Consider the following 121,342-nt stretch of genomic DNA (forward strand, 5'->3'; position numbering starts at 1 on the left):
ATTTCAAGTATGTATGCATCTGAGATGAAGAATGCAAGGCGAAATCCTTACCCTTATCGAGTAAAACAGGTAAATCATACTCTTTTCAAGGACTACGCATGATTGAAGTTTTACTCCGATTATAGACCTGGATGTAAAAAGGTGGACCCAACTATCAAGATGACCGTTGCTTATAAATACAGTCCCGAAAGATCTGTTTATTACAAGCTCAGACATCCGAACGAATGGATAAATCTCCTGAACGTGCTGTGAAGGAACCGAAACTTTTGAATACGTCAACTTCACGAAGGAATCCTTAGCCTTGATGCATGTAAGGTAAAAGACCTCATGGGTCGCTGGATGTGTTGCCATGAGATACTCATGCTTTCTACAAGAGTATCAAAGTTAAGTGATGCCTTATGATTGTAAACCATTTTTGTTTTCTTAGAAAAACAGAATGATTTTGTTTTAAATAAAAATAGCGGATTTTAAACCTATTGCCTATAACCTACAATGTTATTATACCCAACAACATTCATTAACAGATTTTTAACCCTTAAAAACTTGTGCACACTTCATAAAAAATTCTCTTTACCACTTTGAATTTGTGCACACCACGTATATTTTGCATTTTCGAAGAAAGTTGGTTATCACACCTCGTATAAAGCAAATAGGAGCCGCGCACACCTCGTATGAGCTGTTTATACCACTTCATATTGCTTATGGTAATTAAAATTAATATCTACATATAAAAGATTTTCTCTGAACCATGTGGGTTTTTTTCGTATTTCTATCTTAAAAATCGTACCCAAAAATTTGTTTTATCATCTCCTCTATAATTTGATTTTTCCATCATACGAGGTGTTCACGCAACAGCAGCAACATATTCCCTCAGGGCATAACTTACAACGCTTTTCCCCGGGCTCTGGGGGGTTTTGTCGACACCAGAGTTTGGTTATATGATCTTTGAACTATTTTTAACAAATTAGATATCTAAATTTTTATCGGATGCATTTAGGAAAAAGAGGTTGGGGGGGGGGGGGGGGGGGTTATCCGCTGATTTATTTTGACATTAGAAAGTGAACTAGGACTTTCGATTTCTAATCAAATGAGCCCTCTCTGAAGTTTATACGAGCAGTCCTTCCATAAGAACCATGTAAGCCCCAAGGGCATAACTTATAACCCTTGCCCTGAAGACTATGGGGGGAGTGGCCTGGTAGAAGATATAGTTTCCAGAACGTTCAACTACGTTGAACAAAATGACTTCTCAAAATTTTGATTGGATATGTTTGGGGAAATGGTGGGCGTGGAAAGGGTCTTAGCTGCCTTCCAATCACTTTCGACTATTAAAAAGGGCACTAGCCATTTAAATTTCCAGTCGAATGAGTCCTTTTTGAAGTTACTGCGACAACGCTTTCTATAATAACATTTTATGCCCCAGGCTATCTCCAAATTTTGATTGGATGTGTTTGGGGAAAAGGTGGGGGTGAGAGGTTAGTTGCCCTCCTATCACTTTCGACTATTAAAAAGGGCACTAGCCCTTTGAACTTCCAATCGAATGAGTCCTTTTGAAGTTTCAATGACAAACTTCTCTATAAAAACCTTATATACCACCAAGACATAACATACTACCCTGCCCCGAGGGCTGTTGGGGGAGTGTCCTCCTCAAAAAAATAAATTCTATCTGAAAATCAACGATGTCGAACAAAATGGCTATCTCAATATTTTGATGGGATGTGTTTGGGAAAATGTTGGGCGTGGAAGGCGTGTTAGTTGCCTTCTAACCACTTTTGACCCTTAAAAACGGCACTAGAACTCTCAATTTCCAATCAAATACGCCCCCTTTGAAATTTATACGATGACCCTCCCATATGAAGTTCCTCTAGGGAAAAAAATCATAAAACATTGGAGCCGTAAAGCCTTTACTATAAGCAACGCTATAAGGTTGCCTCTGATCTCTGAGTCAACTAATTCAAGTACAGAAAAGCGATGATTTTGATAGTTTTCCCCTCCTTAAACAACACTTTCCAGATGAGGAACTGTATGATTTATTAACTTGTATGGGGATATACCCATACGAGTACTACAGCTCCACGTCAAGGCTAAGTGAGGAAAAATTACCACCCATCGCAGAGTTTTATGATTGACTTTGCGATCGTCAATGCACCACTGCCGACTATGAATTTGCCAAGAGGGTTTTGGCAAAAGGAGGATGAGAAAATTGGTGGGATTATCGTAAAATGTAACAGGCAAGGGATGATTTGACACTATTGCATATTGTCTGTTAATACATGGATAAAATTCACGAAGAATTTGGGTTGGATTTGGGGTTTCATTTTTCCACTCCTCATCTGGTGATGATTTAATTTTAAAAATTAGAATGCAGAAATAGGTTTGATCACCGACGTGGATCAGCACTTGTTTGTTAAGAGATCCATAAAGGGAGGGTATGTTTTGCACCGGGACCATATCCTTGAAACTTACCCGATTGGACAACGGACTAGTGAAGAGTTGAACGCCTTTTTCTTAGATATGAATTCCCTTTACCCGTCGGCAATGTTCTATTTTCCGTGTTTGAATTACCAATGGCTTGACGATCTATCTGCTGCAGATTTCTCCTACATTCACACTGTTGAGGAGACTGGGCCACAAGGATTGTTTTTGGAAATTGACGGTGAAATACCTCTGGAACTTCACGACTCGGCAAAGGGATTTGTTTTCCCCTGCATTAATAGACCGGTGCCTAGGGACTCTTTGAGTCCCTTCAATTTATCATTAGTAAGAAATAAAGGTATGCATCAAACACCTTCAAAACAAAAGCTTATTGGTGACCTTGGGCCGAAATGGAAAATTGTTGTACACCACGTTCTTTTGCGATGGATGCTGGCCAACGATTTCAATGTCACAAAGATTCAAAGAGCCCTCCAGTTCGATCAAAACCTTATATGAAAACGTTTGTTGACACTTTTGTCAATAAACAGTCTCAAGCAAAACAAAGGTCGATAAAGAAGTCTTCAAACTTATTTGAAATTCGGCCTTTGGTAAAATGTGTAGAGTGTGCGAAATAGAAGAAGTTGTGACGTTGTAACCGACCCAAAAGAATGTGCGCGAATCATCCAAACTTCAAATGTAGATCCAAACTTCACATCATTCACGACCATAGACTCCAATAAGGTCCGTTTTACATAGAAAGAAAAGAAAAGTAATATTTAATAATACATTGCCGCTGACAGTGCAATTTTAGAAATTTCGAAAAAACTCATGTTGGAGTTTTATTTCAATATGTGTAAGCGCCAATGGCCGGGGATGGGACAAGTTCAGGTGTATTATGGAGACACCTAGTCGGTCTTGTTAAAAGCTAAAACAGATAATCTGTTACATGATTTGGAAAAAGGAGAGTGAATTAGCACCCTGATGGATTGAACAAACTGGGTATGAGTTCCTCTATCCTGAGCTGGTGAAAGGCTAGGCCCCAAATCAGTTGCTTAAATTATAATCCAAGCCGGGGAGCGACTTGATATCCCATGGTGTCTTTTCCGGTCAAAAGGTGTACTGTGTGGAAACGCGCAATGAAGCTACCAAAAAAGTTTGCAAGGGGGTGCCATCATACTATGTAAAGGAAAATTTCACCATGAGTGTTCTAGGAACGGTATAGAAAATAATTTAGTTTCAAGGGTGAGTGTCATGGCCATTCACTCTTTAAAATAAAAAAAAAACTATACAGTTTGGCTTGAGACAATTTGCCATGTCCACCATATCGGACAAAGTCTATGTAAGCGCGGGTGGTGTGAAGGTGCGGCCACATGGCCACTACCTTACTTCAGATCGAGTTGAATGTGTAAATTAAAAAAAAAACAACTTGGTCTGGCGAAAACCCTATAGTTGGTGGAGGGGGAGAGGGCTGTCTGTAAGGAGATTGGGCCGTTTTCCCGTCGCCAGCTCAGCACTGCCCTTTTTCTAGTCATTTTTCCAGTGTTTTATATACTTATTTATGCTTTTTTTCATTGAGCAAAGTGGTAATTTTCAAGTGTTTATTTATTTATATTGAGTAAAGTGTTTTTAAGTGTTATTGTCACCCCTGCTACGGCATACCGCCCTGTAATGGCCTCATTGCCGGCCCCTGCAGGGCCCGCCGTGGCACCTTCCGGGCGCTGGCTGCCCTGCCCAGCCGCCTCGTCCTCCGGAAAAGCGTCCAGTCCTCCGAGCAACATGTTCAAGTGCTTTAAATTTTCATTTTAAATATATCCAAGTGTTTTAAAATGTTCAATTGCCGTTGTAAATATGTTCAAGTGCTTATTTTAAAAAATTGCAGTGTATTTATTTGTTAATTAAATAAACCATGTATTCTATTTCCTTTGAGTATTTATTCAACAGATTGAGGTTAGGTTAGGTTAGTTGTATTTTGACATTGGAGGAGTATGTATAAATATAAAACACCATTCAGATATTTTCTTTGCGGACCTTCCATGTCCGGCAAAACAACACTATTAACGAAAATATTTCAAAACCGTGATAAAATATTTCTAGAGAATCTGAAAAATATCTTTTATTGCAATAGTATATAGCAAGAATCTTATGACAAAATAAGGAAGATTAATCCACGCATAAAATTCATACAAGGACTTGACGTGTTTACTTGTATTTCGCCAAACTCGTGGTGGACTATTGACGATTTAGCTGAATTTATTGAAGAATGGTCACAGGAAATGTTACAATTATACACGTTCCGGTAGAATCACGAAAAAATTTCCTTAACAGTCGTGCTCTATAATCTTTTTCATCAGAGTAAATGTATGATAATATTTGCTTTGAATTCTACCTACTATATCATGTTTAGAGTTGTTCGCGCTTCAAGTTCCCTTATAACTCTAAGCAAAGAAATCTACCCTGGTTAGCCCAAATTTTTACTTTCCGCGTACAATCAAGCTACTAATAAACCTTATGGCTATATTTTATTGGACCTGAATCAAAACAAACCCGAAGAGTTACGTCTAGTCACTGATATTTTCGATAATGAAATTACTTTATAGCTGCCCGTGAATAATGAAAACGTTCATTAGTCGCTTTCATGACGCGGAAGAAGCTACATGAACAACGAAATTTATTTTCCGTGCCAGCCAATTCCAAACCATGGCTTAGGAAAGCGATATTAAAACTTGGCGTTGATAAGGATTTTACTAATCTCTTGTCGGAACTTTGTAAAAACTTAACGGAAGGTAGTGTTCAACTGTCAGATGGTTTTAGACAACTGACAAGGCAACATCGATCACTTGTACGTGCTCTAGCTTTTCCACTCCTCATCTGGTGATGATTTAATTTTAAAAATTAGAATGCAGAAATAGGTTTGATCACCGACGTGGATCAGCACATGTTTGTTAAGAGATCGATGAGGGGTGGGTATGTTTTCCACGGAGATCGTATCCTTGAAACTGACCCGACTGGACAACGCACCGGTAAAAAGTCGAATGCCATTTTCTTGGATATGAATTACCTTTATCCATCGGCAATGTTCTATTTTCCGTGTTTGAATTACCAATGGCTTGACGATCTATCTGCTGCAGATTTCTCCTACATTCACACTGTTGAGGAGACTGGGCCACAAGGATTGTTTTTGGAAATTGACGGTGAAATACCTCTGGAACTTCACGACTCGGCAAAGGGATTTGTTTTCCCCTGCATTAATAGACCGGTGCCTAGGGACTCTTTGAGTCCCTTCAATTTATCATTAGTAAACAATAAAGGTATGCATCAAACACCTTCAAAACAAAAGCTTATTGGTGACCTTGAGCCGAAATGGAATATTGTTGTACACCACGGTCTTTTGCGGTGGATTCTGGCCAACTGTTTCAGTGTCACAAAGATTCAAAGAGCCCTCCAGTTCGACCAAAATCTTATATGAAGACGTTTGTTGACACTTTTTTCAATAAACAGTCTCAAGCAAAACAAAGGTCGATAAAGAAGTCTTCAAACTTATTTGAAATTCGGCCTTTGGTAAAATGTGTGAGAGTGTGCGAAATAGAAGAAGTTGTGACGTTGTAACCGACCCAAAAGAATGTGCGCGAATCATCCAAACTTCAAATGTAGATCCAAACTTCACATCATTCACGATCATAGACTCCAATATGGTCCTATTACATAGAAAAAAAGAAATGTAGTTTTAAATACAAATTGCCGCTGACAGTGCCATTTTAGATATTTCGAAAAAACTCATGTTGGAGTTTTATTACAATGTGTGTAAGCGCCAATGGCCGGGAATGGGACAAATTCAGGTGTATTATGGAGACACCTAGTCGGTCTTGTTAAAAGCTAAAACAGATAATCTGTTACATGATTTGGAAAAAGGAGAGTGAATTAGCACCCTGATGGATTGGACAAACTGGGTATGAGTTCCTCTATCCTGAGCTGGTGAAAGGCTAGGCCCCAAATCAGTTGCTTAAATTATAATCCAAGCCGGGGAGCGACTTGATATCCCATGGTGTCTTTTCCGGTCAAAAGGTGTACTGTGTGGAAACGCGCAATGAAGCCACCAAAAAAGTTTGCAAGGGGGTGCCATCATACTATGTAAAGGAAAATTTCACCATGAGTGTTCTAGGAACGGTATAGAAAATAATTTAGTTTCAAGGGTGAGTGTCATGGCCATTCGCTCTTTAAAATAAAAAAAAACTATACAGTTTGGCTTGAGACAATTTGCCATGTCCACCATATCGGACAAAGTCTATGTAAGCGCAGGTGGTGTAAAAGTGCGGCCAAATGGCCACTACCTTACTTCAGATCGAGTTGAATGTGTAAATTAAAAAAAAAACAACTTGGTCTGGCGAAAACCCTATAGTTGGTGGAGGGGGAGAGGGCTGTCTGTAAGGAGATTGGGCCGTTTTCCCGTCGCCAGCTCAGCACTGCCCTTTTTCTAGTCATTTTTCCAGTGTTTTATATACTTATTTATGCTTTTTTTCATTGAGAAAAGTGGTAATTTTCAAGTGTTTATTTATTTATATTGAGTAAAGTGTTTTTTAAGTGTTATTGTCACCCCTGCTACGGCATACCGCCCTGTCTTGGCCTCATTGCCGGCCCCTGCAGGGCCCGCCGTGGCACCTTCCGGGCGCTGGCTGCCCTGCCCAGCCGCCTCGTCCTCTGGAAAAGCGTCCAGTCCTCCGAGCAATATGTTCAAGTGCTTTAAATTTTCATTTTAAATATATCCAAGTGTTTTAAAATGTTCAATTGCCGTTGTAAATATGTTCAAGTGCTTATTTTAAAAAATTGCAGTGTATTTATTTGTTAATTAAATAAACCATGTATTCTATTTCCTCTGAATGTTTATTCGACAGATTGAGGTTAGGTTAGATTAGTTGTGCTTTGACATTGGGGAGTATGTATAAATTTTAAATTCCATTCAGATATTTTCTTTTCAGTCCTTCCATGTCCGGCGAAACAACACTATTAACGAAAATATTTCAAAACCGTGATAAAATATTTCTAGAGAATCTGAAAAATATCTTTTATTGCAATAGTATATAGCAAGAATCTTATGACAAAATAAGGAAGATTAATCCACGCATAAAATTCATACAAGGACTTGACGTGTTTACTTGTATTTCGCCAAACTCGTGGTGGATTATTGACGATTTAGCTGAATTTATTGAAGAATGGTCACAGGAAATGTTACAATTATACACGTTCCGGTAGAATCACGAAAAAATTTCCTTAACAGTCGTGCTCTATAATCTTTTTCATCAGAGTAAATGTATGATAATATTTGCTTTGAATTCTACCTACTATATCATGTTTAGAGTTGTTCGCGCTTCAAGTTCCCTTATAACTCTAAGCAAAGAAATCTACCCTGGTTAACCCAAATTTTTACTTTCCGCGTACAATCAAGCTACTAATAAACCTTATGGCTATATTTTATTGGACCTGAATCAAAACAAACCCGAAGAGTTACGTCTAGTCACTGATATTTTCGATAATGAAATTACTTTATAGCTGCCCGTGAATAATGAAAACGTTCATTAGTCGCTTTCATGACGCGGAAGAAGCTGGCTTAGGAAAGCGATATTAAAACTTGGCGTTGATAAGGATTTTACTAATCTCTTGTCGGAACTTTGTAAAAACTTAACGGAAGGTAGTGTTCAACTGTCAGATGGTGTTAGACAACAGACAATGTAACATCGATCACTTGTACGTGCTCTAGCTTGCAAAAAGAAAGCTAATTGTAAAAGAAAACGTCTTGTTTAAGCGGTTAATAATTTCTTTTCATTGTTAATCTCAATAATTATCGGACTTGTAAATAATATTCTCTAGAAATGGCTAAATTATATAAATTGACGCCACTTGAACTTGCTCTTTCACCAAAAGAGCACTTTGAAGATAATATTGATAAATTTATTAACAACGAAACAATTTCCGATGATGAAAATATAATTTTGCTTCAAAATGCCCTTCGACGTGTCAACAAACGTAAACCTTATCGTGAAAAACCGCTCAATGTAAATGTCATTGATCAACCTTCTGAAAATAGTGAAAGTTTTGGCATTTTGAAAAAACCGAAAAAATAAGATTTATTAACAAGTGATGTGGACCTGTTGCCTCCATCCTATCGCAAAAAAATTTAAATACTCTTGATCTACCTCGCTGAAAATTAACAAATTTACTAGAAAAAGAATGAAGTTATAATCCAGGGCAAGAGTCAAGATTTAATTGAACTTTTATCGGATCTGATAAAAAAATCGTAAAAGAGTCGATTCCATTGATAGTCATCCATGTAATTTTTTAAAGTCGTCAAATTTTTCCAAAAGTCTTATTACCAATTAGCGAATTCTAAAGAAAAAAAAACATAGTCGATCAACCACATCAAAGGTAGAAGATGATGAGTTTAAATCTTTCTTTGAAAATACTAGTACACCTAGTAGAATCATTGCTTCGGTGACAACGCCGGTGGTAGCTAGACGAAGACGTGCTGAATCACCCCGTTGTATGCAAAGGGGTAGCTGAAGGTTCACACTACATTTACGTTCAAAATGAATCAGGTTTTGAAAGGTTTTTATGAAAATATGGGAGAACCAAGAAGTTGAAGATCTCCCACTGCACTTGCTCAGGTTACTGGAATTAAAAAATAAGCTAGCAAAAGAGTATTTACAAAGGGAACCCAGTTATACTATTAATCAAAATCGTAGGACTAGAGGGCGTGACTATCGAAAAACTAAAGTTTTTTACCCTCTGCATACATTACAAGCAGATCTTTTGACTCTAGACGTGATTCAAAGACATCATAATAAGCCCTACAAGTACATTTTGCTTACAATAAGTTTACAGTCGGTATGCATAAGCAGTTACATTGCAGTCAAAGAGAGGCATGAAGTTGCTAAGGCCCTTGAATCCATCTTTGAACAAGATTCATATAAAAAAATTTGAACCGACCGTTAAAGTGAATTTTTAAATCCGCTTGTAAAAAGGGTTTTATTGAAATATAATGCAATACGCTATCTTAGTCATAGCCCTATAAAGGCAGCATTGGCTGAAAGTTTGATCCGAACAATACGACTTTAATTTCAAGGTATTGTAGATTGAAAAGTACAGTTACATTTATTCATGATTGAGATAGAATCATTCTGATTTATAATCAACACTCTCATCAATCCTCGGCCAACGATATTCCCTTTAAAGTTCATCGTTGTAATTCTGAACTTTTCCTTAAACAATATTCTAATGAAAAGGTGGGGAAGAAAAAATTTAATGCTGGTGATACTGTTCGAATCAATCTTAAAAGAAATTATTTTGATAAGGGAAATAACTTGTTGAGCACTGAAATTTTAAAGTGTCAAAAGTCTTGGACACTAACCCTATAACGTATCGTCTTCGTGGTATGAAACATGAATAGTTTCTTGGCGATTTTTATGACTATGAGTTGCAAAAAGTTGGAAATAGTGATATTTATCAATTTGAAAAGGTATTAAAGGCATTTAATCACCAGGGTCAGCGAGAGTTGCTTGTTCACTGGCTAAGATACAAATCTTATTTTGTTTCGCTGAGAGCCACTGATAACGTTCATAATGCCTGATGATTTTTTGTAACATTCGTGTTCAATGTTTTCGACCCGTTTTATAATGATTTTAATAAGACGAGCGGTTTTTGGAAAAAATTTTCTCATGCCATAACATTTGATGGAAGATGAGAGGTTTCTCTTTTAAACTGTATTCTCAAAAATAAATATGATATTTCAAGAAAGGATCGTACATAAAATATAAAAATTAGACCACTTAATTGGCCAATCGTTAACGATCAACATGTAATTGAAAAGATCAATTCATATCAATACCCCTTTATCACAATATCATATAAGGAGTTTAGGACTATGAACGAGTTGTGTCGTGCTATCATAGGCGGCGCGCTAGCGCTGCCTAAGTAAAGAACAATGTGGGCAAAATGTGTTTTTTTTGGTTCTCCTTACCCGGGCACTTCGTATCGAAGGATTTGTCGTAGAAACTTCGAAAAGGCTCATTCGATTGGAAATTGGAGTGGCTAGTGCCCTCTTTAACAGTATAAAGTGATTGAAGGGCAACTAGCCCCCCCCCCGAGGCCCACCATTCCCCCAAACACATCCAATCAAAATTTTGAGATGGCCATTTTGTTCAGCGTACTTGATTTCCAGATATAAAATATGTTTTTGAGGAGGACATTCCCCCACAACCATCAGGGAAAGGGTTTTAAGTTATGCCCTGGGGGCATATAAGGTTTTTAAAGAAGGCGTTGGTGTAGAAACTTCAAAACAGGCTCATTCGATTGGAAATTCAAAGGGCTAGTACAATTTTTAATAGTCGAAAGTGATTGGAGGGCAACTAGCCCCCCCAAACCCACACCCATCATTCCCCCAAATACATCCAATCAAAATTTTGAGATAGCCATTTTGTTCAGCGTAGTTGATTTCCAGATAGCAAATATATTTTTGCGGAGGACACTCCCCCACAACCCTCAGGGCAAGGGTTGTAAGTTATGCCCTGGGGGCATACAAGGTTTTTAAAGAAGGCGTCGTCGTAGAAACTTCAGAAAAAGCTCATTCGATCGGAAATTCAAAGGTCTACTGCCCTTTTTAATAGTCGAAAGTGATTTGAGGGCAACTAGCCTCCCCACGCCCATCAATCCCCCAAATACATCCAATCCAAATTTTTAGATAGCCATTTTGTTCAGCGTAGTTGATTTCCAGATAGAAAATATGTTTTTGAGGAGGACACTCCCCCACAACCCTCAGGGCAAGGGTTGTAAGTTATGCCTTGGGGGCATATAAGGTTTTTATAGAAAGTGTTGTTGTATAAACTTCAAAACATGCTCATTCATTTGTAAATTGAAAGGGCTATTGCCCTTTTTAATAGTCAAAACTAATTGGTTGGCACCTAGCCCCCCCCCCCCCCCGCCCATCATACCCCCAGACACATCCAATGAAATTTTGAGATGGCCATTTTGTTCAGAATAGTTAATTTCCAGATAGAAAATATGTTTTTGAGGAGGACACTCCCCCACAACCCTCAGGGCAAGGGTTGTAAGTTATGCCTTGGGGGCATATAAGGTTTTTATAGCAGGCGTTTCGTAGAAACTTCAAATAGGCTCATTCGATTGGAACTTCAAAGGGCTAGTACAATTTTTAATAGTCGAAAGTGATTGGAGGGCAACTAGCCCCCCCAAACCCAGACCCATCATTCCCCCAAATACATCCAATCAAAATTTTGAGATAGCCATTTTGTTCAGCGTAGTTAATTTCCAGATAGCAAATATATTTTTGAGGAGGACACTCCCCCACAACCCTCAGGGCAAGGGTTTTAAGTTATGCCCTGGGGGCATACAAGGTTTTTAAAGAAGGCGTTGTCGTAGAAACTTCAGAAAAAGCTCATTCGATTGGAAATTCAAAGGGCTAGTTCCCTTTTTAATAGTCGAAAGTGATTTGAGGGCAACTAGCCTCCCCACGGCCACCTATCCCCCAAATACATCCAATCCAAATTTTTAGATAGCCATTTTGTTCAGCGTAATTGATTTCCAAAAAGAAATTATGTTTTTGAGAAGGACACTTCCCCGCAGCCCTCGGGGCAAGGGTTGTAAGTTATGGCTTGGGGGCATATAAGGTTTTTATAGCAGGCGTTTCGTAGAAACTTCAAATAGGCTCATTCGATTGGAACTTCAAAGGGCTAGTAGCCTTTTTAATAGTCGAAAGTGATTGGAGGGCAACTAGCCCCCCCAAACCCACACCCATCATTCCCCCAAATACATCCAATCAAAATTTTGGGATAGCCATTTTGTTCAGCGTAGTGGATTTCCAGATAGCAAATATATTTTTTCGGAGGACAGTCCCCCATAACCCTCAGGGCAAGGGTTTTAATTTATGCCCTGGGGGCATACAAGGTTTTTAAAGAAGGCGTCGTCGTAGAAACTTAAGAAAAAGCTCATTCGATTGGAAATTCAAAGGGCTAGTGCCCTTTTTAATAGTCGAAAGTGATTTGAGGGCAACTAGCCTCCCCACGCCCATCAATCCCCCAAATACATCCAATCCAAATTTTTAGATAGCCATTTTGTTCAGCGTAATTGATTTCCAGATAGAAAATATGTTTAGAGGAGGACACTCCCCCACAGTCCTCAGGGCAAGGGTTTTAAGTTATACCCTGGGGGCATATAAGAACGATGTTGGCAAAATGTATTATTTATTATTTCTTTAGAGCAGGGCACTTCGTATCGAAGAAGTTGTCGTAGAAACTTCGAAAAGCGCACATTCAATTGGAAATTGGAATGGCTTGTGCTCTTTTTAATAGTCGTAAATGATTGGAAGGCGACTAACACCCCTTCCAAGCCCACCATTTCCCAAAACACATCCAATCAAAAATTTGAGATAGCCATTTTTTCAGCTTAGCAAATGAATTTGCATTTTTTAACAAATGAATGTGCATTGTCAGTTTAATACACATATACTGATATTTAGTAATCAAAATATTAATATTATTTGAATTATTAAAGTTATAAAAGTAAAAACATTTATATTTTTTCAGTAAAGTGTAAATTTTGTTCTGGCCTTGGGAAGCATAGGGGTTTTGCGCCCAATTTATGTTAATTTCTGCTCGTTTTGAGATTGACTCGGTTAATAATTGTAATTTCTGTTCGTTTTGGGTTTCATTTATTTATCGATGCTGATTTGTGGTAGTTTCACGCTTAGTACATTATTTGATTTTATTTTTGCTCATTTTTTGTTTAAGGGAGTTCTTTACGTTTCTTTGAAAAACTTATTTTGTGGAAAAAATCTTTTAATTAATAAACAAAAAAAGTCATATCGTAAAAAGGGTCCCTTTCAATTCAACTATTCAAAGAAAGAGGGTAATATCTACATTAGTTCACCCATTGACAATGAAAAGGTTATTCTGAACGATAATCTAAGAAAAGTTCTTTTTAGATAATCTAAGAGAAGGTTTTAAACATAATATAATAAATGGTAAAATTGCAGGAAGCGCTAGTGGCATGAATCGTGTCATTTCCACAGAGGGTCCACCCGCTTTCTGGTCGGACACTTGTATATTCCTCTACGCATCCTTTGTCGAGAGATCAAGAGTCCCCCTCCCACGTGTTCTTTAACAAAAAACCTTTAATATCCATATTTACCTCTAAAATATAAAGTACCTTCAATACATTTTAGTCAACACTTCGTATTTTACAGCTCTGTCATTTAATATTAAGAACTGAATTGGGTGGTCCTCTAGCAATAACAAAAGGTTTGGCTTAAATTACTTGTCATTTTCGACCCATTCAGCGAAATGGCTAAAAGAACTCAGTGTGTATGTCCTGATATTGATTGCTATGTTGCTGCTCTTGGACCACGACAGCTGGGCCATGGATTGGACGATTGCAGGGGTCGTTCGGAAATGTCTAGATACGGTCTCGGCAATTGGTTTGTTAAGCTGTTTTGCTCTGCAATACCCTTGGCTAAAAAATATATTGCACCGGTTGCAGTGGATTTTGCGTCCTCTATATAACATGATTCGGGCTCTGGGAAGGATATTCAAGAAAGTATTGGGCACATTCTCAGTTCGAGGTTGCGATCCCTTGGTGAGTGATTAAAACAACGCAGAAAAGGCTTAAAAAGCTGCAAACTCATCACTCGTAAGTCTCAACTCAGCCCGGAAGCGTAAAGCATCAAGAAAGAAGAAAATAAGAAGATCCAAAAAGGCTTTATTTTCCTATAAAATGGCATATATACCACATAAAGTTTCTCACCCTTCAGTCACCTCATCTTTAAATCTTTTCGATGAAGAAAATATAGATGTCATTGTAAAACCTGGATACTATGAACAATTTTATGCGCAACAATCGCTCTTTGAAAATGTCCATTTTCAAATTTATTCCAATGAAGACTACATCAAAGATAAGAATTCGACATTTAATGATTAAAATGTCATTGTTAAAAATCTAACAATGAAAAACCAAGTGCAGCCAAGGTGTTGTCCAGCGAAAATTGTGTGCTACACAATTCATTTCTACAAATAAGTGTCTACATAAATGGGACACTGGTGAGCAAGAGCAATAATCTTTCAAATTATTCAAGTTATGTAGAATACATATTGATGCCTCCAATATCTTAAGCTGTTGAGGGGACAAGCACTGGGTTATGAATATACAACAGGTACTGACGTCACTAACACTCTTAGAGATGTGACAACTAAAGATTTACATTTAGCTGGGAAACTCAATCATGAGATATTTAATATACCTCAATGGCCACCTCCCAATGTGAAGATTGATATAAAACTACAACTTGCACCGTCCAATTATATTATGTGAAATGTACTGGGCACTGCACCATATGTGATAGCCTTTCTCCCGTCGGCAATACTTCATATACAAAAACAACAAGTTACAAGTTCTGTTGTTTTGGCAATTGAAAAATTAAGAGCTGCTAGAAATAGTGTAAAATTGCTCGTGCCTCATAAAATCACGAATCAATGACATAATGCTACAGGTATGCGTACCTATACCGATTCATCATTAATCAATGGTGAAATTCCTTCAAAATTAGCATTGACTATTGTTAAAAGTGCTAGCGTTGTTGGGTCCTGGACAGATTCGCTGCATAAATTTGAACTGTTTGGACTTTTTCCGCTTGTGTATAATGTAAATGTAATTCTGTTTTACAATTTAACCTTTGATAAATCCTACAGGACACTAAATAAATTGACAATACAATCGCTAGATCGAGATTATCAATTATTCAAAAATGGTATAAGTAAAGAAATTTTTGCGGAAACTCATGGCATTACTGTATTGGATTTGTCCGGATGGGTAATGTACGTTTAAAGTGTATCTTTGCCGAGCCATTGGAGTAAAGTATTGCATTAGTCTCGCTGAAACCATTTGAAACCTATTAGGAAACTACCCCTGACGGCAGTGTTTTCTTAGACTTTGCGCCATGAACACAAATCAAATAATCAGTGTATTCAATATGGACCCCTACATGTCCAAATATAGATCTTATTGCATACCTTCGGGTTTCCTTTAGCACATTCAACATGTAGACAATAGTATTATTACTGTTAATAGCATTCCATCAACGGTAAAGTCATGCACTGGTTATGTAACTTTCAAACAAGAAGCAATATCGAATTTTTGGTTCCGCTTGGCCTACCGTATACATTCTACACACCTCACACTTAAAATTTTCTTGAGCAGAGTGGTATGTCTTTTATTCAAAATCGGAAGAAGATACAAGATTTATCAACGAAAAGCTGCGGTTTTCATGCCCTATTATGTTTTAATTTTCGAAGTCGTGGACATACTTACATGGAATTCCTTTGGATTCATGGCGACAATCCTCGATAGGATGACTTTCTAGATGAAAAGACTCTATCCTGTCTCAATAATATAAATTTCAGTGCCCTAAAGTGAAATGCTTTAAACATGTGTTTGAATTTGTTTCTTAATATAATTTGTATATATACAAAACACTGTGTCTTTTTTTAGATTTTTCTTCTTCTACGTATAGGTAATCATCATAAACGATAAGTGGGTAACAGCTCATCAGGATTCAGCCTGTATTCATCGTGACATGCAAATTCAGGGTTACATTTTGTGCAATATAATGTAACTTCATTTTAATTAAATTTTTCGTAAAGTCAATAATACTAATCTGATTCATATGATAAAATTCATGTGTTTCAATTTGCTTATTTGAACCATTGTTACATACAAAATTCTCATATGACGAATCACTTTCTGTAACAGCCAAATAAAAGTATGTAGGTTTATAATCATAATAGCCGGTATCTTCACAGTGATATCGTAAAAACCAAACTCTTTTATTATTCCAGCACTTGAAACGTAGAGCAGGTTCTTCTTCCCAAAAAAGTTTAAGGCCCCGACGATACCAGTCTCTTCAAAATAAACTGAACTCACGTTTAGGGTTTTTCGCAATCTTGCCAGGGTAAGTATTTTCCATAAGATCACATTTATCATAGTGACAATTGGAGCATAAGAATCCTCTATTATGAGAGCCACAAATTTCTTCAAAAAATGAAAAACAGTCTTTAATTTGCACTGCATTTCCTATATGCAATTTACACGGATTGCATAATTTGCACTTTTCATTATAGTCATCAGCGAAAGCACAATTCTCACAGTATGACCAGCTGCCCAATGTATACAAGCATATTGGGCATGTGGAAAACATTTTTTGATGTTGACTGTCTCACTTCCAAAAATAAACTGACTCGGCATCAATAAAAATGTCTCTAGGGGCATCACAAAACATGTTTAAACACGATTTCATGCAAAATGGCCGTCTAAGTATTGATTAAGAGCAAAACCACAATATCATTTGGTTTTGTCTGAATTAATATATTTACAAATTGTCCAAAGATTGATAACAGTACAATAGTCCAAAAGATGGTCCAAAGATGGTCCAACTTACAATAGTCCAAAGATGGGGAATCAATTCCCATTAAATCGTTAAGCATTTCTCGAGAAAATATTTTTCTTTGAAGATATAATTCTAGAAAACCATCATCTAAAATAAGACATTTTTCCAATTTTACTAGATTATGTAAGATATTCTGATTCTCAAATCTATCCATTTTAACACTTTTACAACCAAATACAGACTAGCCGTTTCTATAAATTTTTCTCTTCAATATATTTCACCAGCGTATTTACTTTGTCTTGTAGTTTCTGTATATGCACTATATTCACCTTAGCTGCAAAGCATAATTGTTCTTCCGACTTGAATTTGCTTTATGTTATAACATATCCAGCATACATCTTGTCCCATTCTAGGGTTAGTCGAGAACCCATTGTAATTTTCACTGCTACTTTAGACACTCTAAGTTCTATTTCATCAACACTTTCAATATTCAATAATGTACAAGCATCCATTGTGATGTTGACTGTCCCACTTCCAAAAAGAAACTGATTCTCGATCAATAAAAATGGCTTCTACCATCTGGGAAGGCGTGTCTAGACCAGATTTTCCTTTAAAATGGCTGTCTAAAGTTTTTAATTGAAAAACAATAGGGGAAATAAAAACATCTGGATACCAGGAAAGCTGACTAGACATGTATAGGGGGAAACATCTGGGAATTTTGCCTAGAAATAGGGCTCTAGGAGGAATTTTGCCAGCTGACCGCGCTCCACAGGTGTGAAAGACTACATTTAAAATTCCCTATTATTTGAACTTGTGTATTATCCCAACCACATTCCAAGTAATTACATTAAAATACCCAGGACTCTTGCCTAGAAACAAAGTTGCTGCACCTGGTCACCAAAAGAGGGATGTGCTATTAAATCTTCTTTTTATGCCGTTGAATCCATTGGAAGAAAGGAATAGTGGGTATTGGGTCGGTAGAAACTGGCACCCTGTCACTACTAGTGTGAAGAGCTGTCTGAGTTGCGGAATGAATGTTTTGGACGAGTATTTGGGAGTGAATGCTGGTTAATTGAGTGAATGGCTGAGAAGAACGCATTTCCTGTTAAACAGTTGGGTAATTTTCTTGGTTTAGGGATTAAACATAGGGAATAATGTTTGAGGGGATAGCTTGTTACGGTTCTTAGGATTTCAATTTTATTATGATTGGTGTTTGTTGCTTAAAATATTGAACCTTGGTCTGTTTTTTTTTTTTGTCGTTTTGCTGTTCTTTTTTCTTTTTCTTTTTCTATTTTTGGTATCTAAAGTTGTATTTTGTTCCTGAGCTTTGTTTGTAGACTGTATTCTGTGTTGCTATGGCCCACAGCCTCTTTACAATAAATCTTTTCCTATAGCCCTCACCCTTAGGGCTCTGGGGGAGTAGTCACCCCCAAAGACATAATTACTAGACCTCTAAACTATGCTGAACAAAATGGCTATTTCAAAATCTTGATTGGATGGGTTTGGGGAAATGATATGGGGTGGGTGGGGGAACTAGTTGCCTTCCCAATCACTTTTGACTCTTAGAAAGGACACTAGAACATTTCAATTGTCAATCAAATGAGCCTCTTCCGAAGTTTGTATGAGAAATCCTTCTATACGAAGTGCCTTGGTCAGAAAAAAAGTAATACATTGTACCCGCATCGATATTTACTTAGGCAGCGATATTGCCTTAACTATCATTTCATCTTAATACCCTTAGGATTTTGTCACACCCAAAATCAAATTTTCCTCCTTATATAATTGTAAGTCCTGCATGTGAAACGGGTGAAAATCGCAAAATTTATATTATTAGCCCGAGGGCTGTGAGGGGCATGAAATCCCCCGAAACAACATTTTTCAGCCTTTGGAAAAATTTTAAAAGAATTGATCTTCAAAATTTCTATCAGTGTATCTTTGTCTGAAAAAGACTAAGGGGGCTTGTTGCCCTTTTACCACTTTTTGACATCCCTCTTAATATGCCCAGAAAGTTTCGAATTAGTACTCTCTTCCGTTTCTTAGCTATTGGGGATACGCTTTTTAGCATCATTTATATATCATGCTCTGATCTTGTTCAACATGCACCTCAGCATTTCTAAAGTTTTCAACTAAATACTCTATGGCTTTTCGAAGACCCGAAATCATACACGCCTTCTTTTCTAAATGACAGACCTTATATGTAAGCAATGGGCAATCTTAGCCAGCTTCCAGCCGTTGCTATTTCAGTAATTTGGATTAGATGGGTTTTGGGTACGACAGCTAAAAAGGAATGGGAAATGGCTGTAGCCCTTAGGTCACTTTTTAACATAGTCTTAAAGTTTCAACGTAATACCTTCATCTGTTCTTAAAAATTGCAGATATGCTTTTTGATAAACTAGTTGTGCATGTCTTTTTTTATAGTTCAACACACAACCTCAACATTCAGGAAAATTTCATATCAATACCCATAGCCTTATCGAATACACCCAGAAACAAACATTTCCTCTTTACCCAGTGATAAATCAAGCGCATAAACAGTAAGCAAATTCCATAATTTACAATCCTTGCCGTGGGGCCTTGGGGGTGCGGCATTAACAGTGAATAAGTATTAGGCCTTTTGACCATTTAAAAAAAGTGTTTTTTTTTCAAAATTGGGATCACTGTTGAGGGAAAGAGACATGCCTTCCGAATCCCCTTCAATATCCCCCTCAGCATACACTGAAAGTTTCAACTTAATACTCTTAGTCGTTCCTTAGGTATTGCTGAGACGTCCTTTTGATAACTAGCATGCACGTGGTGTGATTTAATTTTTTCGACATTCCTCTCATTACTTCTTTTAAGTTTCATATTAAGCCCCTAAGCCTTTTCATAGACCCAGGATCAAACATATCCCTTTTTCCCATTAAAAAACTTATATGTAGACGAAATTTTCATTGCTTACAACCCTTTTCCCAGGGATTTGTGGGATTGTGGTAAACTTGGAGGTATATCTATTTGACTTTTGGACTATTTTGAACACAATGGTTATCTCAATATTTTTACCAGATTTTTATGAGAGATAAAGGTGTAGAAAGGGGGTTGACTTCCATCCGGTCACTTTTGACTCTTAAAAGGGTGCTAGAATTATCAATTCTTAATTAAATGAGGTCCCTTCTATCTCTATATGACCAACTCTGTGATATGTAGTGGGTCAAGGGAAAAAAAAAATAAAGATATTGCACCCTATTGACTCCTTACTATTGACAACAATAGAGTTTTGTTCAATGCCACCATGGAAGGCATAGTTATTTGACCTGTAGACTTTAATTGAACAAAATGAAGATTTCAAATTTTGTCAGATGTCTTTATTTGAAGGGTAACTAAAAAGGGCAAGGGAGGGGGCTGGTTAACCTCCAACCACTTACCAGCATCCTCCTTAACATTTTCTGAAAGTTCCAACTTAATACTCTCTGTGATATGAAGGGGCTCTAAGGAAAAAAAATGAAAATAAGACATTGAAGTCTAATGACACTGTACTATGAAGTATATGTTATGAACAAAATGTTGAACATGTTGAATAACATGACTATTTCAAATTTTGATCAGATGTATACGAAGGGTAACTGAAAACGGCAAGGGAGGGGGCTGGTCAACCTCCAGCCATTTTTCAGCATCCTCCTCAACACATGTCCTGAATTTTCAACTTAATACCCTCAATCGTTCTTATGATATTGCAGATGCGCCTTTTTAATAAACTGGATGGTCATATGGTTTCTTTTGATGATCCGCCACTTTAATATGTCCATCAACATTTCTTGAATTTTCATCTTAATAACCATTGCCTTTTCGGACACACTCAGAACAAAACTTTTCCCTTTTTTCTAATGAAAAATCCTTTGTGTAAATAATGGGCAAAAAGGAATAATTTATAATTCTTCCCCTGGAGCCGTGGGGGATATAGCATCCTCGGAGACATGTGTATTAGACCTTCTGAGTATTCTGAAATATTTGGATTTTTTCCAGATTAAAATCAGTGTTGAGAGGAGGGAGCATCTAAAACCGAAGGGGGCTGGCTGCTATTTGATCAATCTTCAACATAACCTTGACATACCCTAAAAGGTTCAGCTTACTACCCTCAGCTGTTCCGTAAACATCATATTTCTTTGTGACAACCAGCATGACCATAATGTTTCACAGTGTAGTGGCAGGTATCCATATTTCCTTACAATTTCAATATAATACCCAGGGCCTTTTTGGAGACCAAGGATCAAACATGGCCCGTTTTCCCAATAAAAAACCTATATGTTAATAAAAGATAACTTGCATAACTTACAGCTCTTGCTCTGGAGGATTTATGTTAACCTGGAGGCATTTTGAACTCTTTTGAATAAAATTGATTCCCCAAACATTTGGTCGGATATTTCTGGTGAAAAAAAGGACGATTCCATCTCTGAAGTTTATTTGATCACCCCTTACATATGAATTGGCTCCAGAAAAAAAATACATTGAATAGCTATGGCTCTTCAATATAGCTAGCATTTCATCTGGTCAAGACTGGGCTCTTTTTCACATAATCTCACTGAAGCTCATCCAACTTATATCTTGCGTTCTTTCACCAAATAAACAATTCAATAATTTTTGTGGTAAGTTTGTAATTAGATCGCTTGTGCATCAATTTTTTTTTAATAAAGTTTTCTAATGGACGTAAAGAGTGAAAATGAAACTTGAACAACTTTATGCAGAACCAAGCAATCTCTGGCCAACACAGTTCCGCAACTTCTTTATCCATCCCAATATATTCAAAGTCTTCCTCATTACACCATTCCAAGGAGTTCTAATTTTCATAAAACCTTTTTTTACGACATCCTCCCAACAGACTCGGGGACGACACTCTTTTTGTCTGGCTCCAGACGGATGGCCGACAAGGACAATTTTAGGTAATCTTTCATTCTTCATACGCAAAACGAGTCCTAGCCATATCTTCCTTTCTTTTGTAAAAGCCCAAGAAAGCGGAATTGAACCTCGTTAATTATCGTACAGCTTACTATTCGAAATACGGTCAGCTCAGTCTGATACCCAAAACGTTCTATAAGTGATTTCTCTTGAAAACATATAAGAACTCCTCTTCCAGTTTTTGGAAGCACTTATGCCTCAAAGCCATTACTGTAGCTTCTAATACTAAAATCTTGGTGCACAGATTCATTTTTCTATCCTTCCGAACTCTTTTCAACTTGTTTCAATTCCAGTGGGTCAGGCATAGTAGGTCATACCCAGGGGCTTGATTTATGGGAGCAAGGGGGACGGTTGCCCCCAATAATGTGGAGAAAAAATTATTATATATACGATGCCCCTTGATTATCCAGATATAGACACTTCTTCTTCTTCTTCTTCTTCTATTTAACAGAAGGTGGGCTTTTCAGTAACACTATTTAGCCCTTTTCCTTTTGCTTCACTCTGTGGGCTACAGAGCTACTGGCTTGATTGCCTCATATTTATTAGATATATTCAGATATCTTTCAGCAGATCTTTCGACTCTAGGAGTTCAAATATAAGATGATAGATGTCGATTTCTATACTCTGTGTGCAGGTATAGTTGGCTAGGCTCTTGGCTGATAGTGGGATTTTGTGGTGTTTGAAGTATTTTAAAAGTTTAGAAAGCAAGGTATGTTGTGCAGACGTCAGCATATTACATTCAAATAGGCAATGGTCAATTGTTTCATTATTCATATTACAATGCCTGCAAAGAGGGGACAGGGGAATTGAACCACTTGAATTAGAAAGCTTATATGAGAATGCAAGGAAATTTAGTCCATTTGTTCCAGAACGAATTCTATGATAAATTTTAGAAAGATACTTATTGGGAAAGGGGGAAAGGATGGGATTAATCTTATTAAAATTAATATCTGATAGCCTCCATCGGTAAATATCTCTAATTGGGATTGGTCTCCCACTTGGCTGGTCAATATTTATAGCATTTTTTGCTATTTCATAAACCTGATGATTACCACTTATGCCAGAGTGGCTAGGAATGTACTGAAAGTAAGTTTTTATGCCACTTGAAGCAAGATTATCAATAATACTGAGACACTGATAAGTGTCAATGTCCAACTTATATTGAGGAGCTGAGGCCAGCAACTCAAGGCTTGATAAAGAGTCAGAATAGATGATAATATTATTCGAATTTTAAATCAAAGATTGGTTTTGCTTAAGGTGTTCTAATGCCATGATTATGGCATTTAACTCAGCAGACATTATAGATAAATTATTAAACAATCTCTTGGCCATTGCAATTTTCAGGTGAGGAAGGAAAACACCACTTGCAACTTTTTCATTCATTTTTGACCCATCAACGAATATTTGGAAGTGATTTTTATAGGTAATTCTATTAAGTTCTGCAAATTTTTTCTGAACAAAAGCAATGGGGGTTAAATCTTTATTCCATTTTGAAAATTCAGTATTTATTATGGGAAATGACCAAGTCCATGGAGGGGATTGGGGGAAAGTAGGTGCAATAGACTTTGCTGGTACAGGGAACTTCTTTTGAATATTGGCATACTCATCTGCAATACCTCTATACATGGCTGGATTTCTTAACCAATTATGTAATGTGTGTGAGCTATTTGATTCAATTTTTGTAAGATGTTTTATCAAGAGAAAGCTACGTCTCTCCCTTATTGTTGTTAATCCACTCTCCATAAGCAGAAACTTGGTGCTTGTGGGTTTCCTAAGACCAAATATGAGACGTATTATATCATTTTGTGTTGTTTTGATTTTTTGCATCTGGGTCTTTGCACATGCACCATAGACAATGAGCCCATAGTCAATATGGGGTCTTATATGTGATTTATAAAACTGGAGTAAGGTTTTCTCCTTACAACCCCAAGGTGTGGAAAGAAGTCTTTTTAGTATATTTGCTTTTCTATAACATTTTTTTATTGTGTTTGAAATGTGGAGGTGGAAATTAAGCTTTTGGTCAAGCATGAGACCTAGGCAATTAATATTATTATCTTCTGGAATAGTTGTTTTATTTAGAGTTAGTTTTGCATTAACATGGTTTCGCTTCCTGTGAAATTGGATTATTTTTGACTTGGTGGGTGCAATGGGTAAATCTGAATGTTGAGAGAATTTTTCAAACTGGAAAAGTGACTTTTGAAGATTTGACTGTGCTATCTGAAAGGTGTTGCCAAATGACCATAGCACCAGATCATCAGCATATTGTAGATTCGTGTGGGGTAGGCTTATGTCCCAGAGATATAGGGCAAATAGGAGGCAACTGAGGACTGCTCCCTGAGGTAGGCCTTTGGATATTGTCTTTTGGGGTGAAGAGGCTGAACCAACACAAACAATGAAACTTCGCACTTCTATGAAGGATTTAATAAAGGATACTAGCTTGGGAGGTACTCCAAGGTTTGCAAGTTTATTTAAAAGGATTTGGTGGTTCACATTGTCATATGCTCCTTCAAAATCAAGGAAAGCTGCCACTAGGATATTATTTTTTGAGAAAGATTCATTTATTGCATTTGTTAGCAAAATGAAAGCATCTGTTGAGGAGTGGTATTTCCTGAATCCAGTTTGAGTGTGTGGGATCATGTTATTTTTCTCAACAAACCAGAGGAGTCTGTGATAAATCATTTTCTCCATTATTTTCCCCATCACAGGTGTAATCATTATGGGCCTATAAGACTCAGGGTTATCTTTTGGTTTATTTTTCTTTAGGATTGGTAGGAGGGACGAACATTTCCATATATTGGGGAACCTAGAGGATGCCCAAGCGTGATTATAACAATTTAGCAGTTCTTGTTTGTATGAAGGTGTGAGATTCTTTATCCATGTAGGGTGTATATTGTCATAGCTGCTGCTAGTTTTGGACCTAATATGATGTATTGCATTATTCAATTCCTGGATTGAAAATGGATTAGTTATGTACTCGGATCCTGGGCGTGGTTGGTAACTAGGGTTCATAGGAATTGTGGACAGATTGCTTTGATTGTTTGATGTTAGCTTATTAACAAAAAGAGTTGCAAATAGGTTAGCCTTTTCAATATCATTGTCATAATGTGTATTATTATGTATAATCTCATACAGGAGTGGGTTGGGAGAAGTCTTTTTCCCACATATGTGGCTTATGACTTTATGTATAATTGGCTCATGTGTTTCTCTGGAGAGCTTATTTGCAAAATTATTCCAGTATTTATATTTAGCATCTATTATAGTCCTTTTTAGATTAGATTCTGCTTGTAATTTTTTTAAATATGTAGTAGGTGTTTTTTTTTTTATGAATTCTGTCCTAGCTGCCTTTTTTATCCTCCATTTATTTAGGCACTCATTTGTCCACCATGCTTTAGGAATTTGTTTAGGGAATGTTTTCTTAGGTGTTGTCCTGGGGATAGCATGATTAGCTGTATTTATTAGTAAAGATGTCAAGGCTTCAGCATGTGTGTCAACTGTTGTGTTAGAAATGCATGAACTTTGGGTGAAACTTGTAATTTCATCATTTAGCTTATTTTGGAAAATAGACCAATTTGCTTTAGTGTTGATATATTTGGAAGTATGAGAAGAAGTTTCAGCAGGTTCATTTAGGGAGCAAACTATAGCAAAGTGGTCTGTACACAGACTATCAATTTTATTTATGTAAATTTTGTTCAAAAAATTTAAAGACACAATTTGTAGGTCAATTGTGGAGAATTTGGCTCTTTTGGTGTTAAAATATGTATTTAGGTTTGGAGGGGTAGCAACAGCTAATTCATTATTATTTGAAATCATATGCTCAATAAATTTACCAGCTTTATTTGCTGGTTTATTCCCCCACAAAAGGCTGTGGGCATTGAAATCACCACAAATAATGATGTTTTTTAACATATTAGAATTATTTATATAATTAAAGAAATCCTTGGCATCTGAAGTTTGGCCATTAGGGTTATAAAAGCTTATTATGTAGGTTTTTAAATTATTCAGCCAAACACTTATACCAATTACATCTACATCATTTTCAAAATCTGGAAAATTGATGCCACAAAATTTTATATTATTATTAACTAATAAAGCTACACCACCTCCTTTTCTCTCTGAAGATCTATCCTTTCTCAGGATAGTGTATCCCAGAGACTTAATTTGTTGATTTTGGGTTAAATGAGTTTCCTGGAGGCAAGCAATATTAATTGAATTATTATTCATAAATGATATTAGTTCATTTAGCTTATTTTCTGTGAGTGATCTTACATTCCATTGGAGTATTGATAAATGTTGTTTTGTTGATTTATTCTTCATATGGCTGTGTATCAATGTTCAGCTTTGTTAAAAGTAAAGCAAGATCTTTTTTTTGCTTGAATGAGCATATCATCTGGGATGTAAATTTTTGCCAATTCTGCAATAATTTTTGTTTTCTGTAGTTGATGTATGTTCATGGCCTGAACTGCATTACAGTTTAGAATGTATAAGCATATATTTGGGGATTGCATTTTTGGTAGTGCATCCTGTTTGTTGGTTAATGGATTGATTCCTGGTAGTGTTTCTGGTTTGTTTCTTCTTGGGAGGGAGGGCCAGGCTGGCCTCATCTCACCGGACAAGGAGGCTTGTTGGCTTGGTGATTGCTTCTGATAGGGATTTGAGCTAGGGGCTTAGAAGATGGTGTTTTATATGGGGTGCTTGATGCATTGGGGGCATTTGACTTGGGGGTTTTGGTTGGTATCATTACAGGCTTTATTTGGTATTGTTGGGCAGCATTTGCTTCCATTGCTGCAAAGGGGTATGGGATTGCCTTCTCTGTTGATATTTGGAGTGTTAGAGCTCTTTTCTTGTATGCAGGGCATAATGATTTATTTGTAGATTCATGTGGGCCTTTGCAATTGATGCATGTAGGCTGAGTGTTGTTGCAAGTTGTCACCTCTTTAGGATGGAAAGATTTACAATTACTACACTCTTGGAGAATTTCATTGCATTTGTTTGTTGTGTGTCCCAGTTTGAAACACTTCTGACACTGAATAGGCTTAGGTTTGTATTCCTTGTGTGGTTTGATTTGTCCAAATAGGAATAATTTTTCTGGGATATCAATTTTATCCTTCAGTGTGAATAAGAAGGATCTACTAGTTTTTAGGCCAGTAGAGTTAGGTTTTCCAAGTTGGGTAACATCCTCAACTGGGATTGTGTTTCCAGCCCTATCTGCAAGGCCTTCTTTTAACTCCTGAGTAGATATCTCTGGGGGAACATTATAAACTACTATTTTTGTTGGTGATTGTTTTGGGTTCCAATTAGATGCAATAATTGGGGTATTCAGAAGGAATTTAAGGTTAATTATTGTATCTGCTGATTTCTGATCTTCTACAGCTATTAGCAGAGATCCATCACGGTTAATGTTAAGAGAGAACATTGATTTTAGCAATTTAAAAATTGCAACTCTTATTGCAGAGATCATTTTTATTTCAAAGGGTGTAGTGGGAGTAATTTTAAGGTAAATTCCTAAGTTTTTGGAGGGAGGATCTTGGGCAGAGAGAGGGGAAATGCTTTTAATTGGGGAGATTTTTTTCCTTTTTTTAGAACTTCTAGAGAGGACCTCTTGAAACCCATTATCATCATTTATAGTTACATTAGCCCCTACACTTATCATTGTCCTATTCTCTGAATTGGAGCTATCATTTGAACTTTGAGAAAGTGTGCTTGACCAGCCAAGATGGGTATCTTTCACTATGGCACATTCACTGGAATTTGATTTGGGATCTGGGGGGACATTTTTTTTGGAGGACTTCTAAACATTGCCTATTGGAAAAATCTTTAAACAGAGAAAAACAAAACTAAAGCAAGAAGGGAAAATGGAAAGATATCAAACCGTCTGCACTATACTATGGGGGGGAGAACACCACAGTATAGCCCTGAGGATGAGTTGAGCAGGATTGGTTTGGTATAACTGCTTATTATTAGCGATAATAATTCACAAGAAAATTTGTTTTAATTTTCTTATAGAGTTGCTGTTGGTGTTGCTGTTGCCCCCCCCCCCCCCTAATTAAATGCTGCAGCTTCGTCCCTCGTCATACCTATCATGTATTAAACCTTCTAACCTCTAAAAACAACTAAAAAAGTACCCTCGATCCAGGCTATTCTACTTTCAACTTGCCTTTCTCAGTATACGCTAAAATTATTAAGTTGAGACTTTCAGGAAATGTTAAGGGAGCTACTAACTAAATTGTACAATAGTTTCTGCTGTTTTTTTACATACTGTTTGGTAGCGCTGACAATTCTTAGAAGATACAATTTAGTGAAGAAGTAAAGTAAAATGTATTTCTGGATTTTAATATTTTTGTTACAAATCGCACTGAGTGAGTGCAGAATACATCACTTACCATTACAGGTACTATTTTTTCAATTTGTTTATAGATTTTCTTTTAAGTTTGTTAATGCTGTTCTAGATTCTTTTACTGAGTCTAGGTTGTAGGCTAATATCAAGAGATAAATAGAATAACCCACCATTCAACACTAGGGTAAAAAACCAGTAGGCCTATCCGATTGAGCAAAATTATGTGAAACTAAAACCCTCACATCTTGTTACCAAAGACGAATTGTATATATTAATCAATAGCTAAAAATTTAAGCTAGCCTATGCATCAATATGGTTAGGCCTAATAGGCCTATTGAAATTATTTAAGATCAAACACTTGAAATTATTAGTTCATTGACTTAGCTACAGTGTTTTAGTGGTCAATATATACGAAATCATATTATTGAGTTAGAACTAAAGTGAATACACAATTCGATGCCTTGTTTTATGCTGATTACGAATATAATAAGAATTTCTATCGGAAATGAATTTCAGCCCCCCCTATATAGACTATACTTAACCTTACCCTGAATTGGCATATATAGGGGGGGGGGGGCTGAAATTCATTTCCGATAGAAATGATTATTATATTTGTAATCAGCATAAAAAAAGGCATTGAATGGTGTATTCACTTTAGTCCTAACTCAATAATATGATTTCGTATATATTTACTGTTTTAGTGTTATTCACATTAAATTTTACCAAATTGATACCTGATTTTTGCCAAATTTTCTGCAGAAATCATGAATTATTCTAAATTCCTGATGATTTTGCAAAATTTCTACCAAAGTTTTAGCCTTTAGCAAAAATTTCACCAAATCTCAAAAAAGCTGGGGGGCAGTATATCCCTCCCCCCCTCAGAATGCCCCTGGTAACAGCTAATTGCTACCTTAATAGTTCAAAACAGTATAGTTTTCATTGTACTACCTAAGCTGTGTTTTCAGGCTCAATGGGTTTGAACACAGGTTGTTCTTGTCTAGTTTCAAGTTTTTCATCTTGTTTCAGTGGGTTTAGTTTCAACCCTGTGTTTTCCTTGAGAACCCACTTTGTGAAAATGCTTGATGTGGTAGAAAAGAACAGCCCATGTTTGAACCCACTGAGCTGTGAACAACCCATCTTTGAACTTGGGTTGTTCTTGTCTCATGCATCAAGCATTGTGAGAGAGAAAGAGAGTTTGATAACTAGCCAAAGAGATTTAGAGCCCCACCCAGCAAATTACGATGCATATCCCTTTGTCTATTATTGATTTTACACAATCTTTCTTGTTCCATATACAATATTTAGATATAATCATTTTGATTTTTAATGTATTTTGTTGCTTCTGCCAAATTGGTCTTGAAAGCCATCTGTCATGAGCCCTGGGCCCCTTCCTTCAAGATTTATCTTGTGCTCTCATTTAACTTTTGTGGTTTTTTTTTTAAATAAACATGCTAATTTGGTGAAATATTGATGTCCTTGTAAACTTTACCTCCCCCCCCCCCCCTCAAGAAAAAAAAAATGCTCTAGATGTGTCTATTGTGTCTGAATTTGTGTCTATTTTTAAGTAACAGCCCTGTAAGCCAACACCACAATGTTTGCTCCTTTGTGAAATATAATTAATTACAATTAAATAAAAATCTCCGTGGCAAAAAAAATACACATCCATGATCTTTCTTCTAACAAAAAAAAAGAAAAAAAAAATCCACATTTTGGCAGCTGGGAGGTTGAAACCTTTACAATTAGGTTCCATGATATGCTGAATCTGATGGTGAGTTTTTCATTAAGATTCCTTGACTTTTAGGGGTATTTCTCTCCTTTCTCAAAAATCACACACTTTTTCTCAGGCTTGTAGCTTTTGATGGGTATATTAAACTTAATGAATTTTATATATTTGGAATCAACACAAAAAGCCTATTATTTTGATGTATACCTTATTATCAAAATTGCATTTTCTAGAGTTCCTGTTTCTATTGGGCTGAGTTGCTCCTTAACTACAGGTTGTTACCATGAACTGTTTGATAAATGAGGTATAAGGTAAACCTTTAATTCAATATGACTATCTCAAACAAAAAAGGCTGATTTCGTTTTCTATCATTAAGCCTCAGGCTTGTAAGCCAACACCACAATGTGTGCTCCTTTGTGAAATACAATTAATCACAATTAAAAAAAATTGAGGCCCAAAAAATAAGTATTATGTACTATGACACAATATTTAAACATAGGTAAGATGCAGCTGAAAATTGATCAGTAATTAACAAGCTCATTTATTGAGTTGCAAAGTTATTGCAATTGCTCAGTTAATGAAATCTTTATTTTGATCTTCTCTGGTTAGTTTGGAGGAATGCACTTATTCCTCCTCCATACCATTTTTTTTGTACCCTGGAGTATGTTGCCCATTGATGGCTATGTCTACAATTGGATTTCTACAAATAATACAGTTTTATGAAGACAGTTTTGATGTCTAGGTCAGGATATCCAACATAATTATAATGTGTTAAGTCACCTTGTGCCCCTCCCCCTTCCCACTCTATGTCCTGAGGAGGAAATCCAGACATTTTTCCTTGGTAGTTTGCCTGAGGTAATCAGATTCTGTATGAAAATTAACAGCTTTAGCTCTATGCTCAGCTCATAGAGTATTTTCAACAACGTTCTTGGATAGTTGTTATTGGAGGAACATCATTTCAACTTTAATTTGTGGAATGCTAAGAATATAATTGTTCTAAGGGAGAGGACCCATGGAGCAGAAAAACTTTTTTTTCATGAGCATTTCCCCTTTGGAAAGGTTTGATGAATATTTGAGCCTCCAAGGAGGTACAGCTCCCTTGTCAACCTTCAGATATCTTTGCTTGGTGTATTTCTTCTTAGATACCCATATAATTACTTCTATTTTTCAGTTAGATGATAGGACATTCATACCTTTGTCAACGTTTGGTTTTGTAAAGGATGGTACCCTTGAAGTTTATGTTTCAAATTTCACAATAAAAGATACTGCAGATAATGTAGATAGCTTGGTAAGTAAATATGCAGTTTTAATATTGCTTGAATTAGTACATTAAGCTCTCAGTTTTGTTGTTTACTTGTAACCAATGTCTATTTGATACAAAGTTTCAATTTCAAACCTAAAATCTTTAAGGAAATCAGAATAATAAGTTTCTGCAACCCCTAATGGCCTAAACCCATGTAAACATACCTGAAAACTGCAATTGTCATATATGTTGTAACTGGTTCAAACTAGTGTTGTGGCGATATTTGATATTGATATATTGGTATATCAGACCAAATATCAATATCAAAACGTATTATTGAAACCAATATTAGGGGGTCTCTAACCACCTATAATCCCCATGGAAAATCCACCACATGCAAATTCTACAAATTTTCAGCATACACCTTCAAGATTCTTTGCAGGTTTACATTCTTTCATCTATAATTCATTTTATTTATCCTTATCTTACATCTTACCCTGGCATCTTTTTTGCTAGAAATCACTTCTGGCTCCCGAGTCAGATACATGTGAATTATTACCAGCTGAGAATGAAAAGTTCACAACAAATGATGTTATAATGAAAAGTTCGGATTTTGAATGTTATCAAAGCTAAACTAGCCGATCAAACAGGGTGAATTTTCTCAGTCTGAAAATTCTGTCAAGGAAAAGGAGCTATCTGTCACAGATAAATTAAGATAATGTAATCTACCTTGTAATATATATATATGTATATATATATATATATATATATATATATATATATATATATATATATATATATATATATATATATATATATATATATATATATATATATATATAATATATATATATATATATATATATATATATATATATATATATATATATATATATATATATATATATATATATATATATATATATATATATATATATATATATATATATATATAACACTATATATATATATATATATATATATATATATATATATATATATATATAAATATATATATATATATATATATATATATATATATATATATATATATATATATATATATATATATATATATATATATATATATATATATATATATATATATGTATATATATATATATATATATATATATATATATATATATATATATATATATATATATATATATATATATATATATATATATATATATATATATATATATATATATATATATATATATATATATATATATATATATATATATATATAATAACAATAACAATAATAATAATAATAATAATAATAATAATAATAATAATAATAATAATAACAACAACAACAACAACAACACACACACACACACACACACACACACACACACACACACACACACACACACACACACACACACACACACACACACACACACACACACACTATCATCATCTATCATCATCATCACATCATCATCATCATCATCATCATCATCATCATCATCATCATCATCATCATCATCATCTACTACTACTACTACTACTACTACTACTACTACTACTATCACACACACACACACACACACACACACACACACACACACACACACACACACACACACACACACACACACACACACACACACATACATATATATATATATATATATATATATATATATATATATATATATATATATATATATATATATATATATATATATATATATATATATATATATATATATATATATATATATATATATATATATATATATATATATTTATTCTGCTGATGCTATTAAGGCTCACCTTATGAAAATTGCCACTGAATGAGAGATCAAGGAAAAGGTTGTTGCTGTAGTAACTGATAATGGACCAGATACAGTTCAGGCCATAAAGGATCCTGCATCCCAAGTAGTTACAGAATGGACACATGTTTCTTGCTTTGCACATACTCTAAATTTGATTGTGGGGGATGCTAAATTTGATAGATGGAATTTGCTTCTCACTGTGTTGCAAAGTCTACAAGATTTGAAAGAGTTGGTAACAAGTTCACTTGCGCTTCTTGGTAGTGTGGACCCCATACTCACTGATAGTGAGTGGGGTGTTATTTCCAACGTGATTGCAGTGCTTACACCCTTTGAAGAGGCAACTATTGAGGTCTCTTCTGAGCTTTCCCTCCATCTTGAAAGTCCTGCCTTTGTCTAATATTTGGAGATGCCACCTTGTTTGGGTAAATTTTGGTGGATTCTCAGATGTGGCTGATTAGCTTTGAAAGGCTTTGCTGAATAAAATGCATTGTAGGTATATAAGCCTTTATCAAGTCACACCTGTTGTAATTGACACATATCTTGACCCTTGTTTCAAGAAAATGTATATTTCACCTGATGATCTTCTACAAGTTGAGACCATATTTGCAAACGAGATAGATTTTGCCTTGCTGGCTGCTGAATCTTGATACAAGTACCATCGCAGTCCCTGTGTTGCAGTCATACCAGTGTCAAGCCAGTTTGTGGTGTTCACACAATGAAGTCCTTATAGTCAATGCAGGACATGCTTTAACAGCAGCCGAGTATATCATGGCTCTGCAAACTTTGAATAGGGAGCCAATAGTTTCAAGAGAAACTTGTCCAATCATGTGGTGGAAATTGCGTGCTATGGGGTCCCAAAAACACTTGTACAAAGTTGCAATGAGATTCATGTCTGTGGCTGCTACCAGTGTCCCTTCTGAAAGCGTGTTTTCCAAGGCTGGTCAGATAATCACTGAACGGCTGAACCGATTCTCAGGGAAAAACATTGACATGCTCATGTTTTTGAATATTTGATAGTTTATTTTTTGCTTTTCCTGAGCCCAAATAATTCCAAATCTGGGTTTTTATTATATTCATTTATGTAAGTGAAGTTTATTTTTATTGATTTTATATTATTTGAATTTTGAAAAAAATTTATACAAAATATCCTTTATTTACCATTTACGTTACTGAACTTTGGCAAATCCATGAGATTGCAAAAAACTGACCCAAAATATCGATATCGATATATCAAGTATCAAAAGTAAAAATATCAATATATCCATTAATCAAAATATTGTCCCACACTAGTTCAAATAGAGCCCAGAGAACTAAATAGAATTAGAGTAGTATGCAGACACCAAACTGCCAGTTAAAAAATATATATAAAAGTAATAAACATTGGAAGTGCTAGAAATAACATTACCTAATACTTGAGATAAAATGAACACAACATAAGGGTAAAAAAGCAAAGGTTTTTTTTTAAAAGGATTATGGTTTTAGTTTTTAATTATATCGTTTTTGAAAGAAATTCAATAGGAATTTCTAACTTGTACTAAAAGTACAAACTTTACATAATCTTTGTACTGAAATAAGAATTAAAGATATTAAATACAACTAACGAATCACTAATATGTGAGCAAAACTAAATTTTCCCAGAGTATATACATTTTTACAGCAAGACTCAAAAGAAACTACGAAGTTTAATTTCTGACAGTGAAAAAGAACAATTTGTTTGTACTGACATCTACCCCAAGCTACCAGTAAGCTCCCAGTACCGACTGACTTCCCAAAATCCTTTCCATATCTTGGTTATATTTATTGTTTGTCACCTGTTATTTCTTGTTTAACACGAATCAATTCATACAAAAAGAGCAGATCCTGGGTTATCGCAGGAAACGATTCAACCCCAGTAAATAAATCTTAGATCCAACAATAATAAATTCTTACAATATTTCCTTGTTGTGTTTGCCCTTGCTGTAGCCCCTTGCCCTTGCTGTAGTGGATTGATACTCGGCTTGGCAATACAGCTCGGGGTTCGATCCCCGCCGCAGCAAGGTTGGGGCACAAGCTTGCTACTTGTCACTGTAAAGAAAGTCCCAGCAACTGAAACGTCGACTCGACGCCCTATGGGCCAGCAATGGCTGCTTATCCTTTTTAATGGACGGTATTTATCCTTTTATAATTTTTCCTTTGGTTATTCCGAAATTGCAAAATTTTTAGGGTAGCATCCCATTGTCATCAGTGTTGCCCTGTTAAACTGAGAAAATGAATGAACCAAATTAATCAGTCAAACTTGATAATGCCTTTTGTCTATAAAAACCTCAAAAATTAACTATTTGTTGACTTCACAATACAGCTATCTATTCAAAGAGTACACCTTCTTAAGCAGTTTAGGTTTTTAGCTAGTTTTTCTAGCTACAAATTTTTTTTTGCTAGTTCTTCTTCTGTTTCTTTTTTGCTACTGACAAAACTGTATTTATAGGTATTTTTCATGAAAAATTAAATTCCTGATTTGTCCTATTACGACATTTATGGTTGTTTAAATTTTTATAAAAAAAAAAGACCACCATTTTTTCTTCAGTTTTTTTTATTTTAATTCCCATTTGGCCTATTAAAAAAAATAAAATATAAAATAGTAATTTAAAAAAATCAGATTTCATTTCTGCTGTTCTTGGTTCTCTCAGGCTAGAGAGAAACCCAGTAGAATTTCACCTTTACAACTGAAATATACTATCACTTGCTTCTTGTAATATTTATTCTGAATTTTAGCTATTGATTTTTATTGCTTGGCGTTTACAGAGGCGTTATTGGCATATTGCTTGGCGTTACAGTTTACATGTTGAATTAAGATGCCCTTGTTTTGGCCTTGAAATAGAACCTGCTACTGTTGATTTGTGTTAATGTTTTTGTAGCTTTTTCCGACAAATTTTCTTTTAATTCTGTTCACTTTCACTAGAACATTTCACTTTAGCTCGTGAACATAATGGGTGGGATGGAATAAGGTAGGACACCTGGGAACTTCAGCTGGTAAAAAATGCAGGGGGGGCGGTCGGTTTGCGAGGGAAAATGAACTAAATCCAATTATAAAGCAGAAAAGGTCACATTATGACTCAAAAAGACGTTTTTAATCCAAACTTAATCATAATATTTTGTAATAGTATGCAAAAAGCAAATATTTTTATTATGAATTTACTGTAGGGTGGGTAGGAGGGATGGATTTGTTAAGACTTTCAAAATTAAATAATAATTTAAAAATTATGGAAATTCAAAAAACCACAAGAATTAAAAGGATCTGGCGCGTTAACAATGTAGTATCTATTACAAAATATTGATGAAGTATTTATCATATAGGGGGAAGGCTCCATACTTGGGACAATTTTTTGGTTTGCTTCTTACTCCTTGACACTTTGCAGTGCAGAAACGAAAATTTCTCAGCATCATCTGCATTAATCATGGAAGATGTTGTCAAGTTTTTAAGTCGTGAAATAAATTTGTTTTCAAGAAAATATGTTGTTTTTTTTACAACTACCCATTTTGTTCCAAGTATGGAACCGGGCACCACAGATGGGACAAGTGGAAACCATACTTGGGACAGACAATAAAAACGTTTATTCAATGCAAAACTCAGTTATTTAATAGAGATAACATAGAAAATTGAAGAACAAAGCAGAGCTGTATAAAACAAGCTTAAGCCAGAAGTCGTTCACTTGTTCACAACAAGTTAAATGGTGACAAATCAAGGGGAAAGACGAAATGTCAAGCCTGTCTTTCGGTCAGTTCGGAAGGCACAGGCTTTGGCAAGATCATCACAATTTCGGTAGAACTATACCAGTATGAAGCATCAGTGGGAATGAATTTCAAGAATGGAGCAATCCTCTTGAAATACCGAACCTGTACTTCTTATTCCTCAGCCATTTTCGAAACAATTTCACCAACTCTGTGGTACTCCTTTTTTAGTGTCCTTTTCAAGTACTAAGACAAAGTCTCCAGTGTTCATAGCACAAAATTGAGGGTTTCTCTCAGCTAGAGGTCCTTCCTGAGCATCTGGTTTGATCAGTTCAGTCAAGTCCAAAATATCTTCTGAGCTACTTCTGCTTTTAGTGAAAGAGGACTGTCCAGGCTTTTTGCTTTTTTGACAAGAGTTTCTGAGAGCTCTCTTATATTCCCTAGTTTGTCGAAGCACAGCCTCCTCTTCAATCTCCTTCTTTTCGGGAGTATCTGTCAGTATTCAATAGATCCCTTTTGGTCGACCTCTTGTTGTAGCCTTTCTGGGACATGCTTTAGGATGTAGTCTTATTATGGAAGGCGAAACACTCTTGTTTGAACTGCAGGTGATTCCTGAATCATGAGGGGCCCTACCCTTCTCTTCTGATTCTGAGGATAGCAAATCTTCATCTCTTGGTTCCGACGCAGGCTTACTCAGTGGTCTCTTGGTGACAGCCCACCCACCCAGAGTTTCGGGCAAGTGACGCAAAAATTGACCCAAAGTGGCCCACTGCAATGTACGAGGTCTCAGATCTAAGTTTGACCAGTTCCTACATTTAGTGAACTCAGTCAAGACATCTAACATGTGCATCACTGAGACCAATCTAAACAAAAAAACTCACAGCAGTAAGGTTACCATACAGGGAAACACACTCCTCAGGCGGGATCGAGAGTGTACTGTATGCGCTAGGTACAGAGTAGGAGGAGTCGCTGCTTATATACAGAGCCATATCCCTTATTCATGACTGAACGTACCAGATTCAGCAGGCAAAGAAGCTCTGTGGGTCAGGGTGACCCTCCCAAATAAATCCGTGATTGTCGGTACCGTGTATAACCCTCCAACTTACCAGATTACCAGCTACCTTGAAACCTCTCTTGAATATATTCGGGGCAAGTACGCTATGTCTGCCATTATCCTTCATGGAGACTTCAACGTCCATCATAGCGTGTGGCTTCGCAGCAAAAATGCTGATAGGGAAGGGTCGGACTTGTATGATCTATCTCTTACGGGCTGGAACAACTTGTCGATTTCGACACGTATCACGGCCCAAACGGATCATCTCGTCTTGACCTATTCCTTACAGATCACCCTGACACCTTTAAGGTAGACGCTCATGCTTTCACCAGTGACCACGTTACCGTCGTTGCACGTGGAAACCTACGTATTCCGCCTCCAGTAAAGCATGAACGAACAATCTGGCTATACAAAAGAGGTGATTGGGACGGTTTGAGAAACACTCTTTTTTCTCAGTAGTGGAGAGCCTTACTACTGGAAGGCCCAGAGAAAGCTGCAGATAAGTACCAGCAGGCCATAGTTGACTCTGTCGAAAAGCATATCCCTTCAAAGCGGATCCAGGTGTCCTTTAAGCACAAACCTTCGTTCAACGCCCAGTGTAAGAAGAGAAACCGAGCAAAGAAAAAGGCACACAAGCGATGGCTACTTTCGAAGAGCGAAGAGGACAGAATTGCATTCATAAATGCGCGCAAAGATGCAGTTCGAGCGATCTGGCAGTCCCGGGTTCAGTATAAGGAGAAATTCGCCACCAAGCTTCAACTTGCTTCGGCAAAGAGTTGATGCAAAATTGTCAAGGAGGCTTTACCGTCGTCCAAGGGGACCGCAATTCCTTCTCTCCAGAGTAACGGGACAGTGGTACAAGGTCCACAGGCAAAGACTGGAGCTCTTGCTAAGGCTTTTGCCGAATTCTCGAATCTAGACGATGACGGTAGAGAAGTGCCAAAATTCTCCGACCGAACCGACACTGTCCTGGAACGCGTCAATTTTTCTGCTCCCAAGATCCTTCGCATTCTGCAACATCTGGATGTGACCAAAGCCACGGGTCCTGACAAAATAGCAAATGTTGTCCTCAAGTCCTGCAGTGCCGATATAGCCAGACCCTTGTCATTGCTTTGCCTGTTTTGCTTTTGCTCCGGACATTTTCCAAGACTATGGAAGTCCGTCAATGTTGTGACAAATTAAAAGCCAGAACGCTATACAACGAGTGTGAGCTCGTAAATGAGCCATATTTCATGTGCTGGCAAAGTTTACAAAAGTGTCTCTAATAAAATACTTCATCAGTAGCAGGAATCAAATGATCTTCTAAGCGATCGCTAATATGGATTTCGCCGGAAACTCACAACATTAGACTGCCTAGGGGCCCAGTATCAGAAGTGGATAAAACTATTGGCAATGGGATACGACATCAGGCTATTATCCTTCGACATTGCGAAAGCTTTTGATAGAGTATGGCACCGTGGCCTGCTAAAGAAACTCTATGTGTATGGTGTTCGTGGATGTCTGTTAAAAGTGATTGAGAGCTTTCTTTCCGATCGTTCACTGCGGGTTATACTTGACGGGTTTATTTCCCGCGAATATCCAGTGAAAGCAGGGGTACCCCAGGGCAGTGTCTTTGGACCTACGCTCTTCCTTATCCACATAAATGACATGGGAGACAACCTAGCAAACCCTCTGCATCACTTTGCCGACGATACCACGACACACTCAGCCGTCCCTAAACATGAAGACCCAACACAAGCCTCCCTTTCCCTACAGATGGATCTTTTGAAAATTGAAAAGTGGTCTGATGCATGGATGATCAACTTCAATGCATCGAAAACAAAGGAGCTTCTAGTTACCCGATCAAAGGTGCCACGTGAACACCCCAGTTTCATCTTCAAAAATGAAGGTATAAAGAGGGTCGGCGAGCTTGGTCTACTGGAGATTCATTTCTCCACCGATCTCTCTTGGAACAACCACCTTGATCGGGTGAGAACCGCTTGCTCGGGAAAGCTGGCAGTTACTCTTCGCTTCAAAAAACTTCTTCAATCGAGCTCGATCATCCCACTCTACAAGTCTTGCATCTGACCCATAGCGGAATATGGATGCCCGCTATATGCTGGTGCTCCGAAAATGCTGTTGGCACCACTTCAGAAGATCCAGAATGGGGCAAATAGGGCGGGCTGCGCCTCTACACAAGAAATGCTCCAGTCTCTAAATGAAAGGTTTGATGTAGCGTCGATGGCTGTTTTCTACAAGTACATGAATTCGTCTCCCTCAGACGAGCTCTCTCGAATTGTGCCCCCCTTTGTCCAGCCGACAAGGCAGATACGAAGGCACACACCTCGGTCCAATTATCTAAAGGAGGACACGCCGAGTACTTGAGGAAAAGCTTCATCTGGCGTTGCACTTCTATCTGGAACGATCTTCCTGGGGATATTATCCCTGCAAATCCCTCTGTTGACATCTTCAAAAGAAGGTTCAATAGACATTTAAAACCTCGAGGCCATTGACAGAGGTAAATGAATAGCGGCATATCAGATACTTTGCAGTACCTGGCGCCGTGAATATTGGAATAAAAAAAAGGTACTATTTGGAAGATGAAGATGGTTTTAAACAATTGTTTGCCTGTTATTCCAAGCAAATTAATGGCCCTGTGTCAATTCTAAATTCTTGGTCAGCTTACCTAAGACCATAGGTGGGTGTGCCTTGTTTGCCTCTCATTCCAGGCAATCTAATGGTCCTATGTCAATTTTAAAATTCTTGGTCAACATGCCTGAGACTTTAGGCAGGCATGCCTTTCTAAAAACTAACACACAAGTATTTGTCCAGTAAGTGATTCATACTTACTCCCATCATTTACCCGTGCCATTTAAACATTTGCCTCTCAATTACTCGGATTGACCGTTTCAGTTTCTTGTTAGGGGGAGGCAAAACTAAATTGGAGTCCCTTTGCTGCGAATTTTCGATATTTAAAGTAAAAAATGCCTTAAAAAGAAGCAGAAAACAGCAAAACATTGTATAAACATTGTCAAAAATACAAAATGTTTAGGATGTCCAGAATAAAAGAGGGGGAGTGGGAAATGTCCCTTCCGTGCCTACGCCCATGCATGGGATATGTCCCAAGTACAGAACCTTATATGACACTGCAATCATGTAATTTTTTCAACAATTTTGACAAAAACACTGATTCTAGTTCATAAAGATACTAATCGACAAACCAGAGCCATTAAATGATTACTGTAAGCCTAAAATTTCCCAGGACAGTTCATGGAACTCCACAACAAATTTTTGACGTCTAGCCTGAAATTTTTGATCCTTCCACAAAAGAAGAAAATGGCTACTGTCAAATTCAAACTTATGCAGATGTCATCTTATAGAGAGATACTTCCCTACAATTATTTGGGGATTTTTCGCTAGATGGCTTCACTGTATGTTAAGCCTGTCCCAAGTATGGAGGTGTCCCAAGTACGGGGCCTTCCCCCTACTGATGAAAACTCGCTCTTTGCAGAAACGATTCAAATAGTCAACTCTGTTAATTAGTTAAAATAATTGTATTCTGGTATAATTAACTCCGACTCCATGCATTAAGCCTTAGTTCCTTCAGAGGCACAGAGGGTGTTAGTGATTTAACTCTAATATTTCCTCAAATTGGCTGCTGCGTAGATATCCTCCCACTCTGGGATGAGATTCACCTGAGGGGCTTTTCTGTCATGTTCGTACCTCCTACGGAGCGTGTTCTTGGGTCTTCTTCAGTGACGGTTGCTTACCGGTTGCCGGTGGAGGAGCATTTTAGGTAGACTATGATCTGGCATGCGGATAATTTGTTTAAGGTTTCGCCATTTCGTTGTCTAATAACGGAGGTGATTTCTGTTTTTCCTGTGCGGCCATGAATCTGGTCGTTGCTGACATGTTTTTTCCAGGGATTCGATTGACAAAAGAAAAAAACACAGCACAAAACATTAATTGAGACAGAAATAGGCTATCAACGTTAATGTGTCATGTTAAAATAAACATTTATTTGCTAAAGTAATCCCGAATATGATGAATCTGTATAGTAAGTACATAGTACTACATACCAGTATTACTATAGGCTACTTTATAGTATAGTAATACTGGTTTTGTATCAAATCAGGAGTTAAGCAGGGTTGTGTTCTATTCCCCTTTATATGAATCATTTTGATGGACTTTGTCTTAAGGAGCTTAGGAAAGGCAATGGGAGAACACATCCATGGTGACAGTTTTAGGAAAATGAATAAACTGTTAGAGGTTTTGCGAGTTCAGGGTGCTAGATTTGGTTTAAAAATTAATGTTAAGAAGGCTAAGTCGCTAAGACTGGGAATAAGTAAAGACGAAAAGGTTACATTGGGTAACGAAAAGATTGATCAAATTGACAGCTTCACTTACCTGGTTAATATTATTAATAAAGGTGATGGGAGTAGTTAAGATGTTAAAAGTAGAATGGCCAAGGCTCAGGGTGTTTTTTCACAGTTAAAAAAAAGTTTCGAAGATTAGGGGGGTGTTGAAGATTTACTAGATGTTATCCTAAGGAATTGTCTATGGATTGTTTTGGGTATCTGACTATATTTCAGACAGTAGGTTGTACGAAAAGTGTGGTTCAATCATTCTTTCTAGGGCTATAATGAGAGAAAGATTAAGATGACTAGGGCGTGTTCTGTGGATGAAAGATGACAGATTGCTGAAGATTTTCCTTTTCGTTGAACCGTTTAGGGCTAAACGGAAAGCAGATTGTCCGCGGTTGGGATGGGAGGATGTCGTAAAGAAAGGTTTAAGAGAAATGGGAACTTCCTGGAAAGATATAAAGAGAGAGGCTTTGAATAGGTTAGGATAGAAGAGGAGCGTGCGTAACTGTGTTGGCCTCAGGTGGTTTGGTGCTGCAGTCAGTTGCTAGTAGTAGTAGGATTATAGTAAGTACTAATAAAAAGCGGGGGGAAAGGCTTCAAAAAAGAATAGGAAAAAACTACTGGGTAAGTTGAAACTCTATTGAAATAATGAGATCATCAACACTAAGGAAGAAAAAGAAAAATATTAAACTGTAGGAAAAAGGCAAAATATTAAACAGAGAGGTATGAAGGAAGGAGAGACAAGTCTAGAGAAGAAAAAGAAAAGGCTGTGCTGGAAAGAAAGCAAAATATTCAAAATATGGGATATCAATAAATTTGCTGTTGCTACAGAAAGAGAAAGGTCTAAGGCATGGAGAAACAAGTGTTATAGATAAAAACAAACAAAGGAAAGTTAGTGCTTTTGAAACATATTTTTTTTTCAATGCTTTTAGGCGTTGTTTTTGAGTTCACTACCAGTGAATAATCATCAACTATGATGTTAAAATAAAACTCATCTATGTTGGTAGTCAAACCCTGGGGGAAGGGGATCAAGATGCTATTTTCAATATAGGGGATCCAAGAAAGGGAGAATTCAGGGAATAAATGAGACATCAAAGGACTTATAGATTTAGGGTTGAAAGGGGAAGGCTAAAAGGCTTCAGACAGGGCGTTTCAGTTTAGGCAATAAACTTACAACTTCCTTGTAAACAGTATTCCAACTTCCATCTAAACTTTTATGGTAAGTTTTTAACTTCCACGGAAGAAAAATTACAAAATACATGTAAACAATATTTCCTACTATCTTTTGTTTGCCCCAAAACGATCTCGTTATACTCGTTAATAGAAAAGTGTGTGAGTGGTGATTTCAACCTGGATGTTTTTTTAAGCCTGGTTGTCGTTTTCCAGCGCTTACTTTTCATAAGTTTATCTCTTTTTCCTTTCTTCTTGTTTCTTTCTTCTAACTTCTGGATTTTTTAAAGTGTTTTGAACAATGTTTATGTCCAGTTTGTTCGTTTGTGTACTAAAAATGGATGTGTTTTGTTGTCTTTTATCTTCATCAAAGACTATTTAGCCTAATAACGAATCTCAGAAATGTTTATTACGTACATCAATTACTTCTGAATAAAATTTATCTTATGAAACTATGTTATATAGTTATATGTTATACTATGTTATAAACGTTATTTATTGTTATTTGTTATAAACTATCTTATATTAAATTTATCTTTAACTATGATATATATGAAAAAAAGCACAAGTATGCGAAAGTGGTCAATATTTGAAATTCTCATTTCGAAAATTCGTTTTTTATTGACATTGCCATGTTTTTAATAAGGCAATGTAGTAGACAATAGATTTTGCTATATAATGCTACCTTCAAAATAAAATTGGATATACGACTAGGGAAAAGATTTTGAAGGGGGGCACACAGGTTCGGACCCTTGGCGGAAGAAGGGGGGATCGTACTAAGTTTCTGGTGCGAAAAAACCAGGCAACAATTTGAAAAAATATAAAGAACAATTTAAAAAGAATCATATAAGGGGAGCCCCTCTCCCTCTTTGCTCAAGTATTATTTATACTAACTTTGGTCCTTAAATTTAGATTGGCTTTACACTTGACAGGACATTTAGTGACACAACTAGCTCGTACTTGGATTCGAGGATAGGTCCAGCATGTAGTTTAGATGATCGGTTCCTTGATCAAGAAAAGGAGGGAGTTGTTCACATCGTCATGGATTTTGAATCAAAAAGGTATGCTCTTAAGGGCTCGGCACACGTAGCTGATTTCGGGAACCGATTTCAGCATCAGTGGACAAACGATAGCGGTAAGAAAAATTCATTGAAAGGAAAATTTATTGCGCGGGATTTTCAAAACAAAACATCATGGATACAAATAGTCAACTGAAGTTATTAATAGTTGCATGATTGATCTCAGAGTAGTTCTCAGTTTAGTTTTCAGCTCAGTAGGGGGGTTTTTCACCACAAACATCTCTGGCTGAATATTTATTGGTATCCCTATTTCTTTTGTGAGGATCATAATGAAAATCGGCGCTGATTTTGTAGATCGGCGCCGAAAACTAGAAAATTTTTCAAGCTCAAATCGATGCCGGTTTCTTTTAAAATCGGCGCTGATTTGGAAATCCGTTCCCGAATTCAGCTACGTGTGCCCAGCCCTTTATTCTGCTTTCGAAGAACTTCTAACTTGGCATAGCACTTTTCAGTGATTTGATATCACCACACCCAAGGCTATGCACAGGGAGCCGTAACTTAAACCATTTAGTGTTCCCAATCTAGTATTTTGATAAATTCCTGGATTCCTCCTGAAAGATATAATATTGAGGTGAACAACTTGGAAAGGTTTAACACCTTTCTGGATTCTCGAATGGTCATAAAATTTTACTGTTTACTAATGGCCTACCCAAGCCTATATTTTCAAAAGGTAGGATTTGAATTCAACGCATGTTTTTAACCAAACGGTTTATTGACATTTACATATACAGAATTTAGAATATATTCATTCTGTACAATAGCTGGAGCTAATATAAGCATGTCAATAAAAAATACAAAGCAAACTAAGGAGCAAGAGAAAACAGCAATATTAAAAATTATAAAGTAGCAAGTGTGGTACTTGTGTAATATCCTTTCTACCTAACATTCTTCTAATATGTTTCTCTGACGCTCAATCCTAATAAAATATACTAAATTAATTTTAAAATATAATACTTTAGAAATAAATTTGGGCTATATATTTGTATATTATGGGATGGATGTAAAATATAGCGGGTCTACGTGCCTTATCTGTTAGGTACAATTATTCTGCATATTATGTAGTAAGAATTGTTTTCTAACTTTACACTGTCCAAATACTTTACCGCCCCCCCCCCCTCTACCCCGAATATGCAAATATATAGCTCATATTATATAATTTCTATCTATTCTATCATTTCTCTTTATCTTGTCTCACGCTAAGCTGAACAAAAAAATCGGTTCTATAATGCGTCAGTGAATGAACAACTTGAGCGGTAGGGGGTTTATCATACAAGTACTGCAAGTCCTACTTCAGGGACAAGGTATTAAAATTAGTCGTAAATAGAATTTAGATATTTCAAGAGTTAAGTCAGACTGTTCATGATGATTACAGTGACCATGTATCATACATATTACATCAGTTAAACATATAAATGAATTAAAAATACTTTATAAAAAGTTGTTTAGAATACAAAATACTATTATACTTAAAAGAAGTTTTTTTTTGTAAAAGATATGTCATGTACACAGTAAAGTGAATTATGCCCAACGTAAAACTTAGTTCTAAAACAATTATAGGCAAATCCATGAAATGAACTACATCAAACATTAATATTAAATACCTCCTTAAGTGATATCATTAATATGCCGAGTAAAAAGGGGACAAGTAACGGGAAAATATACGCGGACCAATAAAGCATTAAAGAGTATATTTTTGCTAGGCTTAGCGTATTCACTGAGATTAATAAAAACACATGAAATAGATGTGTAACTTATATCATAACTGTAGTTTAAATAACTAAGATGTATGCACTTCAGAAAATAGACTGTTTCAAATTATCCTATTCAAATTGGAATGAAGGGGATCTGTCAAATTATTTAATGTGAAAAGTTCATTTCGTTGCCTTTCAAAGAACAATGCTAACTTTAGGATCAAATTATATTCAAGGTCCAACATCCCCCCCCCACACGACACACGTTCCTGTATCTTTGCATCAGTGTTGTATTAATCCCTGTGTATCAAGTTCTGGGTATTAATCCCTGTGTCTCATAATCAAATCTTTTGAATAGTTTTGTGTTTTTAATATTTAAAAAAAAAGAATATTGTGGAACCTATGTGAACCTCTGGGATCCCTCTTCCCAGTGATATTGGTTGTTTTCATTAGAATGCCTGAGATCCACAAAACGTCATTTTTTATGGAAATTAGAACTAAACTCCTCCTCCACAAAGAGTGAAATTTGCCGTAAAATAAAATGTTTTTTTTTATTAAAAATACCTGTAACTATCTTAAAATTATTTTTCTATGGTTAACCTGGATTATTCTTGACTTTTGAAATAAATTTGGGAATGTCATAGCCTTTGAACAATTTTTTCAATCAGAAAAATGACGGTCTAGCAACAATTTTGTAAACGCACATTTTAAAGAAGCAAACTGGTAAATTTGAGGGACTTTCTGCCATTTTGAGTGGCTTTCTAAGCAAACAGTTAAGTAGCAGAATTTGAGCAGGGTATGATTTTTTTTTTTTTTTTTTTTTTTTTTTTTTTTTTTTTTTTGCAACAATAGGCTAAGGAAAAGACAATATATAGGCAAAAGCTTCAATAATAAACAAGATAAAAAAGGAAGTGACGAGATTTGTACGGAAACAAATACAAGAGAACATATTTAAATACCTTCGGTTTTTGACTCTCCTGAAAAGTTACAAAAATGGTGTATATCGACCTCTTAATTATCGCAGCCGAAATGTGTTTGGGTATACAAACCGAGGAATAAAATTAAGGTATTTAAGTAGTTGTACAAAAAAATAAATATTTTTTTACTTGGATTTGTATGCTGGTTGTAGCTTAAACGGCTTTGCCAGTAGTGTTTTGCCAGTATGGGTTTTTTAAAGGAGTGGGGAACTCCGTTAAACCGGAATGAGCGGAAGTGGAGTCGAGTAGTCTGCCAGGAATGCGAATACCGCGGGTCGGTGTCAAGGAATAGGTGAAACCCAAACAGACGGAAATTGGAGTAAGTCAAACTCAGAACGAGCAAAAGTTAATCTGAGTGGGGTTCTAAACCCCAGGCTTTCTAAGAGCCAGAATATAATTTGTACTACTGAAAAGAATTCAAATGAATTTGCTGAAAGAAATCTGCATTGTCAGTTTAATATACATATGCTGATATTTATTCCTTAAAAACTTAATTGGTTTTTGATTTCTTAAAGTTAGAAAAGTGAAAACATTTAAAAGATTTTTTCAGTAAAGTACGAATTATGTTCTGGCTTTTGGAAGGCTTTTGTATTTTGGAAGGCGTTTTGAGTTTGACTCTTATATATTTTAATTTCTGTTTGTTTTGGGTTTCACTTGTTTATTAATACTGATTTGTAGTGGTTGTATTCTTGGTAGATTGTTTGATGAGTTCTTTACTTTTTTTTTATATTGACATAGTCTTTTTCAGGGAGAAAGACTGAGCCTCTTCTAAAGTTTAACAACGGTCCCTTCCATAAAAACCTGAAATACCCCCTGGGCATAGCTCACAACCCTTGCCCCTAATCTCTGGGGATTGTTTCAACCACAAAGACCTTGTTATATGATATTTAGACCTTTTTGAATAGAATAGCTATCTCAAAATTTCCATTAGATGCATTTGTATCCCTTATATCACTTATATATATTATCACTTATAATAAGTGATTGTATCACTTATTAACAAATTATCAACTGGCAAAATTATCAACTGGAAAGTAAATATAACACAAAAAGATGTTCTTATTTGTAATCAGATCTGCACCCCTGGGATCCCTAGGAGTTCCTAAGATACGAAATTAAAAAGCTCTCAATAAACCTTATATTCAAAGATAAGCCACTTCAATATAAAGCCTTAAATCTTATCAGAGATAAGAATATCTTGTTTGTCTTATATTTACCTTCCAGATCATGTGTTTGTCAATATTTTGCAATATCCTATAAAACTTTTGTGCCTAAAGTAAAGATAAGCCGCACAGCTTTCTATTATCAGAGGCAACGCTGTAGCGTTGCCTATAGTAAAGGCCATACGGCTCCAATGTTTTATTATTTATTTATTTTTTTCCCCAGAGGCACTTCATATGGAAGGGGTCGTCGTAGAAACTTCAAAGGAGGCTCATTTGATTGGAAATTGAGAGTTCTAGTGCCCTTTTTAATAGTCGAAAATGACTGGAGGGCAAATAGCCACCCACGCCCATCATTCCCCCAAACACATCTAATCAAAATTTTGAGATAGCCATTTTGTTCAGCGTAGTTTATTTCCAGATAGAAAATATATTTTTGAGGAGGTCACTCCCCCACAACCCTCAGGGCAAGGGTTTTTAAGCCATGCCCTGGGGACATATTAAGTTTTTATAGAAGGCGTTGTCGTAGAAACTTCAAAAAAGGCTCATTCGATTGGATATTCATAGGGCTAGTACCCTTTTTAATGGTTGAATATGATCGGAGGACAACTAGCCCCCCCCACGCCCATCATTCCCCGAACCAGATACGATTAAAATTTGGTCATAGGCATTTTGTTTAGCTTAGTGTATTTCCAGATAAAAAAAATATTTTTGAGGAGGAAACTCCCACAGAACCCTCGACGCAAGGATTTTAAGTTATTCCCTGGGGGCGTATAAGGTTTTTATAGAAGGTGTTGTCGTAGAAACTTAAAAAAGGGCTCATTCGATTGGAAATTCAAAGGGGCAGTGCCCTTTTTAATAGTCGAAAGTAATTGGACGGCAACTAGCCCCCCCCCCCCCCAGGCACATCATTCCCCCAAACACATCCAATCAAAATTTTGAGAGAGCCATTTTGTTCAGCGTAGTTGATTTCCAGATAGAAAATATGTTTTTGAGGAGGATAATTCCCCTCAACCCTCAGAGCAAGGATTTTAAGTTATGCCCTGGGGGCATATAATGTTTTTATAGAAGGTGTGGTCGTAGAAACTTCAAAAAAGGTTCATTTGATTGGAAATCAAAAGGGCTAGTACCCTTTTTAATAGTCGAAAGTGATTGGAGGGCAAATAACCCCCCCCCCCCCCCTCTTACGCCCATCATTTCCCCTAACACATCCAATCAAAATTTCGAGATAGCCATTTTGTTCAGCGTATTTGATTTTCAAATACAAAATGTGTTTTTTTGGAGGAGACTCCCCCAAAACTCTCAGGGCAAGGGTTTTAAGTTATACCCTGGGGCATATAAGGTTTTTATAGAAGGCGGTGTTGTAGAAACTTCAAAAAAGGCTTATTCGATTGGAAATTCAAAGGGCTAGGGCCCTTTTTAATAGTCGAAAGTGATTTGAGGGCAATTAACCCCCCTCTCACACCCACCTTTTCCCCAAACACATCCAATCAATATTTTGAGACAGCCATTTTATTAAACGTAGTTTTAAGTTCTGGAAATTAGGTCTTTGAGGATGACAACTCCCCCACAGCCCTCAGGGCAAGGGTTGTAAGTTATGCCGTGGGGGCATATAAGGTTTTTTATAGACAACATTGTCGTAGAAATTTCAGAAAGGGCTCATTCGATTGGAAATTTAAATGGCTAGTTCCCTTTCTAATAGTCGAAGGTGATGCTAAGGCAACTGACACCCCTTCCACTCCCACCATTTCCCCAAACACATCCAATAAAAATTTTGGTATAGCCATTTTGTTCAACGTAGTTGAAAGTTCTGGAAATTATATGTTTGAGCAGGACACTCCCCCCCCCCCACAGTCAAGGGGCAAGGGTTATAACTTATGCCCTGGGGGCATATATGGCTCTTATGGAAGGAATGCTCGTATAAACTTCAGAGAGGGCTCATTTGATTGAAAATTGAAAGTTGTAGTTCACTTTTTAAGCTTAAAAAGACATTGAAGGGTAACCAGCTCCCCCCCAAAACCCTTTTTTCGCCAATACCACCCCGAAAAAGATTAATATAGCTAGTTTGTTTAAAATATTTCAAAGATCATATAAAAAAAAATTGCGGGGTCGACCCTACCCACCAGGATCCGGAGGCAGGCGTTTTACGTCATGCTCTGGGGGCATATATGGATCTTATCGAAGGGATGCTCGTATTAAATTCAACAAGGGCTAATTTGATTTGTAATTGAAAGTTCTATTTCATTTTTTAAGAGTCAAAAGAGATTTGAGGTCCCCTAGCCCCCCCCCCCACGCCCTTTTTTCCTCAAACCCATCCGATAAGAACTTTGAGATAGCTTTTTTTAAAATAGTTCAAAGACCAGAAAACGAAAACGGAGGGGTCAACACAGTCCCCCAGCGGGCTTGTGGGCAGGGATTGTAAGTTATGCGCTGGGGGAATGAATCGTTCTTATTTAGGGCATGGACGTAAAAAATTCAGAGATGGATCATTGGATTGGCAATTGAAAGTTATAGTTAAGTTTTTTCGAGTCAAAAGAGATTGGATGGCAACTAGACCCCCCCCCCCCACGCTCCTTTTTCCCCAAATGCATCCAATGAAAATTTTGAGATAGGCATTAAGTTAAAACTTTCTCAAAAGTCAGATAACAAAAACTCAGGTGTCATCACAACCCCCCAGGGCCAGGGGGCCGGTGTTGTAAGTTATGCCCTGGGGCATATATTGTTCGTATGAAAGGCATGCTCGTATAAAATTTAAAGATGGCTTATTTGATTGGACATTGACAATTTGAGCTCATTTTTTGAGTGTCATAAGGGATGCAAAAGGAAGTGGACTCAAGGCCATATGATGACAGTTTTTAGACAGACATATTGTTTAGATTGACACAAAGGTCAGATAAGAAAAAATCCAACTTAAATGGAATCCCCCAGGGTACAGGCGACGGTATTCTCAGTTATGCCCTAAGGGCATATATGGTTCTTATGAAAGGGATGCTCGTATAAACTTCATACTGGGCTCATTTGATTGGAAATTGAAAATTCTAGTTCAATTTTTAAGAGTCAAAAGATTTCCGAGGGCAACTAGCTCCCCCCCCCACACACCCTTTTTTCCCCAAGTCCATCTGATAAAGTTTTTATAATAACCATTTCATTAAAAATAGTTCAAAGGTCAGATAAGAAAAATTCCTGTGTTGACGGAACCCGCCGGGGCCCGGAGGCAGGCGTTATGAGTAATGCTCTCGGGGCATATATAGTTCTTTTGGAAGGGATGCTCGTATAAACTTCGGAGAGGGCTCATTGGATTTTAAATTGAAAGTTCTTGTTCACTTTTTAAGAGTCAAAAGAGATCAGAGGACAACTAGCCCCCCCCCCTCCTCCACGCCCTAAATGCATCAGATAAAAATTTTGAGATAGGCATTTTGTTAAAAATAGTTCAAAGTTCTGATAGCACTTCAAAGTTCTGATATCAAAAAACTCCGGTGTCGACACTGCCCCCCAGGGCCCGGGGGTAGGCGTTGTAAGCTATACTCTGGGGGCATATATGGTTGTTATGGAAGGGATGATCGCAAAAATTACTAGATGGCACATTTGATTGGAAATTTAAAGTTCTAGTTAAGTTTTTTCGAATCAAAAGAGATTGGAAGGCAACTAGAACCCCCCCCCCCCCCCCCCACGCTCCTTTTTCCCCAAATGCATCCAATGAAAATTTTGAGATAGGCATTAAGTTAAAACTTTCTCAAAAGTCAGATAACAAAAACTCAGGAGTCATCACAACCCCCCAGGGCCAGGGGGCCGGTGTTGTAAGTTATGCCCTGGGTCATATATTGTTCATTGTTCGTATGAAAGGGATGCTCGCATAAACTTCAGAGAGGGCTCATTTGATTGGATATTGAAAGTTTGAGCTCACTTTTTAGTAGTCAAAAGAGATCCGAGGGGAGCTATACCCTAACCCATCTGATGAAACTTTGAGATAGACATCTTGTTAAAAATAGTTCAAAGGTCGGATAAGATAAAATCCGGTGTCAATAGAACCCCCAGGGCACAGGCGAAGGCGTTCTAAGTCATGCCCTAAGGACATGTATGGTTCTTATGAAAGGGATGCTCGTATAAACTTCATACTGGGTTCATTTGAATGGAAATTGAAAGTTCTAGTTCACTTTTTCAGAGTCAAGAGAGTTAAACTAGCCCCCCCCCATGCTCTTTTTCCCCTAAACCCGTCCCCTACCAATTTTGAGATTGCCAGTGTTTTGGAAATTGTTCAAAAATTAGATTACAGAAATACCCCCCAGAGCCCGGGGGATAGGCGTTGTAAGTGTTGTCCTGGGGGCGTGTATGCTTCTTATGAAAGGGAAGTTCGTATAAACTTCAGAGGGGCCTCATTTGATTGGAAATTGAAAGTTCTAGTTCAATTTTTAGTTCAATTTTTTAGAGTCAAAAGATTTTCGAGGGCAACTAGCCCCCCCCCCCACACACACACACCCTTTTTTCCCCAAGCCCATCTGATAAAGTTTTTATAATAGCCATTTCATTAAAAATAGCTCAAAGGTCAGATAACAAAAATTCCTGTGTCGACGGAACCCGCCGGGGCCCGGAGGCAGTCGTTATGAGTAATGCTCTAGGGGCATATATAGTTCTTATGGACTTCGGAGAGGGCTCATTGGATTTGGAATTGAAAGTTCTTGTTCACTTTTATAGAGTCAAAAGAGATCAGAGGATAACTAGCCCCCTCCCCTCTTGCTCGCCCCAAGTATATCAGATACAAATTTTGAGATAGACATTTGGTTAAAAATAATCCAAAATTCCACTAATAAAACACTCCGGTATCGAAATTGTCGCCCAGGCCCGGGAGTAGGCGTTGTAAATTGTGCCCTGGAGGCTTATAAGGTTGTTATGGAAGGGATGCTCGTATAAAATTCCTAGAGTACTCATTTGATTGGAAACTGAAAGTTGTAATTCACTTTTTAAGAGTCAAAAGTGATTGGAGGGCAGCTAGCCTCCCCCCACATTCCATTTATTTTTTCCCCAGAGTCACTTCATGTAGAAGGGATCATCGTATAAGCTTCAAAGGGGGCTCATTCGATTGGAAATCGAGAGTAATAGTGCCCTTTTCAAGAGTCAAAAGTAATCAAAAGGCAACTGGCCTCCAACCCCTTTTTCCCCAAATACATCTGATAAACAATTTGAGCTAGCCATTTTGTTAAAAATAGTTCAAAGATCATATAACAAAAACACCTTTACGTGTGGCCACTTCTTTAAAAATAGTTCAAATATCAGATAAGAAAAACTCCTGTGTCAACACCCCCCCCCAGGGCCAGGGAAGGCGTTGTAAGTTTTGCTCTGGGGGCATATATGGTTCTTATGGAAGGTATGCTTGTATAAACTTCAGAGAGGGTTCATTTGAATGGAAATTAAAAATTGTAGTTAATTTTCTCAGAGCGAAAAAAGATCAGAGGGCAACTAGCCCCTCCCGCCCTCCACATCTTTGGGCGTATCGGATGGATAAACCCATCCGATAAAAATTTCAGGTGACCATTTTCTTAAAAATAGTTCAACCACCAGGTATTAAAACTCCAGGTCCGACAGGGTCCATGGATAGGCGTTGTAAGTTATACTCTGGGGATATATCTGGTTCTTATAGAAGGGATATTCGTATAAACTTAAGAGAGGGCTCATTTGATTGAAAATTGAAAGTTCTAGTTCAATTTTAAAGATTCAAAAGAGACCAACAATTAATCTAGTCCCCCCACGCCCTTTTTCCACAGAACCATCCGATGAAAATTTGAGATAGCAGTTCTATTAAAAATAGTTAAAAAACAAGATAATAATAACTTTAAGGGTGACACGAACCCATTTTTTCACTTTGATATTGTTACTTTGATATCAGTTTTGATACTTTGCTGAATATTTGAGGATTTTTTAAAATATCGAGGAATTTTTAAAAACTTGAAATTTTTCGCAATCAAAAACGATAAACAATAAGTAGAACAACAGGGATTTTTTTTTATACAAGACAGTGGAACGCAACTTTAAATAAATATTTCGACCCTATATCCAAGGGCTGTACACATCAAAACAAACGAAGAAAATAAAAAACAATATAAAAGAAACTTAAATTAAAATTCAATGATTAAAACTGAAAAGAGTTTTTTTTTTTTTTTTTTTTTTTTTTTAAACAACCCTAATATCATTACTTCAAAGAAGTTCAACCAGGAATGGTACACCAAGCGAAGTGGACAGAGAACAATTTATTCAAATGGAATAAAAATGCTTACTGATAAGTTTGTGTATAGGGCATTAAGCGAATATTCCCCCAAATCTCTATTTAAAGAAATATTACCGTTTATTTTTATTTTAATTTCAATTGCCTCTCGAACAACCTCTTTTATGCCTAAATCATTGCTAATAAGGCAAGTTTCTTCAAAAAGCATTTTATGGCTAGGGTTATCATATATGTGACTGCTTAAAGCGGAATCAAAGGAAATATTTGTACTATTAGAATTTAAAGCTTTAGTTATGTCATCTTTGTGTTGTTGTAGGCGTTTTCCTAAATTTTTGATGGGTTCTACCAACATAAAAATGGCCACAGTAACATGGTATTTGATAAACCCCTCTTTGGCGAGTAACTGGGGTTATATCTTTACCAGAATTTAAGAAATTCCTGATTTTAAAATTATTTGTAAATACGACATAAAAACCGTTTCCAAAAAGTATGTCTAATAAAATTTAGTTCATCTGTGATGTAAGATTCAGAGCAAATGTTTAGGGCACGGTCAACAAGAGATGTAACAACACCTCTTTTAACTTGTGATTGGATTTAAAATGTAGATATCTGTTATTTTGTGTGGGTTTTCTGTAAATTGTAAAATCCAGTTTATTAATGTTACGAATAATAAAAACATCCAGAAACGGTAATTTATTTGCATTTTTCAATTTCTAAAGTAAATTTTATATTTTTGTCATCTGTATAAAGGTGATCTAGAAAGGCCCTATGTTCATTTCTCCATAATTCCAGAGCGTAATAACATCATCCATGTAATGCCTACAATAGACATGTTTTAAAAAATATGAATTTAAGGCCCAATTTTTAAGGTGTTCTACATAAATGTTTTATAATAACCCGGATAGCGGCGCTCCCATAGGGAGACCATTTTTTAGCTTTCTAGGGACCATTTTTTAGACCATTGTTCTCTGTCCACTTCGCTTGGTGTACCAGTCCTGGTTGAACTTCCTTGAAGTAATGATATTAGGTCTGTTTAAAAAAAAATTAAAAAAAAACTTTTCAGTTTTAATGATTGAATTTCAATGTAAGTTTCTTTTATATTGTTTTTTATTCTCTTCGTTTGTTTTGCTGAGGACGGCCCTTGGATATAGGGTCGAAATATTCATTTAAAGTTGCGTTCCACTGTCTTGTATAAAAATTTCCCTGTTGTTCTACTTATTGTTTATGATGGAAAGACAGTGTGGTCTTCGTCGCTATTTAAATCAAAAACGAAGAAAAATTAATTAAAAAAAACTTCCCGAAAAATAAGTTTTTCAAAGAAAAGTGAAGGCCATTTTAAACTTAAGCTCAGCAGATACAAATACCTGTTAAAATTCAAACTCAAAACGGCCAGAAATTACTATTAAAGAATAAATAAAACCCAAAACGAACAGAAATTAAATAAGCATTCATAGCAAAAACATACAACAAGTAATAATATAAATGAATAAATAGATCTTGAAGCGAGTAATGCTTAGATTGAATATGAGTATCGAGCTTAAAATAAAAAAAAAATTATTTTACTATTGAAGTATAAATGAAACTTAAAACGAACAGAAATTAAATAAGCATTCATAGCAAAAACATACAACAAGTAATGATATAAATGAATAAATAGATCTTAAAGCGAGTAATGCTTAGATTGAGTATGAGTATCGAGCTTAAAATGAAAAAAAAATCCTATTGAAGTATAAATGAAACTTAAAACGAACAGAAATTAAATAAACAATCAATGCAAAGATACATACAATAGATATTAACGTAAATTAATAAATAAATATTAAAACGAGTGAAGCTTAAATTGAATATGCAAATCAAGCTTGAAACAAATAAAAATCACCACAAACAAGAGTTTGGGTATGACCTCCTTCTCTCACTGTAAAAGTCTAAAACCTACTGTGTCATTGGCGCTTTACTGAAAACCAATTTAAGACAAATATTTTCTTTTGTATCTAATATTGAAAATAAACATTAAAATTATAGTAAAATTTTTGAACTGGTGAGCTTTCAGCAATTAATATCATTATACATAAAATATTCAGTTTAATTTATTAGCTGTTTTTAAAGTTGTTAAAGACGAATATAGTTTCACTACAGAGAAATGTTTGGATACTGCCTCCTTTCCTAACTGTAAATAAAAACCAAAAGCCTACTGCACCATTGGCGCTGAACTGAACACGGATTATATTACAAATATTTTCTTTTCCAGCTCTTACAGCACTGAAAAAAAAAATACAATTACAGTGAAACAAATTCTTGAACTGATGGATCTTTCAACAATTAATATCATACATCAAATATTCAATTTGATGTTGTTTATACTTTCCAAGACTGTTCAAGGCGCATATAGTTTTCAGTAAAGCGCCAATGACGCAGTAGGATTTAGACTATTACAGTAAGAAAAAGAGGTCATACCCAAACTCTTGTTTTGTGGTGATTTTCGTTCGTTTCAAGCTTGTTTTGCATATTCAATTTAAGTCTCACTCGTTTAAAGTTTTATTTATTAATTTACATTAATATCTATTGTATGTTTGTTTTCATGGATTGTTTATTTAATTTCTGTTCGTTTTAAGTTTCATTTATACTTCAAGAGGAAAATGTATATTTTCGTTTTAAGCTTGATATTCATATTCGATCTAAGCATTGATCGCTATAAGATCTATTTATTCATTTATATTATTACTTGTTGTATGTTTTTGCTATGAATGCTTATTTAATTTCTGTTCGTTTTGGGTTTTATTTATTCTTTAATAGTAATTTCTGGCCGTTTTGAGTTTGAATTTTAACAGGTATTTGTATCTGCTGAGCTTAAGTTTAAACTGGTCTTTACTTCTCTTTGAAAAACTTATTTTTCGGAAAGTTGTTTTTAATTAATTTCCCGAAAGAGAGACGTTCATTAAAATATCTTCACTTTTAACTAAAATTTAAAACACTTTAACATAAAGGCTTTCAAATCTAATTCTCTTTTTGTTGCATTAACTTTTCAGGTTTAGTTTTTGGAGATATCCTGTAATACTCCAGATAAAGTATCAACTCGCTTTGATCCTCCGATGGAGGGAACCCATACGATTGAGTCCTTGAAAAACAACTCTGTTTAGTTCTGCACATTTACGTAAACCCATGACTTGCTCCATGAAAATGGAGGTGTGAAAGAAGGGTAGAGCTTTTTGAACAACATTATTAACAGTGCATTGGGCATCCATTGATATGAGTGGTACCGTGGAATAAGTAAGAAAAGTGAATTTGAAGATTGTAAGAAAAATAGTTATTTTCTTGGGAAGCCTGTTACAGTCATCTGTATAATAATATTTATAATAATATTATATAAGTATGCATATATAATATTAATATTATAATATTATATTAACATATATATATATATATATATATATATATATATATATATATATATATATATATATATATATATATAATATAATATAATATATATATATGATAATATAATATTATAATATATAATAATATTTTATAATAATTTATTCAGGTTGAACTCGACTTGCTCTCAGCTTCTGCGCAATCTTGAGGTGAGTGAAACGATTCCCAAAACATTCAAGCGAGATACGAAATCCCCACTGGGTAGACGACTTGAAGATTCGACGTTAGTTGGAGCTAATTCTGAAAAGAAAGGAGGGTCGGGTAAGTGGATATGCCTTACCTTTTATGGTCTTCCATAAGAGCTAGGTACAGCCCAACTAAGGTATTGGTTGAGTTACTTAGAAAGCTAATGCTCAATCATTGGTGAATTACAACAGGCAGGGGGGGATTAATTAAAACTAGCCTATGTAATGGTAATTGCGATATAAGGACAACCAGTCGTCTTTGGGAGCAAAATATATAATAGGACAGGCTGGAGCAAGTCCGTATCGCGGCGGGGGGCTAGGGGTTTTGACCCCCCCCCCCCGGGAATGTTTGTCCGACTTGTAAAATCTTAACACATGTAACCTTCCTGGGTTCACCTCTCTGTGAATTGTCTACTTCTCTGTAAAGTGTGGCTTCTTCTCTTTGGAGTCTTATGGTAGTGTTGGCCTATTATCTGGGTTCTATCGGTGGAGGATGTCTAGAATCTATAACCATCACATAGTTTATGTTTAGAGTATAAAATGTTTATTTATACATATAATACAATGAATGTACATATGGCGAAGACAGATACAGAATTTGAACTGGTTCAAGTACTCTAAATTGGTAGCTTATATTCAGTACAATATGCAGATACACATCAGGACATTTGACAGAACTGCTCTATTTTAATCTGTCAACTTCTAGGAATTACAGCAAATATTCAGAATTATTATAGTTATCAAGGAAATGGGATTTGACTAGGAAATGGACTTTTTGACAAATATTCAGAATTTTAATTATAGGTTTCAATCCAAAAAAACCCACTTCCAAAGTTTACAGACTTTCCCCGGGGTTTTCAAAATCTTTTTTGCTTTTTTCAAAAAAAAACAATTTTCTATCCTCAAACAAAGGTACACTTAACAAGAACATAAAATAAAATACTGACACTAAAACTGAATCAACAAGACATAAGATATTGTATTTTTCCAATTGGCACTTTCGTTTCACTTTATATTGTCATGCTAAGTTCGCATAAAGTCGCATAGCTACACCTAACAGGAAAATTTGCACATCGTCAGAATATCTTTTAAAAGAACTTAAGTTTGAACAGAACACTTAAACAAAAATGATAATCTTCAACAGAAACACAATGAGATTTTCTTTTACTTTCATTTTAACAAAGCTTTAAGTCTTTTTTTCAAATTATTTTGTTCTTTCACTATTTATAAGATATCAAAAGGAAGTAAATACATCATTTGAGAAAGGTTGGTCACACATCTTTCGCTTGTCATTTTTATCTTTCTATTTTTCCTATTTCAAAGAAAGCATTTCTCCTGTCCAGTTAATCAGCATAAAAACTAGCTACATCCTCATTTTGACTTAACATCAATTCCCAACACCGTTTATACTGCAATAACATACTAATCTCTATAATCATCTTACTCTACTTATCTCTATAATTGTTTCAATACTCTCTATAATAACCTGGAGGTTTATTTCTTGTTTTCCTATTGCTTCCCCTAAGACTACTTGATTCTCCACTTGAGCCTACTTTAGCCTCTTTACCCTTTATCTACTTCTACACTAACTAGACTAGGCTCCATTTGAATCTCATGTTGTTCGCTACTGGAGTCTCCACTGGAAGCTGGTGTACAGATGATGTTGAATCGATTCTCCTATGCCCACGATAACGGGTTCAGAGGATCCTGAGAAAGGAAGGTCTGAGCGGTTAACGGGTTCAGAGGATCCTGGGAAAGGAAGGTCTGAGCTCCCATGGGCGAAGAGAGAGGTAGGCGGTGGAGTACCGAACCTCGAAAACTTTGCAGGTTTCGCGCCATGGAGAATAGTCGACAGGACGGGAAAGAGTTCCGTGCCAGAGAAAAAAATAGTCGACAGGGCGGAAAAAAGTTCCGTGCCAGAAGCCGAAAGGGACGAAAAGAGTTCCGTGCCAGGGAAAATGACAGATAAAAATTTTGTGTCTTGGCTGTTTAATATTTTTTACGGCCTTGTTTCTAAGAGAAAGTTTTCTTTATTTTTATCCACTAGGAGGCGTTGGCAAGGACAAATAGTAACCTAGAACAGCTAGAATAGTCTTGCCAAGTGTCATAGTAGATTCGGCAATGAAACTGGCTCATGATACGAAAACAGAGAAAACCTCAAAGAGTAAAATATAATAAAAATGCTGTTGAATTACCAGTTTTGCAAGAAGGAGACTTAGTTAATGTCCAAGATAAAGCTCAGAATCCAAGGGAAATCAAGGGTTTAAAGCTAAAATTTCGTGTACAATATGAAATTTTTAAACTTTTAAAAGATTCACTATTCTTGGTACAAGAACTTTTAGGAACTTCTGTGAGAAGAACAATAAGTAAATGGTCGTCTGATAAAGCCTATAAAGGATTTAGAAACTTTCTTACGTTTGAATCCTTTTTTTCTGTGAAAAATTGATATGATTAAAAAATCTAATATTGGAAATAGTAAATTAAAATCTAATGACGAAGAGAAAAGCAGCAATGGTTATAGCTTACGTCAACGTCCGGGTGAGAAACTTTTGGTAGTTCAAAATTGGTTTGAGCAACCACTAATAGCAAATAAATCAATATCGGAGGAATCAAAAATTTTACGATTGAAGTGGGATTATAATCCCGACTTGAAGAATCAAAATTCAAAGGGACATTTAAACCTTTACTTCTTATTTCTTTCAAAAAGGATGAAGCAATATCTTTGTCAAATTCAGGATCTGAAGGATCTAAAATTGGAATTACGTTCATTTTAAACGAGAAAAAAAATATGAGTAAAACAAATTAATAAAGTCAACGCTGTAAAAACAAGGCAAAACCGTTATTCAACACTCCTAACAGATTTCCTACTCGCGCGCGAACTTAAAATGCATGGCTTACTTTCGTAAATTGTCCTTCGACGTTCTTCACTTTTTCTCAAAAACTGGAGTCTGGAGCGAGAACCTGAAATTGAAGCGGGAACCTGGAACTGGAATCTTTGACGATGCAAACAGCAACAATTTTTTTAACTTTCGACGTCAAACGATGAAAAGATCTTTAGCACGTATCAATAATACAATTGTGCCCTAGCCAACACGGCTTTCAGCGGAGAGTCTACGCCACAATTACAGTTGAAAAAGATGAATTTTACCAAAATTGGAAGGTTAAGAAACTTACGACGACAATGTAGGTGACGGGTCTCAAAAGAAAATGTTAACTTGATATGTAACAACCGCAGATTGAAATGGTATGAACTGCAATCCTCTCCGGCAAAAACCGCTGCACCACTTTGTAATCTTCCTGGGTTCACCTCTGTGTGAATTATCTACTTCTCTCTAAAGTGTGACTTCTTCTCTGTGGAGTCTTATGGTAGCGTTGGCCTATTATCTGGATTCTACCGGTGGAGGATGTCTAGAACCTCGAACCATCACATAGTTTATGTTTAGAATATAAAATGTTAATTTGTACATATAATACCATGAATGTATATATGACGAGGACAGATACAGAATTCGAACTGGTTCAAGTACTCTAAATTGGTAGCTTATATTCAGCACAATATGCAGATACACATCAGGACATTTGTCAGAACTGCCCTATTTTAATCTGCCAACTTCTAGGAATTACAGCAAATATTCAGAATTATTATAGTTATCAAGGAAATGGGATTTGACTAGGAAATGGACCTTTTGACAGATATTTAGAATTTTAATTATAGGTTTCAATCCAAAAAAAAAACACTTCCAAAGTTTACACAAAATGAACAGAAACAAATTCTTGTGCGTTTTATTAGGTTTTTTGTGTATCCCCCCCCCAAAAAAAAATCCTTTTGTACCCCCCCCCCCTCCCAAAAAAATCCTGGATACGGCCCTGGGCTGGAGCAATCCAATCTGTTATTAATTTTTAAATTATTCATTTGGATTTTTGTACGGCTCACCATCTTTTTTTTTCACGTAATGTGGAATCACAATGCCCAATTTGGATTGGATCAAAATTCTTACGATCCCCAGGCTGGTTCCCTTGGACCCTAAATTTGCCACTTTTGTATTAATATATTGGGATCTTCACTTATTTTAATCATTTTCAGAGTGTACCTAACTGTGTTTAGTGTCAAGAGCAAAATATATCCAATAAATTTTGATTTTTGAGCCAAGACACTACCCAGCTAGTAAATATTTACGAACATTCTGGATATACAGGATTTTATTTTGTCCTGGCAGTCATAAATATTTAACTCATTAATATATGCGGTATTTCCAGTGGAGTTTAGTGACAAAGATTTTTTGGAGGATGGGGGGGGGGGTGACGGCTATCCTCTTCATAGAAAAGCAACTGAAAAATCCCAGTAAATCTTGTAATATTTATATTCTTCATAGAGAATAAGTAATATATGTCTGAACTCATTTTTTTTTTTTTTTTAGAAATGCCCTAGTTAAATGTTACTGACCCTTTAAAAGCAACAGAGAGCTTACTCTGGAGAGTAAAGGCTTGTGTTGTTTTTGATAACTGAAAATCCTGCTCATAAATTTAAAATTGGTATAAAAAACAATGCGTTTTATTACCTGATTAAGCTTGTTTTACGTAGGGTAACCATAAACTTCTGCTGAAAACCCGGAAAATCACGGATTTTGCATTGAATTAATTCGAAAATGTCTACTGGTATTGGTAAGCTAGAAAAAAAGAAACCATGAATGTAAGGGGTCCTGGCACCCCTTTGGTTGGGTGCAGAAGGTGTTTCAGAAGCTCAAATACCAACCCTTACAAGCATAAGTTATTTATATTCTACATAAAAAATGAAGCATATTTTATGTTTTGTCGTTTCGCTAAAATACCCTTATCAAAAAGGAAAGGGATTTGGGATTTACAAGCAGGTTTGACTGGTCAAAAATACTAATTTAGCTCACTTTTACCATAAATTTCAACCGCCTGACTGAAGAATTCCTTAACAGCGTTTTTCGTTTCATGTTTTTCATTTTGTCCATATTAAATCTCTTATATAAAGGCCCCCATCTGAAATCTATGGGTTGGCTTATCAGACCCTGGGTGTTTAGAACCTTTTTGCCATGAATTTTGTACAAAAAATCTCTTAAAATATTTAATTTCTTTTTTTTTTTTTCCAACTTGGTACTGTTGTTAAAAACGAGCCTAATGATTGTCATTTTTTTAGATAGTCGTTAGGATAGTCGTTTCTATCCAGCGAGAAAAAGAAAGAACATTGTCCTATACTTCCGTGTGCTTTAATTCCATTAACTTATTGTTATGACGTATTTTTGTAAACCAATCCAATTATTCTTTATTTTTGAATAAACAAATATCCTTTTAAAATCATTTTTACGTGCTTGTGGGGCCTGGCAATATCTTAAGCTAGAAAATTAGACGAAAAATTTTGGAGTCGCAATATTTTCACAAGTAAACTCTCCATTTCTCTGTGGCGGGATAATACGGTTTCTTTTTTTAAATTGATGTAAAAGTCCGAGCTTTGTATTCAAGGCCGCATCCAGGGGGGAGAGGGAAGGTACTAGTTTTGAACCCCCCCCCCCAATCCCGAAGTTCTGTTCGAATCGCAAAAAAAAGTAATGAAAATGCATATAAGTAAACTTGTGATGGTTTTTTAAGGTTTTTTTGTAGACCCCCCCCCTCCCTGTCCGAATAAAAATTCAGGATACGGCCTTGTGTGTATTCCATTTAAGGACGTTTTATTGTTTCCATTCCGTTTTGTTTCTATTGCTCCTTCGACAAGTCGGGATTTCTATTGCTCCTTCGATAACTAGCTTAATTTCTAGCTCGTTGCTAAGTAAATTGCTTTTGTAAGAAAATTAATTTTAAAAAAGCGATGAGGAGTCCCAGAAGTATCACTCAATACCAAGTCAGCAGATTCAGGGTTTCTATCCAAATTTAAGACTTTTGGAAATATCATCAAAATTGGTTATTTATATATATATATATATATATATATATATATATATATATATATATATATATATATATATATATATATATATATATATATATATATATGTATATATATATATATATATATATATATATATATATATATATATATATATATATATATATATATATATATATAAAATGAAATTGTTATAAATTATAAACTATTATATTTAAATTATATATTATAAACGTTTATACATAAATTATGAACTGATTGGCAAATATAAAAAAATGTATATATAAAGAAGACTTCAACAAAAAGGGAAATTAAATGCACTCCCACAAAATATTTGAAAATCACACGAGTCTATTGATGATCGGATTTAGTCAAATCAGCTCTGAATTTTCTAATTATTGTTGAGACCATTGGAAAGGGTTCTAGAATGTGGTGCTTCTTAGATATACCGCAATATCTAAGCATCAAGGGGAGTCGCAAAAGGAACTTAGAATGTTTATAGAATGTTCGCCCTTTGCTGTTGCTGACGCTTTTCTAACTTTCGACGAACTCACCGATATAACTGCTTTGCATTTCCTTCTTTAATATCCTTAATTTAATAATTTAATTTATTTTAATTAATTAATTTAATTTATTTAACAAATTTAATTATCATTCTTTAATAAGTAGGTGGGGTCTTGACTTTACCCGAGTCAGGAGATTCGTAACCTTGAGGCTGCTTAAAAAAGTATCGCTCAGAACTGAGTTAGGAAATCCAGGGTTTGTATCCAAATTTAAGACTTTCTATGTAAAAGATGGAGTGTAGAAGAAAAGGAGGAAAGGAAAAGCACTCCAACAATACATTACAGAATCACACTAGTCTATGGATGATCCGATTTAATCGCATCAGCTTAATTCTCTAATTCTTCCCCAGACAGCTGGGAAGGGATCTGTAATCTGGTACCTCTTGGATAAGCCAAGAGGCTTATCCAAGGCTATATAGAGGCTATATCCATTCTACAAGTGTATCTGTGCCACAAACCTCCAAAGGAACTTTTGTGAAGTGGAGTCTGTAGAATATAGAACAAATTAAGTCTATAAAACAAAGGGGAGTCTAAAGAATGTTCATCCTCTGTTGTTGTTGGCGCTTTTTAACTTTCTGATGATATATACCGGAATAACTCCTTCTGCAATTATATGATGTTTCGTACATCCTTCTTTGACAAGTAGCTGGGGTCTTGAGTTTACCTGAGTTTATGAGGTTCATAATACTGAGGTTGCTAAAGAACAAAAATAAAAAAATATCATTCAAGACATTTTTGTTCACTTTGGCGCTAACTACTGGGATATAAAGGATAAAAAAAAAACTAAATCTAAGAGGTTTGCAGGATTCATTTTTGGAAAGCAAGTACTCCCCGAATGGGAGGCGATGAGGTCATAAGGACGGATTTAAAGGAAATTAGAGCTTGGTGGGAGGGGCAAAAGAGTGAAGCATAGATTAGATTAGGGTGGAGGAGGAGCGTGCTTAGTTTTGTTGGTCTCAGCCGACTTGGCGCTGCTGTATGTTGTTACGTAGTAGTAATCCTCGGGAAAGTATCCCGCAATTAAATCAGGGACGTACGTGGAGGGAGGCTGGGCTCAGGCCCCGTCCTGAAATCCTAGGGTTTTCATAGATTTATAGGCACTTCTAATTCAAATTTTCAAATAAGGCTCGATTTTTTATTCGTCCCTCGGAACAATTATATTATCCCCGTTCCCCCTAAAAAAAAGATCTTATGTACATGCCTAATTTAAGTCTAACTTTTCTGAAATTTAGCTCTGAGGAAAAATGAAAATAACGATTCACTTGGGAAATAAAAACTGCCTTCTCTGACTCATGAAGGATGATTGGACTTAAAGTGAAGGTATCTATTATTTTGCGTCGGTCTATATAGCCGGGATATTTTTAATATATTGTTTTGCTTATCTTGACAAATAAAGAAAAATCCCGATTTTATATATATATTTTAAATTTATATAAATATATAATATTTGTATAATAAAAATATAATTTATAAAGATCAAATATATTTATTTTTATATTTTAACTCCTTAGTTCTTGCATCGTAGAAAGCAGTGTTATCCTTATATGCTTATGTATGCTTATCAAGACACCCATACGAAAAGAGGGATTTGTGGAATCTTCCAAGATTTGTCCTGAGAAGGCCCACAAATCTAATAAATTCAAGCTTATTAATTTTCGGCATTTGAGCCTCCCTCAATATAATCATGTAAAGGAATGTTGTCTTTTTTCGAAATTTAGATATGTGTATTGAGGGTTGACATTGTGATTATTATTATAATTATATAGAATATTCGATTTTAATTGAATATTGATAATGGTTTTTCTTTCAATGTCAAAAATGAAATTCATTTTTTCAAAGTTCCAGTGTCATTTTGTCAAGAGGAATGCCATTAATTAACACTCCTTTCAGTAAAGCGATAATTGGTTGATGATTAGCAATTTATGATAACTGGTAATAAATATGCATCCATTCTAGACAATGTTGAAGTTAAATAAAATTAATTAGTTGAAGTTGAGCAATTATTGATAAAATTGATTTATTATCCGTCAAAAAAATAAAACATAAAAAATGGAATTTAAGAGAAGAATCAAATACATGCCAACAAAAAATTATAGAATTACACTAGTCAATGAATGATCGGATTTAATCACGTCTGGTCTGAAATGTCTAAAGTTAAGTTAAATGGTAAAATTAAGCTATGAGTTTGTACGGACATGACGTTTTTAAATTCAACCTAAAAAAATAAGAATTATAGGAACAGAGAAAAAATATAATAGTAATATGAATAGAAAATAGGTATAGCAGGAATTAAGTGTCTAAGTGATTTGATTAATAAATTAAGTGATTTGACACAATAAATTAAACAAAATTATAAATAGGGGAAAATAGATAAGTAGAACAAAATAAGATTGTGAAATTGACCAAACGATTTTTTCTATAGTTAAAAAAAGGGAAAACTGCTTATTGGTACCAGTGTAAACACGGACTTGAAGGAGCCAATTCAGCTTTATGTATTTTACTTCAGTGGTTGAAGTTTTTTTTTTTTTTTTTTTTTTTTAGCTGGTCCAGGATTTGTTACAAGGCACTTGAGACGAAGAGATACAGATTCACTTGCATCTTGTAAGACATCCATCGAAATGAAAGAATTTGAAAATCAATACTCCTTCCAGGTATATAGCAATCCTAATATTGGCTTTTATAATATAGTGTTATTACAATAACCCCTTTATTATTATCATATAATCTACTATTGCAGACTTTGTCGTCTTGATACCATTTAAATTTCTGGCCGCTGATTTATTTGAACTTAGAGTACTAAGAATATAAAAATGCATTTACTCACCGGACCTAGCTTAAGCGTATTCATACCTGAAAACCGGAATTTTCCAAGATTTTTTTTTTGGTTGTATCAACTTTATGAAGATTTTAGGGCAGTGCAGCATTTTCGTCAGTGTTGCCATGTTGTACTATGAAAATAAATAAAGAAAACTTATTAATCAAATTAGGCAACGTTTTTGTCCCTAAAAATTGAAACGTTAACAATCTGTTGATTCTCAAAGACGATTACGCCTTCCGAGGAAAGTTAAATATTCATAAGCTGTTTGACGCTAAGTTTCAGCTTGTTTTTTTAGAGCAGTTCCGCATTTTCGTCAGTGTTGTCATGCTGAACTGTGAAAACAAATAAGGAAACTTATTAATCAAATTAGATAACGTTTTCGTCCCTAAAAATCGAAACTTTAACTATCTGTTGATTCCCAAAGACAACTACATTTTTGGAAGAAAGCGACGCGCTCTTAAGCTGTTTGACGCCATGTTTCAACTTGTTTTTCTGATTTTTCATCCACGTTTTTTCTTTTTAAATTTCATGCCCGCTACTACCATAAACTCCAACACTGCATATGGAGGTATTTTTCATTAAAAAACGAAAAGATACATATGGCGGTGTAAGTTTCCTCTTAACCAATTATTACAACTGGCTCGTCCTAGCTGAGTGGTTAGCGCGCTAGACTTGAGACCCTATGTCCATGGGGATAGAGGTTCGAGTCCTGGTATTGCTCGTTGTTTGGTTTGTGCGGGGATTATTGCCGTGAATCTATAAGCTCAGCCAGAGTCGATCTAGCCATAAATTGATACCCGGAGGAATCTGGGGAAGGTAAACCGGAAATGTTTGCGAAAGTATCTGATGGCAGACCTAGGATGGCCCTATTTTAGTTCCTTGCCGAAGGGCCATGAAAAGAAGATCATCACCACAGGTAAGGATTCTATGAATTCAATGCATTATTCTTTTTTTTCATTTCCAATGTCCTTGATAATTTAAAGAGAATGTTATTGACGAACCGTAAATTAGCGGCAAAAGAGTACCTGGGATGTCTAATCAAAAACAAATGTGGTTCAGAGCAGGGCCGTATCCAGGATTTTTTTTTTCGGGGGATGGTTTTACACAAGGATTGTTTCGGGGGGGGGGGGTACACGTAAGAAACTCCAAAACGTATGAAAAACTTATTTATATCCATTTTTGTTACGTTTTACGAGTCAGAGAAACATTTGTCAAACCCCCTACCGCCCCCCTGTATACGGCATTGGTTCATAGTACTGGATAGTGAAAACTATTGCGAGTATCAGTGACCTAATGGCCTAATCATCCCAGCCCAATCATCTCATTTCATTGAACTGGCATTAGCAGCTCTAGGTCAGCTATGAATCTCCAGGGCTTCAAAAATAAGATTCATTTCGAACTATTGCTCATGTAGTTCTGAAAATATTTGTTTACAAAATAAATAAATAAGTTAAATTCATAGAATATTTTAAAACCACGAGGGCAATAATTTGATTTATTAGGGTAAAAATAATATGCCAGAAATAATTTTCACTAGCAGCTAGAGAAATTTTTAATTTGCAGTATAGGATTGTTTTCCAAGTTATGCTAATTCTTGCCAGATTACGAAGACACTATTCCTGCTAGCCAGGAATGTCAAAAAAAAAAGTCAACATCACTAGCCACTGCGAATTTCAGTTAATTCTTGCCAGATTGCGAAGACACTGGTCATGCTAGCCAGGAACGTCAAAGGAAAGCAAAGTCAACATCGCTAGCCACCGTGCGGATTTTAGTTAATTCTTGCCAGATTGCGAAGACACTGGCCATGCTAGCCAGGAACGTCAAAGCAAAGCAAAGTCAACATCGCTAGCCACCGTGCGAATTTTAGTTAAGTCTTGCCAGATTGCGAAGACACTGGTCATGCTAGCTAGGAACGTCAAAGAAAAGTAAAGTCAAAACATCGCTAGCCACCATGCAAATTTTAGTTAATTCTTGCAAGATTGCGAAGACACTGGTCATGCTAGCCAGGAACATCAAAGAAAAGCAAACTCAACATCGCTAGCCACCGTGCGAGTTTTAGTTAATTCTTATCAGATTGCGAATACACTGGTCATGCTAGCCAGGAACGTCAAAGAAAAGTAAAGTCAACATCGCTAGCCACTGTGCGAATTTTAGTTAATTCTTGTCGGATTGCGAAGACACTGGTCATGCTAGCCAGGAACGTCAAAGAAAAGTAAAGTCAACATCGCTAGCCACTGTGCGAATTTTAGTTAAATCTTGCAAGATTGCGAAGACACTGGTCATCCTAGCCAGGAACGTCAAAGAAAAGCAAATTAACATCGCTTGCCATCGTGCGAATGTCGTCCTTTAAACTGTATAGGATAGAACTTAAGTGTTTTATCGAATAAACATAATACAGCTAGTACATGCCAACTTATACAAGCCAGACATTAAATTAAATGTAGGTTATTAAATGTAAGTTAAATAATTTATTATTAATCAAATGTAAATTAAATATAAAGTTATACGAATCGATGTATAACTCGGTCCGTCTCTTTTAGCACAAGAAATGAACCAACAAAAAGAGCAAACACTTCCACTTCCAACACTTCACACTTCCAAGAAGCAAAAAAAGAAGAGGAGACAAGAAGGAAAAGGGGGATGGGGTAATGGGTAACTGAAGATAGGGATGATAATACCCCACAAAACGGAACATATTAGAATAGTCTGCTACTGTAAGATTAAAGAACCATCGTTGTTACTATTTTTTAATTTGGGCAGTGATTGGGGATTCATTTGCTAAATCAGATAGTCTGTGTTAGTTCGTAATGGAAGAAAGTTTATATCTTGTACCTGATCTCACTCCCTTATTCTTGACAGACGGGAAAATAAATTTTGTCTTAGCTCTTGATAAATGACAATATATTGATAATATAGTTAAAATATATGGAATATATTGAAATATAATGAAAACAAATATATTGAAAATAAAAACAAAACAATAAAAGCAGTAAAAACGATTATTGGAAATATATTGACAATAAATGACAGTATATTGATAAATGACAAAATAAAACTTGCTTTTCAATCAAAACTTTCAGTCCATCCAAAATGATCTTTATGTTGGATTTTTAAAACCACATCCCTAAATTAAAATGACAAATTTGTCTGAAACCAAGAATATCGAGAAACAAAAAAGACATTTTAGTTTCAGATAAGTTTTCCATTCCTTATGTGTACTAAAAAGGGCCTGAAATTCTTATTGACTTATTCTGAATAGTTTGCAGCCTAGATTTGATGGGATGTAAAAAAAAAATACCCTTTGAGCCCCTCATAGGTCTTTTCGTACCGGAAAATCGTGATTTTCTAAAATTTGCCTTTTGGTTGTTTCAAAATTATTAAATTCTTAGAGCAGCACCACATTTTCGTCAGTATTGTCACGTTCAACCTTTATAATAAAAGTCAAAATTAATTAGCTAAATTTTGTAAAGTTTTTGTCCGTAAAAATTCCAACTTTAATGACCTGTTTATTCTCAGATAAATAAATCTTCAAAGGAAAGCTACCCTTCCTTAAGCTATTTCGTGCCAAACGTACAGTTTTTGATGATTTTCACCCACGTTTTGATTATTATTTAAATTTGGCGCCCACTGCTACCAAAAATATGGAGATCTTTTTGATTTAAAATTGAGCGCTTTATTATTATTATTAAAATAAAGTAGTTCTTAATTTTTAAAATATCTATGATTGTGTAAGTTTCAACTTAACGAATTTGAAGAGTTATATTTCTTATTCTCTGCCTTTAGTACTTAACTTGTCTTACGATGAGACTCTAGATCAGCGATTTCCAACATGGGGCATGGGACCCACCTGTTGGGCATGGAAATATTTTGGTGGGTCATGGGCAGGATGTGCACCCTTTGGCTTACTATACTTTAAAGCCTTAATTTTGAAAAAAAAAAATTCATGTGGAAAATGTCATACTCAAATGATTTAATATCGAAAAAGATACATCGTAGTATTTCAATGATATTGTACGTTGTATAAAAGCTATTGTATTAATAAATTTGTATAAAATAAATACTATTGTATTAATATTTTTCATTGTATTAAATATGCCTAGAGGAGGCCCCCCCCCCCAAAAAAAAATATACCTAGTTAGGCCTTTTTACCTTCCTACAGGTGAATACATGTAAAATTTTGAATAATAAAATGTAAATATCACGTGGGGACACAAGGATTTTACAGATGCCTAGGCGGGGGGGGGGGGCAGGGCCCTAAATTGTTTGGGAACCTGTGCTCTAGATGGTTGTGGATTCTCTTGAAATAGAATTATTTCAATATTCTTTTATTGTCATTTGTCAATTATAGTTATTTTTCACCCTTTATCCTGAAAAGAATTGACTGTATCAAAGCTCAGCTTTGACTACATTGCCAGGATAATTTTGCTTTGGCAATCAGTTTTGATAATTGACTATATTCAAGCTATGTTTAATACACCATGGTGGATAATTCCTGTTAGTTTTCGTTTTTCTTATTACCTCACAGTTTAAGCTTTTCTTCATAATCATCACCAGCCGCATAATTTTTTATTTTTAATTCATTATTGACATTTTTTCATTATCTTACCCGATTTATTAAAGGACTGAAATACTCTATACACTATAAACGAACCGAAATTAAGCTCGAAATCCCGTTTTTTCAAAGAAAAGTGAGAAGCAACTTTAAAGCTAAAACGAACAGAAATTATCCTGGAGATGAAAGGTACTACTGCTACCCTGAATGGAAATAATGCTAACCTGAGTAAAATAAATCCTGCTTCCCTGATCCTACCCTGCTACCCTAAAATGCTACCCTGAGGAAAAATAAATCTCAGAGACTCGTCTTCAACCATGGCTATTTATATGAATTTTCTGTTGGCCCTTTTTCGGAGCCATTTTCGCCAATTACATGCTTTGTACATTGATTTGCATAACCAGATATTGGTTGGATGCCAAAAAATTAAACTTGAAATTTTTTTGATGGAAAATGGTTTTTGTCATTAAACTTAGAATTTGCTTGACGGAAAGTGCTTTTTGTCAATATTGTCATTTTGGAATTATTGTCATTAAGTCTCTTTGACATTATTGCTTTAAAAAATAAAATTTTATTCTAAAATCTTTACTGTTGAAGATGGAATTAGAAGGAACTTCTCCAAACTACTCCACATGTGCCGCTGGCCTTGTCTAGCTTCAATTGAATCTCTCCTGAGATTTTATTTAAAATGCAGTGTCACCATCTGTATAATGTGGGACACAAAAGATATGTAGTATTGTTTTAGATTACGGTCAACCCTGGAATCAGCTAGATATAATATCATGAGGAAAAAAACTGTAAAGTTTATAGAAAGGGACGATAGTTGACTAGAAAGCCCTTTGGTACAAATCCAAAGGTTTCAGCAACTCCTTGAAATTGAACTCTAATGAACATTTAATTTCTGCTATTGAGTTTCGTTATTTGCGCTGTATTAGAAATTTGTCACATTAAATTATAAACTTAACAAGGGAAAAATTCAACACCTTATCTTAAAATGCGTGTTGCATATACTGCGATGCCATCTGTATAATGTGAATTATAGGAAAGATTAAACCAGCAAATGAGATATATATTTGATCCAATTATTTAATGCCACAATACGATTGGAATTAAGTATTTTTACTGTTGTTGGTAGATATTGTCAACATAGTTCATGTTGTTTTGTTTATTTAATTTTTTTTTCTGACAACGAGGAAATCATGAGCCTGTGGTATTTTTCACTGTTTGAACTTTAATTTTTTTTTTTTTTTCAGCTTAATGAAAACAAGGAAACTCTGGGCTTGTAACACGTTTTAATCTGTTTGTTTCAGCTTTAATGTTTTGTTCACAGCTTAATCAAAACAACAAAATAGTTGGCATGAGATCTGTTTGTTTTAACGTTTTCTTTCAACTAAATAACGACGAACTTATCACAAGCCCACCATTTCCCTGCATTCAATAATTTAAGAAAATTAACAATGAAGAAGGTAATATAATTTTTAAGACCTTTTTGTAAGAGGAATTTTTTTAGACAGTATATTGCAGAATAAAACTAACCGAATATCCCAGCTGTATGACTAATACCTATCTTCAGCAAAACGAAAAAATGAAATAAAGATAGAACTCGCTTTACAATAAAAACAATAAAACTGAAAATAAAAACAAACAAAAAAGAGTGTTAGCTGTTAGTGTTAGTGTAGAGTGTTAGTGTTAGTGTAGAGTGTTAGTGTTAAGTATTCTTTACAGGTTCAGCGAAGACTACCAAAACATTAATTTGTCTTATGATGTGTTATGACCGAAATGAATTACCTTTTTTGTTAGTCTTGGCTGAACTTGTAAAGAATACTTAAGCTAATACTCTTTTTTGTTGTTTTTATTTTCAGTTCTATTGTTTTATTTTTCCCAAATGACAGTAAAAGAGATAGAAAATTAAATTTTTTAAATCGAATGCTTAGAAGAAAATCGGATATATGAATAATGTAGATTATCTCGTTGCTTTTGCTGACTACAGCACTTTTGGGACTCTAGGGAAGACGGAATGTGTTATCAGGTCTAACCTGGTGGTAATATTCGAGAGAGTAGTTTCATGGTTTGAGGCGAATTACTTGGCCTTGAATGTTGCCAATTCACATTTTCTTATTTTTTCTCGAATTGGTGTAGCTTTCCCTCAACTGACACAGCTTTAGGTGTCACAAGGCTCCTTGTGTAGACCAAAGAATCGGTTGGTCCAGTTTCTTGGTATCCTGCTTGATGAGAACCTTTCGTTTAGACACCATATAGCCATGATTAGGGTTAAGGTCTCACGGAGTTTGGGTGTCATTCGAAAACTCGAACACACCTTTCCTGGATCTATTCTGAAGCTTCTTTTTTTCTGCCTTGTCCAGTCATATGTCTCTTATTGTCCCATAGTATGGATGTCTACTTTTCCGTCTACACTGCGGTCGTTTTATTTCATGTATGACAAAACAAGGCGTCTGTTTATGGACACCAACCGTTCTTCACCGAGACCGCTTCTAAATCTACAGTCTATCTACATTCTTTCTTGTGCTTCTTTTCATTTTCATCAGCTTCATGGAAATCTTCCAAAATCTCTTCAAAAAACTCCACAGTTTATTTCTGACTCAGCTCCATATAACCTTCGTTCGTCACATAATATCTGCATTCCTCCTACTCCCACTGTGCGGTCAGATTTCAATCCCCTCATCGCTTGTCTATCAGGTTTGGAACTCCCTGCCTTCTTCAGTACAGAAATGCCACTTGTTTGGCGCTTTCAAGAGGATTCTTAAGGACCATTTAGTTAAGAATCAAACAGAATAGTTTTTTTTTTTTTTTTTTTTTTTGCGGAATGTTTAGTTTTGTTATATGATGGTCTTCTTTGCGCTATGACTCCCAGGCCTCAGGTATGGTCTCTTTTAAATTTTATATGTTGTTTGGCGATTGATTTCTTTTTTATGGTTGTTTGGATATATTGTATTTTTTTTTTCTCATTCCCCCCTTGTATTCCTGGCAATGGGGCCTTTCGAGGGGGATTATGAGTGTTGTGATTGGATTGTGCATGTATTGTGGAATAAAAACTCTGAACTCTGAATGAATATGTGACACTAGATTAAGCATAGAACTGTTTACTTATGTATTTCTCATCTCGTCAAGGTATCTGTTTGTACGGTAATGGAATTCGCAATAGCTACCGCCACTATCAGTAACTCTCACTTAATTCTAAAACGATTCAACCACTACATGATAGGACAAATATCTATTGAAATTCTTATGAAACTTAGTGACGTTATTACAATGGCAACAAAAACCTATAACACGAGAACTACAAGTCTTATAGTACTGCTCAGTTGAAAAAAAGGACTTTTGTTGGTTATATTTATTTTTTATCATAAGGGGAGTTTTACATTTTTTTTTCATTTTTCTATTGTTTCGCTAAAGATGGCTATCAGTTATATAGCGGGGATATTCAGTTAGTTTCCTTTTTGTATTTCAATATATATAAAAATATAAAATATACATAAAAATATAAAAAATATATATTTAAAATATAAATATTTTCAATATAAAAAAGTTTCCTCATTGCGGTATCTTCTTCATTACTACTTTTCTCAACTTATTGAACCCAGGGAAATGGTGAGCTTGTGATATGTTTTAATCTATTTGTTTGAACCTTATTTATTTATTTTTTCATTGGGCCCAAAATGAAAGAAGTGTGTCTCACCTCTTAAGTGAAGTATATTGGCGAATCTGCTTCATATAAGACAGAGACCAACCATAACATTAGATAGTTAGACTACTAGAGACTACTTTTACCCAGTTTCAACTGTATTGTCGTTTTATACTTTTTTGTTTCTCCCTGATTTTTGGCCACGAAATACGAATTCGGCCCTTCGGGGCTTGTGATTTTAATTTTTAGGTAAGTATGTTATCTTACGTACGTTTATTCATAAAGAAGCGCAAATATGACCACTCATTCAAATATATTCCTTTATTAAGCTTTGCTTTATTTCTTTATTCCTTTATTCCTTATTCCTTTATTCCAAATATATTCCTTTATTAATTATTCATCTCCTTTATTCAGAACTACTTCCGTAAAAATCAAAGAATTTCTGTTTTGCTCTCATCTAAAATTATGAAAATTTTCGGTAAACTTTCCCATTTCTGGCATGATGACATATGAATAACGTTCGGTGTCTGTTATTTTACTATTTTAAGGCTTCTGTATTAACGCAGACGAGAAAAGTAAACTTTCGAAAGGGAAACTGAACCTTTGATGTATCAGAAAAGTAGCTTTAAGGCATAATTCGAGGGGTTTGTGGTTAAAGTTAAATTTTTCCTTTAGTCCCGTGATTCCCAGCGTGATTATTTTGGTGGGTCATGAGCAGGACATGTACCCTTTGGCTGACTATGTTTTAGAGCCCTAATTTTGAAAAAATTATATATGAAGGTGTTACGTTCAAATGGATTTAAAGATTACAAAAGATTCATAATGGTATTGTAATGACGTTATATATTGTATAATATTCAGGTAATATTTTTTAATTGTATAAAGTATGCATAGAGGACAATCCCAAAAAAGATAGCAAGGTAATGGCATTTTAAGCTTCCTTCAGGTGAATAGACCTAACATTTGAAATAAAAAATTTAAGTATCATGAGGGGGCATCAGGATTTTAAAATGTCTAGGTGGGCACAAAATCGGTTAGTAACCACTGTTTTAGTCTTGCTATATCTTTTACTTGTGATTTTTAGTTACCTGTATTTGTTTGCTGTTAGTTGTGTTATTATATACTTAAGTCTTTGTTATCTTACTTAACTGGTATTTACCTCATGGTAGATTACAGTTTTTTCAAAACAACAAAGAAAAACCAGTTTGCAACTAGAAGTAAAAGTTTTTTAGGTTGTTTCAGAAATTCCTGAAATTAACAGCCAATTCTGAAATTGAAACATAGCTAATTTGCCGAAACAAACTAAGTTTTGATACGTTGGTATAAGGAATATGTAGTGCGCATAGATTTTACGGATCATTACGCAGAATTTTATCTCATAAGGGAGGGGCTTAGCGTTTAAAAAACAACAAGAAAGTAACCGTATAAAAAAGTTTAGAGATTGACAAATAAACCGTTTGGGTACTGTTGAAGGGGGGACTAGCTCGAAGCTTGTCCCCTTTACCAACCGCGTGTGTTTCTGGCTGGTAAGTTTGTGCTTTTAAAATTTCCAAAAACCGAGTTGGTTTTCAGAGAAACGTCTTCTACTATTCAACAAAGAGGAGAAAAAGAGAGGTGCAGTTAGTGACTAATTCAGTTAGTTAGTTAAAGTGTATAGTGAAAATCCGAAGACCAAACTGTCGTTCTGTAATACCAAACCAAGAAATATTTAATATTGTTGATGTAGTATTCGTAGTTTAAGTTTGGCGATACTCTAGTTGGAATTTATTTAGGATTTTAGTGTGAATTTATCGGCAAAGTTCTTATATGTTTATTCTCTTTCAGTTTATTGTCAGAATTCCATCCAAGTTTGAGCAAGGACTTTACAACCTTAACTTTCATCATTGTGTCACCGACAAAAGCAGTGTTCCTCCTCTTTCCCTTACGGTGAGTGTCTTATACTCTTAATCTTGTCTTTGTGCTCCTAGATTGTCTAACCGGGCTCTAAATTCTAGGCCAATTTAAATTGCAAACATGTGCTTAATTTAATGTTGTGTATACTTGAACAATTCAATTGTCACCTGTGAATAATTAATTCGCCTTCCATCCCTGCCCCCCTCCCCCCCCCCCCCTTTTTGGGCAGAATTTAATTGGACCCTGATATGCTACGTAACTTGATATTGATTTGTTTATTCAATAAACACTAGGACTACGACAATAAAAATGACAATATGACAATACAACTATGGCAATGACAATACAACTATGGCAATGACAATACAACTATGACAATGACAATACAACTTTGACAATGATAATACAACTATGACAATGACAGTACAACTATGATAATGACAATGACGATATAACTATGACAATGACAAAGACAACAAAAACTAGGACTGCGTAGCGAATGATCTAAACAGTTGTAAGGAAGTGTTGAATGTAGCGGCTGATGAAAATATGCGGACAAAAGCTTGATGCCTCTGTCTTGATCTGGAAAAGACGTTTCAAGTGGCTTGATCACCTAATGTGGCGCCCAGAAGAGACCCTGACACACAAGATGCTATTAGGAAACCTTGCTCAAGTAATTAGGATAAATACTTTGATTTTCTCCTAAAATCGTCTTTGGTAACATAAAAAAGAGTAAAATATAAATTTACAAAAGGAAATAATGAAATTGGTCTTTACTAATAAGTAAGAATTTATGAAAAAAGAAAGAAAAGGTATAAAATTTTACGCATCTGATATTACAAAATCAAAGGACCTAAACCTTAGAGATTTGTCAAATATAAATTGCCAATGACAGTGAACTTAAAAATTGATTGTTCTAACAGATAAGTGGAAATTCAACAGCCATGTATAACGTGGTATAACCATGTATAATATGCACAACAGGCATATGCATGTTTAACAAGTATAACTGTAAAACTTTGGAACAATAGGGGATTCAATTTTTAATGAAGAAGATCTTTATTTACCGTCATACAGTTTTTGGTATTGGTGGGTGCCAAACGTAAAAAAAAGACACGTGGCGAAAAATCGGCATAAATAGCTAAAAACATATGGCATCAAACAGCTCAAAAACATATGGCATCAAAACATATGGCATCAAACAGCTAAAAAACATATGGCATCAAAACATATGGCATCAAACAGCTCAAAAACATATGGCATCAAAACATGTGGCATCAAACAGCTCAAAACCATATGGCATCAAAACATATGGCATCAAACAGCTCAAAAACGTATGGCATCAAAACATATGGCATCAAACAGCTCAAAAACATATGGCATCAAAACATATGGCATCAAACAGCTCAAAAACATATGGCATCAAACAGCTCAAACATATGGCATCAAAACATATGGCTTCAAACAGCTCAAAAACATATGGCATCAAAACATATGGCATTAAACAGCTCAAAAACATATGGCATCAAAACATATGGCATCAAACATATGGCATCTAAAAGGTCAAAAGCTTTCTTTTGTAGGTGTCGTTGTCTTTGAGAATCAATAGGTTTTTTAAAATTTAAATTTTTAAATATGAATAGTGCATAAAAACCAAATTAACTAACTTTCTTGTTGATCTTCGTGGTCCGTCGTGGTCCCCTGCAAACTTCATAGTTTTGAAATACCTAAAAGTAAATCTTTGAAAATCACGGGGTTTTAGTTCTGAACAGGGCTAAGATGGACTCACGGGGGGGGGGACTTGTTTATTAGTTTATGTCCTTGGTACTTTAAATGATAGGAACACTACTACCATCTATTCTCAACAACAGGGCTGTTCATGCTCGTCGTCTATTTCACTTTATTCAGAACAGCTTTCTCTCATGAAACTGCCCTTTCTTTAAATCTTCCCTTCTATTGTGAAACTCATTCTCTTTCTGCAAGAATGGGTTTTTTGCTAATATTTTTTTTTAGATTTCTAAATTAGGATTTGGATTTAAAAAATGGATTTGATTTTATAGAATTTCTTTTTATTTCTATTAGTAAAATCACAGATTCGGAGTAAAAAACAAAATCTTCGATCCCAAGATCGGGAATCCTTCCATCCTTCCTTAGCCTAGGTACCCACTTGTAAAGTTGCTACAAAATTACGGGGGGGGGGGAGGGAGAATTTAGAGAGCGCAAAATATCGGAGGAATTAAGTGAAATAAACATGGAATAATGGGGGAATCTTGTGATTTTATTTGGTACAAGCACTGGTATGAAGTCCTCTTCCTCTGGACACCCTTGCCCCCGCCAGATCCTAACGCGGCTTTGATTATCTTCTTGTCATTTGTTATGACCTGCGTCACAAGGATTGGGTTCAATGCACCGTGGTTGACGTCTGCATTTTTCTTCGTAGAAAATATTAACACATGAAGAAACTGCACTAGTTGGTGTAATTATTTTAAATGTTTTTTTTAGTATATCTCATATTGTGCTGTTTACTTAGCTTTGGTTCATTTAGTTCTACAGCAAGTTGGCAAGATAGTGTTCTAGGGATGAAGGTTGAAAAGCTGTGAAAATTGTTTTCGACCATCTAAGTGAGGCAAGAGAAAAATAGGGGGCTGTTGTTTGGATTAGAAAGAGAATTGGCACAAAGAAAAGCTTGTAGGAAGTTAAAATATCATAAGAGATCTGGTTAAGTGAGAGATTGATGGAGAAATGTTACAAGCCCTGAGCAGAGTGGAGTGGACGGATCTGGGTAGCTTTGTTTGTCTAATTGTGCCCTGATGTTTCGATTAGTTTCTGCTAATATTAGTAGTAGTTTTGTGCATATATTAGACCTTCGCTTTGAGGAATCAACAGATAGCTCCACCATGAGTTTGAAGTGCTCCACCATGCACCAAGGAGCAGCAATCAACATATAGCTCCACCATGAGTTTGAAATGCTCCACCATGCACCAAGGAGCTGGAATCAACAGATAGCTCCACCTTGAGTTTGAAATAAGTGCCCACGTGTTTAAAGAAAAAAAAGTTTTTACGTCTGATCGCCTTTACATTTGCTGTACAAGGATAGAAAGTTCAGAATGGAGGAAACTACATATTTACTTTCAGACACGTATACAGGATTGCTTTTTGGTAGAATTGACAATGAAAAACACGTTTACTTGATGATTTGAACAAAAACTGCCCAGAAATTCAGGAAAATTCGTTATTTTATTGAGGGTGGGCTCCAAGTCTCTGCGTTGAATACGTCCCTGATAAGGTGGAGTTACCCCCTATTCTATGCACCCTACTTAATAATGGTAGATCGTAATCTGCCTACCTAAGCTATGGATGTCAGGTCTTGATTTTGTTTAAACGATAATTTCGACCGGACTTTTGCCTGTCATCATCGGGTCAAAATCAGAATCAGGTGTCATCGTCAGAACTTGGGTTCAAAATCAGGTGTCATCATCGGGTTCAAAATCAGAATCAGGTGTCATCGTCAGAATTTGTCATCGTCAGAACATCAGGTTCAAGTTCTGACAGGGAAAAGTCCCGTCGAAATTATCGTTTAAACAAAATCAAGACCTGACATCCATAGCTTAGGTAAGCTTATTACCATTCACCATTATTATGTATAAGAGTCAGGTTGGCCTCAGAAAATATATGTGCACCCTACTTATTCTAACCCCTGTTTTTAGATCCTCTTGAGTGGGACCAGGTGAGTTTCGGTAGCCCCAGCATAAAGTGGGCCCAATTTTTTGTGTAGTTTCATTAAAAGACATTTTGTTTCAAGCATTGAAATGAACGTACTAAAAAATGCCACTTTATTTTAACCGGTAATTAAATAGATCAAAAGGCATCTATGAGCTTAACTTAAGATGACTAATTCTTGCTAGTATAAATGCGATTATTATTGCAAAATTCAGGCGTGATGGTAATAAATTACTAACTGAAACATGTTAATAGGTAGTAAAATCTTTTTTTTTTAAATGCTACTGGCTTAGTTTTATATAGACCCAAGGACAAAGGGAGACGAATCCACACTGGTATAGGTCCGGTAGTAAAGCCGCCTTCTCTTGTCCTTGGAGGGGGGCTGAATTTTTATTTATTTCATATTGGAATAGTTGGAAGCAGTGAAAAATCTTCACGCAATAAAAGCTAACTTGGAATTTCTATACCCGACCCTATAATTAACCTCCGTTATAAGGCTAACGATTCATTAACGTTTATAAAAGAAGAAGCGGAATTTATGGTCTATTGAATACTACTTTTATTTCAGATTATATCATGAAAGATTAATATTCACGTCATCAAAGTTTAGTTAAAATCTGTTAGGCTTTCCATAAAGTCCTCTTATAGATCAGGGGTTTCAAGTGGACAAATTAATAGAAAAAGAAGAAGCTGGTTTATTGAATATCATTTTAATTTCAGGTTGAAATAGTTGAAATGAATGGTGATAATTATTTGTCAGCTGGTGAAATGCCTTTGCCTAAGTTGTATTTCTGTGCATCGATTCTTTATTTCTTAGCGTTCGCTGTTTGGATATCATGCTTAGCAAAAAGTAGGTAAGTATTTCTCCTGCAAATTTTCTCTGTCTTTCAAAAATAGATAGAAAAGGGAAAGTGATTTTTCAACTGAGAGAAGTTGAAACATACTGGCAGAATTGAAACTAAAAGAAAAGCGGTTAAACCAAAGCCTGTAGCGTTGACACAGAATTTAAATAAAATACAAAATGGAAGATCAAAGAAAACAAGAAGTGAAAGTCAACTACAAAAGTTGTCAACTATTGTCAACTACAAAAGTTGTCAACTGAGTGACAAAGTTTAAATTAAAATAGGGACTGACAGAAGTGTTAACAAAGATTGAGGATAAAGACAAATGGAGAGCCTGTACTGTCGAAACAAACTGAAATGAATAGGTAGAAGATTAACGATAACAAACAGTGAGTTTCAACTGACTGAAAAAGGAAAACTGGTCAAATTTTCAACAGATCAACAGACTCAAATCAAGGACAGCCCCTTGTGCAATATTTCTCTGGGCAGCCTTATTTTAAAAAGCCACCACATTCGCCCATACACCAAAGCGGCAAATATACGCATGATTTCAAACTATAAACAGTTCAAAAAAAAAAAAAAATACAGGTTCGAAAAACTTATTAAACAAGCTTATAATATTATTTTAAGCTCTGTATATGGTCTCCTCAAATTTTTTACTTTAGTAATTCCTGTCCACGTAAATACACACTTATAGTATATAACACAGTATACTATTATACTGTACATTAATGAACTCAAAACCAGAATTTATTATAATAATAATATATAATAGTAGTATAATAAGTTATGAGTTTATTTTTTCTTTAGATCAAAGTAAAACGTTCGTATGTAGCCTTGCTTGAATTGTATAAAATACTGACTTAATTAAACTAGGCATTATATTAAGTCAGGAGCCATAATCACTTAAAAGGGGTACTAGAGCTTCACTTTCGTTGGAATTTCGCTCCAAACGTCTTCCATAGATATTGATGATATTAACAGGTCCAGCATGTCCACGGTCGATAATAACATTATAACAACATAATAACAAATAGTTATAACATTAGTAATATTAATATAATAATAATAATAATTATAATATTATAACAAAATAATAATAACAATTAATAAAAAAACAAAGAAAACAATAAATATAAAGTCAACTAGCTGAGTTGAAACTGACTGATGTAACCACTGTATATAGATAATATAACAGTAAGATTAAGGCTGATGATTTTTGGCACTTCATTCTCGGCGTGTACAAACAGCTCCTCCCATTTACTTTGACATTAGCGGGTCGGTATGTATATGTCAGTCACTGAAAAATGGTATGAATTTGTTTTATTTGTAATTACAACAGCGAAAAGACGCTTGGTGAGCCGGATTTTTTTGCGAACACGTGCACATTACGAAGTAAGATTTAATAATCAGGAAACCGAGAGACATACCTATCAAGCAAAATAATATAGCAAGTAGTTATTTTTATCTCTTTTTTTGAACTAAGGGACAAAATTTTTAAAATTGTATTTGATTATCTCCTTAATGAGCTCCTCAGTACTACAGACAATAAAAATCAAACCAATATCAATAATCATATTTGATAAAAAAAAAAGTGATTATATTTAATGTAACTGCAAGTCTGCATTCATGCCCACCACGTAATTTTCCTTTGAGAAAAAATGGATAAAATTTTGGAACTGAAATATCAATGCGAAGCGCCAAATTTCACAATCAAATGTCATCGCGTTATGGCATTGTTCAAGTAAAACTTATTTTTAACTTGATTATCGTTATTGTTGTAAATTCATTCTTTGTTTTTCTTTCCATTCGTAAACCAACGTTATATTTACCTTTTGCGTTATTACAGCCAACTGTATATACATTTATATAAATTTATATGCAGTGTTACAACCATCTCAATTATTCTCCTTTCCTTTTTTATTCTTTAAAAAAAAATATATATATATATATATATATATATATATATATATATATATATATATATATATATATATATATATATATATATATATATATATATATATATATATATATATATATATATATATATATATATATATGTATATATGTATATATATGTATATATATGTATATATGTGTATATATATGTATATATATATATATGTATATATATATATATATATATATATATATATATATATATATATATATATATATATATATATAGAATATATATAGAATAAATAGATATTCTGACTAATGGAATATAAGGTGTTTATAGAAAGCGTTGTCGTTTCAAAAAGTGCTCATTCGATTGGAAATCGAAAGGCCTAGTGCCCTTTTTAATAGTCAAAAGTGATTTGAAGGTTTGACATTTTTATAGTAAAGATCCATGTGGGTATAATGTATTATTTTTTGTTGTTGTTGTTGTTTAGACCAGGGCAATTCGTATTGAAGGAGTTGTCGTGTTAGCTTTGAAAAGGGCTCATTCGATTGAAAATAGAAAGGGCTGATGCCCTTTTTAATAATCGAAAGTGATTGGAGGGCAACTAATCCCCGGACTAATAGAATATTAGATGCCCACATAGCAAATACCAGTGCCACGAAAAAGCCACTAGTAACAAATGTGAATCCGAACCGAACAATCCTAGTAACAGAAACTGAGTAACTATAAAATCCAAGTATGAAGATGAAACCATTGGGGGAATATCATTCATATTATGGAAAGTTATCTCCTTCTTGGAGTATATTTCTAGAACCGCAGCCTACGTCAAACGGAAAGACGACATAACAAACTTAGTTAGTCCCTAGAAAAGGTGGCTATAAGTCACCAAGCCTCGCTAAATAACTGTTTGTTGTTGGCTCCAGTCAGTCGAGTTTGAGGTTAACCATCGTTGCCTTAAGTGCAGACGCAGGAAGGTCAAAACTTTAGTAAGACTTATTATTTTCGAAGTAATTGTTAAGTTGTAGTTGGTTACCATGAGTCCTTTAAAGGCTTGGGTACGAAATTATGTAGAAAATGAAAATGAAAGAAAACAAAATGAAAGAAAATTTCTACTTACTTTCATTTTCTATCTACTTACTTTTCATTTTCTATCTACTTACTTTTCATTTTCTATCTACTTACTTTCATTTTCTTTCATTTTACATTTTCTATCTACGAAGTAGATAGAAAATGAAAGAAAACAAAAGGTAGAAGCTTTCGAAAATGAGTAGACCAGTATACTAAGCCAAATGCCCACCAATTTAATATTACGTTTATTAAGGATAAGAATATCCGCCCTCATGCTAGACAAAATTTCAATCTACATTGAAAAACGCGAACTAATTTATCAATGTAATGCATACGAAATGTTTGTATTTGATTTGAGAATGTTATGTTGAGTTCGATTCAAGAGCTCTGTCAACACAAAAGACAGTCTGTTTGTCAAATTTGGATTCATACTGACATTCAAGGCCGTACCCATGATTTTTGTCCGGGTAGGGGGTATTTTTTTGGGAGGGGGGGATGTATACAAAACAAACCTTAAAACCCGCATGAAAATAGTTTATTTGCATTTGTGTTAGTTTTACGAGTTGCAAACAAATTTCGGGGGGAGGGGGGTCTTTAGAATAAAATCAAAAAGCGGTTTTTGTCGCGGATGTTTTGTTAACTCCTTTGAAATTTATTTGATTTCCAGTTACCCACACGAAATATTCTAGAATTGTGGAGCTCACGAAGCCTTAAAATTTACTATTTTGCTTTAAAAAAAGGCTTTAATGTCAAATTTGGTTATGTGAATTATTTCTGATGGACCTGACATTATTATATCATTATCAGTTTGTTTTTTTTGATTCGTTCTCTCTCTTTCTTTTTTGATAAGGAAGGGATTTTTATTTTCTTTCTGTAAATTGACAATTATGCTTGAACTTATCGTAAGTTCAGACGCACTGATAAACCGTTCCCTATGAAAAAAGTCATATACAATGTATAAAAAAAAAAGTTTGGTTGCGTATGCAACTGATACTTACGATAAATTTTGGACTGTGCTATAAAATGGGCAAGATTGCACCAGGACCTCTAAATTTTACCAAAAAATGGTACAATTTTACAATGTTGGCAACACTGGAGAGAAACCTAGTGTATAACCTAATGGCATTTTGAAGGTTGATTAAATAATTTAATTTTGATATAATTTTTTCAGTAAGCAGGAAGTGTATAAGATCCACTACTTGATGGCCCTTTTAGTGTTCCTCAAGGCTGTTTCATTGGCCCTGCATGGTTTGAATTACACATTTATCAGACGGGATGGCTATCATATTGAGGCCTGGGCAGTTTTGTATTATGTCACACATCTGTATGTATTTTTTATTGTTTAGTTTTTTTTACTTATTTCACCATTATCATAAGTTAAATATTCATGGTGTTGTGCAGGATTCGTTACAAGATTTTCTTTAGAGGGAGGGGAAAAAGAAGTGAATTATACGAAAAGCATTAAAAATTTCGTGAACAGTTGTTAAAACTGTGATATTTATGCTTCTGAAAAATCTACCTCTGCTCAAACTTGTGTTGTATTGCTGATGATAATAATTTTTTTTCTTGTCTATTTTTAAGGAAGGACCACGTAAATCATATCTTCTCTTGACAATTGGATTCTATAATTGACGAATGTAAAAGATGACGAATGTAAACTAGTAAATTTGTTTTGAATTATCTTAAGAGACAGAATGGTGTAAAATGTGCAGCAATTGCGTTTTTGCGTGAAGATTTTTCACTGCTTCCAACTATTCCAATATGAAATAATTGAAAATTCAGCCCCCCTCCGAGGACAAAAGAAGACGGCTTTACTACCGGACCTAGGCCAGTGTGGATTCGTCTCCCTTTGTCTTTGGGTCTATTTAAAAGTAAGCCAGTAGCATTTTAACAAAGATTTTACTACTTTTAATAAATAAAGATTTACAATTTTTAATAAATAAAGGTTCAAATGGAGATAAGTGAACAAATCTAGGGTATGAACCGGAAACTATTTATGACTGTAAAGTGATTATTTTGTTCTCTATAAATACATTGTTTTAATTATAATGCTTTAGTTTGTCTGCTGATGACGACCATTTGTGTATGTAGTCGAAATATCCAGATTTTTTGCATCTGTTTTCACTAAGGACTTGTCCCTTTTTAAACTTTTACTTATTCATAAAAGTTATTACAATTTTTTTAAGTTTATGCTCTGCCCTGAAAAGCCTTCCACCCAAAGATAAATTTTGTTCCGTGTCCCTGATTAGGCTACACTATTTAGCTTGGCCTTGGACGGCGATTTCACGTCAATTATGTTCGTTATGTGAAGTGTATAAACTCCTTCAAATATTACGCACCTGAAATTTGATTTGGGTATAGGGGGGGGGGCTTTTGCATAAATTTATCTAGTTTTTACTTACTTTTATATAAGAATTTGTCAATCAGAAATCGAGTCTGAACAGTACGAAGATGCGCATTTTAAGCTAAAAAAAAGCGAATTCTAGAGCCTTTCTCATGTCAAAAATGAAATTAGGCTACTAATGCTCGTGTTCAATGGGCAAAACAAATAAATAAATCAAACCTAACTAAGACATCTCAATCCATTCCAGGATGTCTAGAACCACAATATTTACGTTTTTAAACATAATACTTAGAGTGGTCACCCCTCCTCCTCTCAGACACGGTCTTGTCTCTCATAATAATTAAGTGATTACTTCCTGCTCCTTGTCCCAGGGGAAACCACCCCATCATATAAATGAAATAAAAAAAAATAATAATTATGAAAAGTTTAGAATATTGCTCTTTGTTATTAATTTGGCCAAAAGTCCTTCAACACAATATACCTCTGAGGGTGATAATGCCCCCTAAAATACCCATCATATTCATGGCCCTGTTCTTTTTTGTTTCACATACACCATTTTAATGAAACTGGCACTTGATGGCCTGTCATTTTTGCATCGCTTTTGCCCCGTATCTTGAGCTAGTGTCATAATTATACCAATTTGTGCTTCAAACAATCAAATTTTGCTGATGAACACGCTATTTGTATTAAGAAAACTTAGTCTTATTATCACGTAAAATAAATTACTGTAATCTTGTAGTATTTGATGTATGTTTTTTTTTTAGTTATACCTAGTTCTGTTTAAAATAATCAGATCTTGTCGATGACTAGGCTATGAGATTCGGAAAAATCAGGTTTTATTATCAGGCGTAATCTAATTTACTTTAAAGTCGATTTACCTTGGCCATCTTGCAGTATTTGATTTATGTTTGTTTTTTTCGTAGTTTGTTTTTCTGGTTATCCATGTTTTTCTGTTTAGACTGTTTTATATCTCACTTTCTTAAATTTCTATCTCCTCTCCGCTCATTGTAGTAACATCTTCAATTTCTAAAACTAATAACTGTATTTACGGACCACCTATGCTTAAAAACTAACAAATTTAAAATCAGTTCCATATGAATTAATCGTGAAATTTGAGCCACTCTAGTTTAATAGAAAGAGTTAATTTAATAATATAGATTTATTAATTTAATAATACAATTTAAAAGAAATTTGAGATTTAATTTTGAGGCATTCTGCAACCTACTACGATTATTAAACATCTGCTCGGCCGTTCTCTAGAGTGTCGTAGCCCATCCCCCTCCCTCCATGGTGGCACTAAAATTACAATAACTCAATGAAAATATTTTTTGAAAACAAAAACTGTTTAAAACAAACAAATTATTATCTCCAAAAACTCCCTCTTTACCTTAAATTCCCCTCTTTTCAATTTATTCGCAGCTATCATAAATCCACTCAAATTAAAAACCATGTCTTCAAATCATTTTATACAAATAAAAAACTTTAACGATTAGACGTTGTTTTTCGATTTCGATTTTATATAGTTCACTCAACTGTTTACACATAACCCTTTCCAGCTGCTAAAAAAAAGAAAAAAAAACTGAAATTGAACAAAACCTGCCAAAAAACAAGAGGTTTAAAACTATTTCCAAATTATCATCATTTAGGGAAAGTCTTGTGTTCAAAAATTGTTTTAAAAAAATTAATTGAGTGAAACTCTTGGCCGATCTTTTTTCTACAAAAAAAGGAAAAAAATGCATCCGCAAAAATAATAATGAAGGCTAGAGGTAATTGACAATCATCAAGTCATTCTAAATGAGGACGGACTTGAATAAAATAATAATTCAGCAATCAAGCTCCCATCTAAACATCAATATCAATTCAAAACTTAAAAAAAAAATGAAGAACCAAATTCCCCAACATCCATTCTTAAAACTAAATGTAAAATTTCCTAATAGTTAAATCAAATAAAATTAAATTTGTCAATAATTAAATCACAGGACAACCTCTCCTTAAATCTCTGGTTATTTCTGTGCTTATTTCTTCCCCACGCTATCGTTGTCTTTGCTAGAACATTGCCTTACACCTAAACTGACAAATAACTGACAACAGAAAAAAAGGAACAAAAAAAAACAAACAAATAAATACAATTTTTTGTTGTTTGTTATTTATTCTCTCTATTGTATTAGTTGCCGTTTTCTTTAGATGATTTTTTTTTTTATTATTATTTCTTTTTCCTTAATTTTTTTTTGTCGTCTAAAAAGACTCCCTGTCGTGGAGTAAAAATATTTGTATTTTTCTTAATTGTTTAAAGTTGTGTTGTTGTTGTTGTTTTTTGTTCTACTGCTTTATTTAAATTAAAACCGTTTTTTTGCCTTTAATTTTTTCTAATCATTTATTCTATTATTCTCAGCCATCTTAGTAGTATTTGGAAACTGTCTTGTAATGTATTAGCTTCTTTTATTTTTGACAGGGTGATTCATTTCTTCAGTTTCACAAAACATCTTCCCAGGGGACATCTCCAGAGTATTTTTGACTGGGGACCATCGAGGCTTTGGATTCATTCCTGAAAGCTTGACTCATTTTTTATTACTTTCAGTTGCTTTTACTTTTCACTTTTACTTTTCACTTCCACTTTTTACTTTTACTTCACTTTTACTTTTCAACTACTTTCCAAGACAGACAAAAGCATCGCATCTAGAATTTTACAAAATAGGCCTACCATTATAAGATTCATGGAATTTTAGTGTTTTTTTTTATGTAATATTTTAGTCTCTTTTATTTTTTTAGAGAGTGATTCATTTCTTGCCGTTCAAGTTTTTCCTCTCAAATTCATTTCTTTTTAGCTTGAAGGGAGCAGTTCTTTTTATTACTATTATACTAATTGGAACTGGATGGGCATTTGTGAAGCATATCCTGTCAGAAAGGGATAAGAAGCTATTTATGCTTGTAATTCCTGTTCAGGTTCGTCTTTCCCTTTATCTATCTATCTTTCTATCTATTTATCTGTCTATTTTTTATCTATCTTTCTATCTATTTATATGTTTATTTTTCTATTTGTTATCTATCTATCTTTTTATTTTTAATCTATCTTTCTACCTATCTATCTAGCTTTCTATTTTTTGACAGAAAAAATATAAATACGACAAAGGGGTCTATGGCCAGTAAATGAATACGAAGAAAAAAAAACGAATATTTTGCCCGTATCAAACAAGGTGTCTTCAGCGTAAACAAAGATATAAGCTAAAACTGAAAAATATACATAAAACTAAATTAGGTCTTTTATTTTAATTTTTTATCTTATCTTAGATACTTTCGGAGACCACACTGCCTTTCCATGACGATAAATAAAAGTTCAAATAGGGATAAAATCCTTTTAATAGACAGTTTTACTACTGATGACAGTCACTACATATGTGACCGTAATATCTGGTACTTTTTGTTAGTTTCTGTCACTGTTATCATCATCACTGTCTATTAAAAGGGTTTTATCCCTATTTGATCATTTATTTATTATCTTATCTTTCTTCGTCGAAAGTTTCAGGAATTTAACCGAGCTACAATCTTGTAAGTCGCCTTTAGGACCGACATACATAGATAGATAGATTGATTAATTTTCCGTACAATAGTATAATAATTACACAACAATCTACAAATCCCCACGAAGGCTCCATGGACTGTTGGAAGGGGATTATGAAACAGATCTCATAACATTAAACATTTAACATGTAACGCATTTGCTTCACAAAAATGAAAAAAAAGGAAACAGAGTTGATTAAATAAGCTTTATCAAACCTCAATAAGTCATAAATCTGTAAATACAAAAAAAAAATGAATAACACTATATACGTCAAAGAAAAATTAATCATATGGAAACAAAATTTTTTTTACAAGTTTTTTGAAGGTGCCAAACATGTGGCATTCTTGAACCGAATTCCATATCAAATGACAGGCAACAAAAGGATTAAAATGGGATTTTATTGTTGGTGTATGTGAAATTTGGATATTTAGAGAACTACGGAGTTGATAATTTGATTGATCAGATACAAAAGAAGACGTAAATCTAAGGGACCTCTACATGGAATATCACCATGGAGCTGAAGAAAAGTGAGAGACGCACAGGAAGGAATATAAAGTTTTTGAATATCGAGTAACGGTTTTGTTGCCGAACGATTTACATCCTGGATAAGATTTATAGCTTTATTGTAAGTGTTCGAAAGCGGTTTGAGAAAAGAAGGAAAAATAGACATCCTAAATTCACTAGGTTCCCCTTTATTAAAATCATAATTTTTAGTATCGTATTTTGAACTTTGTTACCACCCTATTTCAAAAACTCATTTTACACATTGACAAAGCCTGAAGCCTTATTAATTTTTGGTCCTTTTTAATTTCTTTTTTTTCCTTTTTTTTAATTTCTTTCTTTTTTTTAAACACCTGGTTTCTGTTGTTTCTTTTTCTTTAGTAATTTTGCTATGACTAAATAAATTCTCCTTCACTTCCAAATTGTCGAAAAATCTATTATTTTCTTCTATTTCACTTCCTACGACTTATCTTGGTTTAACACAATCTTAAGATTTTCTCCCCGCCTCTTTTTAAAACTTTCTATTTCACTAATCGAGCTTCCGTTCCTGTCTTTACCTGGGACTAGTCCACACAAATTACTTCCTCTTGTTTTCTTAAAATGCCGTCATAGTAGCTTATTACTATGTCGCCGGTTTGCATCTTCCAGACCCTCAGCAATTTTAGCCATGTTCTGCCTTACACATCCCCTAGTTCACATTTTAATACCCTCTCCATTTTCCCTACTCTACTCGTATTCTTGTAAGATCATTCACTCAGAACTTCTTGTACCAGCCTCTTTTTCTATCTTACCAAGCTTAGAGCTTTCCCGCTTTTCTTTTAGAATCATCGTTAGCACCTCATTGCTATAAATTCCTTAATCTTACTGTTTTTGTATCATTTCCGACAAATTTATCCCTAATTGAGACCCTGTTCCTGTTGCTAACTTGGACAAGTCCAGACTAACTAGATCCTATCAATTTCTGGATGTACAAAAATCGTTCAGTATCAATTAGTACAAAACTGTACATATCAATATCAATGCAACTACTACTACTTCTATTAACAAACCACTGCAGCACCAAGCCACTTTAGAAACTTCTACTAACAAACCACCGCAGCACCAAGCCACTTTAGAAACTTCTACTAACAAACCACTGCAGCACCAAGCTACTTTAGAAACTTCTACTAACAAAACCACTGCAGCACCAAGCAACTTTAGAAACTTCTACTAACAAACCACTGCAGCACCAAGCTACTTTAGAAACTTCTACTAACAAAACCACCGCAGCACCAAGCCACTTTAGAAACTTCTACTAACAAACCACCGCAGCACCAAGCCACTTTAGAAACTTCTACTAACAAACCACTGCAGCACCAAGCTACTTTAGAAACTTCTACTAACAAAACCACTGCAGCACCAAGCAACTTTAGAAACTTCTACTAACAAACCACTGCAGTACCAAGCTACTTTAGAAACTTCTACTAACAAACCACTGCAGCACTAAGCCACTTTAGAACAACACAGCTGCGTATACTAGTCCTCCATACCGACCTATACAAAGCTATCCTCTTTACCCCCTTCCAACAAGTCCCAATTTCCTGTAAACACTTGCGATCCCAATCGGTGACGACCTGATTTTCGTCTGTCCCTAGATGGATGGCTGAAAAGGACTAACTTTGGAAGTCCTTCATCCGCAAAACGTGTCCTAGCCATCTCAACCCTATCAATAAAACAATACTTATAAACTATTTATAAGTTTATCTGTCTTACCATCTTATGGGTACCTTCTTAACTTTTGACTAGACTATTATGCCTGCAATTTCTAGCAGTTTATTGCTATTGTTGTTTTCCGCTCCAATATCAAATTCAGTAGTATATTGAACATAACCGGTGACATGGTCAAGACACTAAATTTGCCCCCCTTCCCCCCACCCTTTTACCCGGTCAGAAGCACTTGCAGTAAAATAACGAATTACTCGGTGCGGCTGCATATTACTGATACTCGACAATTTTATCCATACCCTCAATTTCTCATCTGTCAATGTCAATCATCTGTCAATCATCAATGTCAATCAGATGTCAATGTCAATTTCACATCTTATATAACGAATTACTCGAATAAATAACGAATTACTCGGTGCGGCTGCATATTACAGATACTCGATAATTTTATCCATATCCTCAATTTCACATCTTATTGATTCATATTTTGATGTTTTCTTTATTACCCAGAAACTTCTTATGGAAAACACTTCTCTTTTCTAAAGCTTTTGCGCTACTATTCCTTGCTATTTTTGTAAAATTATTCCATCCATATTCTATGTTGTCAATTCCAAATTCTCGAGTTTTAATTTAGTTGTTCCTGGAAAGTTCCTCTCAAATCCTCATCCTGGGGTCTATCGACATCATAACTACCCGGGAGATAGATAGCCTTCCGAAATTTCAGCTTTAAATTATCCCTAGACACTACTGGATGGGGATCTTATCTACGACGTCAACAATGGCACTCTCATATACCTTAGCGTCTTGTATCGATCTTGGTTGTAGCATAATCAATAAAGTTAGCCGTCTTACCATCTTCCGAGTATATTGTTAATTTTTCAGCCATTTTATGACCAAATACGGCATTGACTATAGCAATATTTTTGTACCGATAAATTGTAGCAATTTAATACCACTGCTATTTTCTGATCTAAAATGGTATAGCCTAAGTTGGGGTACTTTATATCCTAATTTGCACCAACATAGGCTTTAAATTTCCGTAATGAAAATAGCCTATTCGGTTCTAATGGATTTTTTTTTGCTACTTTGACTGATCTTGTTCAATTTTTATGCATAATTTTGTATATTGTTAACACCTTCCCGACCTAAACGAGGCTTAGAAGCTTCCTTGTTCATTATGAGTTCTACTCCGTGCCTACATACCCAATCCTTCCTACCTGAATGAATATTGTATAACCCAATTTTCATGACAAAAAAATCCCTGGGAAATGTTTTTTTCAAGCTTATAATAAGACCAATAATAAAACGTCTTGATTTGTCAGTCGAAAATGTCAGTATGATATTTGTCTTTCGACGTTATAATGTTCCTTGTCGCAATTTTCAATCTATTTAAATCATTGGTATTGTTATAGCCTCACGATGTGTATGCGTTCTATCAGTGCTGAAGCTGGCTTACAACCGGAAAGCGAGAAGTCCTCCGTACCCTCGGTTGTATGGAGGCGTTGTATAGATTTAGGCCCATCTTGTTCACTACATGGCTCTGACCAGTCGAAGACGTAGTGTCAGCAAGAGTTGATCTGTTGCGCAACTAATCACAGACTTATAACCTCTGATTCATGAAATATCAATGTCTGTAAGGTTATACCGGGATAAGTAGACAAGCTATAGTAAGTAACATAAAAGGTAGAAATCGAGAATACCAAAAAAGCACACGAAACAAAACAAAAACAGAGTAAATGTATTATTGCTACCACTACAAGTCACTGCAGCACCAAGCCGCCTGAGGTCAACACAGCTGTGTACGCTCCTTCTCCACCCCTCTTCCTATCCCTTTGCAGGACGACCTGATTTTTGTGTTGGCCCTAGATAAATGACCGGCAAGAATGATCTTTGGCAATCTGTCATTCTTCACTCGCAAAACCCGTTTTAGCCGTCTCCAACTTACTTTTATTATAGCCCTAGAAAGTGTGATAGAACCACACTATTCGCACAGCTTGTGGTTTTGCATTCGGTCAGTTAAATGGGCATCCAGACCGCTCATTGTTTTAAATCCAGTACAGTGTTGTGTCGTTTACTAGACTCATATTCTTCTTATGGGTGCAACTCCTCCTGGTATCTCTACAACACTATTTGCAGTGATGGTTCGTGTTAGGCAAAATCGTGACCTCTCTCCCCTCCCCCCCTTTCTGATGCCGCTATGAAGCCGTGTAGGCAAGATTTTGCTTCCAGAATTTGGGACAGAAAAAGAAGAGTGTGATGGGGTGGACACGTATAACTATTTCACAACACTGGAACAGCTCCAGTCGCTCCTTATCGGCCCATTTTGCCTGGAAAATACGACTCCTCATTGCTACACTGCTTTAAATAGTAGCAGTGGTCGAATAGTGTTGGTTTTTTGTGCTTATGTTATTCCTCTGATTTGATTTTGCATTTCTAATAATACTTATTAATAATTTCTAATAATACTGATTGAATTCTGAACCCTTTTTTCAGTTTTTTAGAACTATTTTAGTCTATTCTGCACCAACTAGGCCTAGGTAGGTTCGGAAACTTCTTTACAGGCTAAATAGGCTATTCTAGCCTGGTGTATAGGCCTACTTTAACATAATTCTGCTGTCTATACCCTTTCTGACATTTCAAAGTACCTGAATAGAGAAGTGAGTAGCCCCTTGGTATATGCAAAAATAGAAACTAAATTGCCAAACATGTCGGTAATTCCTTTTTTTTAGACTAGCGCCAATTTCTGCTCTCTGAAAGAGTTTCTTTGTCATTCTGTCCCAGGTTCTGCTCCCATTTCCTTTTGATATGCACCTTGATTTTCTGCTTTCTTTCAGATCCTGGCGAACGTGGCGTACATAATCACCGAAGAATCAGAACAGGGTAATGTTGGTCACATGACCTGGTCTGAAATGTTTATTCTTCTGGATCTTGTTTGCTGTGGTGCTATTCTCTTTCCAGTCGTATGGTAAGTTTTCATTTTCAGGCAAATACTTAAACGCTGTCTCATTTTCAATGTGGTGTAAGACATCATGGGAAGGTTGAATAGTAAAATAATCAAACGGACATTTGATCACAGACACAGCTAGATATAGGTACTTGTACGCATGTTACTTACTGTCAAAACACTGGCTTCACTAGATCCTTTGTCGCCTTTCTTCGGAAATTGACTGCAGTGTTAGCGCTCCTTTAACAAAACCCTGGCTACTGCAATTTCAATGTTTCTGCTGTTTCGGAAACGTCTTATGTTAACTGTTAAGGCCCATAAGACAAAACGTTTTGAAACCGTCATGAGAGTTGAAACACCCACTTCACCACTTTCAGGTGAAATTACCCACTACTCGCTTGAAATTTGTTGGAATTAATTAAGTAAGTAATTAAGTAAGTTGCGGATCTTTCAATAAGACTTTTCTGATACCGTCCTAGTCGCGTGGTTAGCACGCTATACTTGAAATTCTTCATCTGAGTTCTGGTGTCGCGAGTTCTGGTGTCTAGTGTCTGGTGTCGAGTTCTGGTGTCGCTGGTTATTTAATCTGAAACGGGGGTCATTTGCCTGACTCTGCTCAGCGGTGCCAGAGTTGAATCAGCTCTAAACGCGTACTTGCAGAAATCTGGGAAGGTAAACAGGAAGGGTGCTCGAAAACATAGGATAGCTGGCCCCCAGGCCCCCATTGCGCTCCCCTGCTGAAGGGCCATGAAACGGAGATCAGCACCGCCGGTAAGTACTGTAAATTCATGTGCCTTATTGTTTACATTTTTTTTTACCTAGTCTGATAAAGATGATTTTTTGGTAATTTCTTAGACCAGGCTCTCTTTACATTTGATTGAAATGAATTGAAAATATTGAAAGACATATTACTCTGTCTTTCAGGACAGAGTAATAAGATAGCTCATTGTCTTATTTCCATGTTTCGATATTATGAGGGTTGAAATTTATCGATGCTGATTTGCGGTAGTTTCACGCTTGGTAGATTATTTGATTCTATTTTTGTTCATTTTGGTTTGGTGGAGTTCTTTACTTTTTTTTATATTGACATAGTCTTTTTCAGGGAGATTAAACTCTTAATAAGACAGAGAATTTTAAAATAAGACAAAGTAAGGACAGTTTTTGTTAAGACATTGCGAAGATTGCTTTCAGGACAGAGTAATAAGATAGCTCATTGTCTTATTTCCATGTTTCGATATTTTCATTTTATTTTTAATTATGAAGCCGGCTTTTTACAGCATAATATAATCTTGATCCATAGCGTATTGTCATTGTTGCTGCTATTTAATATACGTTGGAACTGTTGTCTAGTGCTGCTGATCTAGTGCTGACCTAGCGGACTGCTGTCTGGTGCTAGTGCTGAACGTAAATGCAGAATTTATTTTTGAGGGTTGAAATTCCTGGCAAAGAGAAGTGCGGCTCGAGCAGCTTGGAAAAAAATAGCCGGTTAAAACCAAAATTTAAAATTTGTTAAATTTAAATTTAAAAATTAAGAATTTTTAAATTTAAAACTTAAAAACAAAATTATACAGTTGATAGTTTTACATTTGCTTTTTATAATGTAAGTGACTTTAAATAGGAATATTAGGAAAATAATAACGTAGCTGAGAGGAGGAGTTTTAACCATTTTTTGATGTTTATTCTGTTAGGGAATATGATGAAAGAGAGGCTATTCGAAGATAACTTTACACCTAATTTCCACCTAACATCTGAATTTCAAATACTAGGTGAGGTGGAAAACGTCGTGTTCTACTGCAGGTACGATTAAGTAAGCACGCGAAGAAAACAGTTAAGGAACACAAGGGGTAAATCCCCCTGACTATGGGATTTCAGAGTTAAAGCCTTCAGTAAAGTTAAAGCCTTGGGATTTCAGTAGAGTTAAAGCCTTGGGATTTCAGCCTTCAGTAAAGTGCCAATATTTATTTCAGTAAAGTGCAAATTTTGTTCTGGCCTTGGGAAGGCATAGGGGTTTTGAGCCCAACTTATGTTAATTTCTGCTCATTTTGAGTTTGACTCGGTTATTTATTGTAATTTCTGTTCGTTTTGGGTTTCATTTATTTATCGATGCTGATTTGTGGTAGTTTCACGCTTGGCAGATCATTTGATTTTATTTTTTGCTCATTTTTGGTTTAATGGAGTTCTTTACTTTTCTTTGAAAAAATTATTTTGTGAAAAAAGTTTTTTTTAATTAATATAAATATAGGATCAATTAAATTAGGTAATTTAATTTATTTTAACTGACTCGTGTATATTTACGAATAAATTTGTGCTTAAAGTGTCAGCAAAATTGGACCATGGGAAGTGAATGAAATATTATATGCGATGGTCTGGTGAAAAGGTCAGATGAAACAGTGTTCTACTTCAGCTCTATTGGTCCTATTCACCTTGTTCACATTATTGCCTAAAAGTGGAAGGCCATTATCGCCTTTACTCCCCAATTACGGCAAGCTGCAACATCAGTCAATACGGGGTTTTAGTGTCAAATTACACTAGCAAAAGTAATAGATTATGCATTATTGGCCAACTAGGGTATAGCTTGTGGAATAATTGTTAGTTTAGAAAAACGTCCATTTACGCCCCTCTCGTTCTTACAGGTCCATACGACATCTTCAGGAAGCCTCACAGACAGACGGTAAAGCAGCTATGAATCTCGAAAAATTGAAGCTGTTTAGACACTTCTATATCATGGTTGTATGCTATATCTATTTCACGAGGATTATTGTCTATCTACTCAAGGTTGGTTAGGCCATCGCAATTTAGTTATATTTTTACTTCTTTCTGGGTACATATTCAGAGATAGTAAGTGCATAGCAGGGGTGTAATTTGCTATAGGGCAGAGAGGGTAACTGCCCCTCCCAGACCTCAGTCTGCCCCCCCCCCCCTCTCAGACACCAATTTGTCCCCCAAGCTAAAATTTAGTCTTCAAAAATTTTGTCTAAACTAAGATAAGCCTGCATAATTCAGGCATCCACCGGAAAACCGGAACGGGTCAGTTTTCTTTAGTACGTCTTTACCTTTTTTGTTACTATATGGCTCATTTTTCAGTTTTCACTATCATTTTGACTTGATTCTGTAAAATTGGCTCCACCTTTGCCCCCTCCATAATTTCGACGAAATTACGCCACTGGTGCATAGTAGGTTGACAAGTATATACTGACCGTTCCACTTCTTAACTTTTTTATCTCTTCTTCACTTCTCTTCTCTTTTATCCTTTTCTATTCACAAGGACTATTGTCTATCTATTGAAGATTGGCTCTTACTTTTATCCTAATTTCAATGTTAGTTTTCGTTAGTTGCATTATATTTATGTTGACTTTTAACTAATGTATTTTTAATAAGTTTTATTATTAATTAGCTTAATCTAACTCTTGGAAATCTATCCCAGGATGTTCAATTGAAGGAGTTTTAATTTTAGAGGGGGAAGGGGGTCAGAAAGATCAATTTTAAAAAATCAAAAATTTTTCCTTTTTCGCTGCAATTCTACGAAAAAATGACAACTAAATCGTAAGGTAAATAGGACACTCCTAGTCTAGGACATTACTAAGACTGAGTCATGCATGAAATTCTAAAATTGCTTCTTTAAGACTATGTCTCTTAAAAATACAATTTTAAGGGAAGTGCATTTCTTTTTGTAAGTCAAGGAATGATCAAAGCTAAAGTTGTGATGAGTGGCTTCAAACAGTCACGATCTGTTTCTTTCGTTGATTGCCGAAAAGCTACTTTTTTTTCTTGTTTTTCTTTTTTTTTTATTCCTATATTCACGGAACCAGATACTTAAAAGTATCTGATATGCCGCTATTCAATTACCTCGTTTTCAACCTCGAGGTTTTAAAGGTCTGTTGAACCTGCTTTTGAAGGAGTCAACAGAGGGATTTGCAGGAATAACATCCAAAGGAAGATTGATCCAGATAAAAGTGCAGCGCCGGATTAAGCTCTTCCTCAAGTACTCTCTTCTTGGCGTGTCCTCCTTTAGATAATTGAACCGAGCTGTGTGCATTGGCGTGTGCCTTTTAGGACAAGGGGAGGACAACGGGAGGTACAATACGAGAGAGCACATCTGAGGGAGGCGAATTCATGTATTTGTAGAAAACAGCCATCGGCGCTACATCAAACCTTTACAACATTTAATATTCAATTATAAATTAAATTTTATTTTAAGCAGGGGACTCTAAGGGTTGCTTCTTAAAGGTTATGCCTCTTAAAGATATATTTTTTCTTTCTTTTGTTGGGGGGTGGCGTCCTTGTCTATATAAATTGAAGAATAATCATAGTCAGAGGAGGAGTCAAACCGCCACGATTTACATTATGATGGTGATTGATGTAATTAAAGGGTGTTGATTTAATAATATTTGTTTATTTTCATATCTCGATAAGAAAACTACACCCCCCACTGGTCAATAATGATGCAGATTATTCGCCATAACATAAGCAGATCCAGGCCATAAAAGTAATTGTATTATTTGAAACGTTCCACAGGAACGAGTAGTGCAAGTTCATGCCAGTAATAAAATGCATAAAATAAAGTGTTACTTTTTATTGGTTTTATTCCTTTATTGAATAAAAATCAAATTGAATATATATAAAATTGAATAAAAATAAAATTGAATTAAAATAAAATCGAATAAAAATAAAATTGAATTGATATAAAATTGAATTAATATGAAATTGAATAAAAATAAAATTGAAGTAATATAAAATTGAATAAAAATAGAATTGAATTAATATAAAATTGACCAAAAAATAAATTGAATTAATATAAAACTGAAAAAAAATGAATTAATATGAGATTGAATAAAAATAAAATTGAATAAATATTACGTAGATAATTTCGGAGACCACACTGCCTTTCCATGACGATAAATAAAAGTTCAAATAGGGATAAAATCCTTTTAATAGACAGTGATGATAGAAATTCACAAAAATACCAGATATTTCGGTCACATATACAGTGACCGTCATCAGTAGTAAAACTACCGAAATATCTGGTATTTTTGTGAATTTCTATCATCACTGTCTATTAAAAGGATTTTATCCCTATTTGAACTTTTATTTATTGAATAAATATTAAATTGAATAAAAATAAAATTAAATAAATATAAAATTGAATAAAAATAAAGTTATTTATCTTTTCGTGGTAGCAAAATTTGCAACCACTGATTAAAGATTAATGTCTACTATGACAGAAATAGCTTACAGATTAGTAGATATTTCCTAGCCAGGTATGAGCAAGGCCGTACCGAGAATTTTTTTCGGAGGGGGTTTTATTCAAAGATTTTATTCGGGGGGGGGGGAGAGTTACACAAAAAAAAACTAATAAAATGTATACAAAATTTGTTTATATCCTTTTTTGTTACGTTTTTAAGAGTCGAACAAACGTTTGGGGGAGGGGGTCAAACCCCGCTAAATCCCCCCCCCCTCTGTGTACGAGTTTGGGTATGAGTAGAAAACATAGTTCTGGGTCCCCACCGAAATCTCCAAATCTCTTTTGTTTTCTATATATTTAATGCTCCTTTGTTCGGACCCCCTCCCCCTCCAAAAAATCCTAAGAATATGCCTTCATCTTTAGGCCTGCAAACAACAAAGAAGGGGTCTGAGCTTTGGCCCAGACCCCTTTATTTGTTTCCTTCTTCCAGGATACATTCTTGTGTACGTCTCTGCATCTACCCCAAAGGTATTTGATTGGCTTTTCTATATCGCTTTAACGTTTGGGATTCATTTGATATCTGGAATCTGAGTTGCCGTTCTTTGGACATTTTTTATGTTCCTAAGATTTTATTCCAGTTTCTGGGATCCTAAAAAAAGTATTATGGAACATTACTTTCGAAATGTATGTTAAGTATATTATTGTTATTGAATATATTGGAGTTTTTCTTCAAACCTTGGGGTATTTCGCAAGTTTATCTAGGGACAGTATATTATTCACAGTGGCAACCAGTGTATTATTCACAGTGGCAACACTATCTGAAGCTGTAATAGTACTTTTTTTCTATCCAGTAACTATAAAAAACTTCAATATTGATAATAATTTTCCTGATATCTTTCACGAGTTTTCCATCCGATGGAACTCTGCTTGTATGACAATAAATGTGGCTTTATGGGAAAAAAAATGGTAACAAATTCTAAAAGCGTGGCATAATCATGTAAACAAAATCTTGACCGTATTTATGTCTTAGGCATAAAAATTGATAGTCAATTAGAAAGCAATTGCTTTCTAATTAGCGAACAATAAATTAGAAATTTTAGAAGAAAGACATACCGCTGCTGTATCTGTGTATTCATAGATCAGTGGCACATGATAGATGACTTTAACTGAAATTTTGATTTTTGCGGTTTTATTGGAAATCCAAATTTCTTGTTGAAATTTCAAAAATAAATCCCCGGCCCTGGGCCCTCGAATCATGCAGATTGAAAATTGGGTATAAGCTTAGAGGACTCTCTGGAAAAAAGGAAACATGATAAGAAAACAATTCTTACTTCATAATATGCAGAATAATGATAGTTACCACATTTTGCATGCAACCAACCTTATTACTTATTTCTGGTTTTTTTCCACTTTATCTAAGAAATTTGTCAATTTTTTGTAATAACTATTGTTTAATTTTGAAAAGTCTTCTAAATGCTGCATTGTCAACTCAAGATTCTGGCCATTTTTTTTTAACAGAGCGCTATCTAGATTTTTTCATAGAAGTGTCTTTAGTCAATAGAATTTTTTCATGAATTTTGTGTTAACGCCACTGCAATTTCTTTAGCGTCCTCTAAAAACAAAATTTTGGAAAGGGTGCTTGGTTTCAGGGATGATTCAGAACTGAAGAAAAGCTATTGAAAAAATTATAAATATATTAGAAAAATTGGAAAACACTAAAATAAATGAAGATAAAGGTTAGATGCATTCATCTAAACATATTCATAAAAAAAATGGACCGCTGTAGTAGAATGTTCTATGCATAAACATATCTAGTGTTGTTATTTGTATTGAGTCATTTAACCATCAGGGCGTGGAATGTACCCGTCAAAAATAATTTATATGAAATGGTGCCTGTGATATAACAAACACTGTTGATAAAAACGCCTTATAAAAACTAGAAAGAACGCATGTATTGTTCACAGTTTTTCAAAAGGGGACAGGGAACTAAAAATTTAAAAAGGGGACAGGGGACAAGGGGACAGTTTTTCAAAAGGGGACAGGGAACTAAAAATTTAAAAAGGGGACAGGGGACAGGGGACAAGGGGACAGTTTTTCAAAAGGGGACAGGGAACTAACAGTAATAATTGTTAGAAGAGAGATTTTGTAAGCAACAGAACCGTATGATCGTCTTGACGTGAACCTTCCTCTATCTAAAAATCACGAAGATTGGTGTTTAATCTTGTTTAGTAACGCCTAATTCTGACAATACCACAACATCTTTTGGTATAAACGGTAGGCCTAGTTTATGGTAATATCAAACTGCTAGAATGTTACTTCTTGTGACAATAAAGCGATTATAACGGCGTCTTATTCATTATTTCTCTGGCGCTTTTTTGCTTTTATCAAATTCATTTCTTCTTAGGCCTTTAGAACTAAAACATTTTGGCAAAAATCTCTCCAAAGCCCTTCCATTTATCCCTCAAGCTGGTGGAACGATAGACTTATTTTTCACACTTAAGAACAACACCCTTAGTGCAAAGGAAGTGCAGATTATTTTTTTCACATTGCAACTTTAACAGTTTGAGAGCCAAGTCCTGAGCAAAGAATATGGGTTACTTATAAGAGCGGAAACTGGAGCTTGTGCCAACCAAAAAACCTTCAACGCTGTCTAATGTTTTTCGTTTCTCGGAATTTTCTAGTATAATAATAAGATGAAATTATTACAATGAGCGAAAATGGCAAGATTACCTTTAAAGTAAGTGTCTGATATTAGCTTTGAGAAAAATACAATTCAGAAGCTTGAAAAAATGCCAAGAAATTTCAGACGCTAGATGCTGTTTTTTTTTTTTTTTTTTTTTTTTTTTTTTTTTTTTTTTGACATGTTTTTCAGTTTGCACTCTTACAAGTTGCCCGTAGTTTTCGATCCTAAGTGCAAAATTAAAATAAATTGATAAAAATGTCATAAGATTATGTCATAAGAATAAATGTCATAAGATTCCAGTGTTTTATCAACAAAGTACAGCTTTAATAGTTTTGTCACGAATAAGAAGGCCTAATCCTCGACTGTGAAGGAAGAGAATAGTGTTTTGTCTTCTGAGTCCTCTTTTACGCTTTCATATTACTAAAAAGGCTTTAATAGTTTTATTTATCCGAAAAACAAGCCTACTGTTGGTATACTCGTCTTCTTGAATAATTCAAAAAATTATGTCAGTTTTCTTAGATGGTGTTGATACTCCATTTTTTGGAGACAACTGATTTAGACATCTTTTTTCAGAAACGTTATTTTTTTTTTTTTTTTTTTTTTTTTTTTTTTTTTTTAGATTACTGTGCCGTTTCAGTACACATGGTTGGACGAGCTTTTTTTCGAAGTGGCGACCTTTACTTTTTTCGTTTTCACTGGTTATATTTTCCGTCCGGCGCTAAATAATCCATACTTTCTTATGGCAGAAGATGATGAAGAAGAATGTTTCAATTTGGAAGAAGTGTAAGTCTAAATACATTTAAAAGATAGGTTTAGGTCTAACCTGGCAAAATAAACTGGTCCACAAAATCTGATTAATTTATGTGCGTAAACATTTTTACGCACATAAATTACGCACATTGTGCGTAAAAATACGCACAATGTGCGTAATTTATGTGCGTGAAATTTTTTTTAAATTTTTGTGTTTGAAAGATCCTTTTAGGGCTTGACGTAAGGCCATCCAAAAATAAATAAAAACTATTCTTGTACGGTTTTTATGGTAAATATTTAGTATGTCGTCTTTCCGGGGTGGATCTAGAACAAAATCTTGGGGGTGGGGCCAATGTGATAAGGGCGCAAATAATCAAAATCTCGGGGGCCCACTCTGACAAGGGTGCCAATAATTGACGCAATCGACAAATTTATTTTAAAAAAGAATAAAAAATAGAAAATAACAAGAAATGAGGGCGCTAGAAAAAATCTTGGTGGGGCCTGAGATCCCCCTCCCCCCTGGATCTGCCAGTGTCTTTTTGGACTTCTGGAGCGTTAACGTTCAAAGCTACTCTTGATCGCTGTTGTCTCCGTGGCTACCAATATTTTTATCTTAGATCGAAGACTTATCTTTTTATTCTTCTAGGCCTTTTTTTCAACTCGAAAAAAAAACATTAGTGACTGTGAACCACTAATGTGTCCATGTGTGTGTCCATGCCGCATCTCTTAGCTTTTCATACTTATCATCATACGTATACGTATCATCAATAAGTATCATCAAGTATGTCAATCCAACAGAAATCAGGTTAATCTCTATAATCACTACGGTCACTCTTGTCACAAGATAATATCTAAAAAAAAAACATTTTTTTTAACTGAAAGTAAGGAGCGACATTAAAACTTGAAACGAACAGAAGTTATTCCGCATATGAAAGGGGCTGTCCCCTCCTCAGCGCTCCGCTCTATACGCTAAAGTTTTTTATTGCTTTAAAAAGTAGAGTTGTAACAAAGAGTCAAACTCGAACGTAAAGAGCGAGGCGTTGAGGAGGGGACAGCCCCTTTCATATACGGAATAATTTCTGTTCGTTTCAAGTTTTAATGTCGCTCCTTACTTTCAGTTAAAATAGCTTTTTTTATTTAATTTCTGAACGTTTTTCAACTAATGCATGCTCAAATTTGTCTCGCCGTACATGAAAAATTAAAACGAAATTTGCATGTTAATTTTGGCAGATTTATTCCGTATATGAAGGGTTGCCCTCTCCTCAATATTTTGCTCTTCACGCTAGAGCTGTTAGCACTTTGAAAAATCCTAGCTAAACGGCCCCCGTGTTTCAGTAGCTGTTCTTAAAAAATTGGGACAAACAGTCAAACTTTAGCATAAAGAGCAAGGTAAAGAAGAGGGGACAACCCTTCATATACGGAATAATTTCTGTTCGTTTTGATTTTTAATGTTGCTCCTGACTTTCAGTTAAAAAGATTTTTTTTTCTATTTAATTTCGGTTCGTTTTTCAAATAATGCAGGTAAATCTGGCTCATCCTCCATGAAATATCCCCCCCTCACGGGAAACTTCTCCGTGGAAATTTCATCCAACGTAAAGTGCACTCCCGTCAAATTTCATCCAGACGGTTCCATCCTCGCTGAAGATCTCCCTTCCCCGTAAAATTGCTTGCGGACGATTCAGCCTGAAAAATTCTCCTTAGCATTTTTTATTTTGGAAAATATTTTAATCTCTAATCGATTTCTCGATCACTCCAGAAATGCCCCCTTCCGTGGAAATTATTTCCCGGAAATCAAAACACATGGAAAATGGTCCCCGGATAATTCCCCTGGAACATCCCCTATAGAAATCCACCACAAGCACAAAATCCCCCTCCCCCGAAAAATATCTGTATGCTTCCCAATAACAAATATTATACGTAAACAATGGGCAAATTTCATATTTTACAGGCCTCTCCCCACGGACTGTGGGGGGTCATTTTACACCTAAAGACATAGTTGCTGGATCTTTTAACTATACGGAATAAAATGGCTATCTCAGAATTTTGATCAGATAAATTTTGGGGGAAATGGGCATGGGAGGGGCGCCAGTTGCCCTTCAATCTTTTTGGTCACTTAAAAAGGGCACTAGAGCTTTACAATTTGTTACCACGATTTGTTTGAAAGGTAAATAATTTCTAAGACCATACTGGCTAAGTATGACAAGATTTTTTTTTTAAAGGAACTGAACAAAAAATTCGATATTGAATGACAATTCAAGGTGCTAAATCTGAGTTCATTTTACTTAATGCGCTTTTAAAAGCTAGTCGCTTACCAGGTCTGGTATCATCTGACATTTCGTTAGGTTTTGAGATGTTATATTGCAAACGAGAAAAATTTGAATTAATGAATTCATTATAAATAGGACTCCAGTAGCTCTATAAATTTCTCCAGTATCTCTATTAAGGGCTATTTTTTGTGTATACATTTCTTAATTCCGACTGCCTATCTGAATATTTGTATGAGACCTTTAATGGGGTAATAATGGAGGTGTGCTATTTTTAATTATATTAGCACTAGGTCTAAGCCTCTACTAGATAAATCTTCCCTCGCTTTTTTAATTTTCGAAAAAAATAATTATCCTTACTTTCCATTTCGCATCTTTTTTAATTTTTCTTGAATTTCTTTTGTAAATCCTTTATTCTCTATATTCTTGTAAGACGTATCTCTCAGAAACTTCATATAAATGTTTTTCTCTTCTCCCAAGCAGATAGCATTTCGTTAACCTTTCTAGATGCTTATCTAACTTTCTTCCCTAAGGTATTTTCTGCTGCTTCCCAAGGTATTTTCCTAAAATCATTCCGTCTACGGCAAACCTTTTTTTTTAATTTCTAGCATCGTTACTTTTTTTCTTTGTTGCTAGTAGCGGTCATAAATGTCGCTCGTAAGTGTGCCATTAGGCATTTGTGCTATTTGTTTGGCACCAAACAGTTGCTGAAACCTCCAGTTGAGTGGAGCTGATCCCGCCTTGGTCAATATTTGGTTTTCAGTTTTTGGCGATGCGCTCCAATCAACAAGGGCGGACGTCTTCTCCAAGCAAATCCAGGCGTATTGCTTCTAACTTTCTACATATTCACGGCTGTAAATATTATATTACGACGAGGGGGAGGGGCAACACGTAATAAAATAAATGGCAAGGAGGAAGTTGAACAACTCAAAAAAAACCTAACAAACAAAACCCTGAACAACAATATTTTGCTTGAGAGGAGGTAATCTTCTAATCGTCTAGCCTGCAAAGCTCTTCATATTCACTGTTCTGGTTTGGCAGACTCATGACAGGTCCACTTTGACGCCCCTCTGCGGCCGTGAAGACAGGATTTTCCTCCCGAGGATAGGGATAATGAGTGTAAAGGAACTTATGGGGGAGCGGAAACCCATAACAGCAGAACAGCTCCAGCCTTTAATGTCAAGCCAATCCTCGTCGGGGGGTTTTTGCCAGGGTAGGCTTGTAAAAGAACCTAGTTTACTATTCTGCCAAGTTATTGGTGAAGACGACGCTAGATGGCAAATGATGGTTCTTTTAATTATTTTCATTGATCCCACTTTACCATAGTATTACATATGATCGTTAATTATTGCTTTCATTTATTGTTTATTTCTGTCACTTTTTAAACATCGACTGGAACCGAGGGGTGTCAATTCACAGAAGTGTAGACGGGAGGTATATTTTTTTTTTTTTTTTTTTTTTAATAAATGAGTATAATAAAAAAAGGATTTTTCAAGATCTAGAAGGGGATTTACGTTACAGTCGCATATTATTTTCTTAAATACGGGATTATTCACCCTATAACTCTTACTGAGGTCACATCGCAAAAGTAATATGCTGAGGACTCATTGGACTTTTTGGTGGGGAGGGGGGTGAGGGGAGCAAAGCAGTCTTGCATTCTGTCATATCTTCCAAAAGCCAGGTTTTACATTTCTTTGTTAAGAACGAATCAAAAATCCAGTTAGTCATTTAGACATTTTGGTATACTTCTTAGTTTCCTAATTCATAGTTCTAACGCTCTTAATGTACAACGAGGTTAATATTGCAACAAATTTTCTAAAATCTTTGTAACTCCTGACTACATTTTTTCGTATGTAACTACCGCCAGCTAGTGTTCGTAAATAAACAACAATCAATTTTATACCAAGTTTCTTGTAACAATAATATTGCAGAGCCCAAAACAAAGGGTGTATTGAGAAAATTGAGAAGCATTGAGAAAATTGAGAAGTATTGAGAAAATTGAGAAGTACTGAGAAGCATTGAGAAAATTGAGAAGTACTGAGAAGCATTGAGAAGTATTGAGAAAATTGAGAAGTATTGAGAAGTGTAGAGAAAATTGAGAAGTATTGAGAAAACTGAGAAGTATTGAGAAACATTGAGAAGTATTGAGAAAATTTTTCCCGAAATACATGAAAAGGAGATGCACTAATGGACGGTTTAGTTTTCTAACTCATTTTGAAGCCTCAAAAAATTTTGTCTTTTTGTTTGGGTAACAAAAACCATTCCAGGGTCTGATTGAATATATTTTCAGTTCTAATCTATCGGAAAAAAAGACTTTTTGCACTTTTTGGGGCAAACGTGTTTTTATTTTTAATTTCACTTTTCTATGCATTGGAGCCCCTATAAACCTTATATCTACTATATAAATTTACTGAGGTGTATTTGCTTAAAATTTCATTATCAATATCATAGGCAGCGCTATTGCGCTGCCTTTTTCTTGTTTGAATTAGCATGGAGACACTTTCGCATAATTTCATCACCCGAATCAAGTTCTGGGTCCTGAAGTGTGTTGCTACAGCTATATTCAATTTGTGGGTCCCGTATTACCAAGCTGAGGTCAAACCCACTGCGCCACTGCAGAACACTGCTATCACTGTAATTTGAAATTATCTATCAAAATAAGCTCGTATAGGAAATTGTCTTTGTGTAAAAAAAAAACATTGCCATCTATATTCTGTCTTCTATTGATAGTACTCATGGAACGTTTGTTTAAGGTCATGCATGTTTTAATAAAATATTGCTTTTAAAAATACAAATAAAACATTTTTTGATAGAAAAAAAAATTGTTTTTATTTTCTGTTGTAGATTGATGACTACTGGACTGACTGAAAAAGTCGCCTGTTTATCTAGAAACAAACGTAATAAAAATCAGGTCAGATACAACTTTAAATATCCTCTAATTTTTTTTTTTTAATATCTGCTCTTTTTATCTGTTTTGATACAGCAAATTGTTGACTTTAAATCGACATTTCTACTTATATCAAGATCGATATAATCGACATCGATTGTTGACATTTTCTGTTACAGGTTAACGACCACTGGTCTGACTGAAAAAAGCAAATTGTTGACTTTTAAATGGCTGTTCATTTTCTGTTATAGGTTGACAACTACTGGTCTGACTGAAAATGTGACTCGTTTATCAAGAAACAAAACTAATAAAGATAGCGGCCGATACGAAGAAACTCAATCTCTTGTTCAAAATTCAGAAGACAGCCATGAATTCGATTGATAATACTACTTATATTCTGATAATTAATTTCTAGAGATGCTGTGTAATTTATTGTATAAACTAGTCTCGGCCATAGATTATATAGAACAAAGACTCGACACATGTCAAAACATCGGCACAGTGGGCACACACACGTGGAAGGGGGAGGGGACTTGTAACTTCGAACAGTTTTCCCTAATATCGTACTTGAGAATTTAGAATTTAGAGTATTTAGCCGTTTTATTGTTTCATCAAAAAAAAAGATAAAATATAGGTTTTGTTTTGAATAATAAATTTTCTTATCTCTAAATTTTTTATCTCTAATTTTGTGTTTATAATTACTAATATTTAGTTATCACTTATCTTAAGTAGCGTACACAAGAACGGGGATATTTTATATATTATAATGTCTATTTAACTATTTAAAAAAAAGGGAAAGGTGTGATTTTTTTTTATTCTTATCATATCTTTGACTATATGCAGCTTTTACAATTTGTTTCTCTTAGAAGGGCAATAGTAATGGGGAAGTTAACCAGTGCAAAGAAACTGACAGCCTTTGCTCCCCGTCTCAGATGTCCAGCCATACCATAATTGAAGCAAAAACTCAACGTGTATATTTAAATAGACTATTTAAAATGTTGGTGTTATTGTGGCTCTACAATGTGTGTGCTCATTCTTTTATATAGTTGGTTTGTATTGGCCCGAATATCTCCCTCGCAAAGACGTAGCGTCAATTCTTTTTAAGATAAATATATTCTTTGGTCTCAGTGGAAAATTGAAATGGTTATGATGTCATCATATGTGTGACACATATATATGAACATATGTCATATGAAGGCATACATATTTTTTGGTCTCAGCTGAGAATATTATTATATTGAAATGACTATGATGTTATCCAAACAATAATTAAATGATTTTTATTTCATTTAATTCAGTTTTCATTTTTGTTATTTTATTTCATTTATTTCTGGATCTTTTTCTTCTCTTTTTTGCTTTTTTTATAACAGAATTGGAACAATGTGTCATTTGTCTCCACCATGATTAAATTTTTCGTATAATTCACAGTAATCTTTTAATATTTTTTGAACGAATTAAATATTTTAAAAAATTTATAATAATGGTTTTTTAAGACATTTCACTTAAAAGACTATTGCTAGGATTCGAATGATGATTGGTTGAAATTACGCTGGCATATATTTATGTAATCTAATCTTTATTTATGTGTTTTTCGTTGTTTTGTAATATATAAAATAATAATTTTATTCTTGTTTCCTAATTTTTTAAACGATTTCAACAGGAGTGTAATTGGCTATGGGGCAGGTGGGACAACTGCCCCCAAGACCCCAGGCTGCTCTCCCCCCCCCCCCCCCCCGCCAGGCTGAATCTCTGAAAATCTGTTTAAAACTACGATCCACAGAAACAGACCAGTTTTCTTTAGTCTACCTTTGCCTTTTTGGTACTCTATTGCCCAATTTTCATTTTTCACTTGACTTGGGAAAATCGGCTATAACTTCCCCCTTCCCCCCCCCTCTCAAGTATTTTGACGAAATTGCGCCCCTGGATTTAAAAATATATAAAAAGACGAAATAATGTATAAGAAGGTGATATCAGAAGACAAAAATAGCTCCATTTATGTAGTTTGTAGCATTTAGATATGTTTGATTATTTTGCAAATAGACGTTAGAAATAGAAATCTAAATCGTTTGAAGTCTCTGTCATCGATTTTAAGAAAAATTAAAAATTCTGCCGGCTGGCTGGCTATTCTTAACGACTTTGTAACCGACTTATTTATTTATTTTATTCAACGCAGGAGAAAGCCATAGGCTTGTCGCAATTTTCTGGCCGTATCCAAAACTTTTGTTTGGGGGGGGGTGCTTCGGAATAGTCACGGTCACTTTCACAGTCATTAAGACTATCATCAACAGGATTTGCTTGCAAATCCAGCTCCTCTCCTTCAGTCTTAGATTCTGATTAAAGTGACCGTGCCTATTCCGAAGCCCCCCCCCAACAAAAGTTTTGGATAGGGCCCTGAGGATTATATCATTTTATTCCTTTGCCACCCCCCTCCCAACCCCTTAGAGCTAATTCTGTACTTATCTGAAGATACTTTCAAAACAACTGCTGCAACACTAGGTCCGTTAAACTAGTTCCATGGGGGTGGGGTATTTTCAGGGTGGGAGTCGGAGGGTAAACGGCGGCTCGCAGGGAGAAGACGTCATGAATACAAGATTTATCTAAGATGGGAAATCTAAAATAAAAATGAGGACATTAATTGTACTTTGGCCCACATTGTTGAAAATCCAGATCATGTAGTTCTTTTTGATGAGACAACTAATATTTGAACGAAATGGTTTTCCACTTTCTCTGTAGGAAGGCAATCGAACAGTCTTCCTTCTTGTCAGGTTCAAGATAATTCAAAAGTTTAGTTTCCTTCTTTTTTGAGTACTGAAAACGGCTGAGCGGAAGTCCCTGGCGAAGTATTTGTTTCTGTAATTTTCGCTTCTTTTTTGTCCGCTGGCTCACATTGTTCTCGGCTATTTAACATTATTATTTTTTTTCTTGTTTGTCATATGTCAATCATGCTTGTAGACCTTTCTGTCTTTAACAGTTCACAGAACTAATTTAATTTTATTTCAGCTAATATTTCACCATTTTAAAATCATAATTACTTGTACTATAATACACTGTATCGTTCTGATAACAAGATACCTAAGTCAGAGAGACGGCCGTTTAGACCGGGTAATAGATATACGCAAAACAAGCTCATATTCAATGCTTTTTCTGCAAGCCTCTTCGCGCTTTTGTGTCTGAAAATTGCAAGGTGTCGTAAAATATATAAGATACCGGTAAAATATGGCAAATTACGTAAAATAGGTAAAATACCAATTTTACCAGTTACAACACCAGTGAGGGTTCACATTTTAATGTACCCAATTATTTGGTTTGGGACGGGGGTTAGTGGCGTGACTATGTAAGCTCATCCAGAGTCGACCCAGCTCTAAATGGGTACCTGGAGAAGTCTGGTGAAGGTGAACAAGAAGGGTGTGTGAAAGCACAGGATGGCTGGCCCCCATTGCACTTCCTGATTGAAGGGCCTTGCGGAGATCAGCACCGCCGGTTCCGACCTTAAAGGTCTAGTGCCGCATCCTTTACCTTTTTATAGTACTAAAGGCGCTTCTTGACTACTAAGCTCCTTGCGTTGGGCCTGCAATTTGTTGCTACAGCTGGATTCCGACTCTGGGTCCGTATTACCAACCTGAGATCAAACTCATTACGCCTTTATAGGACATTGTAGTAGAATTCGATTTGCAGGAGAACCATCTAAGATAGTTAGTGTTGCTTGCCGAAAACTTGTTGCGTGGAGGGGGGGGGAGGGCGTCAGTCGACAGTCCTGATCTAATGTTTATTTTACTAAATAAAATATGTTCTTGTTTCAAATAATTAAAATTCAGGTAAACTCAATGAAACTTCGAGGAAGATCATCTAAGGTAGTTAATGTTTCTAGCCTAAACATTGTTGTAGGAGGGGGAAGTCGATCGATTTCTCTGACTGGCTGATCCCTAGTGCCAACTGTCTTATCAAATGAATGTTGTATATTTTGGTAGAAATTTGTAACACTGCGGTAAAATCAGTAGGCTACTTCTTAAAAAAAAAACAACTAACAATAAATACCACCAGAGCGGGATGACCTATATTTGGGCGTTCCAGCAGAAAAGGCCACAAGAAAAGATATTGGGCCCTGTGTTGTAGATATTAGAACGTGGGGGGGACCTTACTAAAATAAACACCAAAAGACGCTTTTAATACCTATAGAATTTCACCACTCGATGATGTCATTGGTTCTAGCGTGCACACCTCGCATATATATATATATATAGAAGCTCGAATTTTTCCGGAGAGTGAAAATAGTAAACTTCAGAGAAAAAAAATTCATAAATACATCTATTTGAAGGTTGATAAATAAATATTAGACAATTTGTAAGAATATCACCTGACACACACAAGTCTATCTCAGATGTCACAAAAACACGGGTTACTTCTATTGGTGATACATTTTTAGTCAAACTTTTAGAGGTTTGTTTCGGAGTGAATAATTTGGCCGGAATTGAAGGGTACATATGAGAAAAAAACTTAACCAACCAAAATATCACATAAAAGATGTGCACACGGGATTGCGGTATTAGCCTAGCTTTTTTAACTCCCCCACTTTGTCATAAAAAAAATGGTTAAATCTGGTGTATCTAAATGGTTAAATCTGGTGTATCTTCGTCGAAGTCAATCCAAGATCTTAATTGGTTTTCATCTTTGGTCCAAAAATAACCACTCAATTGTGTGGTGGTTTCCGGACCCAGTGCAGCAACGTTAACTCCAAGCAGGGATGATATGTGAGCAATGTCTGGGATGTGCTGAATATCTGTATTTATTTTCCATCCTCAGGGTAAGTATTAATTATGAGGCCGGCATATATATATGCATTTTAAACCAAGCCGGCATAATATCCGGCTTAGATGATTAATGCTTGACATTAGTAATATTCGCAATTTCCGCCAATACTTTTAAATTTAAAGGTCTGTACGAAAACGAGTACAAAATCAAGTGGTCCCACGGAGAAAAATTTGTGACGGCATTCCTCCTGACTTTAAACCTCCAAGTTATATTTTTTGTTTTCTTTTTCAGATTAATATGGGAAAATTTTTCAAAATTGAGAGAGAAAAAACGGGTTTAATTTTAAACAAAGTAGTGGATATATTTGGATTTTTTTATCATTTAATGTTTTTTTTATCTGTTGTTTTGTTCCGCTGCTTTACTTAAATTAAACCCGAAAAGCAGTGTGATCTAAGACATTATTTACGTATAGCCTACGGGAAGATAATGATCATCATTTTGCAAATTGAATTTTGCTGACTTATATTTGTATAGATTTAAGTAAAAAAAAAATCATCAAAATCAGATCTGGATCCCGCCCAACCCCTGGATCTAAATATAAAGACATCTTTATAATCAAAAGGTCGATGACTAGATGGCGGCATAATATTTTCCTTAGTCATGTTTCCTCTAAGATTATCCCCATATTAACTCTGATACAGAGCTTAAGCCATACCTACCCTTGGACGGCACGTCTCCTCAATACCATTCTGGAAAGAATCTCTTGAAACATCTGCCTGAAAACCTGCTTTTATTAGACATCAAATCCTGCAGAGAAAGACACTCCGACGAAGTTTGGCTGCGAACATCTATGAGCATTACAATGAAAAAGTTTCAAACAGGCACGTACGTATTCATTTGGAGGGTGGGGGGGGGGAATAGTAATTAAAAATTATTTGAATAATAAGTGCCGGAAGTTGTGAATATTCAGGTTTTTGGGGATATCGATGCTACTCTCTCTGTACGTCCTTGATTCCAAAGTAACTTGTTTATTTATTTTTTTTTTTGTTAATTATACTTTAAATATTTTCAAAAATAAGCCATATCTTACATAAAGGACCATGGATGGACAGCTAGGACTAATAAAAACTCCAGCCTCCGTTGTGGCTCTTATGCTCTGTGCGAAAAGCTACAATTTCAGAGTATTTTATATAAAGATTTTGGTAATCTGGCTGAAACTTTCAATTCTGAAGTAACTAAAATAACATTAAAATTCCTAATCTTTTCATGTCTGAGAAAGAAATAGTTTCTTATCTTATTTTTTCTCCAATTAATTGATTTTATGTTGTATTCTGTTAGCCTAATTCTACAGAAAAACAACAAAATATCACCAATTGCAGTTATAAGTTCCTGCAACTTTTAATAAAGAGTTCGCCAATGAGGGGGCGGGGGCTGCAAGATTCAGAAAATTACATTTTTAGTATTCGTTTTTTAGTGAGATTAAAAAAGCCCCACCTACACTTTGAAAAAAAAACATTGTATCTTCATTCAAATAACCAAATAAAAAAACGTAGCCCCCTCCCGATGTTTTCATGAATTGGTGCCACCGGTGACTAGGAATCCCTCTCTTCAAACATATTCTACAGTTATAAAGGATCAGACCTAATCTATCCTGATGCTATTCCTGGTTATCTCAGGTAAGCTTTGATCAATTAAAAGTTTGGGAAAGCTATGATCAATCCAAGAATCTAAGCTGAAAATCCTAGGCTTTTTATCAATTGGAATTCTCATGCCCCTCCTCAAGCATTTCGACGGTATGAAGAAAATTGTTTTTATTAGTTTTTTGTTTAACTCAGGAAATGGAGAACTTACACGAATATTTGGTACTATTGAGGGGATAACCGTTCCCCACTCGACTACACACATTGTGAAACTATACACATTTTCCAATACGAGTTAGTTGTTGGGAGTGATATCAACGTTTACAAAAAAATATGTCCAAAATAGTTATTTCGCATTCAATTCGGCTGTTCAGTTTGGTTTACTATGGGATTACTATCCATTAGAAATCACCCAATTTTTACTAACCCTTCATGAGAGTGACCACCATGATTTCTAGACCTTTTTTATTAATTGGGATTGAAAAGTCCCAAAAATTCGTAATTTAATTAAAATAATAATATAGGCTAAATTTAATGTTATACATAACTTTTCTTTTTTCAACTAAATATAGGCCTACCATAGTTTCGACTAAACATTTTATACGCTTTAGACAAACAGTATTTTTATACGTGCCTGGGGGACTGGGCTGAAGCGGGTTAGTCAAATTTTTTTGGCTTTTTGTTGGCCCCAGTCTGCCACTGCCAGAATATAAAATAATACATTTTCTTCCTTCATATAAATTAGTCACTGCGTGTGCCTGTTCTGGTTCACTGACTAGGATTGAATCAAATATTCTCTATGTTAGTTTTGTAAAGCAGCATTCAATTGTGAGACTAATTGTGACTAGTGGAGAACAGTGTCACTTGCACATTAGTTTGAATTACCCACCCTCTATTTCCTGACTATCGTAAGCAGTTCTAAATTTTTATTATTAATCTTTACATTACATCAGGAGTTACAAATCTTTTATTATTACTAAATTTAACTTTCGAATCTGGCAGCTGGTAGGAAATGTTTATAAATAAGTATATATTTAAGTCATTATTGAAAAAAGTAAGTGATTTCAGCATTGAGAAAAAACCCACTTTGCCAATTGTGAAAGCTTGAATTACCCATTAATGGGCAATAGACAGTTATTGGACCACCAACGCTTTACCCTTACCTATAAGCTGAGAACAACAAAGGAATACAGGTGTGTCAAGTTTACTACTACTATGAAAGGAAACCAGACATTTTCCCCAGTAGTTATATCAGTTGATAAATAGGAGATATAAAAGAGTCGAGTAGATAGTAGGTACCAGTTTGACAACACTGGTTTATCTTTTCAATAAAAGCTGAAAACAATCAACAACAAAAATCAAGAGGGTTTGATTTTTCCCGCCAATATGTAAGGAAATCAGATTTTCTCCGGTAGATAGTAGTCCAATAGGCGGTAGATACAAGTTTGACCACCATTCCTTTATCTTTGCAATAAAAGCTTAAAATAATTACAAAATCAGGTGGGTATGGTTCCCCACTTCTATGAAAGTAAGTAAACATTTTATAGCACTTTAGTAGCCATTAACACACAGAAGCCAATATAAGAATTTGAACTTCATTCAAGCGAGGCAGTGGGCCTTTGTTGCTAGAGACTCGACTCAATTTGTCAGGTTCCGCCCATAATAATTATAATGTACTAAAAATCGTTGAGGATGTGTATGGGTCGAAACGTTAAAAAATCGATTTCTATTAGCGAACCCTCCACCTAAAATTTTTGCTTAATCGTAATCTCTGAAAAGTCTTGGAATCAAAAAATGAAACAAAAATTGTGAAAACATTTAGGCCTACCTGTATTAAAAAGTTGAGTACAGTGGACCCCCGATAATCTGACAAACATTTTGCAGGGTAGTATCGAACTATCGAGTTTGCCGGATTATAGAGTACTACCTAAAACACCCTATAGTCCAGATTTCTTTAAAAAAAAAGAAGAGTACCTTGTTATCTGACAAATTAAAGATCCAATGATAAGATTCTACACTGTATGTTATACTCTGAAATTCAAATTATACTTCATTATGTATGTCAAATTTAGTAAATTAAACACCACAAAAAAAAATTCCTACATTTTATTATAAAATTAACATTATTAATGCTATAGAACTTACAGAAAAAAAAATTGACATTAAAAATGATTGTGTAAAAACAAATGTACTAAAATAATCAACAACTACCAATTCATAATAAGAATCAAGCAATTATGAAGCATGAAAATATTCAACTTTATTTTTTAATATTGTTGAAACGCAAGACGAACGCGTTATAGGACATTCGCGTTCTGTTAGGTATAAAAAAAAAACTGAATCGTCTGCATTGTACACATGTGACGGTTAAGATATAAATCTTTTATCTTTTGCGAAAATCTTGATTTGAATGGCTGTTTGCAGATGGCGTCATTAGAAAGTCTCCGTCCTGTAGTAGTCATAAAACGTATACCTTGACGACTTTTGAAACGTTTGAATGGCTGTTTGCAGATGGCGTTATTAGAAAGTCTCCATCCTGTAGTAGTCATAAAACGTATACCATGACGTATTTTGAAACGTTCTAGCCCTCCTTGCTAGCCACAAAATCATTTTTTTTATTGTCCTTTCAACAAAAAAAACTTGGCTTTGTTGGCCAATATGGATCCCAAATTGTAACCTGTTCAATCATGCATTGATTACATTGGCGTAAATTTACAAAAGAATATGCAATAACAAAAGGCGTGTCGGATTACAGGGGGGGGGGGGGGGCAAAGAATTACTGGGGTTCAGTGTAAAAAGGAGAAATACAGTTTTAACTCTCCTACAGAATTCTGATAGGGAATCCAAAAGCAATAAACATTTTAGTAAACTGAGAAAAAAAAAATTAGAGTAAAAAAAACTGAACATTGTCTGCCTGAGTAAACTGAGAAAAAGTAGAGCCGAAAAAACTGAACATTGTCTGCCTTCAAGTGTTCTTGACTATTTTCCTTCCAGAGCCTTCAAATGGATGAACTCACACGCAGGCAAGTCCATGCAATAGGTTGGATACAGATCCATCGTTTGGCTGCGTTCAAAGGTTTTGATAGGACTGTGACACAACTCACCACAAGCAACTTGATGGTCTGATTATCAAGTGACTCTCCACAAGTGACTACTACTAATCCAATCGACTAATCCAAAAAAGACATTGCTGGTGCAGAAGGTGCTAAGTCGACGTTTCAGCTGCTGTGTCTTTTCTGCAGGGAGAAGTTGCAAGCTTGTCGACCAACTTTGCATTGGAGCCGTATTATCGAGCAGATCACTGTGCTGCCACAGAGCAACTAAATATGAATCAATAAATGACTATTCTATTGTTCATATTTCTTATGTCCTTTTGATTTTTATAGCTTCGCTTAGGACTCATTAGAGTATGTTTACATTTTTATAAAGAAACCTTTGCATTATTCTGCCACTAGATATAACTCATTTTACACAAGAATTGATCACTATAATATCTATCTATACTTTTTAATGATTGTTTCCGCAATCATAATACCAAGATATCTCAGCTCTAATACCGTAGGGACAGCATGATTTCCGAGAGTGATACAATCATTTTGTAGTGTATTAAAGGACAAAAATTCGCACTTATTAATGTTGATAGAAAGCCCAATAGATATAAAGTCACTTAGGAGTCGATTAGGGTTCTCTTGTAAGTCTGCTTTGGATCTACTGAGCAGAAAGACATCGTAAGCTTATGCCAAGTAAGATAGATCAGTGCCATGCAATACGAGAGAGGACGAGATACGGTCCAGGATCTTAGAGATGGCATGTTTTAAAATAACAAGACTAAGAACGCTGCATCGCCTCACACCTCTTCTGATTTTTGTGGGACAAAAATTGTACCTTTATACTCGGCCAACCGAGTTATATTTTCGTACCAAAATATCAGAGTCTCACTGTATTTAAACTTACTTCATTGTGCAGTGGAGCACTCATTGCTTGTATGTGAATGATGCTATCAAACGCCTTCGATATATTAATGGTGCGCATATACAGAGGCGACCTTTTTTCTTTCCGAGTCCATAAGTATGTTAGCCAGAAGGCGGTGAGTCTCCGGGCACCCAAGACCTATCTGGAATCCAAGCTGATTTTCCCTAAAGTGTCCAGTATCAAGCTAAGAGAAGATCACATTTTTAAACACTTTGCTCAAGATGCGCAAGACGGTTATGGGTCAATAAAATTTGAATTTGTTTAGATCTTTTCCTTATTTGGCGACAGATGAAATGACCCCTTTTAGGAAAGAGTTTGGAAAAGAACCCCTGGTGATACGCATCTGGAAGATAAGCTGAAGATGGAAATAGAAGCATTCAGGTAGGTGCTTGAGCTGTTTTATTGAAAGACCGTCGCTGTCAATCCCATTCTTTGCTTTGGCAAGTACTTTTCAGACAGCTAACTTGATCTTCTCAAAAGAAATGGGAACAACGCAATGCTATATATATGCTATATATATATATATATATATATATATATATATATATATATATATATATATATATATATATATATATATATATATATATATATATATATATATATATATATATATATATATATATATATATATATATATATATATATATATGACTACCTAGGAGGTACCTTCTCACTAGAAATTTTTCATAGCCCAAATTATTACTTTTTTAAACTAGTTAGTTGAAATTCTTAAAATACAACTAAAACTCTCGTTCTTACAATTCTTTATCAATTAACTTTCCTTTCCTTATTTCTCTCCTCTTTCCCATATTTTGCTTCTTATCTTAAAAATAATTCAAGTTCAAGTTCAAACTTTCAAGTTTAGTGCAAGGATTTGCTTGAAGAGCCCCCATTCCTTTAGAGTAGCTTAGGGTATTGTCAGATTTTGGAGGTGGTTGTCCCAGACACAAACACAGGATTTTTTTTAGACAAGGACAAGTTGTCGAAAGCCATGCATAAAACCCAGAAAATTTGGGGGAGGTAGGACAGATCCGAAGGCTCCAATGACATCGTGGCTAATCTGATCATCCTATCACCTCCCGAACATTGCGTCTGTTATTATCTATGATCATTCGAATTAACAACACAAGTACTAAGGACAGTGAAATGTAATCTGCACACACCATATATACCTTTAGGATTAGGAAAAACCGCGAAACTAATTGAATAATAATGGGTGTCAAATTTGAGAAAAAGAAACGCAGTGGAGAAATCCTTTTAAAACATATGGCACGAAGCAGGTGAAGGTGTAGCTTTCCCTTGAAAGTGTAGCTGTCTTTGAGAATCAATATATTGTTAATGTTTTAATATTTAT

At 35.2% G+C, this 121,342-nt stretch overlaps 1 protein-coding gene across 1 annotated transcript; it reads left to right on the forward strand.

Moving 5' to 3' along the window:
* Positions 1-28,046: 28,046 nt before the first annotated feature.
* On the forward strand, positions 28,047-111,249 carry LOC148941713 (protein GPR107). Its single transcript, XM_089104628.1, has 13 exons — positions 28,047-28,166; positions 31,007-31,123; positions 44,059-44,207; positions 57,815-57,966; positions 66,903-67,012; positions 77,199-77,300; positions 81,708-81,841; positions 85,978-86,130; positions 89,976-90,093; positions 95,749-95,879; positions 98,492-98,633; positions 104,343-104,506; positions 109,876-111,249. Exons 1-13 carry the CDS (start codon positions 28,092-28,094, stop codon positions 110,003-110,005), a joined length of 1,677 nt encoding a protein of 558 aa, XP_088960754.1. The 5' UTR covers positions 28,047-28,091; the 3' UTR covers positions 110,006-111,249.
* The last annotated feature ends 10,093 nt before the right edge of the window (positions 111,250-121,342 follow it).

This window comes from Artemia sp. Qi Xiang Cuo, chromosome 18 (assembly GCF_049724085.1).
Source record: "Artemia sp. Qi Xiang Cuo chromosome 18, ASM4972408v1, whole genome shotgun sequence".
NCBI lineage: Eukaryota > Metazoa > Arthropoda > Branchiopoda > Anostraca > Artemiidae > Artemia > Artemia sp. Qi Xiang Cuo.

Coding starts and splice junctions, on each gene's coding strand:
- LOC148941713 (XM_089104628.1), top strand. CDS start 28,092: ATGTATTTCTGGATTTTAATATTTTTGTTACAAATCGCACTGAGTGAG. Junction 44,208..57,814: donor ATGGATTTTGAATCAAAAAG/GTATGCTCTTAA, acceptor TAATTTATTCAG/GTTGAACTCGACTTGCTCTC. Junction 81,842..85,977: donor TCATGCTTAGCAAAAAGTAG/GTAAGTATTTCT, acceptor TAATTTTTTCAG/TAAGCAGGAAGTGTATAAGA.